The 142653-nt window shown below is 47.0% G+C and overlaps 1 protein-coding gene and 1 long non-coding RNA gene across 5 annotated transcripts in view; one reads left to right on the top strand and one right to left on the bottom strand.

Moving 5' to 3' along the window:
- The window catches only part of LOC131894544 (uncharacterized), a 7950-nt gene extending 4323 nt beyond the window's left edge, over positions 1 to 3627 (bottom strand). Inside the window, exons 1-2 of the long non-coding RNA XR_009374938.1 lie at positions 3488 to 3627; positions 695 to 809 (exon numbers count right to left, since the gene is read on the bottom strand). This is a non-coding gene — a long non-coding RNA (uncharacterized LOC131894544). The remainder of the gene's footprint in view (positions 1 to 694; positions 810 to 3487) is intronic.
- Positions 3628 to 36727: 33100 nt separating this feature from the next.
- Positions 36728 to 130106, top strand: Tacc1 (transforming acidic coiled-coil containing protein 1). 4 transcript variants are annotated; one of them, XM_059244316.1, is made up of 13 exons: positions 36730 to 36827; positions 75103 to 75218; positions 97463 to 98552; positions 102391 to 102451; positions 105402 to 105522; positions 109047 to 109099; positions 114777 to 114902; positions 116263 to 116339; positions 118330 to 118373; positions 120597 to 120757; positions 121486 to 121592; positions 123503 to 123623; positions 125010 to 130106. In XM_059244316.1, exons 1-13 carry the CDS (start codon positions 36754 to 36756, stop codon positions 125076 to 125078), a joined length of 2220 nt encoding a protein of 739 aa, XP_059100299.1. In that variant the 5' UTR covers positions 36730 to 36753; the 3' UTR covers positions 125079 to 130106. The 4 variants fall into 4 exon arrangements, with proteins under 4 accessions (XP_059100302.1, XP_059100299.1, XP_059100300.1 ...); XM_059244317.1 differs by lacking the exon at positions 36730 to 36827 and adding an exon at positions 73801 to 74114; XM_059244319.1 differs by lacking the exons at positions 75103 to 75218; positions 97463 to 98552 and having other exon boundaries at positions 36728 to 36827.
- The last annotated feature ends 12547 nt before the right edge of the window (positions 130107 to 142653 follow it).

Below are 142653 nucleotides of genomic sequence, written 5' to 3'. Positions count from 1 at the left end.
CTTGACTTCCAGTTGGTGGAATTGTTTGGGAAGGATTAGGAGGTGTGGCTTTATTGGAGGAGGTATGTCACTGGGAGTGGGCTTTGACATTTTAAAAGCCTCCTGCCATTTCCAATGTGCTCTCTTCTTCTTACGGGTCTGGTTTGAGAAGGGAGCTCTCAGCCATTGCTGTCAACATGCCTACCTCCACCATCATGGACTCTAACCTTCCGGATGGTAAGCCCAATTACATGCTTTCTTTCATAATTTGTCTTGGTCATAGTTTTTTATTACAGCAATATAAGAGTAACTAATACAATATCCATATTATTTCAGATGAACAAATAAAACCTCATATTATCATTTTAACAAATTACATGTTGTTATAATGGGAAGGCATCGTATTTTACTCCTATAACTTATCATTGACCCTTCGGCCTGGATTCCAGCTTGGGGTTATAGGAACCATTCTTATTACATACATCTTTATATATGTAATTATTTCCTTAGGACACATTCCTTAGAGCACAATGGTTGGTAACAGACACGGAATATGAATCAGCATTGCCAAGCTTCTCCCTAGAAGTTTGCACAATTCATAATTTCCCTAACCATCTATTTCCCAGCACCCTCAACAATATTACTTTTGCCAATTCTATAAAAAGTTTGTGCTGCACACATACATCTGACATGCATTTTGTGTGTGAAAACTTACCCTTTGATTTTTGGCCTTTTGCCTTGTTTTATTTATTTTTGTCAGTGGCCCCTTTTATGTGGGAAGGAGTAAAGCATTCTGCAAATAAGCAATTTTGGAGAGGTATTTCCTCATTCTGGGAGAGAGAAAAGTGGCAGTTTTATTAGCCATTAACTTCTTTCATTTTCAAGTATAAACACAACAGCAATTGTTTTGACCAAAAAGAGAGAGAGAGAGAGAGAAAGAGAGAGACAGACAGACAGACAGATTTATATTGGGTCACTGAAGAGCTTTAGGCACAGCTAGACTCAGTGGGTTAAATAATAACTTCAGAGTTCTCTCCGTCTCTCAGCTCTGGTTCCCTCTATTTACCTTCATTCCCAGGAAGGCTCCTGCAAGGATCCAGGGAAAGAGAGTACATCTTTCCAAGACCTGTATCAAAAAGCCTGGAAAAACTGTGGTTGGTATCTTAAGTCATGTGCCCAAATGTGAACCAATCACTATGGCCAAGATAATGGAATGCTCTGATTGGCTAGACCTGGGGCCCTTACCTTCAGTTAGGAACACAATGGGTTTTACCATAGCCAAACTAAAGAAGCCCTACATTACTGAAAATTGTAGAATTATACGATCAAGGTTGGATGATCCTCAAAGAAAGGTTACTGGATAGAATTTATAGATAGTCTAAAGTAGATTTGATAGGTTTTCATCAACCCTCTGGGGCTTTTTTTGTTTGTTTATTTGATTTGTTTTTTCAAGACAGGGTTTCTCTGTGTAGCCCTGGCTGGCCTGGATCTCACTTTTTACACCAGGCTAACCTCGAACTCAGAGCTCCAACTGCCCTCTGCTTCCTAAGTGCTGGTGTGTGCCACTATGCCCAGCAACCCTCTGGGTTTTTAATGAAAGGTATTTGATGCAGTAGAAACAGAATCGAGTCCTCTGTTACTTCAGTGGCTCTCTACACTCAGCTGAACCATCAAAGAGTCTACTTCCGCCGGGCGGTGGTAGCGCACGCCTTTAATCTCAGCACTCGGGAGGCAGAGCCAGGTGGATCTCTGTGAGTTCAAGGCCAGACTGCTCTACAGAATGAGATCCAGGACAGGCACCAAAACAACACAGAGAAACCCTGTCCCGAAAAAACAAAAAACAAAGAAACAAAGAGTCTGCTTCAAATGATTCTGGTAAGCTACCAACAAAATTACGCAAAAGTATTTGCTAAACTAAAGAATCACAAAAATCTACACTGCCTACATAATAAAAAATAAAACTGGAAAACTCCATGGATTTCCAGTTGTCATATTGCATGAGCTCCTCCCCGAGAGGTGAAATAGAAGAAAATCAATGAATGTGGCTCTCAGTCCTGACCACCTCCGCTGCACCCCAAACCAGTTCAGTCTGCTGTGTTCAAATCGTCCTGGACCATTGTCCTCAGGAAACAGGCAAGAAGAGCGTCATATCATGCTAGTTTCCTTCTAGGGACAGTTGTAGCCTTTCTGCCTTTGCTTTCTGGATAATTAACAAGCTTATGATCTTCCTTGAGAGTGACCCGCCATCCAATGTGAACCAGCACCCTTATGGGCAGCCACAGAATTGCCATCCTGTTCAACACAGCTCGGGGATGGGCAAAGAAAAGAAACCAGCTACTGGGGACTCTCTGAGCTCTTCTGGTTGGGAAATAGCCACACGTAGGCAGGGATCAAGCACGGAGTCTGTTTTTATCCAGTTACCCAAAGAAAGCGTGAACGAATTGTTCTTAGGCAATAACACAGAAAATTACCCGGCTCTGTACTGAATGGGAAAGCAGGGCTCTTGCCCAGGTGCCTGCTCACACCTGCAGGGATATGGATGGCAGGGGATGAGAGGTCTGGAAGGCAAGTTTCAGCAGCTAGCCTCAAAGCAGGAGCAGCTTATGTGTCTGAAGAATGGGGATTTGGGAGGTGCCAACTCCCCAAATACCGTGCCCCCACCACACAGACACACACCTGCCTGGCAGGCTGCTGCCTCCAACTCTCACTGGGGAGACAATTCCTTTTGGAGTGTTATTGTCAGAAAGGTCTGCCAGCCTGCCAAAATGGTAGGTGGGGTGGGGGTGGGGGAGCAGGGCAGTCTCGGGAGAAGGCTAGCAGAACCATTAAATCATTATCTCCTACTGCATAGTTACCCCCATTTGTTGGAGGTGCAATGGGAACGGAGCGTCTTAGAAGATAAATTCTGTCTGTCAGGTCCCCGAGAAGAGCCTTTCTGTGTGAAAACGTATTGAAGGTGCATCACCACAGATGTCCATGCACTTGGTCACATCTGACCTTAGCCTCCTGATTTAAATAAAGAGGAGGACAACATGCTTCCCCTGTCACTCCACGGCAGATTTTTCAGGTTGTTTATTTATCAGTGCCCCTACTGGCGCCTTCTGACATTCAAGGCTGCCTGACTGGAACATGTTTTCCCTACCAATTTGTTAAAAAACAAAATTCTTAGAGTTTTCTTGACATCCAGATGGTGTTTGTTAATGGTAACAGTGTTGCTTCGGGACCACATGCAAACTTATGTTCCCTCTGAAACAAAGAAGTTCTCCCGCAGGAGGAGGACAGCTTTCTCTGGTTTAGGCTGCCCCGATTCTTAGCTGTCCAGTCTTTTGTTCTTTCTGAGGAGTTGGTGACTGGGATAGCATTTGCTACGGAGTCACTGCTTCCATTGGCCATGGCACCTCCATACAGAGAACGGTATTGCCTCATGACATATGGCACTGGGCATGCTTTTGAAAGCAAGGAACCGAAAAGTTTCTCTTTTGGCACTGTCCCTCTGCCCCCCACTCACTCTGGCAGTTTCCACACGCAACAGTTTCCGTTCTGTTTGAGCTCGGTTTGGAGAGTTTCAAACATTAGACCTCTCAAGCAGCCATCTCACTCAGACGCCAAAACAACTGGTCGCCCCTAACCGTCTCGGCTGGCACGTCAGAATGCCGAGGGGTTCTGGGGCGGGTGTCTTATTTTGTGGGCAGCCTCTATGCTGGAGTTTTTCCTTGGAGTGTTGCTTTTCCCAGTTAGACGGTGCAGTGATGGGATGGCCGGCTTCATCAAGACCAGGGCTTCTGTGGCTGGAGCGAAACCAGCCAGTTCTGGAGGAGGAGGAGGAGGAGGAGGAGGAGGAGGAGGAGGAGGAGGAGGAGGAGGAGGAGGAGGAGGAGGGTTACGCTCAGCTGTGGAGTGGAGTCTGCCCTGGGACCTCACCTCAGGCAGGCAGAGAAGCACTGCAAGGCCAAGTCAGCTCCTTTGGGAGTGTGCTGAGGTCTGGCCAAGCCAAGAGAGTTTGGGTCACGCGTGAAACAGCATCCTCCTCATCCGAGAATGGCCATTAGGTCACCAGACAGACACAGGAAAGCGCACCTGAGGCCCTCTCCGGTGTGGGCCACACCCACCCTTCTCCTAGGTCTACTTCCCTTCCTCAGACTCTGGAGAGGTGAGACGTAGGATCTTAGGGTGAGAACCAGGAGGCTGGGAGGAGGTGGAATGCTGTTACCCATCGGAGACTGAATTCTACCAAAGCTATTGAACCATGGAAGTTGCTGGGTGTGGTGGCAGCTTCCGTAGTTCATAATCCTAGTATTCAGGAAGCTTAGTGAGGCAGGAGGATCACCTTGAATCTGAGGCTGTCCTGGCTCCATAAGCAAAATCCTATTCCAAAAATAAATGGAGGGCTAAAGAGATGGCTCGGGGGTTAAGAGCGCTTTCTAGTCTCTCAGAGGACCAGAATTCGGTTCCCGGCGCCCATGTCAAATAGCTCACCAGCATTTGTAACCCCAGTTCTAAGAGATCACACTCCCTGTTCTGGCTCCCACGGGCACCCACACACACTTGGCATGCACACGTGTGGGTACATACACACAAATAAAATCGTAAAATAGCCGGGCGGTGGTGGCGCACGCCTTTAATCCCAGCACTCGGGAGGCAGAGGCAGGTGGATCTCTGTGAGTTCGAGGCCAGCCTGGTCTACAGAGCGAGATCCAGGAAAAGGCGCAAAGCTACACAGAAAAACCCTGTCTCGAAAAAAAAAAAAAATCGTAAAATAAGTCTTTAGAAATAAATGTCTTTAAGGTAGATTAGACAGTTGGCCATTTTCCCCTTCTGACCAGTGAATGGATGAATCAACAATGCCCAGTCTAAGCAAACTGCAGCTTCCACACACACCCCCAATAGTAGTTGGGGATGAGGGGGCCATTCCGGCTCCTTGCTACAGGTATGCCAGAACCTACCCCTGCTTCTTGGCTGACATGTTCCCCAGTTCTTGTCAGAACTGGGAAGTGACTGGAACTCTCTAGGGACAGGCTTTTGTTCCTGCCCAGATCCTCTGCTGATGGATTTCACTCACAGTCCACTCCTGCGCACTCGGGCTGCGTGGCTCCTCCACCATGCTTGCCTCAGCTGCCACTGACTTCTGCATGTGGTGTTTACTTCTGTCCCGCTTGCTCTTTCCCAATCTTGAACCCCTGGGAATTCTCCTGTGTTGTTTCCTGTGTTGTGTGGTTGGGGGAGGGACCTAAAACTCAGACTGACTCAAATCCATGAATGAGACCAGCACAACAAAACCCCGTGAGAAGAGTCTCCCAGACATGCAGAGGAGCAGGCCCTGGTAGTGCATCTCCTGCAAAAGCAGAAAGCCCCGATCTAGAATCCAGTCCAGGAAAGATGAAATGGTCTATTGTGCTTCTCGTTCCCTACTGACCACAGGCTCTGGCTTCTCCCTTCCCGCTCTCCCTGTACCCACTCATAGTTGTATGCTTTGGATGTTTCCTTTTGTTTGTGTATTTTGTCCCTAAGAACTATCAGTTCATCAAATAACAGTACGGATACTAGCCAGCCCTTACTGAGAACTTACTATGTGCCACTCTGTGTTCAGTTCATGGTCTGTGAAGGCACATAAAAGCCTCTGAAGCTTTAAAAAAATGATTTGGGATTAAAAAAAAAAAAAGCTGAGGAGCTGTGGTCAGGGATGTGGAGAGGCAGAGAGAAGCTGCTGGGTTGGACACTGAACAAATGTCTTGCTCATCTCCTTGGTAGCGTCTCTTCCATTTGCTGCCAAAAATCCTCTGTGTTGTGGTGGGCACTCCATGCCTCCCTCTCCCGATTCCTAAACCACTGACTTCCACCCCCGTAATTCTGTCAAAACGGCTCTCCGCTAGGTCACCATGACATTCTTCTGGCCAGAGACATGTTTTTTCCCTTCCATCCTTATCTTCTCTGACCTCGCGGCAGTATTGGACTTTGTTCGTTCCCCAGCCCCATTTTCCATTTGCCAAGCTCTCCACGGCGCACTCTGAATGCAAGTGCCCTGCAGCATACTGTGAAAAACACAGTTCCCCTCGGCAGGAGGCGGTCCCTGTCCATCCCAAATCTACCTTGTCTACCCACCTCTGCCTCCTCATTCCCGTGCTTTATAAATGTCTCACAGGCTGAGGCCCCAAACAATGGTGTCTAATTCCTCCAGTTAGCTTGTTCTTCAAAGACATCATCTTCCAAGTGTCTCTAAAAGGAATGGGAACCCAGGAGACTGCTCAGTTGGTTTTTCCACTTGCCTTGCATGCAGGAGGATCAGTTTAATGCCTAGCACCCACAGTAAGAAGGCGAAAAAGCCAAGGATGGTCACATGCATTTGTAATCCTAGTGTAGAGGAGCCAGAGCCAGGTAGGTAGATCCCTGGGTCCTTGCTGGCCAGCCACACACACACACACACACACACACACACACACACACACACACACACACACACACGCAGAGTGAGCTCAATGCCCTGGAGTCATTTTCCACTAGATAAAACCAGAACTTTTCACTCTCCAGCAGCTCTTACCTTACACCGCTCACCACTATTTGTCACATGACATGCTGGATTGTCTCAAAGCTCTGTCAGTACATAGGACTTTTTCCTATGTTTAACTTGAAAGCGAAATTTGTTAATGTTTTTGGAATACTATTTGATCTGGACATCCCACTTTTAGAAATGTATCCTAAATAGATTTATGTCCATCAAAGATGATATACAAGAATCTGAAGTGGGAAAAGCTTAAATAGACAACAATGGGGGATGGGTGGGTTAATGCACCACGGTGTGTTCGCTGTACAGAAACAGTGTGGAGATTGGACATCACACTTCAAAAGATGCTTGATTGTGTAGGGGAAATACTCAGTCTACACTGTTAAGTGAGAAAATATGAAGGGAGGGCCATGAACAGACAGAGCACAGAGAATGTGCTGGGGCAGTGGGATGTTCGGTATGGATGGCACTATTTGGTAGATAGGTGCTCTTATACATTTGTCAAAACCCATAGGACTACAGGCTCAAGAGCGGAGCCTCACATAAGCCCCAGGCTGTGGGTAACCAGGATGTGCATCTGGATGCTTCTGGGCAGCCTGGGAGCAGAGAGCATCTGTGACATCTCTGAGTCTTCCTCAGTTCTGCTGTGAACCTTAAAAGTGCTTCTGGGGGGAAAAAGATTTACCTTGACAGAGAGAGAGAGAGAGGGAACAGGGAGTATGGAAAAGGAAAGAAGAAAAAGAGTCAGTTATAGGACCAGCAAGATGGCTCAGCAGGTAAAGGCGCTTGCTTCCCAACAAGTCAAGCCTGACAATTAGAATTCGAACCCAGGAACTACCTTCCAGTTGGAGGAGAGAACCCACTCCACAAAGTTGTTCTCTGCCACCCAGACACTAATAACAATAAGTAATAATTAATTAAAAGATTTTTTTTCCGAGACAGGGTTTCTCTGTGTAGCTTTGGAGCCTGTCCTGAAACTCACTCTGTAGCCCAGGCTGGCCTCGAACTCACAGAGATTCGCCTGCCTCTGCCTCCCAAGTGCTGGGACTAAAGGCGTGCGCCACCACCGCTCGGCTAATTAAAAGATTTTTTAAAGCCCCCTAGAAACGTGAAGGAATGCCTCTCTCAACCCATTCTCTTCCTGGCTCATGACAAGCTGGCACCCCCCTGAGTTCTATTATGATTTTCCTCCCAGTGGTATTTGCATTAAGTCAGGTGCAACTGTGACAGGCTTTGAAACGGAAGAGGAGGTGGGAGCTTGTCTTGACTAGCCATGCCCTTCCCATCATTCATCTCCTCTGAGCTGATTTCCAACCCTGTGAGTTGCTGGTACCCAGGAGCGGCACAGATGGTCGTTTCCCGTCCGCCAGTTCTGTCTAGTGGAGGACACCCACTCTTCCGACACCTAATGTGGCAATCTATGGATATCTTCACTTCTGGACGGACCTCAGGAGGTGGGGTCCTTTCAATTCTCCCCAGCCAGCCATCACCCCACACTGTTCTTCCCCTAAATCGATACACTAAATAAAACCTCTGGCAGATGTTGCTCACACATCTGTATGAGAATCATGAATTACCTTTTTTTAAAAAAATATATCCTGCGGGCTTTGGGTGTGTCCCAGTGACAGAGTACTTCGTTAGCATCGATGAGGAGTTAGGTTCCACCCCTAATACTGAGACAAACCGACAGACAGACAGACAGGCCCTTTAACACATACCCTAGTCATTCTTTAGGGCTCAGCCCTGACGTCACCCCCTTAGAGGCCATCTCAGATCTGCAAGATCTTCGTGATTGCTCCCCTTATGGATCTATGTCTCCACGGCAAGTAGTAGACAGATTATAATTTATAGTCTGTGTGCTTCTGGGAGTCAAATTGCCTGCTGTCTGAGTTTTCTTCTTTGTATTGTTCTTTCTTTCCTACTTTGTAGATGTTTGAAGACAGGATCTTGTGTGGCCCAAGCTGGCTTCACATTCATGCCACGTCTGTCTCTCTCATTGGCGCTGGCACTTCAGGCCCCCTCCACCATACTCTGCTTATAATAGTCTTTCTTTTATACATTTTCTATAAGGAACATGCATGCTTTCATAATGTTGAAGATGATGTCCTCAATCCTTACTGCCGAAGGGGCTAGAAAAGAAAAAGAACGCAGCATCCTCATGGCGAATCGCCTCTTGCGGCTCCATGGAAGCCTCCCTCCCCCAAGACTCTAGCCCACCCGGATTGCTCCCGCCACAAACTCTGGCAAATGGCAGTTATAGTCACTTCTATGCAGTCATCCTTACTGCAGCATTCAGGAACAGAGTAGTGTGTGTGTGTGTGTGTGTGTGTGTGTGTGTGTGTGTGTGTGTGTGTTACAGTTCCTACTCGAGAAGAGTTTATGGTCTAGTGTGTAATAGATGACGAAAAGGCAGAAGCAATGGGTTCAGCTCAGTGATATCTGTGGTTAGAATATATAGGGCTATGGGTTCAGTTCTCAGCAGCAAACAAACAAACATAGAAGTCACGTAGCAACATGAGATACTATCAAACCATGTGCCCTAACTTTATACAAAGTCTCGGGTTTGAGCTTTGTGCCCTCTGTTGTGATATTAGCCTTGCCTGTTTGTACATCTTGTAAGTTACAACAGGGTAGCTACATGATGCACTGTGTCAGTCCCAGCCGAGATAGATACAAAAGTTCCCGGTGATGGGGGTCACTTACCATCCAGGTCAATGGACTGGGTCCACTGGGAAGGACTTAGTTTATCCGGGGCAGGGAGTTTGCCTGGGATGTTCTCCCACCTCGGCAGAATGTGTCCATTCCTGCTGTGTTAAGTGTTCGCACAGTTTAAAGCTTGGGTTTGATTCCTGAACTTCCGGGATGGCTTGTGGGAGATGAAGGGACTACTTCAGAGGCTGAATAGAGGATGCCTGTGTCTAATCGAGAGCTCTTATGCCGCTGGAGAAGAGCAGTGAGTGCCTTATTCCTGCAAGTTGTGTTGTTATGGGAACCCAGAGCACAGGCTGCAGGAGTGCGTCTTGGCTTAACTAGAAGCCTGAGGCCAGTTGCCTCATAACAGACACCTCTGACTCCTTGCTCGGGTCACAAGAACGCCACCTGTTGGCAAACTTGGCTTCTGCAGCATCTCTAGCTAAGGGGCAGGTAGGTCAGGTGAGAGGGGTGCCATTCCTCTGCAGCGGTCTGCTCAGGGCACCGGTGCCCTCTCTCACACCTTCCTGAGAATGCTGCCATTGTGCACAGTTGGGTACTCCTGCTGTGGAGACCTTACTCGGCCGTCTCTCTGTATAGGTTTGCACGGCAGTCTCACCAGTTACAAAAGGTGGACCAGAGGAACCTGGCTGGGAGAGGGAGTCGCGATGAATCACACTGTTCTACAGGTTACATTCCCAGGCGGCCTCAGAAACTGTTCTGAAACTGTCTTTCTGTCCTTTAGACTTGAAACCATTTGACTAGCAGCCTGCATCCTTTTGGGTTTTGACTGTTTTGAAAACTCCTGCCCAATCTGCGTTTTTCTCGGGCACACATCCTTTCTCTGTCCTCTCCTAAGATGTCAAAGAACCATCTTACAGTTCCCCCCATTTCTTTCTCTATTTTCTCCCTCCCTTCCTCCTTACGTTTTTGTGCTGGGGGTGGAAACCAGGACCAGAGCATGCTAAGCATGTGCCCTAACACCGCGCTGCACCCCCAAGCTCCTGCCCCCCTTAGTTTTCTATAACGCTGACTCCAGAAAGATTCCTGGGCAGGATGGGTCAGGGTCTAAACCCATGCAACTCCTTTCTGGGAGGAACCGTGCTGAGCCAGGACCCTACCCCTGGCTGGCGACTAAGGATATAAAGTTTCCCAGACACTGGTGTGGAGACCTAGTGGGAGTCTCGGTACCACACTGGGAATGTCACGGCCCTGAATACAACAGGAGCAGCCAAGTGTAGGGCTGGAATGCCAGGCAACTGAGCTGCTTGCTGCCGGTGAGGCCTCTCAACCCACTCTAGGACAATGTAAAAGACTGTCACGTGTTCTTTGCAACTTGGCTGCGATGGTTTTGACGCAGGCCTGGGGGCCATATTGTTCTTCCCCTCCTGGCAGATCTTTGGCACCCACTCTCTCCTCCGCTGGCTGCCCGCAGGCCTCCCTGTGGTTCTACCTTGGCCTGATTAATACCGTCCAGCATTCCCCAGGGGGCCCGGGAAGTGGGGGTTAAGTCATGCTAGAAGCCTAATTTGACTGATCACTTTTATTTATTTATTTATTTATTTAATTTATTTATTCATTCATTCTGCGGTAGACTTCCTGTTTACTGTTCCGTCCTATACAAAGCCAAGCAGACACACGATGTTTTAAGATTTTCTTCATTCAGGGATAGCCAAGAGACAAAACTAGAGTCTGCTCAGAAGACAAAAGAAACCATGGCTCCAGAGCATTCGGGCTCTGGGAACCGGCTGGGTCCCCGTTGCAGGGGTGGGGAGAGTGGGGGGGTGGGGGGGTGGGGGATGGGGGTGGGGGGGTGGGGGGTGGCTGCCACCCCTATTGCTCTACCAGTGATGGCTGCCAGTTATTAAGCCTGTCTGGCTGAGGGGGAAGCCAACGAAGAAAACAACAATAAAAGGGAGATAAATGGTTCCTGAGGATAAGAACTGTGCAGACCAGGGAAATAAAAAAAAAATAATAAAAAAAAAAATTAAAAAAAAAACAACAACCCTGCACTTGGTTAGAGTTCATAGCCGGAAGGATAAACACTGTTTAATTCACAAACGATTACCATTTGGAGATGATAAAATATAAGTAAATAAATAAATATCCCTGGAAGAAAAAAGTTTGCAGGACAGAAACCGTGAGATCCTGTGCAGAACATTCATGAATTCTGTCTTGGGTCTGGCGTGTGCTCAGAAACGGCCTCCTGGCTTGGCTGCCGAGCTTGTGGGAGGCTACAGGGGTCTCATCCTTAACAGCTCGGGGGCCCTGATTCCCCCACACACCCCAGCACTAAAGAGGGGGCTGAGTCCTGGCACATCCTCATAGCTGTCAGGGGCGAGCGAGGTTGTAGTGAGCGAGACAGCATGCCCCTCTTCATCTTTCGGGTCCAAAAAAACGCCCACGGCAGCGCGGAGGCTGAAAAGGTCCCCGCGTCTCCTCGGCGCTACAACTTCCTGAACGAAGGCAAGCCAAAGGTTCCCGACTTTCCAGAAGCACGGAGCTCATGGGATCTACGGAACTGGTGTATTCCGATCTTGGTGTGGCTGGAACGTCACACCCAGGGCTTCTGAAACCTGCGCTTGGGCACGGGGGTCACGCACATCCCCCTGGATGGACTTGCCGAACGCCCAGACGCAGGCAGCCGGCGCCCTCTAGAGGAAGAAATGCGTGCCTGCCCCGAGCGGAGGCGGGCCCCCAGGTTCGCCTCTTCCGCACCCCCAGTGTGGCTAGGGAAAAAACACAGGCTTTCCTTTATTAAGAGTCTGGTTTCAGTTCCAGCTGGTCCACGGGCTCCCGGTGACTAATGAGGCACCTCTCACATCAGTGCTCCCCAGGAGTTCTCAGGGGAGTAGGCCGTGAGCAAGCACAAAGGCACGGGTCAGTTGCAGCCCTGAAATTTTACCGACACAAGCGTCTGATCGTGGCCAAATGGTCAGACAAAATGCGCGTGGTGAGTAAAGAGCGAGAGACAGCACATGACATATGTCATTTCCTCGGTAGCTCCTGCCTGTGGTCTCGGCACCGGAGAGGTTGAGCCAGGAGGATTCCTGGTTTGAGACCTTGTTTCTAAACAAACCCAAATGAGATATAATGTAATTTCAGGTGGGGTTAACAGCTTTTAACAACGTAGAAAGCGACAGGATACAGATGATTGGAGGAGGGGAGATGGGTATCACTTTCGGGTGGCAGGCCAGCCTAGCCTACAGAGTGAGTTCTAGGACAGCCAAGGTTGCACAAAGAAACTCTGTCTCGAAGGGGGGTGGGGGGGAGGAGTCCTAAGTGAGAAAAGAGGTGTGACCTTACGAACCTTTGGCCACAGCAATAGAGGGCACACCCTGGGCCCTGGGATTTAGAGGCTCCCAGGCATCCGTGTTTACTCATCGCGTTCAGACTCCAGGCAGACGCTTCTCTACCACCTCATCCACATGCGTCAGTGTGGAGGGTTGTGGTCTGCCAGAGCTGAGACAAACACAGGGTCACATGGCTGAAGAGCTTAGGTTAGAGGATAATAAACTAATAATGCACTAACCGCTGCCTCTCAGACAACATCTGTGCAGTGGGCTGGACAAAGGATCGTGTCCTGGAGTTCTGCACACCCTCCCCTCGGCTTCCTGCTCTGCTGATGCTCACGGATCACAGCAGTATCTGCACGTAGAACGAGGAATGTTTTGTAGTGTTAACAGGGAAACGATTTGATAACTGTAAGACACTTGAAATGTGTCAATTCTTAACCTTAACAGTCAGGTGGCTCTTGGACACTAAGACTGAGACTATCTGAGGGACTGAGAATGTAGCTTAACGTAGAATAAGGCTCAGGTTCAATTCCTAGCAAAAAATCAAAACAAAACAAAACAAATAAAAGGACAACTATATTTGAGCTGAATTCTCAAACAGTCTTTTCAATAATTAGTTATTGTAAAATTTCATACAACTCATTTGAATATGCATGTAAATATGCATGTATGTAATTATAAATAATTTTGAATACTTGAGAAAAGTAACTTTTTGGAAAGCATACATAAGAACATTTTAACTTCAAATGTATGTTTGTTATATTTTAAGTGATACTATACTTAAATTCTGTACACATTGAGATAATAAGTCTTAAAACTTCTTTATAACTTACCTTAATAAACATAAACGATTTGATGGTGGTGCCCGGATTAGTGATTTCCCTTAAATGAAAGTACCTCTGCACAATAAACTTATACTATGTTATAAATAATGCATGCCACCATTTTATTATTCAAGTTTCACTAACAAAAACCCAGAGCGCTCAGACATGCACAGTAATAATTGGATTCAGTTGTTCTATTTACTAACATACGTTTAGCACAGACTTTTCTGTTTTGTCAGTGGGAAGAATTTGCCATGGTAGGAAGAGAGAACATATCTTATGGAACAGTTTTTAGTGGGTTGTTTGTTTGTTTGTGTTAGTTCTTGGAGATATGGTATACATGACCAATTTGTAGCCTCGGTCAAGGTCCCTGTTAGGTGGAGATCTGAGAGGAGAAGCAACAATATGTATTTCAAGACAGGGTTTCTCTGTGTAGCCCTGGCTGTCCTGGAACTCGCTCTGTAGCCCAGGCTGGCCTCGAACTCACAACAGAGATCCTCCTGCCTCTGCCTCCCGAGTGCTGGGATTAAAGGCGTGCGCCACCACCGCCCGGTGCAATAACATATTTGAAGACACAGAAGTGCAAGGGACTGGGTATGTTAGAGGGTCAGGAAGGAACCTGATGGGTGAGGCTGAAGGAGATGGGCAGGTCAAGCCATCATGGGGAGTTTGGCTGATCCCACCCTAACACCGGGAAGCCATTTGGGGCTTAAACCACAGAAGGTGGGTTCTGGCTACTGTGTGGAGGAAACCAGAACAGTGGCAGGCCCATGAGGAGCCTCTTGTTGGGCGCTGACGAAGCACAGCACAGTGAGCTTCCTTTGAGTTCTGTCAGTAGAGGCGGTGAGGCGTGCGCAGATTGGGACTACATCTGAGGGCAGAGCTGACGGGACTCTCCGATGGATTGAGTGTTGGTGATGGGGAGAGGAGAGACCAGCGGTGTCTGTGTTGTTGGTTCCGGCGCCGCTGAGTTCCCAGCCATCCCCAGCATCTGTGGTATGGTTTCCAGGACTGGCCCCCTCCTCCTCCCCAGATGCTCCAAGTGCAGATGCTCAGACCAGGTTGGCATTGAGACTGTGCTTATCCTCCCAATGTGCTTTGAATCATATCCACCTCAGATCCCTAACCCAGTGCAAATGCTGAGTCCAATTGTTCTGCTGCATGGTTTAGGAAGCGACGGCACACACAGACTGCACGGGATCCATAGAGATGGAAGATGGTCTGTTCCGTCAGCATTTGTTTGGACCTGTATACATGGAACCCAGAGATATGAGGGCCAGCTCTATATGGAAATAGAAATTCTGCTTTGGAGAAGTGGCCGAGTTTCCGATGATGGTCGGGGAAGAAATTAACAAAGCAGGGGAAATTTTCCTGTGGTACCTGCTCCTTCCTAGCAGTTAGTCAACTGTTGCTGCGGGGGGTCTCACCAAATAGCTGGTCTCTGATGAGCTCCTGTTGGGCCTTGAAATCCCAGTCATAAGGTAACACAATGGGACCCTGAGGATCTGAATTTTCAAAATGAATCCCCCCCCTGCCTTCCCCCTCCCTCCCTCTTCCCCTTCCAAGCTGGGATTATGGGCACGCATCAGCACACACTCGGTGCCGGGCATCAAACTCAAGGATTCTTTACCAACTGAGCTACGTGCCTAGCTGGCCCAATAGGGCCTCCTGGAGACCGAGAAGGAATCAGTCAGTAGAAAGGTTCTTCCTGACTGTCTTCCAGCTGCTAAATCACATGGCTGGCGTCATCATGTCATTACTCACAGAGTCCGTGTCTCTGTGCAGGTCCTGTTGTAGGACTGAGCACGTTTTTTTGTGGATGTCACTGTGTATTCAGTAGACCCATAGCTCTGTATTCAAATCCATACGCTATCAGAACAAGGAGCCTCAGGGCTGGGGCTATGGCTCAGGGGTAGAGCACTTTCCCAGCACACACACAAGGCCTGGAAGTTCCATCCCCAGCACTGTAAAAAGAAAAAAAGAAAAGAAAGAAAAAAAAGAAAAGAAAGAAAGAAAGAAAGGAACGTGAGAGTCCAGCTGCTCGGCTTCTTTGTTGCCATAGTGAAGTGGGGATTTAGACTTCATTGTGACATGGGATGGCCACACAGCTGGCTGGTGACAGACAGGAGCTGGCCCCGAGGCTGGGACTTCAAGTGTGCTTCCTGTAAGTACAGCCTCTGCCCCAGGGTAAAGGACCGGGTCAGATGGGCCAGCACGTGACAGTGAGTAGGTTTAAGTGTCTTCCTGGGGCCGTGGCAGACTAAGGTCATTGCCTAATGGGTAGAGTCTCATTGAGCCTCCCAGATCTGCTCTCCACCCATCACCCAGCCCATGAACATTTGTTGAGAAACTTGTAGTGGCCTGGGGAGCTAAGGCTGTGAAGGGTGGGGGCCTCGTGATCCTGTGGTGTGTGTGGGGGGGGTGGGGGGCGGTGGAAAAACTGACGTGACATGTTCACAGGGTCACCTGGGATGAGTCAACAGTGACAGACTCGTCAGGGGAGGGCAGACATCAGGCGCAAATCAGCCCCGGGCTATACAGAGGGACTGATGGGGACTAAACACGCAGGAAGAAAGCCAGGGTCAAGGGCAGGTCCAAGAACAGCTGGTCTTAAACAGTATGTATCCAAGGCTGGCCTTAAATCCTGGACCCTCTGTCTTTGTCCCTCAAATGCTGGGATTACAGGTCTGATCCACTAAACCTAGCAGAATCGGGGCGTTCAGAACTGGTGGAGTCCTCTGTTTTTGGACCCCGTAGATGAGGGGTCTAGAGAGATGAATCTAAATTGTTTTGTATACTGAGATGCCTGGGTTATCACATGGCTATGTCAGAAGTTCATGCTTCGACCGCATAATTCTGGCCTACGTGCCTGGAACCTGATGTCGACAGAAGACACAGTTCACGGTTGTGGTCCTCAGTGGTGAAGAGCAGTAAAACCGGAAATTTCTTCTGAAACGGCAATGCCGCCATCTACTGGACACCTTGTGTATGACATCCGTCTACCAAGAAACAAGAATTCACCGTCCTAGAGAAGGGATCCGAAGGGCAGCTGAATTGTCTTTCCTTTCGTTATGATTGATATTTCACGGCCCGGGATGGAGTTACTGACTCGCTCCTATAGAATCTGTGCTGTGAGATGTTAGCAACAGTTGTATCACGTAAAACTTCAACACTGATAATGAGACCTCTGGCCACACACTCTATAAAGTGCGTTTCACTGTTTCCCAGTTAGCCAAGACAAAAGAGAGGGGTTGGGGGAGAGGAAAGGAGAAGTCACAGATAACTAAATCAGAGGTCAAAGGGTGTCATTACAACTGATTCCAATGAAATACAGAACACCATTAGAGATTACCGTGAAATCCTATACTCTGAAAAGCTAGATAAATAAAAGAATTTCTGAATGTGCATCATTCACCAAAATAAAACCCATATTCATTATGATGCAATGATTTTTAAAAAATATTTATAATGTATATGTACGCCTTTATACCAGAAAAGGGCATCAGATCCCATTATAGATGGTCATATAGATAGATGGTCTCGGTGGGAATTGAACCCAGGTCCTCTGGAAGAGCAGCCAGTGCTCTTACCCACTGAGCCATCTCTCCAGCCCATGATGCAATGAATCGTAAGCAGATTCATTATGAGCAAGGTGTTGGGCTCTGCAATCAAAAGCCTCCTTCAAAAAAAAGCCCAGAGCCATCGCTCAATCCTGCCATGCCTTCACAGAAGACCTGAGACCAGTTCTTCCTAACCTATTCCAAAACTAGAAAGTGAAGGAACCCTACCACAGTCACAGTATTATTGTGATAGCCAAACTGTGTAAAGACACAGGGGGAAAAGGGGGGGGGAGAGAAAAGATAAAACTATAGAGCAATTTGTTAGATGAACGTAGTTGCAAAAATTCTCAACAAAATGCTTGCAAACTGAAGTCAGGAACACATTAAGATCACACACTACAGGGCTGGAGAGATGGCTCAGTGGTTAAGAGCACTGGCTGTTCTTCCAGAGGTCCTGAGTTCAATTCCCAGCAACCACATGGTGGCTCACAACCATCTGTAATGAGATCTGGTGCCCTCTTCTGGTCTGCAGACATACAAGCAGGCAGAACACTGTATACATAATAAATAAATCTTAAAAAAAAAAAAAGATCACACACTACGATCGAGCAGGCTTCATCCCAGAAAAGCAAGGTTGGTTCACCATATGTAAATCAGTAAATTCACCATATAAATAAATTTAAAGACAGAAACCACACAGCATCATTTCAATTGATGCTGTGAAAAGGAATTTGACAAAGATCAACATGCCTTCATGATAAAAGTTCTGGAGACTAGGAATAGATGCAACACCCCTCAAAATAATACAGGATCTATATGACAAATCCATAGCCACCATTGTATTAAATGGAGACAGACAACGTTTTCTCTAAAAGTCAAGAATGAGACATGGATGCCCACTACCACCTCTCTGGCTTTATGTAGTGCTTGAAGGCTTAGCAATTATCAATTAGTCAAGAGAAAGACACCAATCCATAACAATAAGAAGGGATGAAAACTACCCCTATATGCAGATGATTGCGTCTTTACTTAAAAGACACTATAGTGTCTACTAGAAAACTCTTGAACCTAACAAACACTTACAATAAAGTCATATAATACAAAATCAATATATTGAAAAAGTAGTCTTTACTATTTCCCAGTGTGCCGGCTAATTTTATGTCCACTCGACACAGGCTAGAGTCATCAGAGACGAGGGAACCCCAATTGAGAAAGTGCCCCCATAAAATCAGACTGTGGGCAAGCCTGTAGGGCAGGAGGGCCCAGCTGATTGTGGGTGGGACCACACCTGGGCCAGTAGTCCTGGGTTCTAAAGAAAGCAGGCTGAGCAAGCCAGTAAGCAGCACCCCTCCATGGCCTCTGCATCAGCTCCTGCCTCCAGGTTCCTACCCTGCCTGAGTTCCTGCCCTCACTGCTTTTGATGATGAACTGTTACATGGATCTGTGAGTGAAATAAACCCTTTCCTCCCCAAGTGCGTGCATGTGTGTGCATGTGCACATGTGTGCATATGCTGTAGCACATATGTGGAGGTCAGAGGATAATCTGTAGGCGTCAGTTCTCTCCTTTCACCATGTGAGTCCTGGGCGCCATGTAGGCTCTGGGGATTGAACTCGGATTTGGCAGCAAGCACCTTTATCCTCTGAGCCATCTAACCGACCCCAGAATATAATAATTTACGGAGAGATGACTCAGAGTTAAAGAGCACTCTTCCAGATGACCTGTTTGGACATAAGTCCAAAACCCAGCTCCAGGAGATCTGATGCCCTCTTCTGGCCTGCACAGGCATGCACACATACGGAGTGCATTCATACAAACCCACGTATATCAGTAAATAAAATTAAGTCTTTCAAAACACATTCCTTTTCTTGAAATGGTTTGACACTGATTGGCCCCTGCATACCACAGAGGCCCCTGTTCTCTGGCTGGCACGTCACGGTCCCCTTACCTTCGTGCTCTGTTTCACCTGCACATGCTAATGGAAAGGCCTGTGTTGCCTATGTCCTTGTTCACAAGCTGGCTCCTCTGCTGGTCTTAGCTCCTAAACCTCGCAGGGATCCTGGAATAAAGCAAGAGTTTGCTCGTGTCTAAGCAATAAAAATTAGAGTGGATTTATTTGATTTGTTTAAGGCAACAAAACTTTACCCCTTCCTTAAATACTAATCCAGTGATAATCAGGCTTCTAAGTCTCTGAGATTTTACTTTAAAAATCCTTCAAAATGTGTTATTAATTTATTTGCTTGTTTACTTATTTATAAGACGGGTTCTCCTGTAGCCTAGGCTGGTCTGGAACTTACTCTATAGCCCAGGCTGGCCTTGAACTTTGATCCTCCTGCCTCAGCTTCCTGAGTGCTGGGATCACAGTGTGTGCCACCACACCTGGCTTGTGTGCATCTTTTAGTAGAGAGCAGAATGAGGTGAGCTTGGGAATCTCATTTCCTCTGAGAAGAAAGCTCTTCAGGGAATGTGAACCCCCAACCCGAGGAAGAATCATTCCAAGAGCTGCGTCTTCCCATGAATCTCCCATGAATCCTTTGTTTTCTCAGACAATGTCTCAAATGTCTCAAAATAGACCTCAGAATGAATCAGTGAAGAAAACAAGAAACTATGCATGAAGACCCCGGAAGCTGGGGTGAGTCACAGGATGAACAGATACGGTTCTGGTTTCAGGTATGGAGGGGTGTGTGGTTGGTTCATTTGTTTCTTTGTTTGAGACAGGATCTTGCTATACTGCATCTTCCTGCCTCAGCCTCCAAAATCCTGGGTTACAGGTGTAAACCACCATGCCTACCCCAATTTTTTTTTCGCAACAGCTTTCCTTTTATGTAGCTCACAGAACATAAAGCCACCCATTATGATTATACAGTTTAATGGTTATTAGTATATTCAGAAAGTTGTGCCATAAGAAGAAATGAAGTAGCCAGGAGTGGTGGTGTGTGCCTTTAATCCCAGCACTTGGGAGGTAGAGGCAGGCTGAATGGCTGAGTTTGAGGCCAGCCTGGTTTACAGATTGAGTTCCAGGACAGCCAGAGGTACAACAGAAATGAAGTATTGATATATTGATATACGCTTAATCATAGATGAGCCCTGAGCTTGTAATGCTAAATGAAGAAAGCCAGTCATAAAAGAACATGTGTGATTTTGTTAATATGAAATGTCCACAATAGGCAAACCTGTAGAGACAGAAAGTATATTAGTGGTTGCTGGGTCTGTCTCTCTCTCTCTCTCTCTCTCTCTCTCTCTCTCTCTCTCTCTCTCTGTGTGTGTGTGTGTGTGTGTGTGTGTGTGTGTGTGTGTGTGTGTGTGTGTGTTGAAGTTGGGGCTATGGGAACTGATAAAGGATTTCTTTCAGAGAGATAAAAGCATTTCAGAATGGATTGAGATCCTGACGACTGACAACTGGTTTCTCAGGTGGGTACAGCTAGGGGTGGAACCGTTGGCTGAAGGATACAAGTGTGTTTATTTCTCTGCCTACTAGATTACAAACATCCCTTGGGCATTCCTTCATGCCCTGGTCCAGTGCTATCTGCACTGATAGCCATAAATATTTATTAACTGGAATGAATGGATGGATGATATTTGCCATTCTAACGCTGAACATCAGAGAGAGTTGCTGGACTAAACAGGTATCATGAATAACATGAATTTTAAAAAGGAAATGCCTTAGCCAGATACAACAGGACTGATGCACATATGAATTCACAGAGACTGTGGCAGCATGCACATGCTCAAGCCAGGTGGGGTCCCAGCGCTGAGAAGGGGGAGTGGACATGGGCTCCCACCCTCAACCAAAAAACTATCTGCAATTGAAACCTGCTGACAAAGGGAAAATTAGTCTTCTCCAGTGGAATCTCACTGGGAATATTAGCCACACTTTGGGGTAAACCACATGCCCAGGAGTAGTTAGCCAACACAAAATGATCTCAATGGTATTTCTGTAGATTTTTTTTTTTTTTGTCTCATTTTGCTTTGTCTGGGTGTCTTAATTTTATTGCTGTGAAGAGACACCAAGATCATGGCAACTCTTATAGAGGAAAACATTTAATTGAGGTGGCAGTTTACAGTTTCAGAGGTTCAGTCCATTATCATCATGGCAGGGAGCATGGCGGTGTGCAGGCAGACATGGAGCTGGAGAAGTAGCTGAGAGTCCTACATCTTGCAGGCAACAGGAAGTCAACTGACTCACTGGGTGGTATCCTGAGCATAGGAAACCTCAAAGCCCACCCCACAGTGACACACTTCCTCCAGCAAGGCCACACCCACTCCAACAAAGCCACACCTCCTAATAGTGCTATTCCCTATGAGATTATGGGAGCCAATTACATTCACACTACCACACTGGGTATTTTTGTCTTACTTGTCTTTTGCTTGTATATTTTAGTTTTTGTTTTTGTGTTTTTTTTTTGGGGGGGGCTTTGTGTGTGTTTCTTGTTTTTTGTTTGTTTTTTAAAGAGACAGAAAAAGGATATGGAGCCAGGTGGGTAGGGAATGTGGGGAGGAGCTGGGGGAAAGGAAAAGTATGATCAGAATACATCGGTTGAAAATTTTTTTTCAAAGGCCCTGATCACTAACAATCTTAATACCACCAAGTATCACTGTAAAATGTACTCAGCCACAGTTCATTTTCTGTAGACTGAGAGCACTCTGCTTGGGGCTGGAGAGATGGCTCCGTGATTTGGAAGTGTGTCCTGCTCGTGTGAAGGACCAGAGTTCAGTTCCCAGCACCTCTAACAGGGAGCTCAGAACTGTCTGTAACGCCAGCCCCAGGGGATCTGATACACTCTTCTGGCTTCTGAGGCATTTGTACATAGATGCACATACCCCCCCCACACACACACACCCCACAACACACACACACACACATATGCATAATTAAAATAAAACTGTACCTTAAAAACCCCCAAAAGTATTAATACTTGATACAATTGTGGTGTTGAAATTGTTTTCTGAGAAATTTTCAAACAGACCTGGCGCACACAGTAGGTTTTCAGCCAAGGCTGAGTCATGGGCCAGAAGAGGGTATTGAATCCCCTGAAATGAAGTACAGACAGTTGAGTATTCTGATGCAGGCGAGAGGTCAAATTCCGGTCCTCAGCAAGAACAGCAGGTACTCTTAACTTCTGAGTCATCCCTCCAGCCCCACTGTTTTGTTTGTTTGTTTGTTTGGTTGGTTGGTTGGTTGGTTGGTTGGTTTTTCGAGACAGGGTTTCTCTGTGTAACAGCTCTGGCTCTCCTGGAACTTGCTTTGTAGACCAGGCTGGCCTTGAACTCACAGAGATCTGCCTGCCTCTGCCTCCCTAGTGCTGGAACTAAAGCTGTGTGCTACCACCACCTGACTGGGTCCTATTGCTTTGTTTTGACACTTACTGTATACTCCAGGTTGGCCTCAAACTTGAGAGTCTGCTGTCTTAGTTTTCTGGGTTCCATTAACATGATGACCTCCAGTTCCATCCATTTTCCTGCAAATGACATAATTTCATTCTTTTTTTAAATCATTGAATAAAGTTCTGTAGAATGTATATATGTTATTATATATGTATGTTTTATAATATATAAATTATATATATATATATATATCTATATATCACTCTGTATTCGTTATGTTAGGCATTTAAGCTGTTCTGTGTCTTGCCTGCTGTGAATATCGCAGCAATAAACATGAAGTATCTCTGTGGTGTGCTGACTCCAGTTCCTGTGAGTATACATCCACAGAGTTGGGTCGGGTTGCGGCTGTAACCTCAGCTCTCTTTGCAGGACTCTCTATTCTAATCTCCACAGTGGCTGCATCAGTTTACAATCCCGTCGTCGCTGTACAGGGGTTCCCCCCTGCACCCTCCATTCTCATCGGCACTGGTTGTTTTCTTTTCTAAAGGATTCAGTTTTTCTTAAGTGTGTGTGTGTGTGTGTGTGTGTGTGTGTGTGTGTGTGTGTGTGTGTGCTTACCTGCACACCTGCATGCAATTGCCGGAAATCCCAGCATGGAGGGAGGTGGAGTTCCAGAATGCCTACAGCTTGCTGGCCGGCCACTCTAGCTGACTCAGTGGGGTTCAGAGAGAGACCCCGTCCTATAAAACAAGCTGGAGAGAACCGGTGGACACCTGGGACCAACCTCTGGTCTGCGCGTTTATGTGTAGGCTTGCGCGCACGTACACACACACACACACACACACACACAAACACACACACACCCCTAGTTTAACAACTGAACAGAAGTGGCCAGTCTCGCAATTCTTGCCCTCAGGATGGGCACTGGAAATACCGACTGCTCTAATTTGTCTTGCCATAGCCCCATGCCCTAACCCTAAAGCCCCATACCCACTGAGCTGCTTATTTCTTTTATTCAACTTTTTAAAAAATTTGCTTCACACACATTGGTGTTCTGCCTGCATGTATGTCTGTGTAAGGGCGTCGGATTTCCCTAGAACTGGAGTTACAGAGTGCTGAGATCTGCCATGTGGGTGCTGGGAATTGGACCTGGGACCTCTGGGAGAGGATCCAGTGCTCTTAACGGCTGAGCCAGCTCTCCAGTCCCAAGAGCGACATAGTTTTAAGTCTATAGAATTAGAATTGTGTCCTTGAATTGGGGCAGAAGCCATCTTCTTGTTTTTATTTGTGTGTATGTGCTGGGGATTGGACTTGGGGTTGTGGATGTGCCAAGTTTACACCCTATCAGAGATGCACTCAGACACCATCTTTTAAAACTTGTCTTGTCTGGCGTTAGATATCCAATAGTCTCTCTCTACTGCTCTTCAGAATGTGGTTTTGAGATCATTTGAGGAAACAAATAACATGAGCAAGTGTTCTGTGTTTATTCCAGTGCTGTGGTTCAATATATTAGAATGTAGACTAGGTGCCTAATTACTTAATTTTTCAAAGACTTATTTATTTACTTACTTGTTTTGGTATGGATGGTTTGTCTGAATGTGTGTGCAGTGCCCCCAGAGGCCAGAAGAGGGCATTATATCCTCTAGAACAGGAGTTACAGATAGTCCGAAGCCATCATGTGGATGCTGGGAGCTAAACCAGAGTCCTCTGGAAGAGCAGAGAGTGCTCTTAACTACTGAGCCATCTCTCCAGCCCCCAATAAAATATTTTTAATAATGGGTTGTAGCATGAATCTTCAAGAGTCTTATTAATAAAATCAAACCTGAAGCCAGTTATTGGGGTGAACGCTGGAAGATCAGAGAAGCAGAACAAGCCACAGCTTCCTCACCTCGCCAGTTCCTCAGCTGATCCTGTTTCCTCAGACACAGATGAAGCCTCTGTGTCCTCATCCAGAATGAATCTCAGCTGAACTGTTGCTCAAAAGCCTGAAAGCTTAACCAGCCAAAATGCTTCTAGTTTCTGGCCCTCACACCTTTAATCCCAGAAAGTGAGCCTTTAATCCCAGGGAGTGATGGCTGAAAGCAGAAAGGTATATAAGGTGTGAGGGCCAGAAACTAGAAGCATTTTGGCTGGTTAAACTTTCAGGCTTTTGAGCAACAGTTCAGCTGAGATTCATTCTGGATGAGGACACAGAGGCTTCTAGTCTGAGGAAACAGGATCAGCTGAGGAACTGACAAGGTGAGGAAGCTGTGGCTTGTTCTGCTTCTCTGATCTTCCAGCGTTCACCCCAATAACTGGCTTCAGGTTTGATTTTATTAATAAGACTCTTGAAGATTCATGCTATATCGGGTTGAATTTTATTACCACATACTACAATTTTTATGGCTTTCTGTATCTGCTAAAATACATTTAATAAAATTTTCTCCTAAAGAAAATCTCTGATACGATGAAATTGTCAAAAATACCTTTTCTTACAGTCTTGCTTACGTCATTAGTTTATTGCCTGCTTTCTGCTCACAACCATCTGTAACGAGATCTAGTGCCCTCTACTGGCTTGCAGGCAACATGCAAGCAGAAGAGTGTATACATCATAAATTAAAATAAAAAAAAAGTTCCATTTCCTGACTGCACCCCTAGTCAGCGTTGTGAGAATGGCAGGTTTCCCTGCATAGTCAAGTGTTCTGAATGTTTCCAGTTTGTGGCTGCCTGCGACCATTCACACAAAAGCTAAAGGTGTTTCCAACACCCGGATCTTCTGATTGGCCCCTCAGTCGGGTGCACCCCTGGCCCCATCCCTGGGGGCCAGAGGAGATGGTAAGTTGGGAAGCGTACCCAGTCCTGTCCCTAAAGACCCCCCACCCAAGGCATCCCATCTCTTACTGCACTCCACACAGGTACAGGGTGGTCACCCCAATAGGAGAAGGCTCAGCTGGAGGCCCAGAGTTAAAGGACTGTCTGCTACCAGATGTTGTTTTTCCACTGGAAAGAAGACTGGGACCAGTAAGAGGGATGTGGGCGTGCATTTTCTTGGAATCCAGAGGGGTCAGGGGAAAAAAAAATCTATCAAAAAATGTTCCCAGTACAAAGTTCAGAGGAAAAAAAAAAAGCTCTGGATTTTTTTTTTTTTCAAACTAAATTTTGTAACATGAGAAAGTCTCTCACAAGGAGAGTGTTCTGGAGCCAAGTTTACCCAGAGGAAAAATGTTTTCAGTACATGACTGAGTAGAGAGGGACAGAGGGAAAGGAGGCAGGAGGGAGGGGAGAGGGAGAAGGGTGGAGAGGGATGGGGGGGGAGGGAAGAGGGAGAAGGGGAGGGAGAGGGAAATAACCAAATTTCCGAAGCGCTTCCAGGAAGACCCGCGATTACTCCTTGAGCTCCGTGTCCCAGAGGACATTTCCTGTTCGGCCTCTGGAAGCTCCAGCCAAAAGTTACAAAACATCCTCTTCCCTGTGCCCAAGTGCTGGTGGAGGAGGAAGACCCTGCCAGCCGCCAGTCGCTGCAGCAGGTGGACGCATAGGCCACTGGGGACAGGTAGGATGGCGAGCATTTCAGTCCTCCTTTGCCAAACCCGGTGTGGGACCATCAGCTTCCCTCGGGATGTTGCCGTGAAGAGGGTGGCTGGGAGGTCACCTGGGGGAAGGTGGCAACGTTTAATGCTGTTTGAGTGGCAAGTGTAACTGGCCAAAGTCTAGGAAATTAGTTGTGTGAACTGAGATTTTCTTCTCTTGATTCCCGCCCCCCACGCCCCACTCCCCGACTTGGTCAAGAGCATCCATAAACAGGGTCAGCTGGGAGTAGATTCAGAGAAGTGACTGGCTAGAAAGGGCCCTAATGAACCAGGGCCTGGCTGTTCCCCCAGGGCATGAACCTTGGATGTTTTTGGCTCATTTTCCTCCCTCTCATGGTCCTGGGTCAGTGTGCCCCCGAGGTGGTCCTTCTAGGTGTGGGGGTGTGGCACCAGGGCTGTGTTTGTGGATAGGTGCTGTGTGAAGTCTCTATGGTTCCAATCAGAAGCTCGTGTAGCCTTGGCCTTGGTAGTGACAGTCAGCAGGCTGTGGCTATGTACCTAGCCTTGGCCATAGCTGCTGATGCTGAACTGGCCCAGGGAACTCAGGGTACTCCCCCCAAAGCTGAGGAAGGCAGGAAGTAGGTGTGATGAGCCTTTCCAATGCCCTTCTCTGGAGTCCTATGGCTTTTCCCTCTTTATGATACGCTTGCCCTTTAGCTGTATTGCAGCTGCCTTGTTCTCTGACTAAACTAAATGTGGAAGGGAACCAAACTAGACAGTCGGAACTTACCTGTTGGTTATCAAGAAGTACCAACTCACTCTTGTGGGGCATTTGCCATATGCCAGGAGATAGATTAAAGCTGGCAGACACCGTTATCACCATTTCTGATGACGATCAGGCTCGTGCGTGGCTCAGTAAATGACAGAGGAAGGATGTGAACCACCCCGGTCTCACGCCCATGCTCCTGAGTTCAGAAGGCAGGGTTTTGAATCTGGGTTCCAACCAGATTTTACCATCAACAGGCGAACAAGGCAAATGTGCTGTTTCTGGGTGTTGCAGTATGCAGGGCTACTGTGGAGGGGGTTCAGCCATCACTCCCAGTGCAGACGCCTGAGTTCCGTAGGAAGTGTCCCCGAGTGCACTGACCCCAGGTCACTTGCCTGGCAAGTTCACTTGCCCGCAGAGTAGGAATAGAGCTAGGCAATTTACCCCAGGCTCCGGGACAGGCTTCATACCTCATACGCAGTTGTGTCTCTTAGAAAATATCCTCTATTCCGATGCAAGGACACTGTTCTTTGTAATGATGGGGTCCCCTTTGAGGAGGAGTTCAACATGGAGGCCTAGGCATCTGGTGCCCCAGTAACCTCCTCTTTTAAGTCCCAGCCCTGAAGTTGCGCCTTGATCTGGCTTGAAGGTGAGGTTCTCAGTTGGAAGGAAGTTTTAACCGTTTGCAGAACTGTTGACCCGGGCACACGGTGCTCTGCCTGGACTGCAAGACTGCTCTTGTAGCACCGGTTTGCAGAGCTGCAGTCACACAGTCAGTTCAGGTAGTCCTCACTGGAGCCCTGAGAGGCATATGCTGCCTCTGCTGCTGAGGAGTCTACAGGAAGGGTAGACCTTACATAACTGGTCAGTCTGTGGAACTGGAGCCCCATCCTGCCGAGTCTGAGCCTCCAGGCTTTGAATGCTTTTGAAGGGCTGTTTGACAGGGGTAGGAAGGAGACCACAGTAGCCGTGCCCCTTTGTGTTTTTATAAAGGGTGATTCTGAGAAGTGGCTGGGCTGAGCGGGGCCAAGACAGAATGTTCTATGAAAGGAAGTGTGCTCTGTGCATGCATGGAGTTGGGAGTTTTGTTTTTCTTTTGTTTGTTTGTTTGGAATTGTGATCCTGTACGGTAGTCTCTGGAGTGCTAGGGTTGCGGGGGCTGGCACTGCGCTGTTCTGGATACTGCATCCTGGTAAATATTTATCTACAAATGGTACAGAGGGCTCTCCCCCTCCCTACTCATGTGCGTGCGTGCGTGTGCGTGTGCGTGTGCGTGTGCGTGTGTGTGTGTGTGTGTGTGTGTGTGTGTGTGTTGAGGATGGAACACAGGGCCTCACCCATGCGCAGTAAGTACTTAACCACTGAGCTCCATGCCCAACCCTAGACACTATTAACAATAGCAGCCTGAGTCTTGCAGTTGGCCTACTGGTTCACATTTCAGCTCTGCCACACAGCACAGCGCAGCACATAACCGAACAACGTGGGGTTTGTTGTTGTTTTGTTCTGTGTATGTTTGTTTATTTGTTTTCTTTCCTTTTTTCCCCCCAGTGAGTAAATGCCACTAGCGAAACCATTTGTATTTCTGGAAGAATGACTTTAGGATTTCAAGTTGAGATACAAAAATTCAAGAGCTATATTTTATTTTAAAATAGTTTATTTTAAGGAAATGAGGCAGCTCATGATTTAAAAAATAATTTTGTTTTTGTTTCTCCCCCCCGCAAACTCAAATTGATCAGCATCTACTACTTCTGAATTAAGTTTAGAATGATCTTGTAACTAGTATGCCTTGATTTACCAACTTCCCCGGAAATGTAAGTCAATGAAGAAGAAATCTACAACCAGAGTTTGCTGAGTACTTTGTGTGAGCCAGGCCTGTGTGAGGTGCTTTTGTGCACAGTCCCAGGGGACGGGTGGGAGGGTGAATATTTCCTCAGTTTGTTGACAAGGATGGCAAGGATCTAAGAAAGAAATGAGGTACACAAAGACACATACCATGTAGGTGCTGAAGTTGGGATTCGAACTCCGTGCTAGTGTGTGGATGCTTCCGTTAGACATCAGAGTTCTGCTAAGTTCCATCTGATGACCAACTTGAACCCATTTCCATCCATCTGAGGCATATTAGACATGAAGGCTGAGGGAGAAAGTGCCAGGGGCTAGAGGGTGCCAAGGGCACCTCACAGGAGACTCATGGGGTCATTGCATCTGAACAAGAAAACTACCAGGCGCGCTGGTCTGGGTGTAACTGTGAGGTGTGTGGCCGAGGCTGCCGCCACAGCTGCTTCCTCCTCCTCCTCCTCCTCCTCCTCCTCCTCCTCCTCCTCCTCCTCCTTCTTTCTCTTCCTCTTCTCCTCCTCCTCTCTTTTTCCTTCTTCCTCTTCTTCTTCCTCCTTCTCTTCTTTCTTCCTTCTCCTTCCTCCTCCTCTTCTTCCTCCTCCTCCTCCTCTTCCTCCTCCTCCTCCTCCTCCTCCTCCTCCTCCTCCTCCTCCTCCTCTTCTTCTTCTTCTTCTTCTTCTTCTTCTTCTTCTTCTTCTGTTTTTCAAGACAGAGCTTCTCTGGATAGCTTTGGCTGTCCTGGAACTAGTTCTGTAGACCAGGCTGACCTCAAACTCATAGAGATTCACCTGCCTCTGCCTCTGCCCCCTGAGTGCTGGAATTAAAGGTGTATACCACCACCACATGTGGCCTTCTTAACTGTGTCTGTGAATTCCCAGGGGTTCTATATCTCCATGGCCCTCCTTCTTCCCTCCAAGGATCCTGGTTCCTATATGTGGTAGATTGAGTGTCCCTCATCGGCTCAGGCATTTGAATGGCTGGTCTCCAGTTGGTGGCGTTTGGAGAGGCGATGGGGAGGCAGCCTTGCTGGAGAAAGGTTGTCACTAAGGGCAGACCTTTAGGGTTTAAAGCCTTGCCGCACTTCTGGTTTGCTCTCGGCTCCATGCTTGCCGTGGAAGACGTCATCTCCCAGCTTCCCACGCCCGTCCCCACGGCTGCTGGCTGCTGCCATGCCTCCCACCATGACGGGCTTTGTCCTTCTGGAAACAGAAGCCCAACAAACACTTTCTTCTACAAGCTGCCTCGGTGGTGGTGTTTTGTCACAGCAACAGAAAAGTAACTAATGTACTATGTCACAAAATAAAGAAGGCTCCAGCTGAGCCCTGCCCTACATCTTGCACCCTCAGAATCCCAAATCTCAAATTAGTCCTCTTTCAGAACCCTCTTTGGGGCTGGAGAGGTGGCTCAGAGGTTAAGAGCACTGGCTGCTCTTCCAGAGGTCCTGAGTTCAATTCCCAGGAACCACAAGGTGGCTCACAACCATCTGTAATGAGATCTGGCGCCCTCTTCTGGTGGGCAGGGATACATGCAGGCAGAACACTGTATACATAATAAATAAGTCTTTAAAAAAGAAAACAAAACAAAAAAAGAACCCTCTCTTTTCTTTCCTCCCTTCCCTCCCATGCCAGGGGGTGTTTATAACAAGAATTTTTTTTTTTTTGCTAGAGACATAATGCCAATAGAATCGAGGAATCAGCAATACAGGAAAAGTTGTTGTTTGTCTTTAATCGTTGTATTTTGTTGTTGTTGTCATTTTACAGTGTTTTTACTTGTTTGTTTTTATGTGTATGGGTGATTTGCCTGCATGTAATCTTGTGCACCACAGTCAAGAGTGCCGGATCCCCTGGAGCTAGAGTTACAGATGGTTGTGAGCCTCCATGTGGGTGCTGGGGGCAGCCCGTGCTCCTAACCACTGAGCCACCTCTCCAGCCTGGGAAGAGTTTTTAAGGATTTGAGAATATAGCTCTCTTCGGCTTCCCTCCCTCCTCCAAATCACACCGGATAAAGGAGTGCACGTTTGGGACTCATCAGTAATTGGGGGAGGGCCTGGTCTGAGGACTGAGAGTGGGTGGATGGAAGAGAGGAATTCTGTTGTTTATTCCAGTCTACTAGAGATACACGAGGTGAGAACTGAGGGGAGACACCACCTTTATGTTTCTTCGTCCTCAGCCCTGAAAATACCAAGGAAGAGACTTTCTTCCTTAGCCTGGTCCTCTAGTCTTGGAGGCCCCAGAGAAACATAAGCAGAGAGAAACGGTGGAAAACTAGTACTGAAGAGAGTGTCGCAAGGCAGGAATGGAAGCTTCGGTATGTTATTTGCTGTCAGCAGAGGACGCCTGGAATTTTCCATAGTTTGACTTTCTGGCTAACCATTACCGTCTTCATAATTGCTGGCAGCTGACCCCTTGCTGAGCTCCTGGGCTTGCCAGCCACCTGCCCACCAGCCCGAGGACTGCACCAGCTGCTGCCAGATGCTGAGGCCTTCTCAGTCATCTTTAGGGACAAGTAAGCATGCTGGTTGTCTGCCCACCCAGCTGCCGGATGAATGGTCGTCTCGTTCTGTTTCCGGGGCTTTTCGAATGAGCTCTCCAGAGCCTGCATAACTCACATGAGCACAGCCTGCTCATGCCCTGGAATGGCTCAAGGGCTAGCCACTCCTGCCCTGCTAGGGCAGACGCTAGACATCTCAGGAAGAAAGGCCTGGGTATATTTAGCAAGCAAGCAGCTGTCAGCTCTCAAGGCTCACAGGAAAAGGCCTGTACTGGCTTCTGGAGTCACATGCACCAGAGCTGAAAGGGGGCTGAAGAGCTGTTTTAAATTCCCCACTTCTCATGAGAGTTGGGAACTGAGCAGGAGGTCTGGAGAGGAAGTTAACTGCTTAGGACCACAGAGCAAGTTCCAGAGCCCCTCTGTGTCTACAAGCCAAGCGGATATATGTGAACTATCTTGAGAAGAGCTTGACCCTACATCCTTCTGTGTGTCTTCATCTTCCACTCTCCCCCACTGTCCAGCCTCTCCCACTGTGCTCCGAACTCAGGATGCTGGCCTCCATGGCTGCCTTGTATCTGCTATACACTCAGACTTAGCGGACAAAGTAGCTGTAGGAAGTCAGAGAGAGAAAAGCGTGGTAGAAGGGACATATTCTCCTAGCTCTTCTCCTGGGATGCCATGGGATGGTCATGTTCCCTGGCTGACAATTGAGTCAGGCTGGGTCTCTGTCTTAGTTATGGTTACTGTTGCTGTGACAAAAAATCATGACTATAGCAACTCTTTTTTTGTTTGTTTGTTTGTTTGTTTGTTTGTTTCGAGACAGGGTTTCTCTGTGTAACAGCCCTGGCTGTCCTGGAACTCACTCTGTAGACCAGGCTGGCCTCGAACTCACTGAGATCCACCTGCCTCTGTCTCCAGAGTGCTGGGATTCAAGGAGTGTGCTGCCCAGCAGCCATGGAAACTCTTATAAAGGAAAGCATTTAGCTGGGGTTTGCTTACAGTTTCACAGGTTAGTCCATTATCATCATGGTGGGGAACATGGCAGCATGCAGGCAGACATGGTGCTGGAGAAGTAGCTGAGAGTCCTACATCCAGATCTGCAGGCAGCAGGAAGAGAGAGCCACTGGGCCTGGCTTGGGCTTTTGAAACCTCAAAACCCACCCCCAATGACATCCTTCCTCTAACAAGGCCACACCTCCTGATCCTTCTCAAGTGGCTCTACTCCCTAATGACCAAGCATTCAACCATCAAACATCTGAGCCAATGGGGGCCATTCCTATTCAAACCACCATAGCCTCTGTGGTGGTTTCAAAGAAAATGGCCCCCAAGGGGAGAGGCACTATTAGGAGGTGTGGCCTTGTTGGAGGAGGTGTGGTCTTGTTGGAGGACGTGTGTCACTGTGGAGGCGGGCTTTGAGGTCTCATATGCTCAAAGTCCATCTGCAGGTGAGTCACCCTGCGGGGTTGGTGTGTGGGTCACCTCGGCAGACGCTTCCACAGGTGTTATCAGTTCTGTCAGCTTTGAATGTCTCAGCCCACCTGAGGCTTTCGGGTCATTAACCTTTCCATAGTATCGCTTTTATCATCACTGTGACCAAAATACCTGATGAAAACAGCTTACCGCCCAGAGTTTCAGAAGAAGTGGTTCGCATCATGGCAAGGAGGATGCTGAGAACAGGGTGGGAAGTGGGTGAGGATAAGCCCCCCAAGAACCTGGCTCTGGTGAACTTCCTCCAGCTAAGCCCGCCTTCTGGTTCCACAATCTAGCCTCCCACAGTATAGTCACTGGATGGGAGGAGGCATTCAAAACACAGACCTGTGGGGAACCTTGATGGCTCGGGGAGGGGGGGGGTTATAGATAGTTTCAGCTGGAGTTGGTGTCAAGTGTCCATAGCCCTTGATCTATGGAGCAGGGTGGAGTGGTTGCTGGCAGGGCTGTTAGGTAATAGTTATTCAAGGTCCTGGGGTTTTTTGGCTGTATAATAGTGGAATTCTTGTCACCAAATGAATGATCAGTATCCTGAATGACTTGCCCAAATCTTATAGACATGCAAAATGACAATGGCTAAATGATATATATAAATTTAATATTTAATAATTATATATAAATTATTATTATATATATTTCTTTTTCTTTGCACATAAAGGATATTTTTTAATGGGCAAGCTAGGGGGTTCGTGGTATCAGAGATTCTGGTTACTTCCCCTCAGCACATGCTTCTATCTCAAGATTAAACATGGATGCTTGCATTCAGCTATTCCACTCTAAGCAGCAGGGGGAAAAGAGGAAGACACGATACACTCATCTCCCTGTCTTCACTGTGATACAGCCAGGAAATTGAACTTGATACTTTCCTCCTACTTGATATTTTCATCCTACAGACTAAGATAAATGATGCTAGCAAGCCTGCAGAATACAATACACACAAAAAAATCCATTGTATCTTGCTAGCAACTATCATTTAGAATCTAAAATGGTAAAATAACTCCATCTCTAATGGAACAAAATGCTTAGGATAAATCTTCCAAATGATGTGCAAGACCTGGAGAGAGGCTCAGTAGTCCAGAGTGCTTGCTGCTCTTCCAGAGGACCAGAGTGTGGTTTCCAGTGCCCACATCAGGCGGCTTACAACAACCTATAACTCCAGTTCCAGGAGATCCAGCACCCTCTTTTTGGCATCCATGGGTACTCATATGCACATTTGCAGACAGACAGACAGACAGACAGACACACATGTACACACAAATAAAATAAATCCCATAGGCTGAAAATTTTAAAGCATGACAGCGTGACAGGACATTAAAGAAGGCAGAGAAAATGGATAGTCATACACTGCGTTCCCGCCTCAGTGTTTGCCACTGTCAGCTCTTGGAATAATCAACAGTTTAAAACAGTTGACAAGCCTATTTTAAATCTCATATGGGAAGAGCATGCAACTTCAATAGACCCATTGTTTTTGCATGGAGGATGACGACATTGGAGCACTCACACTGCTTGATTTCAAGAATAATCTGTGGATCTAAAAATATGAAGCAGTTTTATCCTTCACAAATTGACATGTGAGGGGCTGGAGCCACAGCTCAGCAGTTAAGAGCACTGGCTGCTCTTCTAGAGGACCCGGGCTCGATTCCCGGCACCCACATGGCAGCTCACAACCACCTGTAATTTCAGTTCCAGGGATGCCCACTTCGGGCCTCCTCTGGCACCAGGCACGAATATGATGCACAGGTATACACACAGGCAAAATATTCTACACATAAAATAATACAATTTTAAATATATATATATATATATATATATATATATATATATATATTTTAAATCAGCATGGAAATGATATCCAAACCAGGTGAAATGGTGCCTCTCTTAGATCACCATTACTACTTCTCAAAGTGACTTCCTCTGAAAGTGGATACTCATTTGATGTAATTTCTGGGGGCAGAGAGATGTCCTGTTGAAGGTAAGCTTTGTTAGAGAGACAGAGTTGAGCTCCCACACTGTGTCTGCCCTGGGGATACTGATGTTGGGCTCCCACACTGTGTCTGCACTGGGGATGCTGATGTTGGGCTCCCACACTGTGTCTGCACTGGGGATGCTGATGTTGGGCTCCCACACTGTGTCTGCACTGGGGATGCTGATGTTGGGCTCCCACACTGTGTCTGCGCTGGGGATGCTGATGTTGGGCTCCCACACTGTCTGCACTGGGGATGCTGATGTTGGGCTCCCACAATGTGTCTGCCCTGGGGATGCTGATGTTGGGCTCCCACACTGTCTGCACTGGGGATGCTGATGTTGGGCTCCCACACTGTGTCTGCATTGGAGGGGTGCTGATGTTTCTTAGTTTTGTTTTTAACTGGAGCATAAAAATGAACAAAGGCCCATTAAACAGAGAGGTTGCAGATAATTCCACAGTGTGTTTCTGATCTGAAAATCCATATCTATGTCTAAAATAGAAAAAAAACCAACAACATGAGAACACAAATTACATATCTTGGGGGTTGAGGAGCGTCGGGGATCTCAATCTGCCTTGGGCATGCTTCCTGACGAGCTCTCAGATAAGTGTCCTTCCCAAGGACAAAATGAGGACAAGATGTCCCCTTCAGCATTGTCACTCCCGTGACTCTGGAGATCTACCCACAAGCCTTTCCTGTAACTGCCAGACACACAACAGCAAGGCAGCACCATGGACGCCCAGCACCCCGGGAGGGGCCAGGTGGGCCTCAGTCTTTCCCTTTGTTTGATAGAGTTGTTTCCCCTGGCTGTCTCAATGTCTCTGCAACACAGCAGATTCCCTCTTGCTATTTGTCTGTCATCGTCCCGCTCCTCCTCCCCCTCCTCCCTCCCCTCCTCCTCCCTCTCCAGTGCTGAGAATCAAGGACAGCTTCACACACTGCTAGTCAAGTCTTCTAATACTGAGCTCCACTTTCAGCGCCATCTTTTCCTGTCAAACCGTTTCAGTGACGCTACCCCGTGCCTTTCTGCGCTGACAGAAACGAAAACGTCCCACAGCCCACAGTCCCCCCTCTTATCTACCCAGAGAAGGAAGCTTTCTGGTGCCTGCTCTCTGCTGGTCCTAGCCCTCCTATTTCCCTTGGAAGACCATCCCAGGAGGAGAAGGGGCTGAGCCCTCCTCCCTAAGGCCCCAGACTCTGAGTAGGGCTTGTGTTATTAGTGGTGGTCCAGCTCCACCCCACTGCTCCAGACAACCCCGGAAGAATCGGAACTTCTTGTAAGACGGGCTTCTGCCTGCAGAGTCCGCTTCTCTAGCTGTTTGAAGTCCTTCCTACAGAAATCCCAGTTCCAGCATGATTATGCCTTCCTTAATTAATCTTTATCTTCCCGCTCCACATACTTAGATCAACAGGTCATCAAAACTTTGACACACAAGAGAGACGTTGTAAATGTTAGGATCGTGGCCATCGTATTCTTTGTAGAAACATAAAAGCGTAGCCACACACATCTTTATTGTCCTATAGCTTCCAGTCAAGAGAAAGTTGGGCCCAGTTCTGTGCACCCAGCAACTAACTCTTTTGTTCAACTAGTGCATATTCATTGCTGGTAAACCAGGAGACAAACCACTAAATTAGGAGACAGGGATGTCAGAATCTTCTAGTCACTATGAAAGTTACATTATAAACGTAGCATGGGCTACTGAAAATCTGAAGCCACAGTTCAAGGCCAGCCTTTGCAAGACTTTTTCTGAGAGAGAGAGAGAGAGAGAGAGAGAGAGAGAGAGAGAGAGAGAGAGAGAGAGAGAGAGAGCGCTCTAGCTGTAGCTGGTACACACCTATAAAATACCTGCACTTGGAGAAGGAAGATTAAGAATTCAAGATAATTCTGGGCCTGCAGATACTACAAGAAACAAACAGGGTCTCAGTACGTAGCCCTGTCTGTCCTGGAACTCACAGAGATCCACCTGCCTCTGTCTCCTGAGCTCTGGGATTTAAAGGGGTGTGTGCCACTACGTCCCGTCTGTCTGCTTTTTTTTTTTTCTTTTTTTTTTTTTTTTTTTTTTTCTTTTTTTTTTTTTTTTTGGTTTTTCGAGACAGGGTTTCTCTGTGTAGCTTTGCGCCTTTCCTGGAACTCGCTTTGGAGACCAGGCTGGCCTCGAACTCACAGAGATCCGCCTGGCTCTGCCTCCCGAGTGCTGGGATTAAAGGCGTGCGCCACCACCGCCCGGCTTTTTTTTTTCTTATGAGTTTGGAAAAGATTTCCTTCTTCGTTCGGCAGAGGCAACGTGCACATTTGGCGGTGAACACACTCCCTTATTTTTAAGCAAGACTCAGAAAGGGTGCAATACCTTGTCCCAAGTCACCCAGCTAGTTGGGGGTGAACGGGGTGGTGTAGCAGGAGTAGGGTTCGCCCAGCTTCGCTTGCAGCCGGGGCGGGCGGGCAGGGCGGGTGGTGGCTGCGGCCCCGCCCCGCGAGTGTCAGGCCCTTCCTCCCGGCGCCTCCCGCCGAGGTCACCCGTGGGCTGGCTGGCATGGGCGGCTCGCACTCCCAGGGTCGCGGCCCGGGGCCCGCGTGGGAGACGCCCCCGATAGCCGCGGATGCCGCGTGAGTCAGCGCAGGGCGCGGGGCGGGGGACCCCGGGGCAGGGACGGACACCGGGCAGGCAGGGTGGGGGTGCTCGACGAGACCCGCGCGGGCCTGCGGGGTCCAGGGGTTGGGGATGTGGCGCTGGTGGCTCCCAAGAATTCCCTCTTGTTTGCGGCGATGTGCACGGTGACCTCAGAGAAGGGCAGCATTGTAGCTGCAGCAAGCGAGCTTTGTTCCGGGACAGCGGCAGCTGGGGACGCCAAGCACCGTAAGAGGGAACTCAGTGCGAAAGTTGGGACGTGGTGAAAGTTGGGGAGAATGTGGGGAGAGGGGGAGTGCCGATAAAGACTGGAGAGACTGGTCGGAGCCGTCCAAACTGTGTTGGGGAGTTAGTTGTGTGTGAGCTGGAGGTGACTCTTCAGGGGAATAGACGCTGTGGCATAGCAAGGCTGTTTTCTGTTTGTTTGTTTTTGTTTATTGTTTTTTTCGAGACAGTGTTTCTCTGTGTAGCTTTGCGCCTTTCCTGGAACTCGCTTTGGAGACCAGGCTGGCCTCGAACTCACAGAGATCCGCCTGCCTCTGCCTCCCGAGTGCTGGGATTAAAGGTGTGCGCCACCACCGCCCGGTAAGACTTTTTTTTTTCTTTCCTTTTTTAAAAAATAATCTTTTCAATGCAAAACAGCCTCCTGGTATCCAAATACTAAATACGTTATTTTTACCTCCTATTATTTTCTAAAAAACTTTATTTTTTTATTTATTTATTTATTTATTTATTTATTTATTTATTTATTTATTTATTTATTTGTGTCAGGGCACACGTGTGGAGGCCAGCTCTTTTTCTTCTATCTGAGTCCCAGGAGTCGAACTCAAGGTTGTCAGGCTTGGGTACAAATACCTATCTTTACCTGTTGAACCACATGTCACCAGCTCTGTACCTCCTAATATTTACATATGATTACAAATCTAAACGTAGTTTGTGCAACTTGTGAATAAAAAGGATAGCTGAGATTTACCGAGCATGTGAGATTTGATTTAAAAAAAAAAAACAACAACTTAATAATTGCTTTGTGCAATTTAATCTCCAAGAACACTGAATTAGTTTCTTGTATTGTCATTCTACCGGTAAATAAACCGAAGCACAGAGAAATCAAGTTGGTTGTCTAAGGTCACCCAGCTACAAAGTATCGGACCCCAGGGTGTCTAATTTGAGAGTTCAAGTTGCAGCTGATTCTCACCTAAGAAAAGTGGGAAGAACAATCAGATTTTGAGTTCACATAACAGAACACACACCCCCTTTCCTTTCCTTTTCCTCGAATAAGGGAATCTGAATTGGCATTGCTTAATACAAAAATATAAAATGGTAGAGTTGACGTAACTTTTAAGAAACAAACAAACATTCGGGGCTGTGGAGATGGCTCAGCAGTTAAGAGCACTTGCTCTTACCGAGGACCTGAGTTCAGTTCCCAACACCCACATGGTGGCTCAGAACTATCCCACAACTCCAGTTCCAGGGCATCTGGCATCCTCTTCCGACTTCTTTGGGCACCAGGCACACGTGTGGTGTACATGCATGCATACTGGCAAAACAGTCATACACATAAAATAAAAATAATTAGCTGGGTGGGGGTGGTGCACACCTTTAATCCCAGCACTTGGGAGGCAGAGCCAGGCGGATCTCTGTGAGTTCCAGGCCAGCCTGGTCTACAGAGTGAGTTCCAGGACAGCCAGGGCCACACAGAGAAATCCTGTCTTGAAAAACCGAAAAATAAAATACAATAAAAAAATTAAGTCAGGGTTGTGTGGGGGATTGGGGGGTCTTTCATTTATTTCTTAACTTCTCTATATCTCCATTTCATCTTTTTTTTTTTTTTTAACTAAGTGGTAGAAACAGCTTCATGGGCTGTTCTGAGGTCGATAGAAGATTGTGTGTATGTTAATCACAACCATTTTATCTGTGAACACACACCATTGATTCTCTCGGCCAAGGATGAAAACTAACTGATCTTTGTGGATTGTTTGAAGGTAGAGTGTAGATTATTCACTGGCAGTGTTCGGAAAAGTGAAGGTGCATGTGAGTTCAACTGCTGGGGTATTAAGTCATCAATTGTTCAATTGTCTAGTGTCTTGGTGTTCTCTCTCTCTCTGATCCCCTCCCCTGGAGGTTCTTCATGTACCTTCTCTGTTTGGCAAAGCTTGCCTAAAATCAACCAATACAAACAGACATCCTTGGTCTTTGCTTAGGTAAGCACATGGGTTGTCATTCAGTGGTGGAGAGCCTGCCTAGGCTCTGGGGTTCGTTCTCAGGACTGCGATTTTGATCTCATCAGGCTCAGCTCGGTGAGGCAGCCTTAGCAGACACACAGGATGCCAGCTAAAGACCTTAAGAAGCGGAGTGTGGTGGTACATGCCTTTAGTACCAGGGCTCAGAGGCAGGCAGATTTCTGAGTTGGAGGCCAGCCTGGTCTACAGAGCAAGTTCCAGGACAGCCAGGGCTACACAGAAAAACCTCTCTCTCTCTCTCTCTCTCTCTCTCTCTCTCTCTCTCTCTCTCTCTCTCTCTCTCTCTCTGTGTGTGTGTGTGTGTGTGTATGTAATGACTTTAGAAAGATGAAATTCCATTCCTGTAAAAGCAAAAAATTTGCTTTTTACCCAAGCGCTACTAATCGGAGGCACATACCACAAGTCTCTCCAGGGTCCAAAAGAGCAAGGACTCATTGTTCACATGGGTCCCTGCAGACTTCCTGTCGGGACATGTGTCTGCCCTGGATAACGTTGACCTCAAGGAAGTGCCCCCTTGGACAGTGGCATTTTTGAAGTCTATTGTTCCTTTAAAAAAAAAAATCATGTGAAAGTCACATGACTAATACACTCACAGGCATTTTCTTTTGAGGGAGAAATTGTCTTTGAGAATGTTCACAGTCTGTATTTCAGAAGAAATTAACTAGTAGATACTCAAAGGAGCCGGAGAAGGCCCTTACAAGAACTCCGCTGAGGAATACATAGAGACGTCCAAGTGCATGGAAATAAATGTGTGATTTCAGTCAAACTCATCAGTGTTTAAAAGTTTAACCTTCTCTGAGCCCAAGGAAACAAATGGCTGACTTGGGTAAAAGCCAAAGTAGTTTCATTCATTCATTCATTCGTTCATTCATTCATTCCAAGAGGCTTTGAGGATTAAGAAAGCGCAGCTGTGGGGACAGGCAGACTTGTGTTAGAATTCCTGTTATGCTGCGCCCCCCTCCCCAGCCCCTCGCTTAGTTTAGAACAAGTGGGAAATGCCCCCCCACCCCCACCCCACCCCACCCCGCACCAGTGCTGGGATTACAGATGTTCACTGCCATGCCTGGTTTTACACAGTGCTGGAGATTGAACATGGAGCCTGGTGTTTGCCGCTCAGGTACTCTCTCAACCGAGCTGTATGGCCAGTCCATCAACCTCTTCATTTTTCCTTCAGCTCATTTCCAAGTTTTTCAGGAAGGAACGCTACCAAGAAGACAGGCCCGCCTTGGGTATGTGGTAGTTGGGCACACTGTTTGAAACCTCTGCTTCCCTGGTCGATTGCTTTTGGTGATACAACTGATCCACCGACCGACCTACCGTGGTAGCTTTTCTAGGAACGTGGGTGATTTGGGGGGAGTTTCGGAGAATGAGATAAAGCAGAGCCCATGATTTATAAATAATCACCTCGTTCTTATTTAGCTTGTCTGTCTGAAATATATGATATGCACAGGTTAAATTTCTGGACCAACCTTTGCATTCTGGATTTAGTGAATAATGGACTGGGTCAGCAGCCAATTGTGTGTGTGTGTGTGTGTGTGTGTGTGTGCGTGCGTGCGTGCGTGCGTGCGTGTGTGTGTGTGTGTGTGTGTGTAGACGGTGTTCGGAGATCTTGAGTGATTTTGCCTATATCTTTCTGATCATGTCAGCAAGATGCAGCAGGTTTAATATTCTCTTGACTGTAAAGTCTGCAACAGTTAAGCTGAAGGGTGACCTCCTCCTCCTCTTCCCCCTCCTCCCCCTCCCTTCTCCCCCCTCCTCCCCCTCCCCTTCCTCTCCCTTCCCCCCTCCCCCTTCTCGTCCTCCTCTTTTTTTGTGGTGGTTCCCGGAATTAAATTTAGAGCCCTGTGCATGACAGGCAAGCACTCCGACTGAGCCTCATCCCCAGCCCTCTGTCTGTCTCTCTCTCTCTCTCTCTCTCTCTCTCTCTCTCTCTCTCTCTCTCTTTCCACTTTGACACAAGCTCTTACACTGCCCACCAGGTTGGCCTTGAATATGCGATCTTTCTGCTCCAGCCTTCCAAGTACCTGGGATTTTAGGAGCGTGCTCAAGGCCAATGTCCGAAGTGTCTCTTGATGGAAAAGTCATTTTGGAGCAGGTAAATGTTCCTAACAGGAAGAGGGGGTGTTGGCCTTGAACTTTTGAACTCAGAAACTTGGTTCACAATATGCACACTTGTTCTGAATCCCACTGGTTTCAAACTGATAGTATCGTTCATCATCTTCTCTCTAGATAATTTGTATTAAAAACATGCTGGTTCAGCCAGGTGTGGTGGCGCACACCTTTGATCCCAGCACTCAGGAGGGAGAGGCCAGTGGATCTTTGTGAGGTCTAGGCCAGTCTGGCTTACATAGCAATTCCAGGCCAGCCGGAGCTATGTGAAGGGATCCTGTCTCAAATAACAAACAAAAAACAACTATAATTAAAAGTATGTTAATTCCAAGCCAGGCATGTGTGCACACTATAATCCTAACACTTGGAAGGAAAGGCTGGGATTCAGAGTGAGGTCTTGTCTCAAAATAAATAAATAAATAAAAGCCCCATCAGTTTTCATTTACTACAGAAGTTTTAAAAATGCCTATGTAAAGTGCTTTAGTGTAGAATTAAAAAGAGATTTAGAGAAAGTTGTAGGAAAAGGCACAGAAAAATTAGGTACATAAAGACAAGTTAAAAGAATTATAGTGTCTAACTTGGAGAAATGGCCTGAGAAATGTAGAAATATATATTTTATATATTTTAATATATTTTAGGAGATGGCTTGTTCTATCTCTAGCAAAGCTCGCTGAAAGAGAAGTGGCCTGAAGTTCAGGACAAGGGAATTATTGGTGTGTGTGGGTGCATGTAGTGTAAGTGTGTGTGTGTGTGTGTGTGTGTGTGTGTGTGTGTGTGTAGTGGTGATATTTCTTCTGTGTGTGTGTGTGTGTGTGAGTGTGTATGTGTGTGTGTAGTGGGGATATCTCTTCTGTGTGTGAGGGATGGAAGTAGTCCTATTCAGTAAGGAAGAAGGTGCTGTCTCTGCTAGTCTTTACAAGATAAGATACACACTCTCAAGACAGCTCCTGAGAAGGGGTGCAGGTACAGCTTAGTCCCACTAACTCTTCCCCTGTGGGCTGGTGGACAGCAGCACCCACCTTCCCCTCATCCCACGCCCTTTCCTAGATGCCCACGTGCTTCAAGATTAAACACCCAGAAACAAAAGGAAGAAGATAATAATAAAAAGGGCACAGCTGCCGGATTGTCCGGAGTCTGAGCTGGTGAGGTGCCGGAGTGGGCTGTGGTGTGCGAAAGTCATTAACTGAGGCTGGACATGAACTGGCACCATCATGTGGGTCTGCGTGTGAGGAAGCTCCTTCCGGCTATGGAGTAGAACATGCTTTTTTTTATTTTTCTGGTTTTCACACTACGATCAGGATGGATACTAAAATTCATGATTTTAACCATTCGTGTGTATGTGTGTGGGTGTGTGGTGTACGTATGTGCCATGCTGGTATGTACACATGGACACTTTTACTGCACTCATTGAATGATGATTCCCCATTGTTTCTCCACTAGCTCCTGGTAACTTTTGGCCTGTTTTTTTTTTTTTTTTTTTTTTTTTTTTTTTTTTTTTGGTTTATATCTGCCTAGCCTAGGTCCATCATACAAATAGATCATATAATATTATTCCTGTGTCTGGCTTGTTTCGCTTAGCATAATATTTTCAGAGCTGTTCATGTTGTAGTGTGTATTAGAATGAATAAAATGTGGCTCAGTGTGTAGTCTGTGCACCGTGTGTGTGTGTGTGTGTGTGTGTGTGTGTGTGTGTGTGTGTGTGAGAGAGAGAGAGAGAGAGAGAGAGAGAGAGAGAGAGAGAGAGAGAGAGAGAGGATTTTTTTGTTTTGTTTTTTGTTTTTTGAGACAGGGTTTCTCTGTGTAGTTTTGGTGCCTGCCCTGGGTCTCGCTCTGTAGACCAAGCTGGCCTCAAACTCACAAAGATCTGCCTGGCTCTGCCTCCCGAGTGCTGGGATTAAAGGCGTGTGCGGCCACCACTGCCCAGCTAGTGTGTGACATTTTGTTCTTCATTCATCTATGGGTGGACATGTGAGTTGACTCCTCATTTTAACTACTGTGAATGATTTTGTTTTGAACATCAGAACACAAGTGAGACCCTGCTTTAGATTGTTTGGGCTCTGTGCCTAGGAGCAGAGTGACTGAGTGATTCTGTTTGGTTTTTTTTTGAAGTTTCCCAAAGTGGCCACACCATTCTACACTTTCACCAACAAGGCATGGGGGTTCCAGTTTTCCTTACCATTTGCTTATGAGTTTCTTTTTTGTTCCCTTTTTTAAAAGTATGTAAATATCTTGCTTGCCTGTACGTGTCTGCATGGGTGTGCAAGACCTCCAGAGGTCCTTGGCGCTGGAGTTACAGGTGGTTGTGAGTCATGTTGAACCTGGGAGGGGGGGTTGGGGGATTTAGCTCAGTGGTAGAGTGCTTGCCTAGCAAGCCCAAGGCCCTGGGTTCGGTCCTCAGCTCTGGAGAGATGGTTCAGCAGTTAAGAGCACTGGCTGTTCTTCCAGAGATCCCAAGTTCAATTCTTAACAACCACATGGTGGTTTACAACCATCTGTAATGAGATCTGGCGCCCTCTGCTGGCCTGCAGGCAGAACACCATATACTAAATAAATAAATATTTTTAAAAAAAAAGAAAAAAAGAAATTGAACCTGGGTCCTCTGTGTGGACAGCAAATGCTCTTAGCTGCCGGGCCATTTGTAATGGCCATTCTAATAGGTGTGAAGGAGTATTGAATTTGATTTCTGTTTGCATTTCCCCGGTATTACTAATAATGGCATTAGTTACCTAATTATTAGTTACCATGGTAACCTGACAAAAGCAACCTAGAGGAGGTTCTGGCTCATAGGTTGATGTTACAGTCCATCATGGCAGGGAAAGCTTGGTAATAGAGGTGTGAGGCTGCTGGTCCCACCGCATCCATAGTCGGGAAGTCAGAGCAGTGACTGCTTCTGCTCCACTCAGTTTCTCCTTTTTCTTCAATCCAGGACCGCCCCCATGGGTCGGTCATCGCACTCAACTTAACCTAGATAATACCTCACAGATGTGCCTAGAGATATGTTCCCGTGGTGCTTCTAAATGCCACCAAGTTAATAATAATCAGGATTACCGACCACAGGGACCGCAGAGCTGGCTCAGTGGTTCAGAGCACATGTTGCTCTTCCAGAGGACCTGGGTTCGGTTCCCAGGCACCAAATAATGGCTCACAACTGCCTGTCATTCCAATTCTGGGAGATCTCACACACTCTCCTACCCCTGTGGGCACCAGATGTCATACATGCAAGTATAACACTCATACACATAAAACATAATTAAAATAAATCTAAAAAAATATTACCCTGGGGGCTGGAGAGATGGCTCAAAGGTTAAGGACACTGGCTGCTCCTACAGAGGTCCTGAGTTCAATTCCCAGCAACCACACGGTGGCTCTGGTTAGTCAAGTCGAACTCACAGAGATCCGCTTGCCTCTGGAATTAAAGGTATGTGCCGCCACCGCCCGGAGCGGAGATATTTCTTAAAGTATACTTTGTGTTACTTTACAGAAAAGTTGATATAGAGAGCTAGAGCTCCCTTGGATGCCACATGGCTTTCCCTGTTAGTAATGTACACATAATTTGTGTTTTAGTATGGTCCATTTGTGACACTAATGAGTCAATATTGATACATTGTAATTAACCAAAACCCATACTTTAGTTAGATTTCTGTAGTTTTTACTATCCAGAATACCACAATATAAATTTAGTAGTCATGATTATTTATTTATTTTATTTTTATTTATTTATTTATTTTGGTTTTTCGAGACAGGGTTTCTCTGTGTAGCTTTGCACCTTTCCTGGAACTTGCTTTGTAGACCAGGCTGGCCTCGAACTCACAGAGATCCGCCTGCCTCTGCCTCCCGAGTGCTAGGATTAAAGGCATGCGCCACCACTGCCCCGGCCTATTTATTTATTTATGAGGGCTGGAGAGATAGCTCAGCGGTTAAGAGCACTGGCTGGTCTTCCAAAGGACCCGGGTTCAATGCCCAGCACCCACATGGTGGCTCACACCTGTCTGTAACTCTAGTTCCAGGGGATCTGACACCCTCACACAGACATACATGTAGGCAAAACACAAATGAACATAAAATAAAAATAAAATATTTATTTATTCACCTATCTATTATATTAGATAGGGTCTCACTATGTAGCTGTTTATGGCCTGGAACTAGCTATGTAGACCAAGCTCAAACTAAAGAGATCTACTTCCTTCTGCCTAGAGAGTGCTGGGATCAAAGGCATGCACCACTTACAGCTATGATTATTACTTTTTTTTTTTTAATGTGCATTGGTGTTTTGCCTGAGTGTATGACTGTGTAAGGGTGTTGGATCTCCTGGAGTTACAGACAGTTGTGAGCTGCCATGTGGGTGCTGGGAACTGAACCCAGGTCCTCTGGAAGAGCAGCCAGTGCTCTTAACGTCTGAGCCATCTCTCCAGCCCAGCAGTGATTATTTTTAATATAAATCAACCTGTGATGTTGTCTTTTATAATTCTTTCTTTGGCTTTTCTGTTCTTTGCTATAGGACGAGATGGCTTGTTTTTCTTCTCATTGTTGTATGGCTCTCTCTTCCTCATAATGAACCAATTATTCTATCTGAGACTCCTAAGTCAATGGGAAATAAGGCTCTAACAAATCCGCCCCCTTCCCACATAGTTAATCAGGTCCATTGTGGTAACTATGATCCCAACACTTGAGAAATGGAGGCAGGCACTGGGGGTAGTCTCACACACTGTTAATTCCAGAACTGGGAAGGCGAGGCAGGCAGATCTCTGTGAATTCCAGTTAAAGCTACATAGTGAGACCCTATGTTGAAACCCTCCCTACCCCACCCCCCAAAAAAAAGAAAAAGAAAAAAATGGAGTTAGGAGGATATCAAGTGGCTAGCCTGGGCTTGATGAAATCATGTCTACGTGTCTAACAGAAAACAAATCCACTTCTCTAGTATAGTATTGAGGTGGTTTGAAAGAAAATGGCCCCCTTAGGCCCATAGGGAGTGGCCCTATTAGGAGGTGTATATGTGGCCTTGTTAGAGGAAGTATGTCACTGGGGGTGGGCTTTGAGGTTTCAAATGCTCAAGCCAGGCCCAGTGTCGCCCTCTCTTCCTGCTGCCTGAGGATCCAGATGTAGGACTCTCAGCTGCTTCTCCAGCACCATGTCTGCCTGCATGCTGCCATGCTTCCCGCCATGATGATAATGGACTAAACCTCTGAACTGTAAGCCAGCTCCAGTGAAATGCTTTCCTTTATAAGAGTTGCTGTGGTCATGGTGTCTCTTCACGGCAATAGAAACCCTAAGAGAAGTATAGTGTTAAATGACCCTTTCTCTTCCCACTTTCCACCCCACCTTTTTTTTTTTTTTTTTTTTTTTTTAGACAGTGTCTTGCTACACAACCTGGGTTAGTTTTGAACTCAGGATCCTCTTGCATCCGTCTCCCACGTGCTGGCGATCACGGGGGTGTGCCACCATACCAGCCTATAATACCACTATAAAGTTCATTGATATAGCCCGTCTTTCCTTTTCTTTTTCCCTTTATGGCTTTTTCTTCCTTCCTCCTACACTGAGGATGAGAACACATTCGTTGTTTGGTCTTCGGTCAGCAAATGTTAATTGGCCGCTCTCTTCTGGCCGAGCACTGTGAACATTATGTCCCTCGCGTGGGAATTCACACGCACCCAGGGAAGCCTTTCTCGATGTACAGTCTGACTGTTCCTCTGTACTATCGAGGTGGGAGTGAGAACGGGGGGAGGTGACCTTGAGGATGGGAGAGGACAGGGCACCTAAAAGAGACGGACGTTCACCGAGGGACCTTTCTTGTGGATACTACACCAACCCGATTCGTCTTAAAGGATGTAGCTTCCTCTTCAGCAATGGCGCGGCTCCCGCTGCTCTCTGCTCACCCACGGGCTTTGTCCACCAGCGCCTTTTCCATAGACTAGGCTTGCCTTTTCAGATACAAGGTGCAGCAGGTCCCCATAAGGAAAGGCAAACAATAAATCGTCACGCTGTCTCCCTTCATCTTCTTCTCTTTTGCACACAGACTTGGTATCTATGGAGACTTCTACCAATGGGAGTCCTAGCCTTTGACATTTACTCAGAAGTCTCGCTGGTGAGGGTACCGTGGATATAATTTTTAAAGGTGTTTTTGGTTTATCTATAGTACAGTTCCCCCTGGATCAGTCTTAGATCTGCTGCAAGTGCTACCAGTAACGATGGTAGACAAAGACGTGACATTTAGCTCGCTTAAACTTGGGAATTGTCTTAGTCTGTTTTCTGTTGCCATAACACAATATATCTGAGACTGGCTAATTGCCGGGGGCGGGGCAGGACGTATTCAGCTCACAGTTCTATAGAGTGGGAAGTTCAAGATTAAGCTGTGCCCACTCACGTCTTTCTAAGGCACTCTGCCGGGTCCCGGTGAGCACAGGAGGGCTGACATCATACATGGCACAAGGAGACAGACCCAAACCAGCTCTGGTAATAGGCTTGTTCCCAAGAAGACTCAGTAGTGCATGGATCCAAGAATGGCTCTGTCCTCGTGACCCAATCCCACCATCCATCACCCCCACCTCGTGCTGCTTCAAAGTAGAGATTAAATGTCACCATGTGTTCTGCTGGGAGCAGTCAAACCATAGCAGGAGTGTTTTGGAGAAACCATAGAGTTGTATCTGTTTTCTGAGTGCAGGATGGTCTTGTATCTGAAAAGACTCATCCATCCATTTTCTACTGCACATTTCTGGAAAAGCCTGATGGTGCCTAGCACCGGTCAGGGTGAGAGCTCCCAGGACTCTGGCAAAGGCACTGTTGTTTACAATAGCTCTGAAGACTTATTTGGGTTAAACAGTTCTTGACACTCCGATAATATTCTTACAGGCATTTCCACACGAAAATGTACATGCACAACATATAAAAGACATTATCTCATGTAATCTTTTTGCAGACCTGTGAAGCAAGTACAATTGTCTCCATTTTACACATAAAGAAACTGAGGCTTGGAGAAAGTTCATCAACTAGGTCACAGAGTCATCAGCGGGGAACCTGGGATTCAGGTGTGGAGAATCTGACTGAGCCGGAGGCTGAACTGGACACAAATGACCAGGTGTCTGTAGTGGTGCCTCATTTAACCAACTGAGGTCCTGGTTATCTCCTAGGAAGATGTGTTTATGGCTTTCCCCCTACTGCTAATGTAGTGTCGGGAAAGGAAATCTTTGAGAAAATGTTGTCCAACCTGTTCTATAGATAAGTCCCAAATTGCATCACATTTACACGGCAGAAAGAATGCCTCTTGTGGGTTTCTTTGAAAAAAAATATATTTTTTTTGTTTGTGAGTCTTGCTTTTCTAACAAGTGTAAAACGTTATGTTTCTATGACTACGTGAAAATTGTTCTTAAGCAGAGGTTTGAGGAAGCCAAATGAGAGAGGTTTGGGCAAGATAGGAAAGTGAGAGGCGGTTGCAGTCTAAGTATAGATACCCTATCCACTGACCGCAGAAGACTCGAGTCCCTCCAACTTCCATTTATTTTGAGACAGTCTGACTACATAGCCCTGACTTTCCTGAAACTTGCTCTATAGACCAGGCTGGCTTCAAACTCACAGAGATCCACCTGCCTCTGCCTCCCAAGTGCTGGGACTAAAGGTGTGCACCACCATGACTGACAGTGAGCCCTTCTTTTTATCAAATTCAACCGTTTACTAAAACTGGTTGTGATGGTGCATTCCTTTAATCCCAGCACCTGGGAACCAGAGACAGGTGGGATCTCTGTGAGTTTGAGGCCAGCCTGGTCTACATAGTAAAGGCCAGCCAAGGGTAAATACACAGAGATATTTGGGGAGAGACAGAGAGAGATATAGAGACTATTTCAGAACAACAATAACAAAAAATAGTTTACTTAGCATGCACAGGCTTCGGAGTAGATCCCCAACAACACACCATCACCAAAACCAAAAATACATATTTTTTTTCTCAAGTTGTGGTACTTCATGTATGCAAAGCTCTGTATGTTAGCCTCTGTCACGATAACAAAATTACTTGAGACAATCCATTTATAAAGAGACAAGGCTTATTCTCACAGTTTTGGAGGTTCTAGCCCACAGCTTTGGGCTGGTAGAGAGGTATTGCATCATGGCGCCAATGTGTAGCAGAACAGAAGAGTTTTGAAAAAGCTGGGATTTACATACCACAAATTCCCACCAAGCCCCACCCAACAAAGACACCAGGACTCTCCATGGGTGTCTTCTTGTTGGCCAAGCCTGTAGCCCACTGACCTTTTAGGGGACAGTCAGCATCCAAGCTTAGTAGTATAGGAACCTAAGAAATGTCCCATGGCCCAGAGCAATAACACCAGGGAACACATGTTCTAATTATCAGGGGCCACATGGACAAGTTGATACCCAAAATGGAGGCTGGTGTGTTGGCTTGAGGACGAGATTAGAACTAGGAGATGTGCCCACATTTTGGGAACATGTAGCAGTAATAGGGAAGAGAGTGAGCATGTCTGAGTGTGGGCTGTAAGACCCTGTGCAGTCTGGAGTGGGTCCCTCATCCTGTCTACCTCTTGCCAGGGAAGGCGCTGTTCTCCAGTCCTGCCACCAGGGGGAGCCAGCCACCATTCACTTAGTGTTCCCTATAGCTTAGCCTGGGGTGAGCAGACTTGGAGGGCTGTCTGTGTTGCTGGGTGAGATGAAAGGGAAACGCATTCAGACACTAAGATGTAGTCCATGAAAGATGAAAGAAAACAGGACGAGGAACTGAAGGTTTTGATGCTTCATTTCCTTCTGACCAGGATCCTGCATCTCTTTTGTTTAGCCCCGGAATCTCACGGTTCAGAGAGATGTTGTTGTTGTTGTTTCTGGGAGTTAGAAATCTTTCTTTGTGTTCCTTACGACTTGTTCAGTGGTATTCTGTTCATTCACTGCCCGAAGTGTGGTGTAAACACCTTTGTCGGAGGCAGAAGAGATTCGTGGAGGCTTGTGTGTATTTATAGATGTGCAAGTTTAAAGACGTTCTCGTGAAAATTGGATTGACAGTATGAGAGCAGTTTGGGGTGCCCCCTGTTCTCAGCGACTCCGTCTAGCCCGGGAAGGTTTCATTCACAGAGCTGGAGAGAGTGTTGCTTCCCCACCCGGGAGCATGCCGAGTCTTCACCAAGAAGGAGGAGTGTGTTCCCAGTGTCCCAGGTACCCCGGGTTGAAGAAAGAGGATAGCCTAGAGATTCAAGACCAACATGGGCAACATACTAAGACCCCACCTAAAAGAAAGAGATTGTTGATTTTCAGATCTGTGACATCCTCTTGGCTGGCTCATCCAACATTTTAAAAATACATTTTTTTTAGTTTATCCTTTTTTGTGTGTAGCCCTGGCTGTCCTGGAACTCTCTCTGTAGACCACACTGACTTTGAACTCAGAGATCCGCCTGCCTCTCTGCCTCCTGAGTGCTGGTTAAAAGTGTGTGCCAACACCACTGCCCACCCAACTCCTTGAGTTTTTCTTTTGGCCTGGTTTGTAGTTGTTTGGTTTTTTTTTTTAAGTAAATGTTATTTTCTTGCCCTTGGTAATTGTCTACTTTCAGTCCATGCTCCTCCACCAGGTCCAGTATGCTTGAGGAGTGTGTTTATGGTATGTGTGTGTGTGTGTGTGTGTGTGTGTGTGTGTGGTACTTGGGGTGTTGGGGAGTGTCCTGTGTGTGTGTGTGTGTGTGTGTGTGTGTGTGTGGTACTTGGGGTGTTGGGGAGTGTCCTGTGTGTGACTTTGTGGGGATGTTTATTCGTGTAAGAGATTGGAAAACATGTGACTCTATGGTGTGTGTGTGTGTGTGTGTGTGTGTGACTGAATGAGACAGATATGTGTGTATGTGTGACTGTGTAATTGTGGTATGTGTAACTCTGTGGTATTATGTGTACATGAGACTGTTCATGTAATTGTATGCAGTGCATTTAAGGTATATTGTGTATCTGTGATTCTGTGATACTATGTGAGGAGGGCGTGTGTGTGTGTGTGTGTGTGTGTGTGTGTGTGTGTTCACATGCCCTGTACTGCCAGCCCTGACTTTCTCATAAAGCCTCCAGAGAGCAGTGACAATTTCACACGTAGAGATGTCAGACCTGTCAAGCTGTAGAGCCCTGTTGGGCCTGTCTGGTTGCTGTATGAATACTCTAGGTGACGGTATCCATGAGTACTTTACAGTCACAGAGGGATTTTTCTGAAGTCCCTCCCCAAGGGCAAAAGCTTCCCTGCCTTCTGAAGGTGGTAAGGATTTCAGCTCACATTTCTCCTGTTGCCGCCACTGATTCCCCCCCCCCAGTGCCTGCCCCCCCCTCCCTCTCAGCTAGGCTGTTCCCCTCACACACTGGCAAACCCCCCCTGTGGAAGCTGAATCATGGTGCTTCCTTTTTTGGTCATAGCCGAGTTTCTTCTACTTTTGGAGCCTTGAGTTATGTGAAATGAATCAGTCCTTTGCTGTCTGAATGTCTGCCTCCCACTTCAGCTTCGGAACAAATAAGCAGCTCCCCCGGGGTACCCTGTCCACCCTAAAAGCTGCTTGATGGGAGATTTTAAATGGTTGACTTATTAATTATAAAGTGTGAGTGCAGATGATAAAATGATTCTGAATATCTTGCTCGGGGGATAAAAAATCAGCATTTTAATGAGAGCAGAGAAAAACTCAGCAAAGAGGAAAGAATTAGGAGAATTCTTTAAGTTTGGTCCTTTTATTGATTGGTAGGGAGAGTTAATTCTGGGAACCACCGAGGCAGCATTTGGTCACACAGATGTACCAGGAGCTGTGGAATGAGGCTGAGGAATGGTTCGCACCATCTGTGTATGTATTTCTGGCACCCACCAACCTGGGAAATGTGGTTATTAATTCAACATCTAAAATAAAGGGATTAAAGAAGTTCAGAGGCCAGGGACTGATGGAAACCCCACTTTGCTGGCTAATTCAGCGTGGAGTTACGTTTCTGCATATAAAGCCCCAAAGACTCTGCTCTTTCCGTGGGATCCTTGCTGGGTAGGTACCCTGCCTCCATCTCAGCGAGGCCATTTCTCCTACGAGGGTACAGGTGGGCAGCTTTTAGCACATTTCCCACGCTGGCCATGCTGATTTGCTCTGGAATCCTGCCACAGGGCCCTGGATTGGATCCTGCTAAACATGGTTCAAATGTGGAAAGGCTGTTTGAGGGGCCGTGGTGGCTAGGTTTGGGTCCTGCATGCTTGGGGGCATGGGACTAAAGAGATGGGGTGGGGAAGAATTGTGACTCAGGTCTGAATCACTTTCACACACTGTGCTGGAGCTGGAGCTGGACCCAGGGCAGGCAAACCATAAGTGGAGTTCCAGAGCCAACGTGGACTGTGGATGGAGGAAATGGTGTCGTGGAGACAGAATCAGAGCTGCCTCTCATAGCTGTCCTCGGTCTGCTGAGCCTTTGGGGGTCTGTGATGCTGTGGACTTGTGAGTTTTCCTGAGGAGATAAAATGCTGTGGGTGAAGGAAGTAGCCAATGATGTGTCTGGCGTCTGTAAACACCAGGCTGAGCACGAATTATTGAACTTGGTGTGATAAAAGCTTTCGACTCTGGTTTGGATGCAGGAGACACGTGTCCCCGTGAGAGAGTACAGTTTTTCAGATGGTACTGGGGACAGGGGAACCACCCGGAAAAGGAGGAAAGGAGATCCAGATCTCTCATCCCAAACAAAAATAAACTCGAAATGTGTCAGAAGCCTTCATGTATGTGAAAGGCTAAAACAGGAAACTGGAGGAAACTTGAAACTCTTTGGGATAGAGGCCTGAGCAAAGACTTTCTGAAAAGGAGATTTCAGCCCCCAGGAAATGATCCCAAGAATTGTCACCTGGAATACATGAATGTAGAGGCGTCTACACAGCAGTCATTGAGCAGATGACAAAATGGGAGAAAACTCTTTACTAATTACAGGCCTGATAGGAGATTAATAGGTAAAATCTATGAAGAACACCCTCCCCAAATTAAGTACAAACCCCAAATCATCTAATCCATAAATAGCCAGTGAATTGAAGGCAGATCTCAAAGGAAGAAAACACAAATGGATAATAAATATTTGAAAAACTGTTCAGCATCCTTAGCTTTCAGGGAGATGGGAATTAGACTATACTGAGATTCTATCTCTTTAAAATCAGAATGGCTGCCATCAAGAATACAAGTGTCACCAGGGCTGGCGAGGATGAGTGGGGAGGAAAGATCTTATTCACTGCTGGAGTTGACTTGTGCAGCCACTGTGGAAATTAGTCGGTCGTCAAGAAAAAGATAACAGAACTATTGTGTAACTACCGGATGACTTGCCGCTGGGTATGTACCTGAAGGAGTCTAAGTCAGCATTCTACAGAGATACTTGCACACCTGTATTTGTTGCCAAGAGATGGAGCCAGCCTGTCCATTCACAGAGGAATGGTTGGAAAAAAGCACAGTATGTACATATGCACGACAGAACTTTATTCAGCGGTAAAGAACGAAATTATGAAAGGAAAGAAAGTGTATGTTATTACGTTAAGTGAAATAAGCTAGACTTGGGGGCTGGAGAGATGGCTCAGCGGTTAAGAGCACTAGCTGCTCTTCCAGAGGTCCTGAGTTCAATTCCCAGCAACTACATGGTGGCTCACAACCATCTGTAATGAAATCTGGTGCCTTCTGATCTGCAAGCATATATGTAGGCAGAACACTGTATACATAATAAATAAATAAATTAGTTAATTAAGAAATAAGCTAGACTCAGACAAGTGTCATCTTCTCTGACATGTGGAATCTAGACCTAAATGTATATGTCTAAATACATATATATTTACATATGAAAGTAAAAAGGAAGCTGGGCTTAGTGGTGCATTCCTATAATCCTAGCACCCAAGAGACAGAGGCAGGAAGATGGTTGCAAGTTCCAGGACAGCCAGGGCTACATGATGAGACACCGTTTCAAAACAACAACAAGGAGTAGGGTGTAGCAAGGGGACTATGAGAAGGGAGAGGAACAAGGGAGGTAGTGGAATGAATGGATCTGGAAAGCAGAAGCGGGGACTGGTGTGGAAAGGGGACCAGGAAGTGGAGGCCAAGGAGGAAAGTTGGGGTATAAATAAAAGTGAAAGACATATAATGATACTGTGTATGAAAATGTCATGACAAAAGCCATTTCTTTGCATGTGAAAAATAAAATAAAAAAGAATGTCACTTTGCAGTTACCCAGAGAAAACATGGAATACTCATTTTCAAATGGGAACATTTCTTTACCAATGGCTCCAAACTAAACCCAAAAAGGAGAGAGGGAAGCAGGGAGGGAGGAGGGAGGGAGGGAGAGAGAGGAAGGGAGAAGGGAGGGGGGGAAATGAATAACCAAACAGAGAAAAACCAAAGGTAGTTCTAAATAAGCAGACACCTCTCCTGAGGGCTTGTCATAGCACAGGTGGTGGGGCCACCCCAGGCTGACCACTCTAGAGGGACATTTGCATTTCTAACGTCCTGGTGGCTGCTGATCCAGTAATCACAACTTAGTACTTCAGATTTAAGGCAAAGGAGTTAAACTTTCCATTTTCAAAAAGAAGAGAAAGTAGACAAGAAGGGGTGGGGGACAGGGGAAGGGTGTTAACTTTTGGAACAAAGAACATTATTTGTATACGAACACTTTTTTTTGGGCGGGGGGGCTTTCGAGACAGGGTTTCTCTGTGTAGCTTTGCGCCTTTCCTGGAACTCACTGTGTAGTCCAGGTTGGCCTCGAACTCACAGAGATCCACCTGCCTCTGCCTCCTGAGTGCTGGGATTAAAGGCGTGTGCCACTACTGCCCGGCTAAAGATTTATTTATTTATTTTATGCATATAAGCCCTCTATCTGCATGTACAACTTTATGTTAGAAGAGGGCATCAGATACCACTATTGATGGTTGTGAGCCACCCTGTGGTTGCTGGGAATTGAACTCAGGACCTCTGGAAGAGTAGCTAGTTCTCTTACCCACTGAGCCATCTCTCCAGCCCACGGACACTTTTAATCGCAGCACTCAGACAGAGGCAGGCAGGTGTCTTTGAGTTTGAGACCATCCTGGTCTACACAGCAAGTCCCAGGACAGCTAGAACTACATAGAGAAACCCTGTCTCAAAAAACAAACAAACAAACAAAAAAAAAAAAAAAAAAAAAAAAAAAAAGAAAGAAAAGAAAAAAATTCTTTGCTTTGTAAAATAAAAATCAGTTTGCTTTTTAGGATGAGGTAAATTTGGGGGGAAAGTTGCTTCTTTGTTACATATGCTAAGCATCCTTTAGTGTTGGGGAGAAAGTCTCACCCACATTCATTCACCCCTTCCCCAAGAGTTATGAATCTTAGCCGTACAAGCTTTGGTGCCTAACTCGACAATTCTCTAATGTCCCTGGATGAATTGAGGCCACTGAGCACAGTGATCTCTGACAAACAACCCTTTCAGGTTAAAAAGCCCCGTGGTCCTGTGAGATCGGGGGTAGATGCTTAATTGAGGAATAAGCAATTATGTTAAATCGTTTGAGCTGTCATGATACTCTCAAGAACCAAGTGTTGGGGCTGGAGAGATGGCTCAGAAGTTAAGAGCATTGGCTGTTCTTACAGAGGTTCTGAGTTCAATTCCCAGCAACCACATGGTGGCTCACAACCATCTGTAATGAGATCTGGCGCCCTCTTCTGGCCTGCAGGCAGAACACTGTATGTACATACATAATAAATAAATAAATTGAGAAAAAAAAAAAGAATCGAGTGTTTCTGGACAACAGAAAAACCTACTTGCCACCACCCAAGGCTGCAGGGCAAGGACAATGTGCTAACAGACTGGGGTTTGAATAGGCCCCCCTCTGGTTCAGAGAGCCTTCTTCCCGGGGGCTCACATGGCAGAGGAGGGGAGGGCTCCAGGGTCTCTCTTTGAGGACACTGGCCCCCATCTGAGTTTCCTAACCTAAGTACCCAAATCTGCCTCCTGGAGACGAGCTTCCAGCATCTGAATTGAAGGCTGGGATATGTAAACATGCAGCATATAGTAAAGAATGGCATTTGTCCAGAAAATAATTTAAACGACGTCGTTTCTAGATGGATGTGGCTCAGTGGCAGAGTGATGTTCAGCTCATCTCAGCACGCACACACTCACTCACAAACAAACAAACAAACAAACAAAACATGTTCTGCTTGGTGGCTGTCTCGGCTGTGGTTACAGGGCATTAAAAGTGCCCATGATTCCCCCCCCCAAAAAAAAAAAAAATGCCGGGCGGTGGTGGCGCACACCTTTAATCCCAGCACTCGGGAGGCAGAAGCAGGCGGATCTCTGTGAGTTCGAGGCCAGCCTGGTCTACCAAGTGAGTTCCAGGAAAGGCGCAAAGCTTCACAGAGAAACCCTGTCTCGAAACCCTCCCCCCCAAAAAAAGTGCCCATGATGTTCTTAGACCATAAATGATAAGACAAATGAAAGGCCAGTGGGATGACCTTATTTATGGTATTTCATAAGATAATACAGCAAAAACAACAACAACAAAACAAACCCCCAAAACAGAAAAACAAAAAAAAAAAATTTAATTTTAAGTTCTTAAGAAAACAGTTTCTAAGGAAACCATTGAAGAGAGTCCTTAAAAACTGTTCTAAAGATGCTGAGCTGCAGCTCTTAACAGTTGACGGCTTCTGACGGGGTTGGGGAGGGGAGGACTCAGTTCCCCTGAAGGGGCTGGCCACTGGCAGCTTGCCCATGCGCCAGTGGGTGTATGGGCAACTCAAATTGGACTTGGTATTTTGTGTTTCTTGTTTTAGGGAGGGCACAAGGATGGGAGGGTGGGCCTTAGGAAGTGGGGACTGGGATCAGAAGTTAAGGAGCCTGCCTCCCGGTGTGCTCAACTCTTCAGTCCTTGGCACCACAAAAAAAAAAAGAACAAGATGTTTTCGGTGCTGAATGCTGGTATTTGTTACTAACATTAGCCGGTGTTAAATCCAAACAACAGCAATTGATTTATAGGATGTGGGTTAGTTATCTTTTATTCTTGGAATTGAGCAAAGGCTCGTATTTATTATTTAGTATTGTTTAGACTTATAAAGTTATATTGTTTTAAGGGCATCTCCCCAAAGACATTAATATTGATTAATCAGGATCCAAATCCATTCTGTCTGTATGTCTTGGCCTTTGATGGAGCCTAAATATTGACTCCTTGCCCTTCAGATCCACACCTGGCCTCCTAAGTGGTCCTCCCCTCAGTCATTTACAGCTGACCAAAGAAACAGCTCTCACCTCAAAGGAATAAAAGACCTGGTTTATTCTGGAGTATGTATGAGTGACCATGGCCAAGGGACACAGACTTAGGCTACCCCAAATTCCGTGTTCTCACGTGGAAACAATTCCATGAAATTTTACAGTTTTACAGAACAAAGTAGTCAGTCTAAGCAAGTTTTACATACATTGGTGAGTGTGTTTAGAGAGGTAGATGGCAGCCGAATGGGAAGGAGCTTTTCCATAGGCCCAAGATGCAGTCTCAGCTTTTGGGTTGGTGGAAGCTAGTGGTCTGCTAAATTAACAGATCCCGAAAGAGCTTTTTTTTTTTTTTTTTTTTTTTTTTAAATCTCTTTGTCACGAGATGTTAGTTCTGACACAGAGGTGGGCAAGGAATTTAGCCCCCCCCCCCCCCCCCCCCCGTAAGGTAAGTAGGGCCCTGGACCTCAACATTCCAATCTCTCCGTAGCATTGAAGTTCTGCTCAGTCCATCCGTCTTGTAGACACAGCCCGTTTGTATCAGTCAGGCTGTCTCTGCGGACCCAGCTCCCTCCCAGGAATTTTCCTTTATGCAGGAGAGGCAGAAGGGGGCCTCCCAGTCTTGTTTGGGGGTGGTCAGGGTCCAGGTGGCAGATTTGAGTCTCTTGATTGAGATGGGATCTTAGACACTGGCATGGCTCAGAGGAAGGGGGCTGTGCTGCTAGAACAGTCCCCGGGGGCCTCGGGCTGCTCTGTTTCAGGGAGTTGGCCTGGTTTCGGTTTCCACCTGTCTTCTTAGTTACCATCTCTCTCTTCCTGCTACCCTCACCCACACGGGTCTGCTCACCATCTGCAGAAGGCAGCCAGAGAGGAATTTCTTCCTTTCTTTTTTTAATTTTTATTTTTTTTTGCAGGGGGTGGGGCAGTGTTTGCTTTGTTTTTTTCAAGATAGGGTTTCTCTGAAATCCACTCTGTAGACCAGGCTGGCCTAAAACTCAGAGATCCGCCTGCCTCTGCCTCCTGTGTGATAGGATTAAAGGTGTGCATCACCGACGCGCAGCAGAGTGATTTTCTTTTTTAAATGTATTAAGTATGTAGTAAGTTTCTGTTGCTGTGATTGTTGTATTCGTTTCTGGAAACCCCCAGAGACCACCAAGGAGCCGGTTTCCGATGCGAGCACATAAGGGTCCCTTTATTGTCAGGTTCAACCTGGGCCACCGTATGGCAGATGAAGGGAAACACGGCATCGGCGGGCCCAGGTGTAGAGTTTTTATAGGGAAAAACCACAAGCCGGCAATTGGCAACTTGGGATTGGGTAGAAGAGATAAGGGGCAAGGTGATTTTTTTGAAACTATTGGTCTAGAGTTTGGGCGCGAAACCACATTTGAAACCATTGGGTTAGACTTTTGGCAGGGAAGAACAACCCCCTGAACAGGATTATCTGGACTACTCAGCAGGATTATCTAGATATCCTCAAGGGCCATAAACTGCAGACAGGATGTCTGCAGGAGGATACTGCCCTGTATCCGTTCCAGCTGTCATGGCACATTCCTGAGGTCCTTCCTGGAACTGAGTACAGCAGGTGGTCTGAGATGGTGGCCCTTCCCTAAGATGGGGTCTGCGTTGCCTTCGCAGTGATAAGAGCCTCACTAAAACCAACTTGGAGAGTAAGGGTTTGTTTGGTTTACGGGTCACAATCCATCACCAAGGGAAGTCAGGCCAGGAACTTTTTTTTTTTTCTTGATACAACAGGGTTTAATCCTTGACACATGAAGGTAAACAAGGTACTGAAACACACAGAAGGAAGACTTTCCCTCCAAGCACGGACACATCTTACACATCGACTTCTTAATTGAAAAATAAGGCCACTGGTCTCCAGAAAGTAGTCGGGTTAATTAGCCTACCACTTCGAAGAAGTGTACCTGCTTCAGGGGGTTGGTTGCTACCTATCAGGTTGGGGGTACCGGGGAAGGGCAGGTATTTCAGATCCTCAGTATTGCTTCTGGAAGGGGAGCATTTATAAAGAACACCCCATTCTTTGAAAAGGTGGCTGTGTGCTCTGCCCATCCTGGAGGGAAAACCAGGGCGAATGGTCGTCTTTTCAGAGGCCTGTGCTTCATAAATGGAGGAAGGGGAAGCGTGTACTTGTTGGGCATGTGATTCCTGTCCTTCACAGACTGCCACAGTCCCCATCTCCATACAGATATGGGGCGGCAGGCCAGGAGCTTAAAGCGGGATCCCGGAGGCAGGACTGGAGCAGAAGCCATGGAGGAATGCTGCTTACTGGCTTGCTCCCTATGGCTTGCTCAGTTTGTTTTAATATACAACCCAGGACCCCCTGCCATAGTGGGCTGGGCCCTCCCACATCAGTCATCAGGCAAGAACATGTCCCAGAGACTTGTCTACAGGCCGTTCTGATGGAAGCAATTTCCAGTTGACTTCTTTCTTCCCAGATGGCTCTCGATTGTGTCAAGTTGACAAAATACTATCCAGTGCAGAGGCATGGTCCCGCTAGTCAGAGCTGAGTCACGGGCCCCACTCAGCTGCTGTGGAAAACTGTGTCGAGCTGTACAGGGGTTATTCCTGAGATGGGGGCTCAGGCATGGTGGTTTTTCAGAAACGCCAAGTGTAAGCATGTTCTTCGGTGGAGAAGCATTCTAGTCTTTTCCTTTTGTCATAATAATGAAAATTGTATGTGCATGTTTACAGTTGGGACAGAAGGAAGGGAGTCGGGGTTTGTGTTTCACGGTCTGTGTAGGAGATATCTTTTGACAGTTTTATCGAGTTTCCAGAAGTTGACATTTTTCATTTCCTCTGAGGAGACGGAGGAGGTCAGCACCATCCCCTTCCCTCAGTAAATCAATATTTTCACTTACCGGGGCGAAGCCAGCTGGCCCACTCGGGAGCTACAGGTATCTCCCTCTGTTTTACAAGATGAGTTGAATTTCCCGTGAAGCTAAACCATCTCAAGCTCCGGGATCCTTGCTGGTGTGAGTCCCTTTCTAAGTCCCCGGTGGGGTCCTGGCACAGTGCCCATGGGTGCCTTCTCATTTTTCTTCATTTCTGTTCTTTGAAGCAGTCTTGCTCCGAAGCCTATGCCAACCTCTAATGAGGTATCATCTCTGCCTCCTCCTCCTGGGGTTGAGATTATAGACCTGCGCTAAGGGCCTTCTCTTTGTTTTCCTCTCTCAAAAGAAGCTGGCCATGGAAAAGTCTATTGAAAGAGAAAGCGCCCATTGAGAGCATGTGAAAATGGACGCTTTTGCATCTCCACATGAAGCTCATCTCTTACATCCTGGCCTGAGTTTTTTTGTCTTTGAGGGTGAGCCTTTGCATCAGTAAAAGAGCCTGGGGGGAATCTTCTCATGGCATCTTGGGTCATGAGGCAAACGCCTCCTTGGAATGAAGGTTCACACCAGCCGCTTGGTCACATCAGACCATCCTAGGCTGCCTCCTCCATTGGCCCCACAGGGCACCAGAGGAATCCGGAGTGGTTGGTGAGCTCTGTAATGCCCACTCTTGCCTTTCCATGCTCTGCATGCCATCAAAGCTTGCTTTTCTTCTTTTTCAGGGCTACACCTCAGGTGTGCTAGGCATGTGCTCTTCTACTGAGATACACCTTCTTCCAGACTTGCAAATGAAACTCTCCCGTGTTTGTTTATTTACCAGGTTTCACACTGTAGCTCAGGCTGTCTTGGAATTCACTATGGAGCCCAGGCGGACCACAAGCTCATGGGAATCCTCCAGCTTCAGCCTTCCAAGTGCTGGGATTACAGCTAGGAACCACCAGGCTTGGCTGAAAAATTAGACTTTAATCAGCCTAACATACTATTTCTGGATTGGAGCTTGGCTGCATATGGAGCCGAGGAGAGAGACTGAAGCAAATATATACTTAACGTCAGGTTCTTTTGAAGTCTCTGCTCTGGGGGTTGAAAATGTAGCTGATTTAACTTGTCTCTCTGTTCTTTACCTTTTCTTTCACAAAAGCCATAATAATGCTTAAATATAACTGGAATACTGGAGCTTCTTGCTCCTGTTCAGTTGCTGAGATGCCAGTGAGCAGAGATAGGAACTGATTTTTCAAAGATTTATTTTATGTGGACGAATGATTTGCTTGCATATGTGTATGTGCACTGTGTGGGTGTCTGGGGCCCGTAAAAAATAGAAGAATGTGCCAGATCCCCTAGGAACTGGAGTCACAGATGGTTGTGAGCTGCCATGTGGGTGCTGGAACCCGAACCCAGACCCTCTGCAAGAGCAAGTGCTCTTAATCACTGAGCCATCTCCAGCCCCAGAATTGGTTTTTAAAGTTGTACTTTATTCAGCAAGCCCGTATCTGAGAAGACAGTGGATTGACATCCTAAAGATCTGTCTTCCTGCTGGGTGGTGGTGGCGCATGCCTTCAACCCCAGCACTTGGGAGGCAGAGCCAGGCATATCTCTGCGAGTTCGAGGCCAGCCTGGTGTACAGAGCGAGATCCAGGACAGGTACCAAAACTACACAGAGAAACCCTGTCTCGAAAAACCAAAAAGAAAAAAAAAAAAAGATCTGTCTTCCTCTCATCTCCAGGCAGATAGCCTATAAGGGGAAGTGGTCGGGGACAAAGGCAGTCATTCAGGAACTCAGGCTCACACCTCTGGTCCAGTTCTCAAGAACCTTTTGCCCCATTTTGTCTGTTTCTCGTTATCATCCCTTGCACCTTCCCTCATTCTGTGAATGTTTGCTGGGTCACGTTAGTTTGTGCTGGTACCAACCTTGTATTCATTTATTTATTGTTTGTTTGTTTGTTTGTTTGTTTGTTTATCTATTATCAGCTTGATACAGTACAAATTCTTATCCTAATAGTGAAATGTTTCACTGAGGCTTGCCCAGTGATTGAGTAAAACCAAAACTTATTCTAAGCCACAGTCGTCCTAGGGTCCCCCCTGCTATGTAGCCTCCCTGGTTCTGTGGGTTGCAGTCTGATTGTTCTTTGCTTTATATCTAGAATCCACTTATGAGTGAGTACATACCATGTTTGTCCTTCTGGGTTTGGGTTACCTCACTCAGGATGATATTTTCTAGTTCCATTCATTTGCCTGCAAATTTCATGCTGTCATTGTTTTCTTTTTCTTTTCTTTTCTTTTCTTTTCTTTCTTTTTTTTTATTTTTTATTTTTTTTGGTTTTTCGAGACAGGGTTTCTCTGTGTAGCTTTGCACCTTTCTTGGAACTCACTTGATAGCCCAGGCTGGCCTCAAACTCACAGAGATCCGCCTGGCTCTGCCTCCCAAGTGCTGGGATTAAAGGCGTGTGCCACCACCGCCCGGCATCGTTGTTTTTCTCTGCTGAGTAGTACTCCATTGTGTATATGCACCACCCAACCTTGTATTCTTGCAGGGGCATCTGGGCTGGGGGTTTAACTCAGCACAATGTGTACAAAGTGAGTAATAACATGTACATTCTGATTCCCTTTTCCAGTATGGAGTACAAGTGTGTCTGCGATACAGAATAGGAAAGTTCCCCAATCATAAGGTTCTAGATTATATTCACTCTCTAGCACTCACTAGCCAGCCATCCCAAAAGACCCATATTAACCCCCCCTCCTATCTCCTCCCCCCACTGTGGGATTCGAGGCAGGGACTGAATCTCATAGCTCGGGTCAAGTGCTTGGCAGTTGTGGGGTACCTAGAAAGCGTGACAATTGTTTGATTTGCTGCGACCGTCAGGTTCCCGGTTGAGATTTGTGTGAACTCCAGGTTTTCACAAGTTTATAAGGTAACAGGAACTTCCTTTGTGTGTGTCCCCCCCCCCCCGCCCCCGCAGCCCGCTGTTTGCCTTTTAATTTGAAGACGCGCATTTACAAGCCTTACTTTCCATATGTAGCCCAATAAATCTGGGATTTGATTTTGTGTGTGGTTTCATTAATTACTGCTGAGTTGGACTGGCATCCTTCTTACGGAGCATTGACAGATTCTGTTGTTTCTAGACTGCTTTCTCCCCATGGCTTGATTTTTAGTATTTAGCCATCGGATCCATCTGGAATGTCTTTTGATATATACTCTGGGGTAAGAGTTTATGCCGATCATTTTTTCCATTGTTAACCAATATTCTTCACACATCTCTTAAGCAAGCATCTTTTTTTTTTAATCTTGTAACATCTTTATCATATAATAAATGCTTAATTCTGGCTCCTTTCCTGAGCTTTCTGCTGGTTTAAAGAATAAAGATCTTCCTGTTTTTGCATAAATGAGTTGTGCTGGCTAATTTTGTGTCAACCTGACACACACTTGAGTCATCAGAGAAGAGGGGGCCTCAGTTGAGAGGATGCTTCCCTAAGATCAGGCTGTAGGCAAGACTGTAGGGCATTTTCTTACTTAGTGATTGATGGGGGAGGGCCCAGCCCATTGTGGGTGGTGCCATCCCTGGGCTGGTGGTCCTGGGTTCTATAAGAAAGCAGGCTGAGCAAATCATGGGGAGCAAGCCAGTCAGCAGCACCCCTCCATGGCCTCTGCATCAGCTCCTGCCTCCAGGTTCCTGTCCTGCTTGAGTTGCTGCCCTGACTTTCTTTAATGATGCTCAGTGATGTGGAAATGTAAGGGTAATTGCTCTGGGATGTCTTTGGGTATGCTGTGAATATGTGTTGCTCAGATTGGTTGATAAATAAAGTTGCATTGGCCTCTGGCGAGGCAGCTTAGAGGGAGGTGGGAAATCCAAGCAGATAGACAGAGAGAAGAAAGGAGAGGCAGGGGAGACGCCAGCTGCCTCCCAAGGAGCAGCAAGATGCCAGCAGACCGGTAATGCCATGGCCACATGGCAACTTACAGACTAATAGAAATGAGTTAAGTTATAAGAGCTAGCAAGAAGCCTGCCATAGGCCATACAATTGGTAATTAATATAAGCCTCTGAATGATTATTCCGTAAATGGCCGCGGGACCGTGGGGCTGGGCGGGACCAGAGAAACCTTCTGGCTACAGCTAATAAATATTTTCCTCCCCAAGTCACGGTGTTTCATCACAGCAATAGTGACCCTAAGACATGCATCATAATCTCTCTCTCTTTGGTATATGTTCATGTGGGGGTGTGGGTGTGTGTGTAGATGCACCTGCACATGCTTGCACGTCTCTGTGGAGACCAGAGGCTCAGATCAGATATCTTCCTCCACCACTCTTTCCTTTTGAGACAGAGTCTAACTGTATCTGGATCTCATCGATTTGGCTAGGCTGGCTGGCCAGTGATCTCTAGGGATCCACCTGGTGGCATTCCCAAGTCCTGGGGTTACAGACCCGAGCTACCGTGTCAACCTCTTCATCCTGGGTGCTGGGGATCCGAGCTCAGGTGTTCATGCGTGTGCAGCAGGCACCTTACCCACTGAACCATCTTTTTTTTTTTTTTTTTTTTTTTTTTTTTTTTGGTTTTTCGAGACAGGGTTTCTCTGTGTAGTTTTGCGCCTTTCCTGGAACTCACTTGGTAGCCCAGGCTGGCCTCGAACTTACAGAGATCCGCCTGGCTCTGCCTCCCGAGTGCTGGGATTAAAGGCGTGCGCCACCACCGCCCGGCTGAACCATCTTTCTAGGTCCTGTCATACTATCTTTGTGTGTGTGTGTGTGTGTGTGTGTGTGTGTGTGTGTGTGTGTGTGTGTATGTGGTGTGTGTGAGTGGTGTATGCTCATGTGTGTATGTGTGTATGTGAGTGGTGTATGCTCATGTGTGTGTATGTGTGTGTATGTGAGTGGTGTGTGTGTGAGTGGTGTATGCTCATGTGTGTGTGTGTGTGTGTGAGTGGTATATGCTCATGTGTGTATGTGTAGGGGTGTATGTGCCCTCAGGCCTGAGGAGGACATCAAGGGTCTTTGTTCCATCACTTCTGCTTTATTCCTTTAAGACAGAGTCCCTCCCTGAACCTGGACCTGGCCTGGTGGTCAGCAAGCCCCAGCAACCTTCCTTCCTATGCCCGCCCTTCATAGGCTCCAGACTTGGCTTTTTATGCTGTGTTGGGGATTCGAACTCAGGTCATCATGTCTGTGCAGCACCTGCACTTACCTGCTGAACCATCTCCTCTACTCCTGGTTAAAGTGTCATCTAGAGCTGTTCCTTTCTTAACAATTGGCTGGTTTTGTTTTGTTTTGTTTTCAAGCATCTAAAACATGGAGCTGGAGAGATGGCCCGCTTTCTTAGTGTGGACTTTGTTAGAGGGGAAGCTGAGTTCTGGATGGGGACATAGCTCTGTGATAGAGTGTTTTTCTAGTGTGTTAGAAGCCCCGTCACTGGAGAGAAGGATAGAGGGAGGTGTGGGGGAGAGAGAAGAGAAGAGAAGAGAAGAGAAGAGAAGAGAAGAGAAGAGAAGAGAGAGAGAGGAAGGGGAGAGAGAAAAAGAGAGGGGAAGGAGGAGGAGACGGGAAGAGGGGAGAGAGAAAGAGAGAAGAGGGGGAAAGGGGAGAAAGAGAGAAGGGAGGGGAGAAAGAGGGAGAGAGAGAAAAGGGGGAGAGAAGATGAGAGGGGGAGAGAGAAGAGAGGGAGGGAGGAAAGAGAGAGAGAGAGAGAGAGAGAGAGAGGGAGAGGGAGAGGGAGAGGGAGAGGGAGAGGGAGAGGGAGAGGGAGAGAGCGCTAAATTAAACACAAGGAGATAAGGTGCTTCCCCAGTACGGGTAATTATAATCAGTCTTGTGGGATAACGTCCCCTCTAGCAGGAGTGCTCTGGAAATGCAGTGATGTCCCCGGGACAGACAAAGCCTATCTATTGGAGTAGGAGCTGTTTCCAAATCTGATGGTCATTTTCTGCAGTAAGTAGGTCTTTGTGTTTGTTTTGGCTTTGCCTCTTTTAAAGTTAGGGTTTGTGGGAGACTTAGGGCTACCATTTGGGTTATTTCCCTCACTTGGAATAAACAGACTGACCTAGTTATATTTATGTCTTTGATACTTAAAAACTGCTCTGCCGGGCGGTGGTGGTGCATGCCTTTAATTCCAGCACTCGGGAGGCAGAGGCAGGCGGATCTCTGTGAGTTCGAGGCCAGCCTGGGCTACCAAGTGAGTTCCAGGAAAAGGCGCAAAGCTACACAGAGAAACCCTGTCTCGAAAAAAACAAAAAACAAAAAAACCCCAAAAAACAACAACAAAAAAAAACCAAAACAAAAAACAACTGCTCCTTGTATCCCAGGGTAGTGAACTAAAGTGAACTTTCTTTTTTTCTTAATCATTTATTTTTATTTTATGTACATTGGTGTTTTGCCTGCATGTATGTCTGTATGAGAGTGTCAGAAGCCCAGGAACTGGAGTTACAGACAGGTGTGAAGTGCCATGTGGGTATTGACCCGGGTCTCCTGGAAGAGCAGATAATGCTCTCAGCTGCCATCTCTCCAGCCCCCTAAAGTGAACTTCCTTATGGGGTCTATAAATAGCCAGGAAGTGTGACAGCAGCGATGAATGAGAACAGCATAGACCCCAACACACCTGGTTCTTTAATGACACTATTTATTGTAAACATCATAAAACAGGTGTAGTCGTCCCCAGAGTCTCTGAAAACTAACAGCATACACAGACAATTCCAGCACTCGGAAGACAGAGGCAGGAGAGTAAGTTCGTACCAACTAGGACCACATCGTGAGACCGAAAAACAAACAGATTTAAGAAGGAGTTTCTCTGATATAATTTTCAGGGTAGATGGGGAGTACACATTCCTTGATTTGGGTGTGGCTGGATAGTGAAGAGAACATTGTAATCCCTTAGTGATGACAGTTATGGGCTCAATGATAACACCCCTCTCCCAAGACTAAGATGTCAACCTAAGTCACAACTCTCTAGATAAGACGATGTTAACATAGTTACAAGCTGTCCAATGCTCTTATGGACAGTGCTGTACAGGCATTAGCAGAAACTTTGTGCTGGGACTGTGGGAGGACCAAACAGTATGTGGGGTGACCACTGGCCTCCTGCCAGAAATGGCACTCACTCTGTAGACCAGGCTGGCCTTGAACTCAGAGACCCACTTGCCTCTGCCTCCCTTTGCCTCTCCCTCTGAGTGCTGGGATTAAAGATGTGTGCCACCACCCCCTGGCACAATGGTAGTTCTTTATATCAGCAAGCCACAGTCTTCTTCCCAGCTGTGGCTTAGTAAGCTGTCCAGGGAAGGAGGGAGCAGGCAGAAGAACCGTTGCTGAGATGGACTACAGTGGAGTTGGGAGGTGAGTCCGCTTCTGCCTAGGGTAGAGAGCAAGGAAGAGCAGACTGGCACTTCCCTGCCCTGTCTGTGACTTCAGGCTGGCAGGTTGCCTTTTCTGCTTCAGTTACCTTATCCCCAAATGAGAATAAATCTCGCCCAGCCCGTCTACCCGAGGGGAGGGATTGTGAGGACCGATGAAATCACTTGATTAGAAGAGCCTTATTGATAGAAGACCCTACCATTACACCCTAGGGACATTCTGTGCTTTGAGAAGGCAAGGAGGAAAAGCCGACAGCTGAGGGTGTTGAGCTTGGCCAGTGTGGGGAGAGCGGTCAGTGGTCAGATTGTTGTAATGCCCACCAAGGAAATTCCTCCATCTCTTGGAACTCGTTATCCTGTGGAGACTAGAGATGCTCTACCGGGGTCCCGCTGAGGCCCTACACATCATTGCTAGCTGCTATTTCAATTTGCAGAGGCCTGTACCTTTCCTAAGGGGTTTTGAGAAGCTTAGCAATTTTGCTTGCATCATCAATCTGGAATTTATTTATTTATTTAATTTACTTGTTGCAGGACTGGGTGTTGAACTCAGGACCTTGAGCATACCGGACAAGTGCCCCACCACTGAGCCACATTCCCAGCTCTCATTCTGGCATTTAATCTTGGTTGAGTTAGGCACATATTTTGCTCATCAAAAAAAATTTTTTAAAGATATTTATTTTTACTTATCTGTATGTGCATGTGTCTGTGTGAATGTGTGCCACATGTATGAAAGTGCCCGGAGAGGCCCAGAGAGGGTGTCAGATCGATCCTCTGGAGCTGGAGTTACAAAAGGTTGCAGTTAGGGTTTTTATTTCTGTGACGAAACACTGTGATCAAAAAACAAGCTGGGGAAGGAAGGGTTTCTTTGGCTTACTCTTTACATTGTAGTCCATCATTGAAGGAAGTCAGGACAGGAATTTAGGCAGGATCCTAGAGGCAGGAGCTGATGCAGAGGTGCTACTTACTGGCATGCTCAGCTTGCTTTCTTATAGAACCCAGGACCACTAGCCCAGGAATGGAACCATCCACCATAGGCTGGGCCCTCCCTGATCAATCTCTAATTAAGCAAATGCCTTCCAGGCTTGCCTACAGCCGGATCTTACAAAGGCCGGGTTTTCTCCATTGACTTTCCTCCTTTCAGATGACTGTAGGGTTAGGGTTAGGTTATGTCATGTTGACATAAAACTAGCCAGCACAGCTCCCAACACGGGTGGCTAGGAACCAGATTTACATCTTCTGGAAGAACAGAAAGTGCTCTTAACTGCTGAAAGCTCCTTAAACTGTAGTTAGACATGGTGGTGTACTCCTACAGTCCCAACACTCTGGAGGCTGACCCCGGAGGATTATCTTGAGTTCGGGTTTAACCAAATGAAAATTTCATTTGGATGTTAGACAACAGACATGAAGCTGGGGACGGTGGTACATGTCTTTAGTCCTAGCACTCAAGAGACAGAGGCAGGAAGAGCTCTGGGAGTTCGAGGCCAGCCTGGTCTACATAGCAAGTTCCAGGCCAGTCAGGGTTAGGTAGTGAGACCCTATCTCAATAAAGACAGACAGAAAACAGGCAGTTTCTTGGGATTCCCGAGTATCACCCTGGCCCTGTCCTCCTTGCCTCTTCACATTCATACCGTCTTATGTAAATGCCGCCTTGTGTCCACAGGTGGTCAACAATAGTTTTTGTTTGTTTTTAAGGCAGCCTGGACTTTCTGTTCCTCCCACTGTAATAGTGTTCCCCGAGTGCTGGGGTTATTTACATTCTCATAGCTTACTGACCAAGTGGACTGAAAGAACTAAGCGACCCCTAATTTGAGTCTTGCTTCTGTGAGAGGAGCTATTATCTACGCAGTTTCGGGGCAGACGATATGCAATTTCTTGGGTCTCTCAGTCCTGGGTCCTTTAATCCAGGCCTCCCAAAGTTGCTTCCAGAATGATCTACAGTCTTTCTAAAGGGCGCCATGACTTCCTTGCTTTAAAGCATGAACACTCCTCTTTGCCTGTTCAGGTTCCGTGGGCCTAGAAGGTGCACACGAGGTGCCTTTGGCTGGTCCTTCAGCTGCACCCGATTTCAACAGTTTACATGAGCAAGAACAATTATGATATTAAAAGATATCGTATAACAGCCAAGTTTTGGGTGTTGTATGGAAGATGGGCAACAGGACCTGCTGGAGCCCTCAGCTATGAGAGAGCTATGCCCGTTGATAAGCTGGGTGGGCCCTTGTGTTTGATCCCCCTATTCCAGCAAGTTCTACACTCCTTAACAGGTCTGTTATGTAGAAGAATTGATCACAGTGAGGCCTCCTCACCTGACCTGCCTCTCTCATCCGACCCTGTCCTCACAGGCCTTCTCACAGTGGTTATGCTACGAAGTAACGGCTTGCTTGTTAACGGGAGGTCTGCTGTGACTCTTGTTAAATATGGAAGACTTCATTTAAGGGACGACCCTGCTAGGATTTTGTAAAATAGAGATCTGGTTTAAGCCCAAACACAAGGACAAGTGAGTATCTATAGGCAGGGACCTGCATTGAGGGAGGTTGTGTCACTGACTGAAAAATTATTAAGAGGAAGTTCTGGGAGGGGGGGGGCACGGGATGATTCCGGCTAAACCTACTTGACAAGATTCTTACCAAAGGCAGGCCCGTGGGAGAGAGTGAGGGTGGAGATTTTCACTAAACCGAACCTGCAGGATTCCGGATAAAACTAGATTCTAAGAGAACAAAGATAGCTCAGGGTGGAGGCATGCTGAGGCTTAGGGGAGCCTGACAAGAATTCCGGCCAGCAGGAGTCTTAGGCGGTCAGAATTTGTTTACTCGTTTTATTTGTAGATTTATGTGTATGTGTGCTTTGCCTGCATGTATGTAGGTATACCCCTTGTGCGTGCCTGGTGCCCCTGAAAGCCAGAAGAGGGTGTCAAGTACCCTGAACTAGAGTTAAAGATGGTTGTAAGTAGCCTTGTGGGTGGTGGGAACTGAACCTGGGTCCTGTGCAACAGCAATTAGTGCTTTCAACCACTGAGCCATCTCTCAGCCCCTGCTCGGTTTCTTTAACTTTTACTGAAGATACCCGTTTTGCAGACCCCTCTGTAGCATTGGTTGCTACATCATGCTTGACCTAGCCAACATTTGTAGCATGCTTTGAAGGAGTTATTTTTTTTAGTGGGAATTGAACCCAGAGCCCCATGCATGCTAAGTACTCCGCTATCCCACAGAGCTACATCTCCAGCCCCAGGGAATTGTATTTTAGATTTTCCTGTTATATTGTTCCATTGCTTCTGGGAAGGGCAAGAAGCCGTGGCAAAGAATAAAAGGCCCTTTCTCAGCTTAAGGTCAATTCCAAAACAAGTAGGTTTCTTGGCTGCTCGGGTTATGTATTTGCAGACATTCTGCTCTGTGGCAGCTAGGCCATGGTCCGCCTTTTCCAGAATTATAGGGAAATGGACACGTCAGACTGACTCAACTTCCGTGAAGGCTATAGAGCGAGTTACTTGTTGCTCTTGACTCTGAGTCCTAGACGCGAACAAGATGGGAGTTTGGGAAACTTAGGTGTCTGCTTCTGTCATCTCAAGCTGCTGCTGTACAGAGCTGCCCTTGCTGGGCGGTGGTGGCGCACGCGTTTAATCCCAGCACTGGGGAGGCAGAGGCAGGCGGATCTCTGTGAGTTCGAGGCCAGCCTGGTCTACAGAGCAAGATCCAGGACAGGCACCAAAACTACACAGAGAAACCCTGTCTCAAAAAAACCGAAACAAAACATGTAGCTTCCCTGGGAGCTTAGTCAAACTTGGAAAGACAAATGGAAACTAGTTTGTTTATATAATTTATTGAACATCGATTGAGTGTGCGCTCTTGTCCGTAGGTTCTGGAGAGACAAAAATGTATCATAAGTATGACATGGTCTCTGGCCTTTGGAATTTTATGGTACAAAAGTAGGATGTGTACACGTAAATAAACGTGTTGCATATGCTGTGCTAAGTGTAGGGTGACCTTGCATCCTGAGACAGGCGTGGCTTATGCTTGCTGTCCCCAGGTCCCTACTAAGAACGCTCCTTTTCACTCTTTCAACTAAGGGCCACAGTCACGATTGCCATGAATGTTCAGGTATAAGAAGGACACACAGCATAGAGTTGCTTTCCCACAGGAGGCCACTGAGCTGGGTGATGAGAGAAGTTTGGCTAGCCAAGGCCAGGGATTTTGCGGTGTGGGGGGAAACTTGGGGTTCAGGTGGGAGAAGAGGTATATTTCAGGACCGTAGAAAGCTCCGCGGGCCAAGAGAAACTGTTCTAGAAGTAAGTTTAGATATTGTTTGCCGATATCTTAAGCTAGATATTGGCTTAAGTTAGATATTGTTTGCCAAGTTTACCCTTTGACAGTTCCTCAAGGACATTGTAATACACATACAACTGTCTAGACACCACTGCACCCTCACCCCCTCACCCCCTCCTTCCGGCTAGGAATGGAATTCAGGTCCCTGTGCGTGCTAGACAAGCTGCTCCCTCTGAGCTACATCCCAGTGTCAATTTGTGTTTTTACAGTCTCTGAGGTGTTCTTGGGCATATAAAGGTTAGATCTAGGTCCCCGCCGAGGGGCCTAGGGAAGCAGGATCAGCTAGGCAGAGGAAAGCCAGTTAGAGACTGACATTGTAAGGGGTTAGGGAGTGCACAGGAACTATGTAAGTCATGGCAAGGATGGAGAGAAGGCAAAAAGATTCTAGCACTATTGAGGAAGAATGATCAAGACCCGGGTACAGCCTTACATTATTTTCAGGCCACAGGATACTTGTATCAAACGGAGGAACCTAAGGGATTTCTAATCTAAAGATTTACTTGGTGACCAACAGTTGGATAGCGTTGGCATAGTTCTTGTAGACCTAAAACAAAATAACTTCTGCATACTTTTTTTTTCCAAGTCTTACGACACTCTTGACAGTCTTGTTTATCTCTGGCAAGAAGCAGCAATGGATTCCGAAGCATCCTCCTGCCTTTTCATTATGGCAGGATTCCTGCCAAGCCTTATCTCCCATGCTTGCTTTGTTACCGAGTGTGTAAGACCTTTGTGATTCATCCGCAGTCTACACAGTGCCAGTTCCTCTCAGGGGAGATCCTCCGTGTCCTGCAAGTTTCGGCGTGACCTTGGCCTGGATTTTGGAGGCGCACTCTCTGTGGGAATTGCGGCCACATCTCACGATTCTCAGAGACTGAGAAACGACAGCAGCACAAGAAACGCATTATTGACGCACCAAGTGTCTCAAGAATTGGAGACAGCGGGTTCACTAGGAGAGAGGGCCTGGGGCAGTCCCTTCGCTGAATCCTTCAAAGATGAAGGGGAAAAAAAAAACCCCAAAACTCTTCTCTTCGCCTCCAAAGATAAAACGATTTTATCCTACAGGCTGCGGTCATCAGGCCTGCTGGCTTTGGCAAATGACATCAGTAACCAAAGCCTTAGAAATTATCTGAAAAAAAGCCTTCAAGTTATGAAAAGAAAGGACAACGGGAAACCGCTCAGGCTGTCTTGTCAGGGGGCAGTTTTGTAGCCTCTATTCTAGGTCTGGCCACTCCAGAGCCCCAGTGAGTGTGGTTTGGTCCAGGCAAGGCATCTTCAGTTCTTGTCTTGGCTGGGGGAACCTTCCAAATGCTGGGGGTAATGGGGATGGAGATGACTAGTGTCAGGGAGAAGGTACAACAGTCTACCTAGGTTCCCAGTTTTATTTCGGGAGGAGGGTTTTTGTTTTTTTTTTTTTTTTAAATAAAGGGCTTAACTTCTGTGCGGTCCAGCGTCCGCCAACGCCATCAAGTCCTAACGGCAGGAAGAGCCGATGAAAGGGGAAGAGGAAAGGCGCAGCGGCGCGCACACGCGCTCGGAAACGGACGTCGGCGCCGCGCCGAGCCGCGCCGCCAGCCGCCAGGCGCGGGTCCCCGCGGGGAGGGCGAGCGCGGTCGGGTTGCCCCTGCCCGAACCAGGCCGGGCGCGACCAGCGCGGCGACGGGGGGTGGTGGTGGCGGCGGTGGCAGCGCGCTTCCGATCGGCAGCGGTCGCCCCCGCGCGCCGATCCAGTAGTTCGGTCCGAGGGGGCGGCTCCAGGGGCGCGGCTCCGCGGCGGCCGGGGCTGCTGGAGGCGGGAGCGGACCCCGGAGCCGAGCGGCGCAGAGAGAGGAGAGAGAGGGAGATAGAGGGAGAGGGAGGGAAAGGAGAGGCGGGTGGGCGGGGGCGCGCGGGGGCGAGCGGGTGGCGCGGCGCGGCGCGGGGGCGAGCGGCGCTGCGGGCCGTGGGAGGAAGCGCTGCGCCCGGCCCGACGGCGCTCGTTGGAGCCACATCCGCGGGTCGCCGGCGTCGCTGCCGGCGCCTGTCACCGGCCCCTCCATCTTGAAGGGAAGGAGGCCGCCGTTTGCCACCGCAGGGGCGGGCAGCCGCGCGCTCATGGCGTTCAGTCCCTGGCAGATCCTGTCGCCCGTGCAGTGGGCCAAGTGGACGTGGTCCGCGGTCCGCGGCGCGGGCGCCGGGGAGGAAGAAGCCGGAGGTCCCCCAGAGGGCGACCCCGAGGAGGAGGAGGACTCGCAAGCCGAGACCAAATCCCTGAGTTTCAGGCAAGTACACCGCATCCCAGCCGGGATGCCGGCGCGCGCCGTCCTCCCCCGACCCCGCGGGTCCTTGCTGCTGTGTGCGCGCCATCGTGTGTGTGTCCCCGGGTCCCCGCGGCGGCGTCTTGCCTCCCCCCTCCCCCGCAGCCGCCGGGTCCCCCGCTGTGCCACCCGAAAGTTCGGGCGTGTTGTGTCTGCCCAGTGTGCTTTCCGTCCCCCCGTCTTGGCTTGTGAGCTTTCTGAACCCAGCCCCGCATCCGCAGTCTCCGCACCCCGGTGTGCCGGGGTCGCTTTCTGTAAGCGTCGACACCCCGGCCGGCCCCCGGACACTGTCACCCCGGGTAGTGTCAGTGGATGAGGCCAGGTGGGATTTGTAGCTTTTTTTATCCCCCCCACGGTGGGCAGGAAATCGCTCCCCCGCCCTGCTCGGCCCCGCAGTGTCCTCAAATGCAGCCGTGGTAAAAAGAGGAATCGCGTGATGACAGGCCCCTGGCAGCTGGTGAGAAATGGTGGTCTCTGCTGAGCTGTCACACGTGTGATTGTGGAAGGCAGGTGACGGCATTTGCAGCCTCGAGTGACTTTCAGCCAGGTAGAGGCCTACCAAGGAGCAGGGCATGAAAAGACTTGGCTTAGTTTGGGGGTGGGGCGGTATTCATTTTTTAAGCCTCTGGAAAAGGGGTCTATTAAGAGGAAAAGAGTTGATTGGGAAACCTGCCCCCCACCCCCCTTTCGGGTGTGAAAGGCAAAGATGACCTCAAAAATAAGTGGTCCCCGTGAGAAGCTCCAGAGGACGGAAGAGATTTCGGGGAGCGAGGATGCGGGGCATCCGCTGAAACACTGCTGCAGCCTCTCTCTCAGCCGGGTTGAGGATTGATTGGTTGGTTGCAAAGTTAGACGGAGGTGCTGGACCCGCACCTTTGTGAATAAGTGCGTTTTTAAAGGCAGTTGGAAATACCGTTGACTGTGGTAATGCCTCATTTTTCCCCCTTGGCAGCTCGGATTCTGAAGGTAATTTTGAGACTCCTGAAGCTGAAACTCCAATCAGATCGCCTCTCAGGGAGTCTTGTGATTCACCACTAGGATCGACAGATCCCGAGGCCAAAACCCAAGGTAATGCAACTTTAATTTTCTACCTCTTTGGTTGTAACTTAAAAAAAAAGAAAGTGAGGGGGGCGCATAAAAAGGGGTGCGTGTGTACCTCGAGCACCACTTCAGAGAAGTTAGATTGTCTCTTTGCTGAATGGAAGGCCCCCTTTGCCTTTTGTTTTGTGAAATAAATGCTTTGGTCATTTGATGATCCAAAGCTTGCTTCATTCTCTGAAGAGAGATTGTGAATTTGGAGTATGAGATTATTGGTATTCTCAACCAGTTGGAAATTCCTTCTCAACCCCGAATAAGTAAAAACTGAATGCAGCGGTAACTGGTCGGGTTATGTTTAGGTCTGCCTTCACAGATCCCACAGTCTAGATGTTTTTCCTACAAGGGTGTGGCTAGACACAAAATTATAGGTAAGAGTTGATTGTTGAGTTAGGAATCTTAAGCAGTTTCAAAATTCCTTGCCTTTCCTTTTCACCAAGGACCGGTGGGGAGCCCTTCAGTCTAACCAAGAAAATCTGGTACACATAACTCTTTTCTGTCCCCCCAGAGCCCAACCTCATACATGGCCTTTAATTCTAGATGCTTCTGGCCCGCTAAATTAATGGCAATCTTTTTTTGTCGTTTTTTTTTTTTTTTTTTTTTGGATAGCTCAGGCTGGCCTTGAAACTCACTGTGTAGTTGAATATAACCTTGGACTGGTTCTGCTATCCTCAACTGCTGGAATGATAGGCCTGCACCACCCTCCTTGGTTTATTGTTACATAGTTTTGAATAAAATTTCACTTGTTCTAATAGGAATTAATTTGTTCCTTCAGTAAATAGAGGCACTGTGATACAGAAGTTGAATTCCTGATCTCACTAAGCAACATTTTGGAGGGAGGAGAACCTTTTAAGGGTCAAAAGCAAGATATATCTGTCTGTTGGGGTGTGTTAAGTTCTGTGGAGAACAGGGGTGGGTGGGTAGGGGGCCATGGCCTATGGGCCTGGTCAGTAAATGCTGGACGTTAGTTTAGGGGAAATTGGTGGAGAAGGCAACTTGAACAGACTCCTAAAAGGGGAAAATTGAGGGAACAAAACTTGTATATTTCTTTGGGAGAAGAACTCTTTCTGCAAAAGGAACAGAATTTGCAAAGGAGGAGCCCATAAGCAGTGAGGCCCCAGGGTGTGGAGAATCATGCGTTCTGAAGGAGCAGGCACAGAGGTCGGTGTTGCCCAAGTGGAATGACTAGTAATAGGAGCTGAAGTCAGCAAGGTGAGAGGCAGGCCAAGCAATGTTAATGATGATTAGGTTTTCTGAGTGAGATAGAAAACGGCTTGTAGGTCATCTGAACAAAATACCATAGGCCGAGTGCCTCAAAACAAGTTTATGCGCATAGTTCCCAGGAACTGATCAAAATGGGACTCTGAGAAAAACTCCCTTCTTGTCTACTCTAACTTCCTGCCGCTTGTCAACGGTCCTTGGGGTTGGGCTTGCGGCAACCTAATTCCTTTTGGCCTTATCACATGGTGGGTTTCCATGTAAGTCTGTCTTCATGTGGCCATGCCATCAGTCATTCAATATAATACTCTCTCCAATCTAGTGTGACCTCGTTTTAACCTCACTGCACCTCCAAAGGTGCTATTTCCAAGTAAGGGCACATTTCTGGTAGATTATGTCTTTAGACATATCTTCTTGGGGACACAGTTCAACTCATTGTGACAAGGCTTTGATTTCTTTTTTGTGAGACAGGGCTTCAGCTATGTAGCCATGGCTAGCCTGGAACTTGCTGTGTAGACCAAGTGGCTTTGAACTTAACAGAGATCCATTTGCCTCTGCATCCCCGGTCCTGGGATTAAAGTTGTCAGCCACTGCTTCAGGCATATCATCCCCCCTCCACCCCCCAGAGCTGAGGACCAAACCCAGGGCAAGCGCTCTACCACTGAGCTAAATCCTCAACCCCCATATTTCTTAATTTAAAAAAATTTGTTTTTTGCATTAATTATTTGGTGGTGGTAGGGGCGTGTGCCGCTGTGATGTTTGGAGGACAACTCAGGAATTGGCTCTGTTCTTCCACCATGTTGGTTGAAGGGACTGAACTCAGGTCTCTGGTCAGGCGGAGCAGTAAACACTCCCGGAGCCATTTTGCTGACCCAAGATGTTGTTGTTTATGAGATAAATAAAAGAGTCTCCCCGTGTAGCCCAGGCTGGCCTTGAACTCAGTGCCCCAGCCTCTCAAGTGCTGGGCCTGACTTCCTTTTGGCAAGGCTGTTTGGCTGCTTTATGGAGGAGGGGCTCTGGGATGGATGTCCTTTGTAGGTGGCTTCCCCCTGATCGCCATACAGTGGGAGTTCGATGGAACAACTTTCAGTGCCCGATCTTGGAGTTGATCATGACTTCTTGGGCTCACAGGTGATGTAGCTTAGTGCTTACTTCCTAGGTTGCCTGGGGAAGTCGAGTCACAGGACTTTGTAGAGGAGGTAGAGTTACTGGTATATCGTCACCTCTTTTTTTTTGCAGTTTGTTTTTTGACTAGAAATTGTGATCTCCATGCTGTGTGTACCCCGCTGAGTCTCAAACAGCACCTTGAGCTGGCTGTGGGCTGGTTCTGCTCCCGGGTCGGGACTGCTCGTTCCCACGGACTGATACGGTGCAGAGGGGCGTGCGCAGTACTTTCTGTAAAGAAGATCCTGCTGGTCTCCATAGCTTCCTTTCTCCTCTCAAAATTCTCGCAGGCAGATTGGGAGGGAGGACTGGACGCCTGAAAGAGCTGTTTTGTGGGCCTTCTCGTCACATTTAAATGAAGCCCACAAGACGTATGTTAAGTAGCTGTTTGAAAGCCTCTTGGAATTGTCCTGGGCCTGGGCAGCCTTTCCTCAATGGTCTACCAGTCTGCTGTTCTGAATAATCTGCCGGGTTCTTTGGTAAATGAATAGAGGCTGGGATTGGCCCCGCCCCTCTATACCCCCCCAGCCGCAGACACTCAGTTGTTTGGGCCTTCCTGTTCCAGCGGCTCTCACACTCTTTCATTCTGTGTAAATGTTTTCTTCTTAGAGAGTCTCCGATCAGCAAAGTTCCCCGGGGTGGTTCATGGCTTCGGAGTGTGACTGTAGGGGGCGGAGAGTGGTGGTGTGTAGTCTGGGATCCCACCCTGCCCGTTATAAAACCCCCCGGTTTAAGGTCTTTAGACAGTGGGGCGACTCCTCAGACTGGTTAGTGTCTGGCCTCTTAAGGATCTTACGGAGTCAGTCACTGGATTGTGACATGGAGTCAGTGTGGATTGCCTCGGCACACATACCAAGTCGTCCCGAGAATACAATGGGAAGCATAGGTCTCGCTGAAGATGGTTTCACTGAGCAAAAGTTGTTCTTTTTTTTTTTTTTTAATGATTTTTTAAATTTTATGTGTGTTGGTGTTTTGCCTGCGTGTATGTCTACGTGAGGGTATTGGATCCCCTGGAACTGGAGTTACAGACAGCTGTGAGCTGCCATGTGGGTACTGGGAATTGATCCTGGGTCCTCTGGAAGAGCAGTCAGTGCTCTTAACCGCCGGGCCATCTCTCCATCCCCAAATAATTTTTGTTTGTTTGTTTTTGTTTTTCGAGACATGGTCTCTTTGTGTAGCCCTGGCTGTCCTGGAACTTGCTCTGTAGACCAGGCTGGCCTTGAACTCAGAGATCTGCCTGCCTCTGCCTGAGCAAAACTTCTTAAGTCAGTTCATGGTGAAGTTTTAATTTCTTGGACTGGATGTTTCACTTTCATCTAAAATAGTTTTATTTGAATTTCTGTGGCTCCAGGACTTGGTTGGGCAGCACATACAAACTGGTGGGGGTGGGGGTGGGCTGTCTTCTCAGGACTTGTAATGAGCTAGGCTTCCTGGTGTCCTGTCAGTCTCACGTGTATAGGCTAGTGCCATACGCCTGCTCCATCACCTGCTTCCTGGTTCTTTACATTCAGAGAGAAATACAGTTTTGCTTTTTATTGGAGACTGTTTTAAGAACGTATACAAATTTTGTAATGAGTCCTCTTAAGACAGTTTTATGCTAGCAATTAAATAGTAGGTCAGGTTGTGTTTTTTAAGACAGAAAAAAAAAGTTGGCTTCTGAATATGTAATAAACTCAAACTAACCGAAAGTATTTCTTGGAAATACCACACTGGCAGCCGTAAAGTTTCCACTGGTCGTTCTGTTTGCAGTTTGCTGTTCCCAACAAAAGGTTCTTGAGCCGGGTTCGCTTGCTTTGTTCAGAGACAGGGTCTCACTAGATTAGCCTGAACTCCATAGGTAGCCATGCTTGACCTCAAACTTAGAGATCCTTACGCTTCTGCCTAAATGTGTGTGCCACCATACCCAGCCATTTTAGCTGCTTAAAAAAACTATTATTATCATGGCTGTGGGGAGAGGCACACATGCCAGAGAGAGAGAGAGAGAGAGAGAGAGAGAGAGAGAGAGAGGTGTGTGTGTGTGTGTGTGTGTGTGTGTGTGTGTGTGTGTAGAGGGCCCTACGTGGGTTCTAGGGATTGAATTGAACTTGGATCCCCAGACTCATGGCTGAGCATCTCACTAGCCATTAAGATACTTTAGTTCTTTATTGCTGGTGTTGATGTAAGAAATGCTTTTTTTTTGTTTTGTTTTTTTGGTTTTTTTGAGACAGGGTATCCTCTGTGTAGCCCTGGCTGATCTGGAATTCACTCTGTAGGCCAGGCTAGCCTTGAGGTCACAGAGATCCTCCTGCCTCTGTCTCCCAAGGGCTGGGTTTAAAGGCATGCACCACCACCGCCCCAGTGAGAAATGCAAAATTATTCATTGACATAATTTTGGTATTTAGATCAGAAACACCAATCCATGCTCAAGACCAAATTGGGTCACCTACCTTTTTTTTTTGGCCCTCCAGGGATAGAAAGGATTTAAATTTTTTTAATGATTGAGCCAGAAGTGGGGGAGCATACCTTTATTTCCAGCGCTGGGAGGCAGAGGCAGGCAGATCTCTGAGTTCAAGTCCAGCCTGGTTCACAAAGTGAGTTCCAGGACAGGAAAAAAAAATTTTCCTTTCAAAAATTAAATGTTTGAAAAAAAAAATTGTGGTGATGCTGTTTGGGAATATAGCCATGCTTAAGTGGCTGGTTAGTGGTTGAGTACTTGGACCTGGAGAGGTTTGGTAACCTCTATCCATACTTCTGCTGGGTTCAGAGAAGTGACCGGGGTGATGCCATAAAGAATGAAGAAGGTGGCTGTACTCGAATAACAAGTGAGCAGTGTGTGATCAATTTCCACCCGTGTGGGCCCATGGGGTCGGGAAAGGCTTCCTTACAGGAGAAAGGTTGCCTGACTCTGTCTCCTTTGGAGACAGTGTGCTTGACTTGTCACTAAAGGATTCAGAGAGTTAAAAAATAATAATATGTATTTGGAAAAGGAAATAAAGCATGGGAGAAATCATTTTGGAATCATCTAATAATACAAGTACCAACATAGACTTTTAAAAACAGATCTTATTTTAGTTTTCGGTTATATGTCTGTGTGTGGGTTTGAGCATGCGCAGCAATCTTTGGAGATGGAGTTACATGTGGTTGTGAGCCCATCACGGTTGGTTCTCTGCAAGAACATTACAGATTCTTAATCACCGAGGCATCTCTCTGTCATCACCAACATAGACTTTGCATATTCAGTATTTCTAATGTAATATTGGGTGCTGTGTATGAGTATATCAATATATGGGTATATTAATTGGATGTTTAAGACCTAGAATACAGATCTTGCTAAAATCTGAGCCCTAGACATTTTATTCTAAAACTTTGAGCATGTTTATAAGCAGATATTATGCAAATATTTTTATTCGGTACATATTGAAGTGGTCCGTTCAAATCTACAAGTATGTTTTCTTTAGGATTTAGTTGAATACTTTAAAAAAAAAAAGATTTATTTATTATGCATACAAGTATTCTACCTGCATTATGCAGGCAGGCCAGAAGAGGGCACCAGATCTAACTACAGAAGGTTGTGAGCCATCATGTGGGTGCTGGGAATTGAACTTAGGACCTCTGAAGAGCAGCCACTGCTCTTAACCTCTGAGCCATCTCTCCAGCCCCAGTTGAATATTTCTTTAACCACATCAAGAGATTGCTTTATTAGAAAGCCCTAGAAATAATGAGACTAATAAGGACATTAAACATGACCTAGTCTGCCAGTTTAACATATGTGGCCTCATCTACCATGCCCCAGCTTAATGCTTTGATTTTTTTTGGTATGATTGGCTCTTTCACAGCTTAATTTAGTTTTTTTTTCTGTGATTCTAGCCTAAGATGTTTAACACTTGAAGACGTTAGCTTTAGCGGCATCCTGCATTTCTGTTTTTTCCACTGGAGTGGGGAATGTTGGCTTCCTTGTTACAATGTAATGAGGGAGGGAGGAAGTATTTCCACTCCGTATGGCACTCCACCCAAGACACTGTTTTGTGTTAGGAAAGCTGTTTTCTCAGAACCCAGAACAGTGTCTGATAAAGAGCACCAGGGCAGAAGAACTCTCATGCCTGCAGGAAGTGGAGATTTTAGTGACTTCCAAATCACTTACTCTTTTTAGATGTAGCAAAGTCAAGGCCTTTGTTTGTTTCAGTTTTTGGTTTTTCAAGACAGGGTTTCTCTGTGTAGCCCTGACTGTCCTGAAGCTCACTCTGTAGATCGGGCTGGCCTCGAACTCACAGAGATCTGCCTGCCTCTGCCTCCCAAGTACTAGGACTAAAGGGGTGTGCCACCACGCCCAGCTACAAGGCCTTCTTAAGTATTCTAAGGATTAAACTCCTTCCTGAGTTGCATCCCTCCCTTATCACTCGGCATATTTACCCTGATACTCATTTTCTCTGATAATTTCTGTGGCAGAGGCATTTCCTACCTATGGAGTTGGGAGTAGTCCTAAATGCCTCCACTGGGACAATGGGTATGGTCTAAAGGCGATGCCCAAAAGAGTGGGGGTAGTGGACGTAAAGTTTAAATCAGGCACGGTGGTGAACCAACAGTTCTCCCAGTTCTCAGGAGCTAGAGGCAGGAGAATCAGGAGTTCAAGGTCACCTTTGGCTGCACAGTAAGTTCAAGATCCGACTGGGTTATATGAAACACCTTTCTCAAAGAAAACCGGAAACCAATCAAGCAGTGATGGTGCACGCCTTTAATCCCAGCACTCAGGAGGCAGAGGCGGGTGGATCTCTGAGTTCGAGGCCAGCCTGGTCTGCAGAGTGAGTTCCAGGACAGCCAGAGCTACATAGTGAGACCCTGTCTCAAAAGACAGGAAAACAAAAACAAAAAGCCAGAAAAGCCATTGTAATCTCTCCGAAGCAGCAGTCTTATCTATAGGCTGTCTTGGGGTGTGACTGTTTTCTCATAATCTCCAAAACCCACCGTAGTGTGGGGGAGTCCGTCGTTTGTCCATCGAACAATCCTGGAGCTTGGATAACCAAGGTTGCTAACCATGCCCGTGACTGTAAGGGTTGACTGTAGAAGGGCCCCGATGCTTTTGAGTTGAAGATCTCGGCCTCCACTTTGTGAGCACCAATCCTAGGGTTTGCTCTTCTTGCTGGTGAACTCACTGGGGATTGCTGATAACATGGGTCTCTTGCTGCTTCACAAGGGCAAGTGTGCCTGGCTGCCCCGCTGGGCAGGCGGATACTCCTGAGGGCTCTACTACTCAACTGCATCCTTGGCCCCTGCGTTCTCTCCTCTTCATTCCGTTTGCCTTTGAGGCTGAGTCACCGTGGAGCCCAGGCTGGCCTCCAGCTCCTGGTTCTCCCGCTCAGCCTCCCCATGCTGCAGCTGAAGGTGTGCACCACGATAATTGGTCCAGCACCACCAGGAAAGGAATAGTGTATGCTTCCCACTTCCCACTACAGGATGCTCACCTAACCCGCTGTCTTGTTCAGCTGTTTTAGGTGCAGGGGTTTTTTGTTTAGAGCATTTCCGTCATAGCAGTGATGCTGAGGTAGGATATGATTTCTGTTTCAAAAAGTGAGACGTCAGGACCAGAGCCTTGACCCTGGAACCCACCTGGCAGAAAGAGAACCATCTGATGTGCCCTCCGCCCACCACACACACACACACACACACACACACACACACACACACACACACAGAGTAAATTGGTGTTAAGTTTTTTTTTTTTTTTTAAAAAATATGTAAAATCCATTAATAGTCTAACTCTCAGGAGGTTGAGACAGGAGGGTCAGCACAACTTTGAGACCAACCTGACCTACATAGCGCTAGACCCTGAGTTCAGTCTCCATTTCTACAGGGCAGGGGAGGAGGAGGGAGGGCTTGCACATCCAGAGCTCCGTGAAATGTGTTTCACAGTTTGCCCCTTCAGGGAGTTTGTGGCTCCCCCTGTGCAGTGTTTGGGAAGGCTAAGAGGAAATGAAAGGCCTTCAAATGCTGCCAGGACAGGGTGTGTGCTGGGGAAAGCACCCTCCTGAGTGACAGCTAAACGTCACTAGGAGATCGGTCTTCCTGTGCCTGTGAACTTGGCATGCGTGCACTTCCATATGCATGTGTCTATACATTGTAGTTTGGGTTTCGAACAGCAGACGTTTGCTGCACATTTAGACACAACCAGCAGGAGCAAAAGTCATCTTTGGGTAAGCGTGACAGTTGTACAGGAAACATTCAATTTTCTGGATAATTAGCTTCAGCTCCTGTGTGGTGGTGGCGCATGCCTTTAGTCCCAGTGCTGGGGAGGCAGAGGCAGGCGGATCTCTTGAGTTCGAGACCAGCCTGGGCTACAGAGTGAGTTCCAGGACAGCCAGGAATACACAGAGAGACCCTGTCTCTCCACAAATAAGTAAAAGTAACAACAGTATCAGCTCTTCGATGAGGAAAACGTAGGAAGGGCTTGGTTTCTCTTCTCCCTGAGTCTTGTCTGGTAAGAAAAGGGGGTATGGAGAGGCACACAGCCTCCTGGAACTCTGCACCTATTCTGAGGTAGAGAGACGAGGTTTTTTTGTTTGTTTGTTTTGTTTGTTTGTTTTGTTTTTGTTAGTAGTGTTCGAGATTGGACCATGGTCTCACCCCAGGTAGACAATGCTTTTCTCTGAGCCATGTCCCCAGTCCCCATAGGAGTACTCCCGTATTGTTTGGTGGGTGGCAGTTTGTTTGTTTTGTTTTTGTTAGTAGTGTTCGAGATTGGACCATGGTCTCACCCCAGGTAGACAATGCTTTTCTCTGAGCCATGTCCCCAGTCCCCATAGGAGTACTCCCGTATTGTTTGGTGGGTGGCAGCCCACTGATTGCTTCTGAGCCAATTATTTCAAAACTTAGCTTGAAGCAGTCTTTGAAAGTGGGGCAGCTTGGCCAGGCAGTTGGCTCGGGTCACTTGTGAGAACAAGGCCCTTGGGAGACGTGACCTCCAGGTTAAGGGTCTTTTACTCTGGCCCGCTCCTTTTTCTCCAGTTAGTGCTGGCTGATGGAGTGAGGCTCAGGTGAGAAGCCCTGTACAGCGTTGTTTCAGCATCCTCACAGAACGGCAGCTGGCTTCACCTCCCCAGACTGACTGGGCCACTAGCAAGCAAGGCAGGAGCTTCAGAAGTCACACTGTTACTTCCACAGAACCCTTTTGGTGGCACAGGTTAGCCCAGTGGTATGCCAGGTGGTAAAGGCTCATTGGGAGCTCCGTGCTGGAGCTGGTCACCACAAGCTTCGTAGGTGGCCAGCGGGTGTGATTTCCGGATCCACCAACTTCCCCCAGCTTCCTTCCCTTAAGGTCTCTTGTGCAGCTTTCCTGGGTACAGACAGGACAGCCGTCCTGCTCTGGGAGTGTCTCCTGTGCTCACTGTCTGGGGGGGCTCCTCTTGCTAAGTGTTCCTTTCTCTTTTTATCATGAGCCTCATCTGCTTCCCAGCGGTGTGGGTGGTTACTGCTTTCCGAGAGAAGCAGTTGGTATTTTGAGTTCTGCAGTCATTATTTCTGAAGAGATTGCACAGTATGGCTGTTTGGCAGCAGTGGCTTGAAGTTTCACAATTTCAGGTCTCCTCACTGCACACCCATCCGTCTGTTAGCACGTGTCTTCCTGCTGGGGTAGCGCAGCCCTGTGCTTTCTGACTTCTGTCAGTGGTAGAGGATTTCTGCTCCACTTGAAGTGTGGCCTCAGATCCAGATGGCTCCAGAACCGATGGGCACCGCATTATTGAGAGGATCAAACCTAGTCAACTGTTGGTCTTGGCTTCTCTGGAGAAGGCTTTGGCTTGCTGGTAGACGGATGCTTCCTGGTTACCCTCTTCTTCGGTTCCTTAGAGTATGGCCTTCAGAGGGTAGAGTTTGGATCTCGGGATTTGAGTGGATTGTGCTTGGGATGGAACCCAGGGACTCAATGCACACTAAATGATCTTCCCCTGAATCCCACCTCACCCTCACCCCTGTTCTCTTGGGTCTCTTTTTCAATGAAATAGCATAAAATGCTGTTTTGTAAACTTGAAATGAATTCTTTAACATTGAAAATGCACCAGTTTTTTTTTATTGTTTACTTGTAAAACTTTAGGCTGTGTGTTCACACTGAGGTGTGTGTGTGTGTGTGTGTGTGTGTGTGTGTGTGTGTGTGTGTGTGTTTTGAAACAGGGTCTTTCTGTGTTGCCCAGGCTGTTCTCAGACTTGGAATCATTTCTACCTGAGTCTCCCGAGTGCTGGGGTTCTCAGCAGGTGCCACCATGCTGCCTCTGTTAGAATTTAAAAGTTACCTCAGAATGGCATGGTAGTGGGTGCCCTGTCTCCAAACGAAAATAAAACACAAAAGAGCTAAACTTGCCCCCCCCCCAGCTTCTTGGTAATAAATATTTTTCAGTTTCAGAGGTGACAGGGAAGGGTTAGAACAGTTGGCCTGTTCTGGGTAGGTGAGTTAGTGTTGGTGTTCCGCCTTAGACATCCTCATGGTGTGGTGACCCTAAGGAGACCTTCTGCCTTGACGGACCAATCCCTCTCCATGCTTCCAGGTAGCCTGGGGCCCAAGGGTTGTCAGAGGAATGTGAACTGCATAGTCCTCCACCCCCTGGAAAAGACCTTCATGGTCATTCAGTCCCTGGACAATGCATGGCTTCTCATTCTCCATTTGAAGGCCCATGGCCTTGGCTTTTGTGATTTTGTTTGTTTGTTTGTTTTTGGTTTTGGTTTTCGAGACAGGGTTTCTCTGTGTAGCTTTGTGCCTTTCCTGGAACTCTGTAGACCAGGCTGGCCTCAAACTCACAGAGATCCGCCTGCTTCTGTCTCCCGAGTGCTGGGATTAAAGGCGTGCGCTACCACCGCCTGGCTGTTTTTTTGTTTTTTGTTTTTTTTTTTAATTTGACAAAAGCCAGGGTTATCTTGGAAGAGGAGATGTCAATTGAGAACATACATAGAATAGATTGCAACTTAGAGAAATCAGAGCCCCTGGAAACCCAGACACGAAGTTCGAGGTAAAAACCCCCTCTCTCAAGTTTTGGACACTTGTCAGAAATGCTAATGTGGGCCTCATTACCATTCTCCTCAGGTTAGACTACCAGAGCAGAAAGGGGGGCTGCCTACTGGAGCCAGTTTTTCTCCTGACACCCTCGATTTCTGCCCCGGAGGGGAGGGCAGGATGCCAGGCTAGTGCAGAGTGGGGCCCTGCGGGGCCTCCAGAAGGAAAGGGGGCAAACGAAGATGAAATGTCAGTCCTGACACAGCTGTCAGTGTGCAGCTGAGCGGCCTCACGGCGTACTGTGTAAATACTCCTTTCTCCATATGAAGAAGATCCCCCGGCCGGGCAGTGGGCACTGGGCATCAGCTCTGCTGGAGCACTGGGTTCTTAGATGGGTAGGGTAAGGGGCTTTAGGGAGTGAAGGCCCCTGTGGAGGGCAGTCTGAGGAGACATTAGTTGGCTCGTTTCCCAGACCTCTTGGCCTTGGCTTCTGTGTTGGTTAGGTTTGTGAGCTTGACGTAAGCCAGTCACCTAGGAGGAGAGGACTGAGCTGAGGGAATGCCGCACCCATCAGCCCAGCCTGTAGAAAGGCGTTTTCTTGATGGATGATTGATGTGGAAGGACCCGGCTCACTGTGGGTGGCGCCATCCCTGGGCAGGTGGTTCTTCTTAGTATAAGAAAAGCAGGCTGGAGAAACCCTGTCTTGTGGGGTGGGGGGAAGCAGGCTGAGTGCTGGGATTAAAGGCGTGCGCCACCACCGTCTGGCAGTTTGTTTTCCTTAAAGGAAGGGTCTTACACTCTACCCCAGGCTGGTTATAATGTAAGACCCCTTTATACACGTGAGCCACTTGGCTTGGCTTCTCAAGAAGTTGTAGGGGATGTGTGAGGGTGTGGAGGAAGTGAAGTTAGAATCCGGAAGGACAGTGACTTTCCTGGGTGCCTCATTCTTTCTCCAACTCCTTCTTTGCATGCCTTAGCCTTCATGCCTACAGTCTGTGTTTACCTTTTAATAAACTTCAGCGCACAGGGAAGCCCATGCCCGTGCCCCGTGGGGTGCATCTTAATTCTGTGGCACCCTTTCTCTTAACCCTTGTGCTTAATTAAATGTATACCCACATATTTATTAAACTCCAACTCAGCTTTGCAAAATAGAGTTACAAACCGTAGCCAAAGTTAGGCGGCAGGATTGTGAGCTGGAGGCCAGTGTGGGCTGTCTAGTGTATATACTATACATTATGTTCTGTATCGTCCCCAGAAAGCAAAGTGAAGCCCCTGGACTGATAGCTGCTACGTTTCCAGGCTGTTTCATATGCATGGTTATTCCTGGTGGCGAGGGAAGGAGTGACGTCACTTTCACATCTCTGTAAATAGAACTCAACTAGCACATGTAGGCTTCCTCAAGAAGGACTTACAATCCAAAAGTGGCAGTGCGATCTGCCACCTCAGGTGTGGGCCCCTGCAAGTGACACACGAGAGATCGTTTAGGACCTTCTCTGAGCCGTGAATCTGCTGCACAGTCCTCACCCTTTCCCGTAGGACCGGAGCCGTTTTAGTGTCGTTGAGCGGTTTCGATGGTGCCCGGAGTATGGCCCTGTCGGCAAAGCTCGTGTGAAGATCCGAGTTCAAATCCCCAGACCACACTGGGCATGGTGGTGTGCACTTCAGGCAGGGGGTTCGGAGACCGAAGGCTTCCTCGATGGTCCCTCTATGGTAAGTCTGGCCTGACATAAGCTCCAGGCCAGTGAGAGAGCCTCTCTCAAAGGAAGGAGATGGCATTCCTGAGGGTGATACCCAAGGCTGCCCTCCAGCCTCTGCAGATAGATACACCTGAACATGTGCACACACATACATATGCAGACATTTTTAAAAAGGTGTGTGCAACTAAATGGTCTTAAAAAAAGATTTCTTTTTATTTTATTAGGTTTTATTTGTTTGTTTTGTTGTAGAGGCAGGGTCTCACCCTAGCTGGCCTGGAACTCAATATTTAAAGGAGCTGGCCTTGAACTCATAGAGATCCGCCTGCCTCTGCCTCCTGAGTGCTGGGATTAAAGTCAGCTTTATTTTTATTTTATGTGTATGAGTGTTGGCCTACGTGTACATATGTGCACAGTGTGCATGCCTTACGCCCTTGGAGGTCAGTAGAAGGTCTCAGATCCCCTGGAACTGGAGCTGTAGATTTCAACAGTTAGGAGTTCTCCTAACCATTGAGAGCGCTCCCTCTACCCCCTGCCATACCGCTTTCAAAGTTCAACAGTTGTCCTAGCAAATACCAATACTTCACTGCCTTGTAGGTGAGGCTAGCCTTGAACTCCTGATTCTCCTTCTTCTGCCTCCCAAGGGCTGGGGTTACCTGCCTGAGCCACTGTGCTGGCTTTACTTCTGTGTTTTCTTTGGACGGTTCGAGCTCATCTGTTTAGGTCCGTGGTCTATTTTCAGTTGACTTTTGTGTTTGGATAAGGAAGTGGTCCGGTTTCATTGTTTCACACGGGGCTGTTTTCTGAGGCCGTCTTTGTCCCCGTACAGACACAGGTGCTGCGCCCTCGGGTCAGTGCCTCAATAGGTCTTTTTAGTCTCTGACTCTCTGTTTCTAGCTGCACCCAGGGCTGTGACTTCCTTTCATCTCTGAAATGCTGAGCTTGCTTGGTCCAGTCCCTGTTCTGTCTTGGAGGCCACACCTCCTAAGGGAACCACATCTCCTAAGGGAACGCCCACCTTTGCCCAGCTTGTTCCTCTTCTGCTTTTCTTTTTAATCGTGGTCTGATTGAAGCAAGAGCCTTACCACTGAACTACCCTGTGTCTGTGATATAAAGGACCTTTAAGATCTGCATGTTCAGGCTGGCAGGATGGCTCAGTGCATAAAGTGACCAGAGTCCCAGCCCTGGAAACCAGTAATGTGCAGTGGTGTGTGCCTCCACTCAGACTGAATCAGTACATACATAAGTGTGTGCGTGTGTGTATGTTTATAGAAATGTCTTTCAGAAACAGATTTCTATAATGCTTCTAGATATGTCTTTGTTTTTGCTGGGTGTGAAAATTAAAAAAGGAAGTAGTTTATTCAGAAGAGGAAGTTGGTACTTCAGGAAGCCTAGCAGTCCAGTGAGGGTTGTGATTTTCTGTGTAAAAACATGAGGACTCTGAGGTGGTGGCCAGAAAAGGTGGTTGATACTTTCCTTACAATTGCAAAGAACTTTGAGGTGGTTTTGTGTCTTCACCAGGATCATAGCCTTGGTTCTGTGCCTGTGTCTAGTAGACTGTGCTGCGGATTATAGGGCTCTATGGCGGGTGGGTGCACCATGTCAAGAACACATCCAGTAATTTGATTTTGCACTTTGAACTAGTAATAGAGTACTGGGTGGGATAATGAGAGTGGTGTTAGCGCTCCTACCTGCAATGTAGGAAGCAGAGAGAGCTGACTGGGCCTGGAGTGAGAACAAGGCCACACCTCCTAATCCTTCCCAAACAGTTCCACTAACTGGCAACCTAGCATTCAAATGTATAAGCCTATGGGGGTCCATTCTCATTTAAACCACCATACTACCCTTGGCTTTGGGGTCATTGTAGAGTGAAGTAAGGGTTATTTTACTACAAAATAGCCTGTTAATTGAGATGGCTAGAGAGATCATACAGCTTTTATTAAAAGGGTTGTCCCTCAGTTCCCGTACCGTAGGTGCTCACTCCTTTGTATAAAATGAAATGTGCTGCCTCTGCGCATCCTCCCGTGTGCTTGTAAGCCACCTCTTGATTCCACGTGATACCTAATGTAGTGTAATGCTGTGTCAGAAGTTGTTATTGTTTAGGGGATCATTTCAAGACAAAAAGTCTGGACAGATGTAATTTTTTTCTGAATATTTTTGCTCTGTAGTTTATTAAATCCACAGCCATGGAATTCACGAATGTTTCTGACTAGTTTATTGATGTTATTCTCTTTGTGTGCGGACTTACAAATTAGACTTTATCGTGCTATCTCTGTAGAGATGCCATCTATCCGAGGTTAGGTACTTGCAGTGGGGTCAGGAATGGACTAGGAGCTTTGGAGGATAAGGGAAGGGCAGGTGCACTAGTTTCTTATCACTGCTGTGGTAAAACCCTCACAAAAGCAGCTTAAGAGAGAAAGGGCTTAGCTTGGCTCATAGTTCCGGGGAAATAGGCTGGGGTGGCAGGAAGGCCTGGTGGCAGAGCGGGATTGTGGCTGGACACATTGCATCCCAGGAAGGAGAGAGAGAGAGAGAGAGAGAGAGAGAGAGAGAGAGAGAGAGAGAGAGAGAGAGAGAGAGAGGAGAGAGAGAGCCAGCTGTTTCCTCAAGGTTTTACAACTATCCTAAGCAGTCTCACCAGCTGGGAACCAAGGGTTCGAACACATGAACCTGTGGGGGACACTTCACATTCAGACCACCACAGCAGCTGTATAATATTGGGGAATGATTTAATTCTTATCTAGGGTTATTGTACAGTAAAAGGCCTGAGAGTAGCTCGTTCTAGAAGAAAGCACAAAGTGGTGGCCTCAGTGTCCTGTAGACGTCGGTTTTTTCAACAGCAAATAGAAGATATCTTGCATGCCAGGAATTACTTCAACAATTTTTTTTTTTTGTGTGTGTGTGTGTGTGTGTGTTGTTTTTTTTGAGACAAGGTCTCAGTATGTAGCTCATCTGGCCTCAGATTTGGAATCTTCTTGCCTCTGCCCTCTGAGTGCTGGGATTACAGGCCCCTGGTACTCCTGGGCTCCATATTGGGCTCTGAATCACTGAACTGCATTCAGACCACTAGCGCATGATGAGAAGTAAGCTGTGGGTAAACTTGCTCTTGTTTTTTTCTGGGGCCCTGTGCGTGAGAGGTCTGTAGTCTTAGAGCTTGCTGAGTTTTCCTTGTGTGGATGACCCTCCCGGTCAGCCATGAGCAGGCTGCTTTTTCTGTCACGTGGAAATAGCACCTTCCTTCCTGTTACTGATGGATCACTTTGCTCCACTTACCTGAGTACAGCCAACAGTTTATAGGATGTGGTTTGCCACATCAGTCCTGTCGTACACCAGCCACCTTCAGTTAATGTCAGGCTGTCACTTCCTCACAAGATCTTGGTCTCTGTGCTCCCCGAAACCTGGCTTGCCTGCAGATTCTAGGGTTCCCACAAGTGTGGTAATTCGTTAGAACTGACTCTGGGACTCCTCAGTCCCAGTGTCTACCCTAGTAGATCGTATGAGTGAGGGAATCATAGATAAAGGGAGTGAGGAGTGATATATGTTCGTGATGTTTCTTTTTTCCTCTGTGTGGCCCTGGCCATCTTGGAACTCACTTTGTAGACCAGGCTGGCCTCGAACTCACAGAGATCCACCTGCCACTGCCTCCCAAGGGCTGGGATTAAAGGCATAGGCCCCCATGCCCAGCTCTGTTTTTGACTTGTAATCAGGGCCCTATGTGTTTGCTGTGGTGGCCAGACCCCATCCTGTAGACGCTGGATGAGAGATGTTAAGGTCAGTCAGAGCCAGTGTGTATGCCTGAAGAAAGGAGGCTCGTTTTCTCGGGGTAATGCCAAGGAGAGGAAGTGGCAGATTGCGTGGATCTTCAGATCTGAGAGGAGCCCACGGGCGGCATTTCGCCTCAAAGCTCAGATCTGAGCTCCAATGCGTTTGTGATCACGCCGGACCTGGGGCGCTAGTTAGTGTGCATGTGTGCCGTGTTCCGACGGCTTGCACACCTTTTTCATTTGCATGCGCGTTTGTTTAATGTGGGCTTGTTAGTGCGGGGTGTGCATTTGCAGGCGGAGGCCAGAGGTGGATGTGGCTGTCTCTCCTGGATCACCGTTCTCCTTATCTTTTGAGACAAGGCCTCGGACTGAAGCTCATTGATTCAGCTCGGCCAGCAGCCTTCAGGGATTCGCCCCCCTCTCCCCGATTCTAGGGTCACAGGGGTTCCACTCTATACCTGGTTTTTACCTGGGGCTGGTGATCTGAATCCAGGTCCTGTGTTTGTGTGACAAGAGTCACCTCTCCAGCCCTTTTTAGTTAGGTGAGGTTGTCCGTGTGAGAGCAGCTGACACAGTAATTCTCTGTTTAATTTCAAGAATTTTTTTGAGTTACAAAAACACTTGTGAGGCCACTATGGTGGCTCCTTCCTGTAATTCCAGCCTTGTGAGGCTGAGGCAGGAGGACTGCCACAAGTTGGAGGCTATCCTGGGCTACAGAGTGAAACCTTTTTCCAAAAACAAGTCAGGAGAGGTGGCTCAGTAATCATGGTTTTTCCCGCCAAGCCTGACGGTCTGAGTTCAGTCCGCAGGCCCTGCATGGAAGGAGAAAACCTTTGGATTGTCCTCTGGCTACACAGGCAGGCTGTAGTCTGAACTCCCCTCCCAACCCCCCACGTAATTAAAAACAAAACAAAAACAGGTTGGGCGGGTAAGGGAGTTTGTCTTGTAAGCCTGTTAACTAAGGCCGGCAATCCTGGAACCCATGTAAAAGTGGAAGGAGAGAATTCACCCCACAAAGTTGTCCTTAGACTTTCTCATGGGGTGTGTAGCACACATGCCCACTCCTGCACACACATACATATACGATACGATTTTTTTAAATAAAATGTTTTTTTTTTGTGATGGCATTTGCTTTTTTCTAAGGTTTAAAACAGGCTTTTGTAAGCTTGTATTTTAACCCAGAATATTCTTAGCATACAGTCTAGAATAGTACTTTAGTTATCTTAACCCTTAATATTCTGGCATTCCATGCCCTTCCTTTTATTAATATTTTAAGGAGGGAGGGAGGGAAGAAGTGTCCCATAATAGTCTTTGTGTTGAGTCGGTGTCAAGAGCATCTAATGCTGAAAAGTGAGGGTTCGCAGTCCTCTTGTCCTGAAGGAGTTCTGTTAGCAGCAAATGTGGCAGGGTTGGCAGGCAGTCGCCTTGGTTCTGGATTTCCTCTGTGCTTGCTTTGGATTTATCGCCTGATCCATTCCTAGCGACTGAGTTAGTTCTCCCAGCCTCTGGCAGAGCCCAGCTTGTCAGAATCAAGCTCATCACTCACACTGGCTCTGGTGAAGGAGCCTCTGGCCCTCGGCAAGGAAAGCTGGGTTTCTGTGTGAGCGGAAGGCAGGAAGGCACGGAGGGAGATTAGCTGTTATGTAACAGCGCTTTCAGAGGAGAAGCAAGGCCGAATCTCGGGCTAAAACTGGCCTGAGATGGGTGGGACAGCACATGTTTTATTCATCCCTCACTGTGGTGTGGTGTTAGACGTGAAGTTTCTGTCCTAGGGCAGAGGTAGCTATGCTGGGCAGCTGCTGTTGGGACACCTGCTGGTTGGTGGTATAAATGCAAATAAAACTTCAATAAATACTCCTTTTCTAAGAGAGGATAATTTTTTATTTTTTTAGTTTTATTTTTTTTTTTCCCCAAGATAAGTTTCTCTGTGTAGCCCTGGCTATCCTGGAACTCACTCTGTAGACCAGGCTGGCCTGGAACGCAGAGATCTGCCTGCCTCTGCACCAGAGTGCCGGGGTTAGAGGCATGGGCCACCACGCCTAGCTGCTAATTTTTTAATGTTTGTTTTTATATTTGTACAGCTTCACAAACTGATTAATTGGAAATTAATACTCTGACTACCTAGTCAGGATGGTTTTTTTTTTAGTGGTGCTGAGGTGTGCTGTTGAAAGTGGGGTTCCAGTGCCTAGATGAAGGAATGGGTAGATTCTTGGCATATACCCTGAGGACGTGGCTAAGAAATGACCAGGGAGGAGAATGCCCCCTGGCAGGGTTCCTTCAGCTGTCTGCAGACTGGAGGCTGAGGCTGGATCAGGGTGCTCTGTCCTGATTTTTCCCTTTCCCCGTCTCCTGCTCCTGTGGTACCCACACATTGCTTAACGTTTTCAGTTCCTAACCATCACGACTGCTGATCTGGACGTGGGCGTCAGAACAAAGCGGCTCGTGCGGTCAGCGGTCTCACACCAAGCCCTTTGCTCCTTTCCATGTGTGGTCCCACAGTTTAGCTGTAGGATGAGGAAGGAGAGGAGGGAACAGTGAAAAGTTACAGAGTTAGGTGGCCTCTCCGAGATGGGGGATTGATAGCGAAGGCCTCTGGGTAACAAAGGAGAAAACTCCAGAAGTTGATGAAGAGTGTGGGAGTCACGGGCTAAAGGGGAAAGGACCTCAGCTCCTGGCTCCTTCCTTCCTTCCCTGGTGACATTTTGTCCTAAACCACAAGTTTCCCCAGGCCTACAAAGGAGCTTGGAGGACTGGGGTGCCAGGGCCCGGTGCCCTGTAACAGAATGGAGAAGGGAGAATGGCAGAGAGCATAGATTGACACTTATGTAACTAAAATAACAACAGAAACCATTGTATTTTCTTTTCCCATTTCTGTTTCTTCCAATCGTCATGCTGGAGATTGAACCCAGGGCCTCGTGAGTTATAAATAAGTGTTCTGTGGGTGAACTGCAGCTCTAACACCCCAAACTTGTAATTATAATTACCAGGGGCTGGAGAGACGGATCAGCTGTTAAGAGCACTGGCTGCCCTTCCAGAGGACTCGGGTTCAATTCCCAGCACCTGCATGGCAGCTCACAGCTGTCTGTAACTTCACGACACCTTCACACAGAAATACGTGCAGTCAAAACACCAATGCATGTAAACAAAAAGGAAGTAAATCATTAAAAAATGGTGATCACCTTGTGAAACACACTTGTTAGAGTGTGTGTTCTCCTCATCCATGTTAAACTCCATGTGCTCCCAACACCCATATCCACATTAAACGTGCTGAAGATTTTGCTCCATGCTCTCCCAACACCGTTTTTTATTTCTTATTTGTGCTCAGATATTTTTAAGATAAATTCTAGAGATCATTATTAGTTCAGTATTCTTTTTTAGGATGTTTGGGCATTTTCCTGTGTGTCAAGGATGCTGTTATATCAACAATATCACTACTTTAAAAAAGATAAAGTTTAGGTTTTAAATTTAAAAATTGACATCTATTTTAACAATTTGGATTTAAATATGTTAGGGCTCAAGGTGAAAGTGTAGGATGGCGATCATTTGTACTTCAATAGTAGTCAGTGTGATTTTTTTTTTTTTTAAATAGTCACGTCTCTAGCTATGACTCCAATTAACAAAATAGTTCCAGCCCCTTAATTCTTGAATTTTTAGCCCATGCAGCATCTCTTCCTCAGATTCCCCAAATAGCTATCAACCTCGCTGGCTTTAATAGGCTACCTCTTTCTTTGGTATTTCCCAAACTCACCCGGGAGCGTGACCTTCCTTAACGACACAGGAGCCGCCTCTGATACCGCCCACCTCAGTTCATATCCAACCCATCACCAAGCCCCGCCAACCCACCTCCTTATTTCTCCCAAGTGTTGCGTAGCGTTTCTTTCTGGTGATTGGCACACTCTCAAGAAAGCCCCAGAGTAACTCACAGCTTTGTTCATCTCAGCCCTTCCAGAGCATTCCCTCACCGCAGCTGGGTGAGCTGTTTAAGATACAACCTGACTGTCTCTCAAGGTAGAGCCAGACTTGGACAAGGCTTGCAGGACTCACTGAGTAATTATTTAATCAGTATCCGTCCGTCTGCCTCATTGGAAGGACACCTCATCCAGAAAGATAGGGGGAAATGTGTTGTAAAGTTGAATTGCTGAAGATTTCAAGCAGTTCATCTACTTTTTAAAAAACAACTTATTTTTTTACTTTATGTATGTGGTGTTTTTGCCTGCATGTATGTCTCTGTGAGGGTGTCAGTTCTCTGGAACCGGAGTTGCAGACAGTTGTCAGCTGCCATGTGGGTGCTGGGAATTGAACCCTGGTCCTCTGCAAGAGTGGTCAGTGCTCTTAATTGCTGAGACTTCACTCTAATTTTTTTAATTTTGAAAATGTAAAATTTCAAAAATGGTCATAAAGTGATTCCACATGAGTTTAAATCTTTTTGGTGAAAAGTACATTGAAATATTTAAAAGTATCGTTTAAAAAAATCTCCGCTATTTTAGTGGCTAATGTCAGCATTTAGGCCTCTGTACTGGCCTGCCCTTAGGGTCCTGACAGGATAGACCTCAGCTGCAGCCACTAAGAGCACTCCTGTGCGCATTCGCTATGTTTCCTTATAAAAGGCAGGCCTTGCCCACCTCCCGTCTCCTTTCTCTTTCCCTTCTTCGTCCCCAGGGACCTGTCCCTGCCCCCTTCTCTGCCCCTTCTCTGCCCTTTCTCTTCCCTTCCCTCAGTAAACCTCCCTCATGGGCCCTGTTGTGTGGCGACTCCTTCCGCCGTTTTTAAAATACAGCATCCGTGTCTGTTAAACATCCACTGTTCCAAGGCAAGTCTTTGCGTTACTGTTCTCTTGCTGTGAAGAGACCCCATGACCAAGGCAGCTCTCAGGAGTGAAAACATTTAGTTGGGGCTGGCTCACAGATTTAGAGGGTGAGTCCATTAACTTCACGGTGGGCAGCAGACAGCTACGGCCCTGGAGCAGCAGCTGAGGACTTTATATTCTGAACCTTAGGCCGCAGGCAGAGAGAGAAAGAGAGACTGGGCCTAGAGTGGGCTTTTGAAACCCCACCCCCACACCTCTTCTAGCAAGGCCACACCTCCTCATCCTTCCTAAGCAGTTCACAAACTAGGGGCCAGACATTGAACTATGTGAGCCTAGGAGGGCCATTCCCATTCAGACCACCACGGTGTTCCTTATTTTATGCAATCTTAGATTCTCTAACGTCACCTGAGTTTCCAGTGACTCAGGCCCATCTGATACTGTCTGTGGTTAGTATAGACTCTGTAAGTGAAGAACTCTGCCTCCCGAGTGTGGGGATGAAAGCGTGTACCACCACCACCTGGCTAGGGTATTGAGGGAAAGTCGCACAGCACAGACTCTTTCCCAGGGGTAGAAAGAATTCTTTAATAGAGTTTTCTTCCTTCTTTTTTTCCCCCTAGAACCACAAGAAGCCGATGAACAGTTCGTAGCAGAAGTAACTGAAAAATGTTCATCCGATCCGTGTTCTAGATCTTCAGAAAATGAAGTGCCGCAGGCGCCCACTGATTCTCACTCAGTCAAGGATGGCAAAGGAGAAACCCACCATGACGTTAGTAAGATCTCAGTGGTGAGGCCGTTTTCGATAGAAACCAGGAGTTCCGCAGAGGAGCCGCCAGCTCTTGGACCCAAAGCATCCCATGGCTGTGTGCCTGCGCTCACGGGCGAGGCTTTGCCCTCCGCTGCATCGGAAGCCGCTCAGGACAAGTCAGGGACAGAGGGGGGCATGGGGGTCACATCAGAGGCTTTTACAGAAGCCGGTCTGAAGACTGGAGAGCCCATGGCCAGCAGGAGCAAGCTAAGGAAGCCCAAACCTGTCTCCCTGGGGAAGAAGACAGCCGGAGGTGACAGCTCGGGAGCGGAAATGGTCACGGAGGGTTTGCCTCTCCCTAAGGCTTCCTCCCTGACGATTCCTGATGAATTCGATAAGAACACACATCCCAGGGTGCTGAGGGGTGCCAGGGCCCAGAAGTCTTCCCTTAACCTCACAGAAGCTGCCAACACTCTCAGTAATGGCACCAGTGGTTCAGGGGTTGAGCCGCAGGAGGAGTCCAGGAACTCGCCTCTCAGACTTGAGTATGATTGTATAGAAGATGGGGAAAATGTCGAGACCAGGAGTGCCCTTCCAAGGAAACCTGCTAACAAACTGACGCCCGACGTACGGAAAGACAGCATCAGTCAGCCAGTGGATGTCGAACAGCCTGCAGACCCAAGAGTCCAAGATGCTGCCGTCTCCCAAACGTCTCCTAAGCCAGATCCGAGTAAACGGGGTCACCCCAGCTTGAATTCCTCCGGGAGCTGCCCCATTCTGCAGAGCTCCCCACCCCTCTCCTGCAGAGGCTCCTACCACTTTGACCCAGATAACCTGGATGAGTCCATGGATCCCTTTAAGCCAGCCACAGCGTTGACAAGCAGCACCCTTTGTCCCGCCACTGGTAATCATGTTAATGAAATCTTAGACTCACCCAAGAAGGCAAAGTCGCGTTTAATAACGTGAGTGACCGCGGGCGCTGGGTGTGGTGCTCTGGTGTGTTCTCTGGGAGTTTGGCGGCTCCTTTTGGTTTCTGTGAATTGCACTCAGGAGTGTTTGAGGTGCAGTGGGGGGCACTTTCCTCTGTAGTCTTCGCCAAGCTCTTCGGTGCGTTTGGAAGCCTCCGAAGTTCGCTTACTGATCTCTGCCTTATTTCTGATTCCTTGACTTGTTTAGGGCATTTCCCCCTACCCTGGATACTTTAAAAAAAAAAAAAAAAGTACTGTTTAAAAGAAGTCAAGTAAAGATTGGAGGTTTTCAGGAATCGCATTGCATATAGAATTCAAGTGTCGGTGTTAGCCACCGTCTTTACATTTCAACATTACCTGTCTAAGGTCAGCGGTGTCGGAAATGACCCAGAGCAGTCTGAGAGAACAGGAAGTGTGTGACTTTTGGTGGTGGTAGTGATGAGAATTCTTGCCTCCTCGGGTGTTTCTAGTTCAGTAGCAAATTTCTGTGATGAGAACTGAGTATTCTCAATGGCCACTTAAATCTGGGTAAATTTGCTGTGTGTTCCTTCTACCTTCTACTTCTCCTGGGAAACAGGAAGGAACTTTTATTTTGGGAGTTCCCAAAGTAAACCCCTCAGGCCATATTCCATGACCGGTTTTTAATTTTGATACAGGATTACATTATCAGAAAACTCAAGTTGAATAAAAGATAGCCTACCTGTTTATAACCCTGTGACATCTTGTGAAAAATTAGATGCCAGGGGCCAGTGACACGGAGGATAAAATGCTGAAAAGAAGTGTGTTTGTGGTGGTCGTTAGATTGGCTAGGGAAATTTGAGTGTTTTGCCTGCATGTATGTCTATGTACATACAACTTTCATGCTTGGTACCTGCAGAGAGGGCAGAGGAGGACATCAGGTCCCCTAGAACTGGAGTTACAGACCATTGTAAATCTCCATGTGGGTGCTGGGAACCAAACCAGGGTCCTCTGGGAGAGCAGCCAGTGCTCTTAACCGCTGAGCCATCTCTCCAGCTGCAGGAAATACTCTTCAACATTACTGTGCCTTAAAAACACCCGATTGTCAATTAAAGAGTAGAAATACTAATTTCAAGACCAAGAAAGTTGAGCCACACAGCAGTCAGCTCTCCTGTTTAAGGGGACCAGAGGGACAGGCGTAGTTCTAAAGCTGCTCTTGGATGACATCTGACCAGTGAGATGAGCTTTGAAGACGGTTACTGGTGGCTTGTGCAGACCCCTCTGGACTTTTCATGGTCAGTTAGCTATTCTGGACTGCACTCGGTGCATCCTGGGCGTCCTGCTGCCTTGGTGCTTGTCTCCTAGATGCCTGCCAGAGTTGCAGTCCTTAAATGCCTGCTCTCCAGCTGCAGATGGCCGGTGCGAAGTGCGTGCATTTCCCTAAGACGGGATCTGGGCTCAGGAAGGAGACCCTGACTCTGTCCCTTGTAGTTAGATCCAAGAAATGCCCTCTCTTGAGTCCTGCCGTCTTCACCCGGGGGCATTCTCTACTGTTCCGTTTTTTGTGGAATAAATTTATTGCTCTAATAGATCACGCACATTTAATTAAAAAATCTGTGCCCAATCAAAATTCTTTTCTTGCAAAGAGTGCTTGAGCTCCTTTGTAGTGTTAGGACTTGGAGAGCAGAGTCCCTTCACTTTTGCGAAGACGGAGCGTAGTGGGGTTAACATCCACAGTGGATAGTTAGTTTTTGAAACATTCAAAAAGATGTGTTTAAATAGGGATGGTACGGGATGGTTAGGATTCTGTAGAGCACATAATATGCATGACTGAAATCATTCTAACTTTCCTTGGAAGCAGAGTCTCACTGTGTCAAATTCAGGCTAGCCTGTAAGTTTTGACCTCCTGCCTTCGCCTGCTAAGTGCCGGATGACAGACACACTGCCTCGGGCCTGGCTGCTTTAAGTTTCTTAGTGACCCTGAGGGTGGAGTGAGCCGGGTGTCTTTCCAACTGTGTCCCTGACCTGGTCCTGCACAGTTCCAGTGAGTGTGCTCAGTGCTGAAGCTCACTGTCCCTATGTGCTGTACCTTCATACGCACCGAGGTCTTTACTTTCCATCTACAGATCTGAACATAAAACGTTTCTCAGTGTTTGTATCTCTCTCTCCTTCATTAAAGCTAAGGTCTTGTTACCATTCATTCACCAGGGCTGACCTTCATGAATATGACTTTTTATATTTTAATATTTTGTGGGTTTTTTGCATTTTGTTTGTTTTGAAGCAAAGTCTCACTGGGTAGCCCTGGCAGGCTGGGAACTAACTGACTTTGCAGATTAGGTTGGATTTGAACTCCCAGAGATCTGCCTGCCTAGTGCTGGACTTAAAGGCATGCACCACCATGCCGGGCTTGAATATGATGTTTTGAATTTGTATCTCACATGATATCAAGAACTCTGCAACTTTTATATCTGGCAGACGAAAGATAAATGTTCTAGTTTTCACATGGTTATTCTCCATCTGTGTGTCTCTTCGTTTTGTTGATGCATCAGGACTACTGAGCAAGTGAAATTTCTCTGTTTTCTGTTGTAAGTACTTCTTCTGCCGTAGGCTCTGTTTGTCCCGGGACTCCGGGCAGTCCCCTCTCCTCCTCCTGCCCGACTGTCTCCTCCCTGCATGTCAGCTTCTGTTTGACCTTCTGAGAACGTTTTTGCATTTCATCTGCCACATCTTAGTCGGCTTAGCCTTGCGATTGTCTGTACCTAAAGGAGCAGATACTGCTTTTTCCACCTTGGGGTGCAAAAAGCGTGCACCCCCCGGCTTACTCAGCATGTGTCGTGTGGCACTCTGGACCAAAAGCTGCCTTGGCCCCAGTCATACCGCAGTGATGTGATGGACTGCCCTACTAGTCACCGTTGTGGATAATTAATTAGATTTCTGTTTTGGTAGGATGAGGCTGCTGTCTTAGAGCAGGTAATAAATTTTACCACGTAAACTTCACTGTGGTGACACTTAGAACAGTAGGTAAAAGAAGATCGTGAACTAGTAACCGTGTGCACTCTGATAATTTATATGCTTGTCTATGTTTTCGCTTTTTTTCCGTGAAAGGAAAACAAACTGGAAATACTTTTTTTTTTCCTTTTATTGGTCAGAATGGTGTGGGTTTTTTTTTTTTCCTGAGTATTTTAAGTTTATAAAAACATAGGAGAATCTGTAATAGTCCCGTGATTACAAATTCTGTACTAGTCTAAAAATAACAGGTGGCCACGTTTTCCTCAGTCCTGGGCATTGTGCAGTACATGGTACTTTTTTTTTTTCTTCTCCACTTTACTACTTAAGAATGGTAACAATTTGTTTAGGTTTTTTCCTTCGATGCTTTCTCTTGGCCCGTAGTTCCTTTCTGTAAGCACCCAAGTCTAGACTGGAGCTGTCTTTGGAGATTCCTGTGGTTTTTAGTGCAATAAAGAATTTTCAAAGAATCTGGTTCAGCGTGGTAATTTTTCTGGTGAACGTCAAAACCAAACCTGTAAAGATCATAACCAAATATGTTTAGCTGCTGAGGCTGTTCTTACAGAGACTTAGAGTCTCGCTCGCTCGGAAAGGTTTTTGTATTTTTGTGGTGTGGAGTTAAACACGTGGGGTTCAGAGTCCTGTGTCTGGCCCTCCGTAGAACCGAGTGAGGTGGTCTTGCCAGAGCATGAGCCTGGCTGTGGGTCTCTAGGGTGTGCATCGTCGCCACAGCTCGCCCGTGCAAGCGTCTGATCGTGTGGTGCTCTGCGCTTTGGCTTCTGTCTGCACCCTGTGCTCTGCTCCATCTCACTCCTGGGGAGTTGTCACTGGGATTCCAAACTGGCTTGTCTGTTCCTCTCATTTCTAGGAGTGGCTGCAAGGTGAAGAAATACGAAACTCAGGCTCTTGATTTGGATACGTGTTCTCAGGTAAGTCGGTGCTGGTCGCCAGAATGGGTCCCACGGGGGTGTCGGAGGACGCAGACTTAAGGAAACCAATGATTAGAGCCTTGGTGTCCTAAACTCATCCAGGAAGGCCCTGAAGAGAAAGACAGCTCGGGGGGCCTTAGAGAGATGGCTCAGTGGTTAAGAGCACAGGCTGCTCTTCCAGAGGACCCGGGTTCAGTTCCCAGCACCCACATGGCAGCTCACAACTGTCTGTAACTCTAGTTCCAGGGCATCTGATACCCTCACACAGACATACATGCAAGCAAAACACCAATGTACATAAAGTAAATCATTAAAAAACAATGAAAGAAAAGAGAACTCTCGCAATGACCTTCAGTGGGGGAGGGACGTGTCTAAGATTTTCAGCGCAGTGCACGACTCTCCAGGTCATCAGAGGTATTAGTATTGGTTCTATAAAGGGTGTTGACTTGTAACTGGATAGATTTTATTTTTTTATTTTTTTCCCCAGAGCTGAGGACCGAACCCAGGGCCTTGTGCTTGCTAGGCAAACACTCTACCACTGAGCTAAATCCCCAACCTCAGATTTTTATTTTTATTAAGGCTCAGGTGGCTTTCCAATTTGTTACCTTCAACAAAATGGAGGACCCAAAAATGAGTCTGAAGAAAGACTGAACATTGAACCTGGAAAAGGGTTCAGAGAGTTGAGAGATGTGTTGAATACAAAACTTCCTCTTCTTCATCTTGTTAATAATCAATAATAGGTCTTATCATGGCTTTGAATGCTTCTACTGGTTATAATTATAAAAGTGATTTATGATATATATACATATATGAATATATGGAGTAATTAAGAAACAAAAACCCTAAAACCAGAGTGCACAGGTCTGTGATGCCAGCTTTTAATTTTTTTAGACCTTACCTCAGTGTAACTATAATTGTAGAACACATGTGTTGGTTGATAGAATGCAGTTAAGTTTAATTTATTTTGTGCACTTTGTACCAACAACTTGATGAAGTGTAAGATGCTTTCAAAAGAGTGGGGAGAGTTTGCAATTGGAATTCTTCTTTGACTGTTACAAATATATGGGGAAAAAAATCCTTCCTCAAATTTTGCCAAAGCAGGCAACACAAACTGAAATTTCTCTTCAGTTTTCTTAAAAATAAAATCCAGGTAGGTATGGCGGCACCTGGCTTGAATCCTGGCACTTGGGAGGCAGGGGCAGGTGTATATCTATGAGTTTGAGGCCAGCCTGGGCTACATAGTGAGTTCCAGGCTAGCCTGGGCTACATAGTGAGACCCTGTCTCAAAACAAAACAAAAGCCTTACATATTGTATTGTAAAAGCTTTAGAGATGAATTAGTTCAACAGAATCCACTTTTGTGAGTCATTTTCAAAAACGTTTTCATTACATTTTTTTACTTACTTAGTGTGCATGAGTAGAGCATGTGTGGAAAGAAGTCAGGGAGCGACTTGGCTGAGGAAGGTTCTCTTCTTCCACCCTGTGAGTGAGTTCTGGGAATTGAACTCGGATCAGCCTTGGTGGCAGGCTCCTTCACCTGCTGAGTTATCTCGCCATAACCTGCCTTCGATAATTCTTACAACTCCTACAATATTTTAAGGATAATTTGTGCATCAGTAATTATAGCGATATACTGACACAATAAAGCAATCTAACACTCAGAGACTTATAGCAAAAGAGAAAGTGGTTTTTTTTTTAAGCCGAGAAGATACCTTTAAAAAAAAAAAAAGGGGCCGGGCGGTGGTGGCGCACGCCTTTAATCCCAGCACTCGGGAGGCAGAGCCAGGCGGATCTCTGTGAGTTCGAGGCCAGTCTGGGCTACCGAGTGAGTTCCAGGAAAGGCACAAAGCTACACAGAGAAACCCTGTCTCAAAAAACCAAAAAAAAAAAAAATAAATAAAAAAAATAAATAAAAAAAAAAAAAGATTAAAGGGGCCAGGCGGTGGTGGCGCACGCCTTTAATCCCAGCACTTGGGAGGCAGAGGCAGGTGGATCTCTGTGAGTTCGAGGCCAGCCTGGGCTACAGAGTGAGTTCCAGGGCAGGCACCAAAACTACACAGAGAAACCCTGTCTCGAAAAACCAAAAAAAAGAAGAAGAAGAAGAAAGGCCCGGGCTCAGTTGGTAAATTGCTTGCTATTCAAGCATGAGGACCTGAGGTCAGTTCCCAGCACCTCCGAGCAGCGATGGGGAGGAGGGGGAAGCGGGGACAGCCCTGGGGCTTACTGGCCAGCCAGCCCTCCTGAGTGGGGGAGTTCTGGCAGATAACTTCTTTTAAAAAATATTTTATCTGTTCTTGACAACGTCTGTACATGCACACAGTGTATTTTGTTCTTACTGTTCCCTGACTTCTTCCTCCATGGGGTCAGTTCTTCATAGAAGTGGAGTAGAAATCCAGATTCAGAGGGAGAAAATACGGGAAATTGATGACTGTGAACTTGAGTAGTTTTGAATAGCTCCTGGGATACCGAATCACGAGAGTAACTAAGTTACAAGAAGTTCAGTATTCAGAATATGCCAGGTATTGATGATGTCATTTGTGAGTATTCCAGTATGGTCCTGAAAGATAACTGGTCATTATTATAAATACTTGTTCTGAAAGTTTTTGGTTGTGACTAAGAACTTTATACTGCACAGTGAGTTGAGTGCACTTGAACTAAGGAGGGGATAGATGCAAGAAAAATTGAACGCTTACCTCGGAGCTCTTGAACCCCTTTAACTTTCGTATTTGGGTTAGAAAATCACACCTTTTAAAATTGCAGGCCCAAACCACAGAAATGGAGTTCTAGAAACAACATTTCAGGTTTGAAAGACTAGCTTCCTCCTAGTTTTGTAGCTGGACCTGTGACAAACCCTGAAATACCCTCACACAGTCACAGCTACATGCTCCATCCTAGAGATGTCACTGGTCGCCGTGACTGAAAGACAACATCTTCTCTGTTGATTTTCCCAGGATGAAGGAGCTGTGATCTCGCAGATCTCAGACATTTCCAATAGGGACGGCCACGCTACTGACGAGGAGAAACTGGCGTCCACATCCTGTGGTCAGAAGTCAGCTGGAGCAGAGGTGAAAGGTGAGCCAGGGGAAGACCTGGGGTACTACTGTGACTGTTCCAATGTTCCCGTGTCTATCATTTGCATTTTCATCCCCAGAAGCGGGCACAGAAGCATAGGCATGCTGGAAGGCCCATGGCAAGGGACAGTTAGGGCACAGATTTGTACTTGGTTCTTCTCTGTAACAGACACAGAAGTGCTTAGCACAGTCCTGGGCACAGACACAGGGAGTAGTGTAGAGGGTGCCCAGGGGATGGCAACTGAATTTTTCTCTTGGTTCGCATCTGTACAGTCAGTCCTAGAGTGGCCTGTAAATATGTTCTGCAGGTGGCATTTGGAGGTTGTCATGCGCATTGTGTAGGTTGTGGTGCTTGCCTGTGGTGGCCTCACTTTAGCGCTCTGTCTGGGCTTGCTCTTGCTCTGCTCAGAGAAGCGACATTGCTAAGCATGTTGACCAGGTCACCTGACGGGCCCAGGAAAGCATCTTGGTCCTGTTTTGTAAGGTTGATCGCTGAGACCTGTGTAGCCAAAATGAGACCCAGAGAACAACACCAATTTATATCTGAGGGTCTTTTTAATGGTTTCTGCCTCTGCGATGCTGGGGATTGAACCCAGGGCTCTTGTGTGTGCCAGGCAAGCCCTCTACCACCGAGCTGTATCACAGCCCTTGGTCAGACTTGCTGTGTAGCCCATGCTGGCCTTCAATTCAGTACCCTCCTGCCTCTCTCAGTTGAGTATTGGAATTACAGGTGTATATCACCAGGCCCCCATTAAAGTAAGTTTTACAAAGTACAAGAAGAACCTTCTAAAATGAAGGCCAAATAAACGGAAAAGTATAGGGTTTGGTCTTGGTTTTTGTTTTCCCTTTTTTTGCACACCACCTGAAACTTACTTCATTCATTCAATCAATCATTCATTCAGCCGGGCGGTGGTGGCGCACGCCTTTAATCCCAGCACTCGGGAGGCAGAGCCAGGCGGATCTCTGTGAGTTTGAGGACAGCCTGGTCTACAGAGTGAGATCCAGGAAAGGAGCAAAGCTACACAGAGACACCTTGTCTTGAAAAAACCAAACCAAACCAAACCAAAACAATCATTCATTCAGTTTTTGAGACAGGGTCTAGCTCTATAGCCCTGGCTGGCCTTCGACATTTATGTGGATCAGACTGGCCTCACCTGTGGAGCAGTCCTCCACCCTGTGCTTCCCAAGGACTGAGGTGACAGGCTTACGCCACCATGCTGTGTCTTAGGTACTTTTCTGTTGCCATGACAAAACGCCACAACCAAGGCAACTGATAAAAGAAAGTGTTTAGTTTGGGGGCTCGTGGTTCCAGAGGGTTAGTGTCCATGATCGTCATGGCAGCAGGTAGGCTTGGCGCTGGAGAAGTAGCCAAGAGCTCACGTGTTGAGACAACAGCCACAAGGCAGGGGGTAGGAGGGACTGACTAGGAATGGCTGGACTTTGGAAACCTCAAGGCCCACTCCCAGGGACACACTTCCTCCAACAAGGCCACACCCCCTAACCCTTCCCACACAAACAGTTCCACCAGTTGGGAACCACACATTCACTATATGAGCCCACAGAAGCCCTTCTTTTGGCCTTCCACTTCCACTCTGGCCCCCAGAGGCTTGCAGCTGTATCATTATGCATTTCGTTCAACTTCAAGAAAGGCCCCGTAGTCTCCCAGTCTCAAGACTTTAAGGTCCAAAGTCTCGACTGAGACTCAAGGCAGTCTCTTAATTGTAACCCCCTGTAAAATCAAAAAGCAGATTACATACTTGAATATACAATGCACAGAATATACATTACCATTCCAAAAGGGAGGACTGGGGGCCCAGCGAGGAAAAGGCAAACTTGAAATCCTGTACCTCTGTCCGAGGGTTTTGCTGGCCCTCCCCTGGCAGCATACTTCTCCTGGGCTGGTACCACTCCCTGTCTGCAGCGCTCCTTGGCAGGGAGCCCGCGCCTGAGGCTTCTCCAGCATCTCGAGGTCTCCAACACACCCAGGCTTCACTTTCACAGCTTCACAGAGGCCTCTCAGAGCCTCCAGGCAGGGACTGTCCTGCCTCAGAGCTGACCTCATGGCTTTCCTAACCTCGGAAGAAGATTACACAACCCCTTGCTCCCGTATCCTCAGGACTCTGAAGCCAGAACCATGTGCCTGTTGATGCCAAATGCTGCTGCTTGCTTAGAACGGCACCTGCCTCCTGTTTGAATTACATCAGCATAAATAAGCATTTATTTATTGGTGCCTTTCAGGAACACGTAATTCCTTAGGCTTTTTCTTTTCACAGATTGCAGGATTAGCTGGCTGGGGTCTCACCTTGAGGGCATCATTCCCTTTATCTCATTTCTCCTCTCTTTGAGCACAGACCATGGCTCCAGCATTAAATTTCCTGGTGCTAAAATGGGAAGTGACTCTTCCCACCTGATTAGGCTGCTGTGGTAGGTGGAGACTGACCAGCACCTGTGAAATCCTTCATGACCTCCTCAAGAACTGAGACTAGCCTGGCCCAGCGCCTCTCACCATAGATAGGACTCTTAATCGCTCCGGAAGAAGGACCCTTGTTAACGTCCCATGACACAGTGTGCTCTTAAACTTTGTTCACTGCAAGTTTAGAGCTGTGGTCCTGACAACAGACATTATTAAAGTGTAATTTGTGGGACTATATTTAGAGATTTAAAGGTCATGACCTGTCACTAACCCTGGGACGCTGGTAGAAAGTAAAAACTGAACACACACACACACCCGCCACAGTTTGTATTTGTGGTAATCTCTGTGCTGTGTCTGATGCCTGAGATGGTCAGCTTGCAGAGAGGAGAGGTGTACATTAGATTGTGGTTTAAAAGTGAGGCAGATTAGCCGAACTGTCATGACACACTCACGTCGGTGTTGTAAGTGTTGACTGAAGCAGTGTTTAAATATTGCAACAAGGAGATTTTTAGCTTTGTGTTTTGTGTGCTTTTCTAAGTTGTAAATTTTCTTCAGGGATATATATATATATATATATATATATATATATATATATATATATATATATATATGCCTGTCTGTCCAGCCCCTGATCCACCACCGCCTAATAGCAGAAAAATAGGCCTGATGGAGGACAAGGAGACCAGTTAAGATGTCAAAACTAGGTTTTCAGGCTTGGATTTCAGGCCATTTTATCTGCTACATGAGCTGAGAGTGTCCTCCGGAGCCAGAATTTAAATGTGCTCAGATTGAGGAATGAAGTAGGATTCAGGGTTTGTTTCCCGTTTCTGAAATTGGTTCTTTAGTACAGCTCTGCTCAATTCCCAGTGGACACAAGGGGGCAGACGTTCCACTGCTTCTGCCTGAGGGCTGACAGCTGGGGCTGACTCTGCAAGCCTGTCTTGTTGAGGACTTTTAACACCAGAGTTCAAGAAAGAATGCGAGCGCACGTCTTAGAAATCTGAAGTTCTGTGTTCTGTTGTTCTAAGTCTGCGCTGGAGTTGCCTAGCCTTCACCAGGAACAAGGGACCCATTCCTCGGGATAGGTATAAAAATGACTTTCTGTCTTTCAGGCATAGAGAAGGAGACATGCCAGAAGACGGAGAAAGAGGAGTCGACTGTGCATGTAAGTTCCCAAACGCGGAGGGGTGGGAGGGAGTAGCCTTTGTTTCTTTTGGTGTTTGTTTAGGAGCCCACACTAACAGAAGTAAATTCTAGTTACTATTAGGTGATGGAGGGGGAAGACATGTCTGGCTGGCTAGATGCCTTAGCAGGTAAAAGTGCTTGCTGCCCAAGCCTGATCACCCACATAGAGGTGGTGGCAGGAGAGAATGGACTCCAGAGTTGCCCTTTGACCTCTGTCTGCACGCCATGGTGCACATGCTCACACTCATACTTGCATATGTATTATATACAGTTTCTTCATCTGCAGAACTTACCTTTTGTGCATAATATTCTTTACACCAACCACTGGCCCCATGTGACTGTGTGGACAACTTGAACTGTGAGTCTGAATGGAAATGCCTTATATACTGTGAAATACAATCAGCCTTTGAAGACCGAGTACACACAAAAGGGGAATAGTTAGTCAATGTCTCAGTGACTTCTAATAAGGTAACAATTCGGATATGTTAAGTGTGCTATTAAAATCAAAGCTGGGCCTGGTAGCTCACACTTCACTAACATCCTGGTACTTGGGAGGCTGAGGGAGGCAGACGGCCCCCAAGTTCTAGGCCGTCCTAGATTACTTGCACAGCAAGTAAATTGGTTACTTTTCCATCGCTGTGGTGGAACACCATGAACAAGGCACCTCGTGGAAAAAAAGGTTTCTTTGGGGCTTACAGTTCTAGAGTCTGTGATGGCGGAGCAGAGTGGAGGTAGCAGGAGGCAGGCAGCTGGAGCTCACAAGCTGGAGACAGTCCACTGGGGATGGCAGGAGACTTTTGAAGTCTCGGGCCCTCCCCCTAGGGACACACCCCTGCACCAAGGCTGTCCCTCCTAAACCTTCCCAAACAGCCAAATGGAAACTTGATTGAGTTTTGGCATTGCTCCACTAACCTCCTCCTTCTGGTATCAGCTCCAGCTGAGTCTTCTTTAATCTGTGCTGGTTCCTCAGTCTTTATTTGTCTACAGAGGCCTTGATAGTTTTTGTTTTCATTTTGGGACAAGGTTTCTCCATGTATAGTACATATTTGTGCATGTGCATATCGCTATATGTGCTTTTAGAGACAAGGTCTCTCTAGGTAGCCCAGGCTAGCCTGAAACTAGCAATGCTGTGTCTTCACCTGAATGTGTCATTGCTGGGATGCACCGTCACGCCTAGCTTTCGGGGTAATGGATTTCTGTATTTTAAACCCCAAGCTGGCCTTGTTTCTCATGGCTTTGCAGTGTCTTTCCTTCTCTTGGGATAGGTTCAGATTCGCTGTGGTGGACAGGAAGGGTGCAGTGTCTTCCCTCCCTCCCACGTTGGGTGCTAGCCTGCCCGTGTGGAGTTTCTTTGATCTCTGTGAACCTGTCTTTGAATCATGTGTTTGCCCCCCTGCCTTCTCTGTAACACCGTAAGGTTGGTGAAGGTAGGGACCATGGCTTTCATGTGGGCTGCTGTACCCCGTGCTTATTCCTGTGACATTGTCGAATGGAGGGATTACTCAGGACCCAGGCAGAGGGAAGAGCAGAACTGTGGGGTTTTTATAGATCTGTGGCTCTGAGGAACCCATCTCCCAATCCATGTGTCCTGTAGGCAGTTGATTCTAACATGAGCTCATGCCAACTCTGGGTTAGGTTATGAGGGTCCTCAGGACATAGGTGGTGGTTGAGTAGGCAAAGTGTGAGTGAACTACTGTAGTTTAAAGTAGATGAAAGCACACGAGTATAGTATACTTTCATCTACTTTAAACTTAATGCATGAAACATGCCTGTAATCCCAGCACTCAGAGGCAGAAACAGGAAGATCAGGAGAGTTAAAGGCTGGCCCAAGCAACTTAGAAAGACCCTGCCCCAAATAGAGTTTAAAAGGACTCAGGATGTAGCTCAAAAGTAGAGGTCACTCTCCACACACGTGAGAGTGCAAAACCAGAGACAAGAACATGTTAAGTCTTGACCGATGTACAATATGGTGTAATGCATGTGTTTGTGTATTCATAAAGTGATGCACAATTGTCTGTCTTCATGTGGTTTCCCCCTGATAATTTCCTGGAGGTTTTGGTCTGTGTGCAGATTTTCTCAGTACTCAGGACTGAGCCACGGCCCACGGTATTTCCCTAGAGAACCGAGCTGCCTACCCTCTTGCACTGCTGGAGGAAGAGCTTCTGCATGGCAGGAAGTGGAAAGGCAGAGCACCCGAGCACAGGAAGAATGAGAAGCACGGTCTCTCACAGGGCCTCACTCATTAGCGACTGGTTCCCAGACAGAAACCGTCTTTGCTTAGAAACCGATGGTGTCCTTGGCTTCCTGATGTCTTAGGTCGTCGAGCCTGAAGCAACCACAGCTGGGGCGGGGTTAAAGCCTCCGTGTCCTCATTCCTGCTGTCCAGTACCTGTGAGAGGAAGACTCTTGAGTTACAGAACAGCTCGGCTGGATAGCTTAGGAAACCAGTTCCTTTGAAAGTTTCCCCAGCACGACAGGAGCACTTCTTAGGCTCTTCAGTCTGCAGTTATGGAATGGAGAGGGCCTTCATCTGTCTGATGTAGTCAGGTGCCTCACTCAGCCCTTGAAGTGACGGGTTGGGACTCCCAGCGGTGCCTGGCTGCCTCCGGGAGAGTGGTGGGGGACAAAAGGAATGGCAGTGTCAGGGATTCCAGGGGATCAGGTGGCGTTCTGATAGGAAAGGGGGAAAAAAACGGATGGAGAGAAGCCAGCTGGGGAAGACTGGCGCGTTTGTCATGACCTCTTAAAAGCAAGGCCGAATAAACTTAGTGTGAATTAGTCCCCACTCCTCGTGATGTTAACCTTATGGGGAGAACTCTCAGTTGAAGACTGAGGGCATAACTTAGAGGTAGAAGACTGCCTAGCCTGGGCAAAGCCTTGGGTCCGTCCCCAGCACTACAGAAAGGAAAGGAGTCGTAAATGTGTGATCTGTGTTTATCTCTAAGCCTGCCTGTGTTGAGTGTCTGGTGTAGACCCCTGCCTGGTACCAAGTGGTGACCAAGGCCACCTGTCATTACGTTGTGAGGATTAAGTCTGTCACTTGGCAGCGTTTTCCACTTAGGACTCAGCTAATTTTTTTTTTTTTTTTGAAGTCTTAAAACTTGCTAAAAGTTGAATTCTTCGGGCTTTTCCAAGCAGACCTCTAGTAGAGTAGTGGCGGGGACGTGGGGACAAATGGGACAAGCAGTCATCGTGGCACAGACCAGTTACTGTTGGTGCTCCCAGGCAAGGGCTGCCTCCTCCATGGCGTCCCCGCTGACTGCAGATTGTGATCAGGACCGTAGATGGAGCTTTGTGCGCCTCAAGGTGTTGGAAGAGGTCTAGTGCAGTTTAGTAAAGCTGGACCCTTTTTAGGAGGGTGGGATTGGTTGAGGTCTTTGGGCATGTGTCTTCCTGTGTGTGGAGTTGTGTGTATCTGTTTTGTGCATGTGTCTTCCTGTGTGTGGAGTTGTGTGTATCTGTTTTGTGCATGTGTCTTCCTGTGTGTGGAGTTGTGTGTATCTGTTTTGTGCATGTGTCTTCCTGTGTGTGGAGTTGTGTGTGTATGTTTTGTGCATGTGTCTTCCTGTGTGTGGAGTTGTGTGTGTATGTTTTGTGCATGTGTCTTCCTGTGTGTGGAGTTGTGTGTGTATCTGTTTTGTGCATGTGTCTTCCTGTGTGTGGAGTTGTGTGTGTATGTTTTGTGCATGTGTCTTCCTGTGTGTGGAGTTGTGTGTGTATCTGTTTTGTGCATGTGTCTTCATGTGTGTGGAGTTGTGTGTATCTGTTTTGTGCATGTGTCTTCCTGTGTGTATGGGGTCTGTGTCTATGTGGGGAAGGGTTCATGTGGAGGCCAGAAGAATACTGTATATGTCATTCATCAGGGGCTGGGCCACCTTGTTATTTGAGACAGGCTCTTTCTGTGGCCTGCTGCTTGCCGAATAAGCTCAGCTGGTTGGCCCGTGGGTCCCAGAGCTGCTCCTGCTTGGACAAGCGTGTACCACTACAACCAGCGTTCTTACGTGGGTTCTGGGTCCTCGTGCTGAGGAGGCAGACACTTGACTGACTGAACTATCATCTCTGGCTGAATTTGAGCACTGTATTAGACATGTACTAGGCTCTGGTGCAGTCCTACAAGAGACTTGCCAGTCCTCTCTGAGGGCAGGTCTGAAGGCTTTACACTGGTCGTTAATAACGAGGGCGAAGTGCTGTCAAACTCCAGTCCTAGAGGACAGGAAAGGGTAACTAAAATGGGCCACCGCGTGAATTCCTGCCCTGATCACCTCAGGAGAATTGTATGTGAGTAGCTACACTCACACGCACTTGGAGGTTGAGAGTGTTTCCAGGTCACTTTGGCTGCCATTTTGGTTGTTAGGTCACACATACACAAAAACTTCACTTTCCTAGGTTTGAGGAAATTGCTTTGAAAAAAAAAAAAATGCTTTTGGGAACACCAACATACCAACCAAACATGGCTCTTTAGAACTGTAGCTGTCCTGGGAGAGTAAGCTAGTGTACCAGAAGGCCAGAGGCCGCTGAGAAGAACTCCAGACTTGACTGCAAAACTGAACTGCTCATTAACCCCTCTGTTCTCAGAATTCACCTACGCACAGGTTTTATGTTGTATCTGGCCCCTTTGTGCAAGGGTTAATGTGGGTGTGTGCTTGAGATCATCACCCAAGCTGAAGGCCTTAGCCATCCTGAGTCAGGCAAAGGTCAAAGGTCAGATAGATTCGCCACGTCTGTCCGCCTAGGCATGGAAGTTGGTAATAGGTGGTAGAATATTTTAAGATGTGTTACTTTTGTCTATGTTGCATTTGTTTAACGCTGTGTTACTGTGCCTGCATAAAACACCTGGTGGTCTGATAAAGAGCTGAGCAGCCAATAGCAAGGCAAGAGATAGGATGGGTGGGACTGGCAGACAGAGAGGATAAATAGAAGGAGAAACTGGGAGAAGGGGATCTAGATCTAGCTGCCAGAGGAGGAGGAAGACTCCAGGGGTCAGCCACCCTGCTACACAACCAGCAAGCCATGGAGTAAGAGTGAGATTTACAGAAGTAAGAGAACAGGAAAAGTCCAGAGGCAAAAGGTAGACGGGATAATTTAAGATAAGGAAAGCTGGTGAGAAACTAAGCCAAGCTAAGGCTGGGCATTCATAAATAATAATAAGCCTCCATGAGTGATTTATTTGGGAGCTGGGTAATGGGCCCCCCAAAAGAGCAAAAACCTCCAACAGCAGTAATACATGTTAGAAACTTTGCCAAAATGGTTAAACAGACATACACAACATCCATATATGATTGGAAGGGTTCTCACTGTTGAAAAATTATTTGCATAGGACACATCCCCAGAAAATACCACAAAAATGAGATATTGAGATGTGTTTCTTTTCTCTGGTAACTGACCACTTGACATTTACACTCTTTTCCTTCTCATGAGAAGAAAGCTTTCTTAGGTTTTCCATCCCTCCAATATAAGCCAACCCCAATAGTCATTAGAACCTCTTCCTTTAGTTAGTACTGTAACTAGATTGCTTGTTTAAAGCTACCCTTTTCTCCTGGTTCTTCTGCAAGCACATTTTAAAAGAATTTGATCTGTTTCGTGGTGAGGAAGTTGTTGAGGGATATTCAGGGTTAAGCTAGAGGCTGACCATGTTAAATGTAACCCCTGTCCCTCAGGGAGCGCTGGAGTCCTCTTCAGAAAAGGCCCCCGTGTCCGTGGCCTGCGGGAGTGAGAGCCCCCTGGATGGGATCTGCCTCAGCGAAGCAGACAAGACCGCCGTGCTCACGTTGATCAGAGAAGAGGTAAAGGTCTCTTCCTGTGTGCAGAAGGCCCCATCTCTGCCGACTCGCCTCACCTTAGCCTGCAGGTTCCTTTTCTCTGTAGCTCGTGTGGCTCCCATAAAGAGGTTTCTGTAGACTTGGGTGTTGGTGCTGGTGTTCAGCGAGCTGATGCACTGAGGTGTTGGTAAGACTGTGTACACTGAGGTGACTGAAGGAAAGCTGTGTGTGGTCAGTGGAAGCACACAGGGTAGCCCCTGCGTTCTTTTATTTTATGTGTATTCCAAAGGAGCACCTGATCCCTCAAGCTGGAGTTACAGGCAGTTGTGAGCTGCCATGTGGGTGCTGGGAACTGAACTCAGGTCCTCTGCAAGAGCAGCCAGTGGTCTTAACCTCTGAGCCATCCCTCCACCCCCCCCTCTCTCTTTCTCTCTCTCTCTCTCTCTCTCTCTCTCTCTCTCTCTCTCTATATATATATATATATATATATATATATATATATATATATATATATATTTATATTTATATTTTAATGTTCATTGGTGTTTTGGCTGCACATATGATGGTATGAGGGTGTCATATCCCCTGGAACTAGAGTTACAGGTGGTTGTTAGCTGCCATGTGGTTGCTGGGAATTGAACCTGGGACCTCTGGAAGAGCAGCCAGTGCTCCTAACCACTGAGCCGCCTCATCTCCCCGGCCCCCACCTCTATATTCTCCAGACCCCTCGTATACGCACAAAACCAGAAGATGTACCAATTAGGAGGGAGGGAGAGCCTGAGGTGTTTAGTAAGAAGAGGGCTCTGGGCGCCCATCCAAGCCCCGTGCAGGGCGAACGGAATTGAGAATCAAGACTGTCTCAGATAGGAAATTGGGTTCTGGTCCGAATTGCAGGATCTGCCTGTACTGATGGATCGATCACACAGTGGGATGCACCCTGAGCCCCTTCATTCTGACTCAGCTCTTATCGAGTGCTGAGACACCACTACAGACAGGAATGTAGTAGTGCATTATTTCCACACTTGGGTGGCTGAGGCAGGAGGATCACAAGTTCAAAGCTGACATGGATGCACTCTCTCTTAAAATAAAGACAAAAAATTCAGAAGAGTTGCAAGTACCATTTAAATGTGAGGGAGCTGTGCTGATCACCTGACCTGGTGCTGGCTGGGCACTGTGCTGATCACCTGACCTGGTGTGGCTGTATCCCAGCACCCTGTGTAGCTGAGAATGTGCTTTCCCAGATGTTTATGAACATTATATACAAACATTGCAGTGTACTGTATTCCTAAATATTGATTGATCATCTTGTGTCAGACTCAGTCATGTGTTATATTTCAGTTTCCAGTAGATTGATGAAGTAAAACAGAGCTTTCTTATAATCTAGATAATTACTAAAGAGATTGAAGCCAATGAATGGAAGAAGAAATATGAAGAGACCCGAGAAGAAGTCTTGGAGATGAGGTTAGCCTGGTGCCAGGGTGGAACATGGATGCCTTTGTGTACTGTGGGTTCAGTCAGCAGTGTTGTCTTGTCACAAAATCAGTGGCTGACAATGTGAGGGCTCTGCTCTCTGCACCATACTCTGAGGTAAAAAATGTCCGTGCAGTGTGGGCATGGTGGCACCCACCTTCAATCCTAGTACTCTGGAGACTGAGGCAGAGGCAGGTGGATCTCTGAACTTGAGGCCAGTCTAGTTTACTTACCAAGATCTAGGATGGCCAGAGCTACATGGAGAGGTCCCATCTCAAAAAAGAAGGAAGTCAGAGCTGGTATGGACTAGCTATTTTTCAAATAGCTTCTTTGGGTTATTTACAACATGTGCAAATAGAACTCTCATAATTCTTAACTTTTTAAAGAATGGCAGAAGTCTATTTAAAAATATCCATTTGCAATAAAGAGTAATACAGTTTCCTGATACATTTGATGATGGAGGTGTTGAGATTAGTAAATAGAAATCTTTTAGCCACGATGGTGGTGGTGGTGGGGTTTCAATCCCAGCACTCTGGAGACTGGGGCAAGAGGACTACCACAGTTTGAGGCCAGCCTGGGCCCCACAACAAGTTCCAGACCAGTCAGGGCTACACATTTGTCTCAGATTTGTGCCCCCCCCAAAAGAAACATTTTTGTCTTTTTCCTGTCCAGTCTAGAAATTTATATAAGTCATTACATTACTAAAGATAACCTCAAAGAAGAGGAGAAAGCATAATCCTCACCAGCGAGCACCAGAGTGCAGATGAGATATTTTAAACATGACCACTGTGATTGGTGGCTCCTGTATTATGTGGTTTTGGAGGACTTCCTGGTTGGAGGCCCAGCGCTGGGCTTCAAACAGCTTTGCTGTTAATGAGCTTACAGTAGCCACCATAAGGACCTTGAGTGCAGAGTCCAGCTTGGTGGATGCACCAGGAAGGGGCAGGTGCAGGGAGGATCACCCAGCCCTGGGTCGGTCAGAATAACTACGCTTCACTGAGAGAAAGGTCAGCTCGAGGGCACGAGCGTCAGAATCTCCAAAAAGTGAAATATTTGTGGGAGGAGGACACAAGATCAAACTTGTAACTGAGCCAGAGGAGAACAGTGCTTGGAAAGGTGGATGGGCCAGGAAAGACAGAAGTCAGAGTGATCTCATAGGAGGGCCTCTGAAGAACGTCTTTAATATAAAAAGGTTGTCTTACAGTATTTAAATAGAAAAAAGTGAAGACAGTTGTTTTTACAAAAGGCTTATGTTCTATCCGGTCTTCTGTTGCTGTGAAAAACACCATGGCCAAAAGCAACTTGGGAGAGCGAATGGTTTCAGCTAACACTCTCAGGTCTTGGCCATCGTCAAGGGAAAGTCAGAGCAGGAACTAAAGCAGGAACCGAGGAGGCATGCTCCTTACTGGCTTGCTCAGCTTTCTTTCTTACAGAGCCACAGCACCTGCTGAGGGAAGGTATGGGCTGCTCAGTGGGCTGGCCCTCACACATCAGTCAAGAGAATCACGGGAGGACACCGGCCAGTATGATCAAGACAGTTCTTCAGTTGAGGTTCTCTCTTCCCAGGAGACTCGAGGTTGTATCGAGTTGACAACTGAAATCTAACCAGTATATTAAACATAAGATTATCAAAAGCTTTTGGAGTTCAGGATGTAGCCCAGGAGTAGAGCGCATACTTAGGTTGTGGGAGCCTAGGGCTCCATTCCTAGCACCAAAGACATACGCCTTCTTCATTTCATTTCTTTTCTTCCTATTTAGCTTGTGCTAAGAACATTTAACCTTTCAGAACTTTATTAACCTTATGTATATAAGAAAAATCAAAGAAGGGAGACAAAGCGAAGATGTGGTTTATGTGCGTGTTATTATCTGGTCATGAATTTGTTTCAGACAGTAGTCTTCTGACTTCAACTGCTTTCTTCTGATCACAGAACAAGTTTTAGTGTTAGGATTATAATACATTACTTTTTTTTTTTCTTTTTAGGAAAATTGTGGCTGAATATGAAAAGACCATTGCCCAAATGATTGGTAAGGAAGAAGATTTTTTTGTTTGTTTTGTTTTGTGAGCATGGGCCATAGAACCTATCTGAGCCTGTTTGGATTGCCGTAACAATAGACAAACACTTGTTTTTACAGTTTTACACTTGTTTTTACAGTTTTGGAATCTGTGGAGTCTAAGCTGAGGCTCTGGCAGATTCTGTGTCTGGAAGGGCCTGTCACCCTCGGTGCCTTCCCACTTAATCATTACATCCTTCCTGGAGGAGATGACTAGCTTTCGGAAGCCTTATTTTCTTTCTTTAGTTTTAAAGATATATTGACGTATTTGTACATGTGTGTGTGCGTGTGTGCACGAGTGCGCTGCACAAGTTTACATGCACCAGGTGCCCATGGAAACTGCAGGAGGATTTCAGATCATCCGGAACTGGAGTCACAGATGGTTCTGAGCTGTCTAATGTGGGTATTAGGAACTGAACCCGGGTACTCGACAAAAATAATACATGCTCTTAACTGCTCAGCCATCTCTCCAGACCCTTTCTGGCCTTTTCAAAGTGACACGTAAAATTGTACATGTTGTGGGGAACAGTGTGGTACTCCGTACATGAATACAGTGGCCAGTGATTAAGCAGTTACAGTTAGCATTTCCATTTCCTTAACCGTTTGTCATTTCAAGGCAGGTGAATAGCACCCCTGCACTCAGGAGGCAGAGGCAGGCAGATGTCTGTGAGTTCAAGGCCAACCAGGGCTACATAGAGACCTAAAAAAAAAGACACTTGTCATTTCTTTGGGAACATTCGAATTCCTATGTACTTTCTAATTCTTTATAAAGTATGTAACAAATTCTGGTAGGTGGAAGCCATCCTACTTTATTATATAGGACACTCAAACTTACTCTTCTGCCTTCTGATACTCATTCCCCAGCCGTCCTCTGTCCCTCTCCCAGCCTACCTTTCCAAGCCCCTCCGGACCACCATTCTGCCCTCCACACCTATAGGATGAGCTCATTTAGCCTCTGGGAACGTTTAGTATTTGTCCTCCTGTGTCTGGCTTATTTAATACAATATTCTCTGGGCTGGGCTCTCCTTTCTATAGGTTCTGATTCTGTCTGTTCTCATGACTTGTTTCTGTATGTTTTCTCACCACTCTGACCAAAATGCATGATTATAAACGGAAGAGAAATGGCGTCTTTTGGCTCACAGTTTCCGAGAGTCCATTCTAGAGCCACTGGGCCCCATATGCTTGGACAGAACATGGTGTTGGTGGGAGTATGTGACCAACCAGAGAGCGGAGAGAAGCAGGATAATGCCCTTGAAAGACACCCTAGGGCAGCATTGAACTCACTGTCTAGTCCACGCTGGCTTTGAACTCAGCCTTTCTAGCTCAGTATCCCGAGGCCTGGCACGGCAGGTCTGTGCTGTGCACTTAGTGAGTCTTTTGTCCGGTGTGATGTGGTAGCTCGCTGCAGGTGCTGATCTCCCTCCTTCAGACCCAGCACAGAGCGCGTAGACAGGGTAACAGTGACCGATTCTCAGTACCAAGCTTCCAGCCTTGTTTTAGTTGCCGTTCTGAGGCTTGGCTCTTACATGACTCTATTCTGGCCTTGCAGCATTTAAGTACTGAGAAGATTTCCCCACTGTCCACTGATAGCAGATGATAAAAGATTACTTTATCGTTTATTATCAAGCAAAATCCGTGCACAAATATCACAAGACAGATGGGGAATCTGAACCGAGTCACCAGCCTCTGCTTACATTCCCCTGCGTCTTGTTCCTGACCAAAGCCCCCCCCCCACGCATGCGCATGCACACGCACATGCACACGCACATGCACACGCACATGCACACGCACACATTCCTCCGCTCTGCCTTTTTTCCCCCATCACTGTTCATTCCCAATAAAAGCCCCACCTCTTGGACCAAAACGCTCCACTCAATTGGCTAGCCGGCTGGTGACAGAATTCCTATAACAGTCCGCACCACCAGCCTTCCCAGCCTGGCCTTGGCCCTGGCTGTCTGCTCTGTGCGGCTCCCATCCCCAGTCCCTGCTGGGTACCTGCTCCAGTCTCTGTTCTGAGAGGCCACTCTGTAAACACCAGCTCTGTCCCCACCCCGCGCATACTGCTACTACCCCATCACTTGTCATGGTGTGTATCCTCCCATTAGACTATGAGTTCCTGAGAGTGGGGACACCTAGGCCACATCCCCTTTTCCAGAGTTGGCATTCACTTTGTCCCCTTTGACTTGTGGTTCTCAGAAGACGAGCAGAGGACAAGCATGACCTCTCAGAAGAGTTTCCAGCAGCTGACGATGGAGAAGGAGCAGGCCCTGGCTGACCTGAACTCTGTCGAAAGGTCCCTTTCTGATCTCTTCAGGAGATACGAAAACCTGAAAGGCGTGCTGGAAGGCTTCAAGAAGGTAGGCCGGCCTTCCGCCATGTCTCCTGGGTGGTGGGGCGGTTTCTTGCCAACAGGCAGTCACTCCTGTCAGAGTGACGGGCAGCCTTTTGTGTGGGGCTGAGGCTTACCCGGCACCTTCCTCTTGATCATTCACCCTTTGATATTAGTAAAAGTAGAAGAGATCTTAGCTCACTGAACAGGGGCCAAGCTGTGTACCACAGGAGAAGTGAGTGGGATCATTCAGTTGTACTGTCAGAAGGATCGTGGAATTCTTTTCTTGGTAGGTCTAACGCAGGGCCTTCTTCTGTACGTGAGGTGCTCTATGACTTCAGGCTTGTGATCCTAACTAACATTCAGGAAGCTGAGACAGAAGGATTGCAAAGCCAGAGCCAGGCTGGATTGCAAAATGAGCTCTGTCTTAGAAAACCAAATGCTAAAAATAAAATAAATTAATTAAAAAGATGGGGTGGCCAATCATCCAATATAGGGATTGAGAAAGAAGCTGCGTTGGGAAGTTGAAGCCCTGGGTAGTGGTGTAGATTAGGACATGGAGAAACTCCATAGGCTTTCTTTATGGGGGCTGCACAAGCCTTTTGAGGTTGCTGTGGACTTTGAATTAAACACATCTCCGTTAAGCAGGCTTTCCCGTAAAACAAAACAAAACCCCCAAAAGCCAACCCTTGGGGTACACTGTGCAAGAGAAACAAAGAGGCTACATGTTTGTTTTGAATTTTCACTTTGGAATAGAATGAAGAAGCCTTGAAAAAATGTGCTCAGGATTACTTAGCTAGAGTTAAGCAGGAAGAGCAGCGGTACCAGGCCCTGAAGATTCACGCCGAGGAAAAACTGGACCGGTAAGAGCTTGTAAATGTGCGCTGCACCTGCTTACTGTTGCAGGTGGAGGTGGACAGACGCTGTTTGGTCTGCAAAGTAACATGCTTGCACCTTTTGCTATCTGCGTTCTTGCTTACGACTTCAGGGCGCCTGCATGCTTGTGTGGGTGCGTGGGTGTGTGGGTGTGTTTTATTTCTCTGCATGGTTAAAACATTAGAGTATAAAAAGGTGTGCATATGCACACACAGCATCCCTCTGTTTCTCACCTCTTTGGCTCATTAGTGTTGCTATTCTGTGTTTTTCCTCAGATGCACATGCTAACCCCCTTGGTTTATCTTTCCCAAGGCTGCTCTCAAACTCTCAGAGATCCAGCTGCCTTTGCTGGGAGTAAGGGGCATGTGCCACCATGGTCAGCTCCCACCCTCTTTTTTATTTATTTATTTTTTAAAGCTGCAAAGCAATACCGTATGTGTGTTTTGTAAAAATGGGAGATTCTCTCCTTCCCACTCCTTTCTGGCTCCTCATCAAGGATGTGCTGCATGTCCTTGTGTTGTCCTTGTGCTTTGAGAAACTGCCCCAGATGGTTTGGCGTCCTTTAGTCGTTGCAGCTTTTGAGATCTGTATCAAAACGGCCTGCAGATTCCTCTTCTTACTCACTAGCATATTAGAGCCACTTTCCAAGTCAGAACTCACGGCTCAGTCTGGTCCCTTTATTAGATGGCAGGATCTTTTTTAAAAGCTTCACTTACATTTATTGTATGTGTGTGAGTGTTCCGCCTGCATGCATATCTATGCATCACTTGCATGCCTGGTGACGCCCGTGGAGACCAGAAGAGAGTGTTGGGTCCCTCGGAACTGAAGTGACTGCCGGTTGTGAGCCACCATGTGGGTGCTGGGGATGGAACCCGGGTCCTCTGCCAGAGCAGCCGGGGCTCTGGACCCCTGGGCCATCTCTCCAGCTCCGTAACATTTCTTCACTGATGGACGTTTGCGTTGGTTCATACACTCTCCCTGTTGAAAAGAGCTACATTAGCAGAGTCTTTCTGGGAAGTGAGCTAAAAATGGAACTGCTGTGGCCTAAGGCATGTGTATTTGTTTTCATCCCCACACGATGGCCTCCATCTTTCCCATGGCACGTGATCCTGTATTTTTGCATTCTTAGGACAAGACCATAAGCTGCACTGTTTGACCGTGAATAGGTCAGTGATAGAACACCCACTTACCATGCAGGAGATTCTGGCTTCCGTCCCTTAAACCTGCCACCTAAAAAGCTTATTTTACTTTGTATGTCTTTTATTGCTGGTGAAGTTTTAGCATCTTTTACCAGTTAACCAGATGTTTACTAAGTGACATGCTACTTCCTCTGGCATCTCATTGATAAAGACACTCCCGAGGGCTGTAACTCACAGACATCAGTATCCCTTCTCTGTGTGTAGGGCAACAGTGTTGACAGTGGGAAAAACTGGAACTATTACCTAGGAGAGCCTGTCAGCAAGGCAATGTTTAGCCCTGCAGTCTAATAAAAACGTTAGACTGACATGGACGCTTTGATGTGGAGTGCCTTTATACACCATTTCAGTGGGAAGGACATTTGTTGAATGACTCCAATATGATATGATCGTGTGCAGAATAACCCAGCCACCATTGTACCAGACCCTTTAAAGTTAGGATTGTCATAAAAAATTCAGTAATGTCATTTTCCCATGAAATACAAATTTTGCAGGACATTGCCGTCCTTGAGTTTGATCCTGCTGTCGGGATGTACCATGGGAATGTGCTTAGCAAGACATTGTTTCTTGGCTTTCCTCTCAGTTCTTTGGAGTCTGGGTTTTGTGGAAGTCGGTAGTTAGTGCTCTGAGTCTCTTTGTTCCTCGTGGCTGACCATGTGCTTCTTCTTCCTTCTGCAAACAAACCCAATCCTCCATCACAGAGCCAACGAAGAGATTGCTCAGGTGCGCGCCAAGGCCAAGGCTGAGAGCGCGGCTCTCCATGCTGGACTCCGGAAAGAGCAGATGAGGGTGGAGTCTCTGGAGCGGGCCCTTCAGCAGAAGGTAGGCGAGGGGTCTGTCGTGGAGGGTTCTTCTGGTTGACACAGAGACACTGGCTGCTCTCCTCCTCTGTGGCTCACCTAGCTTGCCATGGACCTGGAGGAAAGTGGCCTTGCCCTTTTTACACAGACACTCCAGGCCAGCTCCTTTATGAGCCGATTCGGGGGACACTCGTCACCTTGTTAACCAAGGCTAAGGGGAGCCGTCAGCATAGGCAGGATTCCAGGGGGAGGGTTGTGTTTTAGCTGGAGTTCAGGGGCTTGGACACTTAGTCACAAGCTTGCCTTTCATCCCCTCTGGTTTTATACACTATGTGAATCATCTTCTCTTCCATTGCTATAAGTCATCAGTTTTCAGAGCCGATGTGCCCTCCAGGGACACAAGGCCATGTCTAGAGACTAATTTGGCTGTTGTGACTGGGAGATGCTAGTAGCCCCGAAGTGGGTAGAGGCCAGAAATGCTGCCAGGCATCCTATAATGGACAGGATAGCCCGACTCATCAAATCTCGGCCCAACATAATGGATGCTGAAAAACCGCGGCAGAGAAATTGAAAGCGGAGATAATGTCCCCAGGCTCGGGACTGGCTGCTTGCCATTGGTCATGCCAGTGACGGCAGAGAGACGAGGTGTTGGGGTCACCTTGGAGGGCGCGTGCCCAAGCTGAATTGGGAGTGCTTTATGGAGGCAGGTGTTGGGTACCAGTCTGAAGCCCGCCTTGGCTCCCACCCGCCTGACTGGGCTTGGTGGTGCATACTTGATTCTGTTCCTAATCCCCCCTCTCAGGATGCTCTTCCCTTCTACATACCACTTCCTCAGGGCATCTGTGTCCACGCTTGCCCCCTTGGAGTTACATATACATCCTGGGTGGGTTGGAAGGGCAGCTGCTCCAGGGCCTTTTCTGATCCCTCACTACCGTGGGAGAAGCCCTCCTTAATGCCCAGTCTCCATGACACCAGTTGGATTTCTCGCTGCTCAGCGGGGATCGGCCTTTCTCCTCCTTCAACGTTTGACTCGCTGTGTCGCCAGATGGGCGTTCATGCCCTGATGCCCTTTGGCTCATGGCTTGTGTCTGGTGGCCCTGACTCAGGCTCTGGAATCCCAGGCCCTGAAGCTGTTGGTAGACGGAAGTGAAATCCATGAACTTGTGTGTTAGTAAGTGAGCCGCTCAACAAGAGAACCCAGATGCTGAGGTTTATGGGCTGCAGGCTCCCCTCTTCCTCAGCTCAGTGCCGTGCGGTGCCCTGAGCACACGTTGATGGATGGCAGGCATTAGGTCTTCTGCCTCTGAGGACTGTGGTGCAGGGTGGGGGGGACACCTAGGAATGGCCCAGCCACTGACTTTTCTCTCGGAACACAAGGCGGCCTGCAAAAATCATCTCTGTCTTCCAGAACCAAGAGATTGAAGAACTGACGAAAATCTGTGACGAGCTGATCGCAAAACTGGGGAAGACGGACTGAGGTTCCTCCCGCGAGCCGTGCGGATCAGAGTCTGGCTGCTTGTGTCGTGACCACAGTTATCTTGCCTTATCCAGAAGTAACCCCTCCTTTGCAGAGAAAGACAACTTTTTAAAAAGCACATGCCTGCTGCTGCCTCTCCCGCTTCATGGCCCCTGCCGCGGCTGGAGCCTGGCTGCTGGGGAAGGAGCGAGGGGATGCAGAGGCCCGCGCGCGCGTGCGTCCAGGCTGTCGCTTCCGTTAGACGGGCTGCTGGGTCCAGTGTGTGCTGCTCCATCTCCACTTCGTCTTCACCTTTCCCGAGTTTGTGAAGTTTCTAATTTTGTGGCGACTGTGTGGGATTATCTTCCCAGCACATATTTGATATTTTTATGACCTGGTTAATCTTTTAAAATTTCAATATCAGCAGTTTTATTGAAGGAGACAGTTTGGCCTATTGCTACTAACAATGAGACTCTGAGTTCCCTTTTATTTCCAGACTTTTACTCATGCATGTACCTCTCTACATGCCGCTGCTTTTCCCCTGAGGCGTATTCAGATAAGAATTTCTAGGGAGGAGTGTAGTCACATAAATAAATACAGATCCTTCTTTCGAAACAGAACCCTAGGTCTAAAAGCCAGCTTCAGACTCTGTAGGGGCTGACAACATAGCCCTGTTGCTAGAGTGCGTCCTATACACAAAGGCCTTGGGTTTGATCCCCAGAACTACAAAAGCTGGATATTGTAGTGCATGCCTGTTATCCTAACACTCCCGAAGTGGAGGCAGGGGGATCAGAAGTTCAAGGTCATCCTCAACTACATAGCCACTTGGAGGCCAGCCTGGGCTATATGAGACCATGTTTAAAAAGGGTGAATGGAAGCATGGTGACATTTTAGCTTTTGGGAGACTAGGTCAGGAAAATCACTCGAACCTGGGATTTAAGGACAGCACCATACTAGGCAGTGTAGACCTTTTCTCAGAAATCAAACACCCAAACCAACACTTGAGTCAGGGTGGGGAGATTGGGGATATGAAGATCAGGGACATAGGTTTTGTGTCCAAGGAAGACGTTTGCTGCCCAGTACTGGACACCCCCAGGCCCCAGCATGGCCCTTTGTGCTCACAATGAAAGTAGCCTCTCACATCCATGAACAGCAGCGTGGTCCTCCCTCAGAGCTGGCATTTGATGGATGTGTCCACCTGGGGGCAGTCTCTAAGACAAAATCAGCCATGGTTATCTATCTGAAACACACACAAAAGGGACTTGGGAAAGGGTCAGCTGATCTTGTTCACAGATCAGGGCATCCCTAAGGACCAGTTAGAGGGTGAAGGACTGTGGTTTTCTGTGTTTACAAGCATGGCACACTTCCGAGACTTCAAAACGGCAGCAAATGCTTTCATACTGGAGGTGGACTTTTAAACAAAACAGGCAGTAAGAAGTCATGTGACTCATGCCCCAAATCAGCTGAATGCTGGGGAGGGCAGTGCAGGAGAAGGTCCACACAGACAGAATGAAGTTCTGTTAACTCCTACTGGGGGACCTTAACCCCCAAATAGAGATCTCCCACATTGATGCCAGTGAGTTCCTTTCCATTTGATAGGCAAAACCAAATCCATTCAAGTTTTCACGAATTTTTTGCCTTAATCTTCTACCCTGAGTTGTCGTGGTAAAAATGCACTATTCAGTACACATATATTTTCCTCCTTGTAAAACTGTTGCATGAGCCAACTCCAGAAATGAGCTGTGCCTCGTGGAGAACCTCTGTAGATCTTAGAAACAGTACCCCTTTAGCAGTGTGTTACCATGTGGGCGCAAGCTTTCAGCTCTAGGGAGTGAGTAATGTCTTCTCAAGCTAGAAATCACATTTTGTCAATATGCATTTATTATAATTGGTGCTTAGGTTAGGCTGTATTTGGAGGCCTACTGTCTTAACATTTTGTACAAAAACACAAACAAGTTATCTGTGGTTGGAGAAATGGCTTGACAATCATTGGGGCTCTGAATTTAGTCACAGTGGCTTAATGTGAAGGCTGTAGCTGTAGGACATACTGCCAGGTTCAAGTGTCTTCAGGGGGCCTAACCAGCATCTGCTTAGCTCTCTTCCACAAGAGTAGTTAATTTTGCATTTTGAGAAACACCGCAGAAGTTTCTGCTGCAGTATTACGGTAGTATCTGTGTGTGTGTGTGTGTGTGTGTGTGTGTGTGTGTGTGTGTGTGTTTTGTAATGGCTTTTCTTTTCAGTCTGAACGGCCTAGAGTGGTCTCCATCATAAATCTATAGTCCTTGTTTCCTGAATTTTTTATTTCATTTTATTTAAAAAAAAATTTTTTTTTTAGTACTGGGAATTGTACCCAGGGTCTTGAACGTGCTAGGCAAGTACTTTACTGTGGAGCTACATCTCTGTCCCCGGCCCTCTTTTTAGGCTGGTTCCTCTACTGTATGTTACAGAGCCTAGAAGAGGCGTGGTGACCACCCTTCCCTGCCACACTGGCGGAAGAGACTCCTTGAAAAACAGGCCCTGCTAAATGAAGTTGCTGTACAGGGGACATAAAATAGTCCTGTAAGCAATATTTGCCAGTGGCCTCTTAGTCATCACCATTACCAGGAAATGTCCACAACTTCTGGCTTATGGATACTCTCCAACAAGCATAAAAATGTAGCTCGCCCAGCTGGTGAATTAAGAAAATATACCAGGCAGAGTAAAGTATATTTATTTTTCTTTTAATTAAATGAGCCCTAAAAAGGCTCTTAGCACTCTAGAGAGTAAAAATATAAAGTTTCTTTCAACACACGCTGGGGGCCAAATACTTGTTTGTTAGGCAATTAAAAGGGGGGACCAGGCATGGTGGCACACTCCTATAATCCTAGCATTCTGGAGGCACAGGCGGGGACCAAAAGTTGAGGCCTGACCGGGCTTTACAATGAGACCCTGTCTACAAAGACTTAAGAGCTGAGGGTGTGACTCAGTGGCTGCCTTTGCTCACTGTGTACGAGGCGTTGGTGTCAAGCCCCAGCTTTGTAAAAATAAATAACAAAAAACTTCAAACACAAGGGTTGTGGATGCTGCTGGCTCAGAAAGTGGTGTGGGAACATTAGGTGGTCTTGTTGAGACTCTCAGCACAGACCTAAAATGAGTTCTACTTTGCCAAAGTGTAGACAGCTTTGACCTGTCAGTATCGCAGCTTACTGTGCGGTTACTCTGTTTGGAGACTGGTCACTTCCCTAAATTTTGTATGCCGTGTGCTTGGCGCGCCAGTGTGGAGTCAGGCATCTTCAGAACCAGACCAAATTAGGAAGTGCAGAAGCCCACGGTGTGGAGCTCTGCCCCGGCAGGGGATTCCTGTCGTTGAGGATTATAGTTCAAGCTCAACTTTCTTTCCAGCCAGGGCCCCCTCCCTTCCTCTCTGTGCAGACTTGCCCATGCACAAATGCTCACTCCCTGGGCAGCCCTGGATTGACCACAGTAGACCAGAGCCCCTCCGCAGCTCCCAGTCATCGGGAACCGTGGCAAAGTTCAGGGCACACCGGATTGAAAGTGATGCAGACCTTCTGCATTCCCTCCCCTAGTTCTTAGTCTCGTGTCAGTTGTGATCTGTGAATCGGTCGTTCCTGCTGTCTCTCTGTAGGTCTGTGACCCTCTGAGCTTGCTCTCAGGTTTCTTTTCTTCTTGGGAAGAGAGAATATAGGTGTTGAAAGAGTAAATGATTCAGGCAAGGAATTTAAGGATGTATATATTGTGAAGACTTTTAAGGATAGGAGATTACTATTTACTGACTGAAGAACAGATAAAGTCTGGGAATCCCAGGACACCAAGCCAAAGGTCTAAGAAATCATCTTTCAAAAAGTTTTAATAATGAAGTTATTTCAAGGAAACTGATGTTCACAAAGGTTTGGCTGGCCTCCAGATTCCAGTTACTTTAAAAAACCCGTTTCCCAGGGCTGGGGATGTAGTTCAGTTGGTGGCACCCTTGCCCGGCACGCTCGAGTCCCCGGATTCCATCCCCAGTGCTGGGCAGGGGCAAGCATTTACCACTAGATTCTTCAGGGTCCCATACGGATAGTAAAGGGAAATAAATGTATAGAAACAGCATTTCTCCTCCTCAGTTCCCTTCTGAAACAGAGTCCAGAGCACAGGCAAGCACTTGGCATGGCCGAAACTAAAGATTGCACCTTCTAGTAGATTCTACCCAAATGCAGCTCCTCTCTGTGCCTGTCAGCATGCAGTTAGATCTGGACAAATAAGATTCCTGAGGAATGACTTTCTTAACTATTCTATGGTTTCAGCTTTATGTAAACACATGTATTCTGGTTCTAGTTCCACTATGAAGATGCTGCTGCAGTGCTGGCCTTAGGTAGTCTGTATGATGCTTTAACTGCTCAGAGGAGGCCAGGCATGGGGCTGAGGTGTGGCCTGAACCTTCCCTGTATGGAGTCTTCAATACCGATGTCCAGATGCCACTCTGTCCCTCTGCCTTTTGGTGGTATCTGAACATGCTCAACAAAAGTTCTTCCTCTTCATGTAAGTCACTGACTCTATTTGTGAATCATTGCCAAACGGACACAATAGAAATTTGAACTCTGAAACCACATCCGATCCAGATACAGGGCAGCGTCTAGGTCACACCTGCAGCCTCAGCTTGGTCCTTTGCCACCCTGGGGACAGGATTCGGGCATTCCGATAAGTCCCCCAGGCAGCAGTCAGCTTTCCAGTATCGCTGTTGGCGAGTCGGTGTTTGCCAGTAGATACCCACTGTACTAACGTGCCAAGTGTTTATTGCACATCTGCTTCCACTGTGTTCTCCAGTGCCCTGAAGTGTGCGAGGAGCCCTTCACCAGGCCGGGGGGACACGCCACATTGACTCCTGTTGTCAGGGCTGTGTTGTGTGGAATAATCATCCTCATAGATTTTATACACATAGTAATTTCCCTTTTTATATGTCAGGTAAATATTTGTAAAAGTTATACTCACACAAAAGAATTATTATGATAATTACTAATATATTTTTTCCATGTTTCATTGCCTGAATAAAAACTGTTTACCACTGTTAAATCTGGGGTATGTTTTTCTGGTCGTCAGATGTTTTATCCTTGAGTATTTATGGTAGGGTAGCCTCTCATGAGTTCCCTGTTTCTGTCTGAAAATAGAAAACATGACATTTTCCTACACTCGTTTTCTGGGGCCTCATGCATTTCATTGGGCATGTAATTGAAAACAAAACAAACTCTGGAATTCAGACCTCACCGTACAAACCACCATGACGGCATCTGTGCAAACAGAATTTTTGCTGACTGTTCCTCGGTGTCACTTAGAGACAAGTCCACCCTGGCATTTCAAGTCCTCAGAAGCCAAGTTACTCCTAGCTTTCCGCCTTGCTGGAGGACCTGGAGTGAGCTGGATCTGTGTAGAAAATAGCTGATGGGCTATGTGTTTTCTAGATTAGTACCAGGAAAACTTTAAATGTTGGTTGGACCAGCTCTCCATCTAGGGTGGGCCAGGGTAAAGCTGGAAGAGAGGAGTGGAGAGTCATGACCTCATTTTACAGTTTAGCTGAGGTATGAAGAAATCAGGATACTAACTTGTTTATCATGAGACTCTGCACTTGCAATGGTCCTGGTTTGGGGGACAGAGTACTTCATACCAATGTGTGCAGAGGGCACCCCACAACAGATCTCATTTCCTTAGCATTATTGGGGAAATAAGATGAAAATTTATCTTCTTAGATAAAACTATCCAAGATAAGACTGTCTTGATTACAATCAACAATAGGAGCCAGGCAGTGGTGGCGCATGCCTTTGATGCCAGCACTCAGAGTCAGGCAGGTGGATCTCTGTGAGTTCAAAGGCCAGCCTGGTCTATATACAAAGTTTCAGGACTGCCAGGGTTGCACAGAGAAACTGTCTCAAACAAAGACAGCTTTGCCTAGTATAGAGCTTTGGCATGAAAGGTTGAGGTAAAAATTGTAGCTTTTGCTTAGGGTAGGCTCCTAGTGCCCTCCTTTAGATGGAGAATACTAGAAGGGAGCTGAGGTATGACTTCACACATTTTCCTTATAGAAGCACACTGCCTCTGAGGCAGGATAGCCCTCCTGTTTCTTGAGCCTGGCCTGGAACCTGTGACCTTCTACCTCTGCCTCCTGAGTGTTGGATTACAGGCTCCAGTTTATTTTAAAGTGGTCACAAAACCCGCTTGAGATGTGTATACTAAAGCAGGTGTCTGGAACCAGTGAGTCCACATTGCCTTTGACTTACACAATTAGGTGATATTGCTACCTAGCCCATTCCACAGGAAGGGAAGAATCTAGCCTTAGATCCCAAACCCACATCCAAGTCCAGGCTAGATGCCTGCTTTACTTCCTTAAAATTTTTTACTTCTATGTATGGGTGTGTGGTGGTTTCAGTAAGGATGGCCCCCACAGGCTCATGTATTTGAATGCTTACTCACCAGAGAGGGGCACTATTTGAAAGGATTAGAAGGATTAAGAGATGTGGCCTTGTTGGAGGAAGTGTGTCACTGGGGGGTGGGCTTTGAGGTTTCAAAAGCCCCTGCCAAGACCAGAGTGTCTCTCTTCGCCTACGGATCACGATGGAGCTCTCAGCTACTTCTCCGGTACCTGTCTACCTGCTGCCATGCTTGATGATAATGGACTAAACTTCTGAAACTGTAAGCCAGTTTCCAATTAAATACCTTCTCTTATAATAGTTACTTTGGTCATAGTGTCAGTAATAGACCAGTGACTAAGAAAGGGTGTGTTGTCTCCATGTATATCTGTATATCATATGTGTGTGCCTGGTGCCCCTGGAAGCCAGAGAGAGTGCTGGATCACCTCAGACTGGAGTTACAGGTGGCTGTGGGTCATTGTGTAGGTGCTGGAAATTGAACCTAGGTTCTCTGGAAGAGCAGCCAGTGGTCTTCAACCACTGAACATTCTCTCCAGCCCCGGATGGCTTTACTTTGGACCTTCCTTGGTTTTGTGCCCAAGTGATGAAGAAACTAGGGTTATATTCTCAGTTCTCTCCCAAGGAGACAGTGTCATTCCAACCAACTGTACCAATGTTGCTGTAATTCCACCAGACACTGACTGTCTCCCTGAGAAATGCCCCTGAGCGGGCCAAGCTACATTTCCCACATCCCAGATGTATTGAGTTCTAAAGACAAAAATGCATCACAGGTACTTAGCAGTAAGACTTTGTGTAGAAGTAGGCATTTTTGTTCAGGACATCAAAAATGACAGGTAATTTGGTTCTTGTAGGTGCAATTAGCTAATGTGATGCATACAGGCAGAGACATAATATTTTGATGAATTAACATCCAAACAGCCTCCTGCTCTGATGTTCAATGTGGAATGTGCCTTTTGTTGAAAAGGGCTGGCATTTCCATTTGTCTTGCATGAAATTTAGAATTTTCCCAGGCACTTTGTTGTTGTTTGTTTTTTAACTTTATGTGGATGAGGCAGGGCATGACATTGTGTATGTTTGGAAGTTAAAGGACACCTTCAGGAGTCTTCCGCCATGTGTGTCCTGGGGATCAAACTGAAATCCTTCGGCTTGGAAGCAAGCACCTTCACCTGCAAATCCAGCCTTCCAGTTCGTTTTTCCAAAGTAACCTTTTTTTTTTTTTTTTTTTAATAATTTTCTGAGACAAGGTTTCTCTGTTTAACAGCCCTGGTTGTCCTGAAACTCACTCTGTACACCAGGCTGGCCTCAAACTCACAGAGTGCTGCCTCTGCCTTCCTAGTGTTGGGATTAAAGGTGTGCGTCACCACGCCCAGCCTTAAGGTAATCTGTTTTCAACCAAAGCTGTGTAGAATGTTTCACATTCACTGATGAGCTTCAGTGCAGACATGAAGGTGGCCACTGGGTGGCTTCACTCTCAAAGTTTTCAAACCGCTGCTCAAAACTTGGTTTCGAGGCCAGGAATGAAAAGCAAACAGAAGGGCAGCAGTGAATACTTGGTGTGCAGGTACACAGGGAGAGTAAGAACTGTCCACAACTGGTCCTGCATTACATGTGGGTATGTGTATTGGGCTGCATTTGAAAAGGTTTTGTAGATCTGTTTATGCATGTGTTTTGTCTGTCTTCACCTCCGTGTGTGTGTGTGTGTGTGTGTGTGTGTGTGTGTGTGTGTGTATGTGTGTGTGTGTGTACCGTGTACATGCCTAGTGCCCGTGGAGGTCAGAGAGGGCATTGGATCCTTGGGACTAGAGTTATTGACGGTTGTGAGCCACCATGTGGGATCTGGGAACCAAACACAGGTCCTCTGAAAGAAGAAAATTCCCCTTAACCACTGAGCCAACTCTCCAGCCTCACGATTGTAATCATTAATGTCCTGAGTTTAAACCCATTTTTAAAACATTAAAAGCCCATAGAAAAGCAAAGCAAAGCTCTTTCCTCCTTTATCCTAGCATACCAACCTCTTCCCCTTCCGGGGCAGCAGAGGGCAGCATGCTCAGCTCAGCTCCCTGTTTCTGTTCAGGGGCCATGGCTAAAACAAACCTGACTCATGGCTGAAAGAATTTTGGCTATGGGCTGGAGTGCAGCTCAGGATAGAGTGCGTGACTCGCAGGGGGGAAGCCTGTGGTCCGTGCACAGCGCTGCAAAGAATTAAAAACGAAACCTTGCTTAGAAGTAAAAATTCGCCTCGATTCCAGGTTCTCACAACTTTCTCCACACAGTTCAACTGTGAATTACAAGTATCGATATAAGCGTTAAACCATCTTTTATTTAATCTTAACTTGATCTGAGTAATTTTTTTTCTACCTGCCAATCTTCCCAGGCCTATGTTATTTAAATGACTAAATGACCGAGGCATGAGTTTGCCCCATAATCACAGAAATGTGGAAAGATTGAAAGTTGAGTCCTAGGAGGAAGCAAACTCAGGTCACGGCAGCCTCGTGCAACACAATCTCACACAGCTAGAAAAGAAAGGTTGGTGAGATCATGAGTCCATTAGAATATTTGCTGAAATAGCCGTTAACTTCTCTGAACATCTTAAACTTGTGACCATTTTATACTTAGAGAAGAGCGGTAAGGGTTCTCCAGGCTTCTGTAATCAGCTCTGGACTTTCACCCCCTACTGACCTTGCTGGTGTGGGGATCCTCCCTGTCCCCTGCTGGTGTGGGGTCCTTCCTGTCCCCTGCTGGTGTGGGGTCCTTCCTGTCCCCTGCTGGTGTGGGATCCTCCCTGTCCCCTGCTGGTGTGGGGCCCTGCACAGCCTCCAGGGCCAGCTGTCCTGTGGAGATGCCGATTTTTTTCTCTCTCCTTTTTTTTCTCTCCTTTTTCCTGCATTTGCCTCTTCCTCTTCCTCCCCCCTCCCCTCCCCTCCCTCCTCCCCATTGCTCATTCCCCCTTCTGTTTTCTTCTGCCACAGTAGGGGCTGTCTCTGTACCCAGGAACCTCTCTCTCACTGCCTTGCCGCCCTAAACCCCTGTTCCTCTTCTTGGACCCTGAGTCTTTCTGCTCGGTTTCAGGAATTACTGCAGTTAGAGCAAGGTGGGGTATCACGAGCAGTCTCTTTCCCAACAGTTGTGTCTAATGACTTTGTAGAAACTAGAAAAGGACAAATCAATACGCAATAATTTGCACCAAATGAAGAAAAGTCTCTTTCTGTTGCAGCTCTGCGTGCTGCTGCTGTGCAGTCCTGATCCTGGTTCAGAGGACTGGGGTGAAGTCCCTCTCCTCACCATGACACCTAAAGACACCAGAGATGAGTCTAGTTCTGGAATCTTGTTCTGTGTGGAACTACATATGTTAGGTCTATGTGTGTGGATCTATGTGCGTGAAACTACATATGTTAGGGTCTATGTGTGTGGAACTACATATGGTAGGTCTATGTGTGTGGAACCATGTATGTTAGAGTCTATGTGTGTACATTATGTTAGTATCTGTGTGTGGAACTGCATATGTTAGAATCTATGTGTGTGGAACTGCATATGTTAGAATCTATGTGTGTGGAACTGCATATGTTAGAATCTATGTGTGTGGAACCACATGTTAGAATCAATGTGTGTGGAACTGCATATGTTAGAATCTATGTGTGTGGAACCACATGTTAGAATCAATGTGTGTGGAACTGCATATGTTAGAATCTATGTGTGTGGAACCACGTGTTAGAATCAATGTGTGTGGAACTGCATATGTTAGAATCTATGTATGTGGAACTGCATATGTTAGAATCTATGTGTGTGGAACTGCATATGTTAGAATGTATGTGTGTGGAACTGCATATGTTAGTATCTGTGTGTGGAACTGCATATGTTAGAATCTATGTGTATGGAACTGCATATGTTAGAATCAATGTGTGTGGAACTACATGTTAGGGTCTATGTATGCAGAACTACATATGTTAGAATCTATGTGTGTGGAACCACATGTTAGAATCTCCTGTAAAATCTGAGCTCTTTTCCATGTTGTTGGTGTTGAGTCCTCGAGGTGTGATACCCCTCATTCTTCCCGCCATACTCTCTGTTCCTGTTCTTTCTGTTTTCAGGGTGGAGGTCAAGCCCAGGGTCTTGTTCACACCAGGCCAGCCCTCTGTCTAGCTGTGTCTCTAGCTCTTCTTTCCTGTAAAGAGCAATCAGATTCCTCCATTTTCAGCCTGAGTTTTTACCCTGGGCGCGGGGGTGGGGGTGGGGGCGGGGGAAGGATATTTTATTTTATATTTTATTGTTTCTCACATTTTAATTAAAATATCACATCATTCCCTACTTTTCCTCCCCTACAGCCCCTCCCATGTCACACTCCAACCCTTTCAAACCTGTGGCTTTAATAATTACTTTCACATATATTCAAATAAACACATAAATGAAATCAGCCACATCTGGTTGGTGTTGCTAGTATATTTTTTAGGGCTGACCACTCGGGATTGGATAGCCACGAGGGAGTTCATCTCTGTGGAAGACTAATTCTCCTCTCCCTTTTTCAGCAGTTATATTTTATTTATTTATTTATTTATTTATTTATTTATTTATTTATTTATTTATTTATTTCAGCAGTTTTTAATTGCCTGTAACTCTTCATCTAAGAGTGGGGCCCTGTCTTAGTTATGGTTTCTGTTGCTGTGATGAAACACCATGACCTAACAACAGGTTGGGGAGGAAAGGGTTTATTTGACTTATTCTTCCACATTGCTGTCCATCATTGGAGGAAGTCAGGGCGGGAACTCAAGCAGGGCAGGAACCTGGAGGCAGGAGCTGATGCACAGGCCATGGAGGGGTGCTGCTTACTGGCTTGCTCTTCATGGCTTCCTCAGCCTGCTTTCTTATGGAACCCAGGACCTCCAGCCCAGGGATGGCACTCCACGCAGTGGGCTGGGCCCTCCCCCATCAATCACTAATTAAGAAAATGCCCCACAGGTTTGCCTACAGCCTGATCTTCCCATTTTCTGTTTGTCTTTTCCTCAATTTCATTTGTGATTCCTTCTATATAAGCCTCTACCTTCTTCATGATGTTATTCATAAGGCTGGTTTTTTCTGCTTCTTCCATTTTTTGATGTTCAGGTCTAGATGTTGGAGGAGGGCTAGGTTCTGGTGATGCTGTATTGCTCTTCCTTTTGTTGTATATACTTCTGCCTTGACGTCTGCCCATCTCCTTGTGGATTCGTTCTTGGTCTTATTGGCACACTTGGTCCAGACAGAGCTGACAGATTCAGGAAGCCTCTCTCTCTTGTCCAGATGGGAGCTCCGGGGCAGGATGGGAGCTCTTGTCCAGATGGGAGGTCCAGGGCAGGATGGGAGCTGGGGGCCAGTCTCTAAGTCTCAGGAAGTAGCTGGGGTCTCAGGTGGATGGGCGTGGGGGCAGGGTGTGGAGATTGCAGGGTCTGCCCCGGGGGGGGGGGGTCTTGGAGAAGGGGAGCCTTCCCAGTAGGGATCCTGCCCGATGGCCAGAACCTGGGGCCAAGTTGGGCAGGTCTTCCCAGGAACGGCTGGTGCCCAGGGATGGGATCTAGGCTGAGCCCAGGCACTCACCTCTTGTCCAGATGGGTGGTCTGGGGCAGGATCCAGCCTGATCTTATAGAGGCATTTTCCTTTCTTTCTTTCTTCCTTTCTTCCTTTCTTCCTTCCTTCCTTCCTTCCTTCCTTCCTTCCTTCCTTCCTTCCTTCCTTCCTCTCTCTCTCTCTCTCTCTCTCTTTTTTTCTTTCTTTCTTTCTTTTTTTTTTGTTATTTCAAGACAAGGTTTCTCTGTGCAGCCCTGGCTGTCCTAGAACTCACAGAGATCCGCCTACCTCTGCTTTCCAAGTGCTGGGATTAAAGGTATGCATTTTCTTTTTTTTTTTTTGTTTTTTTTTTTTTGTTTTTGTTTTTTGAGACAGGGTTTCTCTGTGTAGCTTTGCGCCTTTCCTGGAACTCACTTGGTAGCCCAGGCTGGCCTCGAACTCACAGAGATCCGCCTGGCTCTGCCTCCCGAGTGCTGGGATTAAAGGCGTGCGCCACCACCGCCCGGCCCTGCATTTTTTTAATTAAGGTTCCCTCCTCTCAGATGACTTTAGCATGTGTCAAGTTGACATAAAACTATCCAGCACAGACCCCATGAGATTTTCCCCATCCATGCTGGCATGTAATTGGTAGCATCATTCAGGTCTCCTTTAAGCAGCCATGTTGTTGAGATTTTATGGGTATAACTTTCCTGTCATATCTAGAAGATACTCTTACAGCAGACTTCCTGGGCCTCTCACTTTTAGAGTCTTTTGTCCCTAAAACAATTCTTGGACTGGGGAGATAGCTCAGCAGGTAAAGGCAATCGGCTGCATAAACCCAATGAGTCTGACACAGAAGTTCCATCCCAAGGACCCATGTAAAAAGCCAGATGCAGCTACATGAATCTGCAGTTCTGGTAAAATAGGAGGTGTGGATAGAATCTTCCAGAAGCTTGCTGCCAGCTCATCTGGAGTGCACCGTGCAGAAGCAGAAACAAAAAGAGACTCGACCTCAACAAAAGGTGAGAGAGAACCAATTCCTGAGACTTGCCTTCCACCGTGTTCGCTCAAGGTGGCCTTGAACTTGAAGACCTCTGCCTCTGTCTCCCAGGTGCTGGGATTATAGACAGGTACCACCACCATGCTTGGTACCCAGAGGACTTTAAGAAAGATTTTTTTACTGAAAAGTGACTTTGAGTCCACTGTAATTGATTTCAGTGCAACTGTTTCAAACACGGGCAACCTAAATATTCACAGTAAATCACTTGCCACATACCAGTGAGTGATGCGGAGGAGGCAGGCTGGGGGTTCTGGTTTGTGCATAAGTTAGATTGTAAGTTTGTCTCAATGTCCCAGAGAATTGTCTGTGCCTTCATCTTACCACTGGAACAACAAAGGCTTTTTAAATGTATCAGCTCTCCCCGCACCTTTCTGGGGCTTGGAATCAGATAAAAGGAGAGATTAGAGTCCCTTCCTTACCATCGTCCATAGCATTGGTTCATGACCTCTGCCAGAAGACCTGAGCCAACTTGTGGTTTGCCACAGAACTAAACCCCAGGGAGTCGTCATTGGACCCCACATCCAACAGCCCAGAGTGGAATTCTTCACTCCCTAAATTTCTGCAGTCTTTTGGTTACTTTTCATGCATCTTTTGTTCTATTTATAAAAGTGAGATTCTGGACTGCAGGATGGTTCGGCAGGGGGTCGCCACCAAGCCTGGCACCCTGAGTTCAATCCCAAGGATGCATATGGAAAGAGTGAATCCACTCCCCTCCCGTAGATTGTTCCCTGACCTCCGTGTGCACACCCTGGTGCACGTACACACGCGTATTTGTTCGTGTGGGTGAGCACATAGTCACAATAAATGTCGTGAAAGAGGCTGGGCAAGTGCTAAGCACCTGCGATTTCCCAGCAGCCACGTGAGCATCCTCGAACTCACATCCTGGCTCACAATCATCCGTAGCTCCAGTTCCAGGGGATTTGACACTCTCTTCTGAACACTGTGGATGCCTAGCGTACATGTGATACACCTATATATAATGCAAGCAAAACACACATACACATAAAAATATAAATTAAAAGGGATTGCCAGGCGGTGGTGGCGCACACCTTTAATCCCAGCACTCGGGAGGCAGAGGCAGGCGGATCTTTGTGAGTTCGAGGCCAGCCTGGGCTACAGAGTGAGTTCCAGGACAGGCTCCAAAGCTACACAGAAAAACCCTGTCTCGGAAAAAAAAAAAAAAAAAAAAAGGGATTTTTGAGACAGGGTCTAGTTGGCCTGGTACTGATTATGTAGACCAGGTTGGCCTCAAAGTCACAGAGATCTGCCTGTCTCTGCCTCCTAAGTGTTGGGATTAAAGAATGTGTACCACCACAACCATCCCACAAATGTTTTTAGTATAATTAAAAAAATTAAGAGCCAGCAATGGCTCAGTGAGTAAAGGTGCTTGCCACCAAGACTGATGATCTGAGTTCAAGCCCCAGGACCCACCTGGTGGAAAGAAAGGACCAGCTGTCAATGGTTGTCCTGGCTTCCACATGCACAATATGGCATGTACACAGACACACAAATAATTTAAAAACATAAAATTCTTTGAATTTAAAATAAAGTGACCCCTAAATTTGTCCCAGCTACATGACTCCAAATGACCGCCATAGTCAACTCCAATCAGTGACTCGGTCACTAATGATGCAGAAATACCCAAGCCTGGCTTGGAAATTGGAGGGAGAGACTTTGGGGATTCATGTCTGAGTGGGCAATTTGTGCTCATGATCTGGCCTTCCTGACGAGGGTGACTGGCCTCAGGGTCATTTTTAATTGAAGTTTTATTTTGTAGTTTCCCATGAGACTACACCAGGACAGAGCAGAAGGAGCAAGCAGCTGAGTGTGTCTCAGAGAAGGTCAAGAAGCCCAAAAGAAAGCAGAAGAGAAGGCAATAGCCTCAACGCCTGGGCTTTTCTCTTAGAGGCGCCAGTTCAGTGGTTCTCAACCTGAGGGTCTCGACCCCCGTGGGGATTGCATGTCAGATATCTACATTATGATTCATAACAGTAGCAAAATGACGGTTATGGAGTAGCAATGAAATAATGTTATGGTTGGGGGTCACCACGACATGAGGAACTGAATTAAAGGGTCGCAGCCTTAGGAAGGTTAAGAACCACTGGTTTAGTTAGTGATGCTGCTTTTTCTAGTTCCAGTCACACTATCTAGTTTGCGGTGAACCGCGTTTTTATAACCCTAACTTGCAAATACTATTTTTTTTTTATTTCCACATGAAAGGTGACTAACACATGCTATAACAAAATCCCGGGTAGAAACAATTTTTTTTTTTTTTAAGGTAATGTGGTCAAGATGGCTCAGTGAGTAAAGGGACCTGTCACCAAGCCTAGTGACCTGAGTGGGATCCCTAAGATCCATGGGGTAGGAGGAGAGAACCAGCTCCCACAGGTTGTCTTCTGACTTCTTTCAATAAGTACTCGATAAGTAAAGTAATAAAAAAATTTAAAGGCAGGGAAGGTTTGCTTTGATCCTGGTTTCAGTGGATCCCTTCTGACAGAAGCAGAGGCATTGGTGGGGCAGCTCAGCTCACACACCTTGGCCCACCAGGAAGAAGATGGTTGTGGTGGTTTGAATGTAATTGGCCCCCATGAGCTCATAAGGAGTGGCACTATTGGGAGGTGTGGCCTTGTTGGAGGAAGTGTGTCACTGTGGGGACGGGCTTTGGGGTCTCTTTTTCTTAAGCTTCTCTCAGTCCGATAGTTCACTTCTTGTTGCCTTCTAATCAAGATGGAGCCAGCACCGCATCTGCCTGCACGCCACCATGAATAATGGACTGAACCTCTGAAACTGTAAGCTGCCACCTCAATTAAATGTGTTCTTTATAAGAGTTGCTGTGGTCATGGTGTCTCTCCACAGCAATAGAAACCCTAGCTAAGACAAACGTTGTACCAGGGACTAGGGTATTGTTGTGATAGGCCTGACCATGTATTTGGAGGAATTTGGACTTTGGTACTTTGGCGTAGGAAACATCAGCCTGTGACAAAGCAGAACTCTATGAGCATCCTGTGGCCTGGGTCTCACTTCTGGCAGATTCTGAAAACTACACCAAAACGAAGGCTAATATTTTATTTTATTTTGTTTTTGGTTTTTCAAGACTGAGTTTCTCTGTGTAGCTTTGGAGCAGGTGGATCTCTGTGAGTTTGAGGCCAGCCTGGTCTACGGAGCGAGTTCCAGGACAGCCAGGGCTACACAAAGAAAACACCAAACAAAACAAAAATCTGTGTTGCAAGGAGAGAAGTCAAAACAGGGCTGTGTATGCAGTGAAGCAGAGGGCTCCTGGACACACCAACCTGCCAGAATGGACCATGAGCATGTTGACTCTTCAAGACCAGGGAGTGCAAAAAATCCATTCTGACCTTCCCTTTTCTTCTTGAAACTCAGCAATGAGGCTCATGGGAAAGATGAGTTCCTCTACCATCACCTGAGGCTGAGATGTCTCTGCAAACTCACCTTCGAGTTTCCATTCCTCCTCTTACCGCTCTGTCCCACTTAGCATCACCTCTAAGTATCTTCTAGAGCAGTGGTCCTCAACTTTCCTAACTCTGTGACCCTGTAATACAGTTCCTCATGTTGTAGTGATCCCCAACCATAACATTATTTCTGTTGCTACTTCATACCTGTAAGTTTGCTACTCTTATGAGTCTTAAGGTAAATAACTGATATGGGAGCCTTGTGAAAAGGTTGTTTGCACCCAAAGGGGTCGTGGCCCACAGGTTGAGAACCACTGTTCTAGGGTCTTCATTTTTTTTTTTTTTCTTTTTCTTTTTTTTTCCGTTTTTTCGAGGCAGGGTTTCTCTGTGTAGTTTTGCGCCTTTCCTGGAACTCACTTGGTAGCCCAGGCTGGCCTCGAACTCACAGAGATCCGCCTGGCTCTACCTCCCGAGTGCTGGGATTAAAGGCGTGCGCCACCACTGCCCGGCGTCTTCATTTTTCTTATTGAAGGCTCTTACAACGTGTAAATAAAGTCTGTTTGGTTTTCTTTTGTTAATATGTCTTCTATCAGTTCCTGTTGGATGCTGCAGGAGAATGGAAGAAAATTTACCTCCTCTGCAGTACGTTTTAATTCCTATTTTTAAAAAACTGGATTAAATACATGTATGTATGCTGTCCTGGTTAGATTTTGGTCAACAAGCTAGGGTCATCTGGGAGAAAGGAACTTCAGCTGAGAAAATGCCTCCATCAGATTGGCCTGTAAGCAAGTCTGTGGGAGTATTTTCTTGATTGACGGTTGAGGTGGGAGGTCCCAGCCCACTGTGGGTGGTGGCATTCCCTGGGCTGGTGGTCCTGGGAGATAGAAGACAGTTAGCTGAATGAGAGCCCGGAGAGCAAGCTGGTAAGCTGCTGCCCCTCTGTAGTCTCTGCTACAGTTCCTGCCTTGACTTCCTTCAGTGACGAACACGGAAGTATAAGCCGAGTCAACCCTTTTCTCCCCTGAGTTGGTGAGTTGGTTTAGGCCAGTATTTTTATGACAGCAACAGAATGCAAACTAAGACGTGTGCATTTATTTGTTTATTTTGAGCCAAGGTTTTACTATGCAGTCACCTGGTTGGCCTCAAACTGGTGATTCTCCTGCCTCTGTTTTCAGTCCTTATCTTTTAATACTAAAAATAACTCCCGAGGGCCC

The sequence above is a fragment of the Peromyscus eremicus genome, chromosome 17 (genome assembly GCF_949786415.1).
Source record: "Peromyscus eremicus chromosome 17, PerEre_H2_v1, whole genome shotgun sequence".
Classification (NCBI taxonomy): Eukaryota; Metazoa; Chordata; class Mammalia; order Rodentia; family Cricetidae; genus Peromyscus; species Peromyscus eremicus.
This window is presented reverse-complemented; position numbering and strand designations above follow the sequence as displayed.

What these genes read in the sequence shown, in the direction of transcription:
- Tacc1 (XM_059244317.1), top strand. Translation starts at nt 73,948, where the DNA reads ATGGCGTTCAGTCCCTGGCAGATCCTGTCGCCCGTGCAGTGGGCCAAG. An exon ending in ACCAAATCCCTGAGTTTCAG is followed by an intron (nt 74,115 to 75,102) that starts GCAAGTACACCG and finishes CCCCCTTGGCAG; the next exon opens with CTCGGATTCTGAAGGTAATT. An exon ending in TCACGTTGATCAGAGAAGAG is followed by an intron (nt 114,903 to 116,262) that starts GTAAAGGTCTCT and finishes CTTATAATCTAG; the next exon opens with ATAATTACTAAAGAGATTGA.